This window comes from Eptatretus burgeri, chromosome 11 (genome assembly GCF_056783735.1).
Source record: "Eptatretus burgeri isolate ZD-2024b chromosome 11, Ebu_testis_v1, whole genome shotgun sequence".
Taxonomy (NCBI): Eukaryota; Metazoa; Chordata; class Myxini; order Myxiniformes; family Myxinidae; genus Eptatretus; species Eptatretus burgeri.
The window spans coordinates 66,417,958-66,562,136 of NC_140971.1; the positions used below are offsets into that span (position 1 = coordinate 66,417,958).

Sequence of the window (144,179 nt, forward strand, 5' to 3'; positions counted from 1 at the left end):
GAGGCCATTAATGTATATGAGGAACAAATCTGGAACCAAGACTGCCTTCGGGCACTCCAGCCTCCACTGGGTGAAGAGAGAGAAGAGTACAAGGTTCTATTGACAGCAACATGTCGACTGCACCAGTGGAGGTAAACATAAAGCCAGGTATGAAGGCAGCCTCGTATGCCACAAGCAACAAACTTGGTTAGCAGAGCAAGTTGTCAGACTGTGTCAAATATCCGAGATATGTCCAGGGAGATATTTCTAACCTCGTGTTTGAGATTCAGCACCTCCATCCTTTTCTGAGAAAGAAGTAGCATGTCCATTGTTCGGTGGCTGCACTGGAATCCAAACAGATGATCAGAGATCGGGTTATTTGAAAAGAGGAAGGACATGACATCTGCAGCACTGTGCTGCATTCCATAACTTTGCTTATTATTGGAAGCAAGTTTACTGGTAGTTAATTCAGAGTATCTGTTTTTGTGCCCTTCTTGTGGATGGGAATTGTGGGGGAAAAATTATATTAATGTATTCTAAATTGTAACAAATGGAGTTTTATAAATGTAAGTTTTATGTTGCAAGTTGAATTGGCTGTCATTTCTGGCCAAAAGACTTTTGCCCTAAATGTTAAGAAATGTGTTGTTCTGGAGCAGAGTGACCGAGCTGATAACAACAAACCTTTACCTCGAAATGTACGAAGTGGCTTCTCGTCTAAAGGACACGTCTGCAGTCTGGGTTGAATAGCCCCCACCACTCTCTCATGAAAGTATAAAATGCTTTGAAATGTAAAATTGTTTCAGTGCAAGAACCTGAGGAGGTATAGAATCTCAGTGGCTTGTACTCCTTGGAACTGACCAAGTACCAAGTTAGAATAAAACTCTCTGATGTAATGTAGAAGTGAATTGAATCGGGTTGGTCTTACTGTTAACTAAAGTAAGAATAAATGAAATAGAGCCAAATAATATTGCAATCAATGAGGATTCTTAAGTTCATTGTACAAGGGTGAGAAGTGTATGGTGGATAATTAGAAAATAAATTGTTTCACAAGGAAGGACTTGTGTGGACATCGGTTTTATCAGTGTCGGTGGATTTTATGCAGGATTGTATAACCAAAATCGGACAAACGTTAAACTCTGCCTGAAGTCAAATAGGATTCCACAATCGGCCGGTTAGAATCCTTTAGGAGGACAACGATCACAACAAGATGGGTTTTAAAAACCCACATCAGATGGCGCCTGGTGACTCGGATTCGAACCGACGTGGGTGCGGTGCTCATAACCGGAGGTGCTTAATTTGCCGGAGGCAGTGCGTGGAGGAACGACAAGTGCTAAAGTGAAGGCAAGAGAGAGCGCTCTCAGCAGGTAACGCATTTCAAACAAAGAAAAGTTCATTGTCAGATAATTTTATTGATAGAAAGAAGAGGATCCGGCGGAGAGAGTCCGTTTTAAAATAAACGATAAGTACTGTAGTGGTTTTAGAAAAGTGCTGGAGAAGAAGAGGAGTCAGATGACAAGAAGAGGCTCGTTAAGGAGCCAGATGCGTAACTAAATGGGCATGATGAAGCGACATGCCACATGTTTGCATTGATACAGACCGGCTGTGAGAGAGAGATGGCCGAGGACACGGCTGAGACGCCGAGATAGGGTTAAAATAGATAAATATTATAAGTTACCTGTTTGAAAGAGTTATAAGAGTTACTTTTTGTTCATTGAACTCACTGGAAGTTTGTTGGCAGTGAGGTTGTTATATTATATTGTTACGGCTGTGGAAATTCGCAAACCACCATTCAGAGCCCGTAGGTGAGATGACTCTAAGCACATGTGTAGTTAGCCCCAAACCCGTTGTTTAGAGGGAATTTATGTGATTCATTCGGGCTGCGACGCTTTGAGAGAGCCGTTTTTCTCTTCTATCTTTATTTTGAACCAACCACGTCTCAACCGCCATAACCATCAAACCACCACCGATAAACTCTCCACCACCCTCACCTCTCTCCTTCTATGGCCATTCCCGCACCACCGGTGAACACTGAGCGTCGGGCTGTCTTGGGCTCGTTCAAGATACGCACAGAGCCGCGAGTGCAAATAGCGGCCTTTCTGAGGGAGAATTCGGATCAAGAACGCTACACGCCCACTTCTGATCCGTCCAATTAGCAAGCACGGAGCGGCTTGGCCCCGCCTCCAGGCGCGTCTGTGTGAAATCCATATATGCAAATTCTAGGATCAGGGGAGGTTCACGCCCACTTTTCCTCCATCCAATTAGCGAGCGTGGCTCCACCCCCGAGGCCATTCTGATCCGGAAATTTGCATATTGTTTTCTCCTGCCAGCTTATAAAACGGCGAGCACAAGGCGAATCATGGCAGAGTCAGTTTTTGGTTGGAGAGCAGAGTGTGGCAGTGGCAGAGTGTGGCAGCAGCAGAGTGTGGCAGAGAGTGGAGTCGGGTGGCGAAGGCATCAAGTTGGGTTCTGCAGTCGGCTGAGGAGAGTTGTGGGAAGAGGCCAAGGAGCTTGGGTCCGAGGCGAGAAGGACGGCGGTCGGCGACGGGGTCGCGGTGGGAGATCGCTCGTCGCGGGACCCAAGCCAGCCAGCCATTCTCCCTCCCCCAGGGCATCAACAATTCCCCCTTTTCCCCCGCGCTGAGATAGTGCAAAAAGGGGGCCCCGTTCCCACCCCACTCCAAACGTCGTGCCAACGAAACCCGCCAAGGAACACGGAGTCGGGGCACAGCCACGCGGCCACATCTGCGGCTCGTCCGCCAACGCGTCACGAGGACGCGGGTCGGACCCACCCGGTCTCGCGGACCTGGCGCTCCTTCAGGTCACGCGCGCATATTGGCCTACAGGCCCGTCTGCCCCTTGTCTATGAGGGTGGCTTCTTTCCTTTGCTTTTGAGTAAATGTGTGTTGGCGCCGTCTGTAAAGTAGAACTGTATAAGTGTTGCCGTGTGTGCGTGTAGTCGGTAGTAACTCTGCGTCATTGTTTCTTTTGTTTTACTGATATAGGTGCATTTTGACTGTTTGGCTGTATATGTGTGCTTTCCGTGTGTCGCGTAATAAATGTGCATTGTGTGAACTGTTTTCCTGTTTCGCTTCGTCTTTTCTTGATTGACCCTCCATCCTGCTTCACGTAAAGGGTTCGTAGTGGGCTTAATATGCCCGATAATTAATCGGAACCGTCGAGGCCAACGATAACACCGCTCGGTTATCCCGATAGCATGGAACGGACCGCTTAAACGGTTCGTGTCCGGAGTCGGCCTGCGGCGAGGTACGATCGCCCTGTCGACCATCCGCGCAGGTACTTAGGTAGATCGAATTTGGCGAGCAACACTATCGTGCGCGGGTGGGCAATTGGCACGGTCGTGGTGGGGTTAAACCCCCACCCGTGACTAGCTCCCGGCGTTGTTCCGAGAGGGTCACGACAGAATTGCCCGTTCCGGTGGGCGAGGCGGCCACCATTGGAGTCGAGCGGCCGATCGCACTCCGGCGGGCGCGAATTCGCAACAATATTGTGTGGAGGTTTTACGGATTATCGTTATTATCGACATATCCACTATAATTCCAGCAGTGTGTGTGTGTGTGTGTGTGTGTGTGTGTGTGTGTGTGTGTGTGTGTGTGTGTGTGTGTGTGTGTGTGTGTGTGTGTGTGTGTGTGTGTGTGTGTGTGTGTGTGTGTGTGTGTGCTATATCTCGACAACCACTGGTCCGATCTAATTGAAACTTGCCAGCTATATTGCTGGGGACCTGAGTATGGGCCTTCTCAAGGTTTGATATTAATCGGACAAGTGCTTCCCAAGTTATGGCCACTTATTTACCAACCAATGACAGGACACGTTGCTGTGTAGGCATGGCCGTTGTGGAAGAGATCCTCAGGCGCGTTTTTTTTTTTTTTTGTATACCTTGTCGAGGCTCGTATGAGAGCGAACACACAACGCCCAGCAATGGGGCATGATGCAAGAGGACGGGAGTGGGAAGGACAAAACAGTGGGGAACAGATACATCAGTAGATCTGTGGAAGGGAAAGGCATGGGGATGGGATGGGGAACATGGGGAAGAGAAGATGGACATTACAGGGACTTTCAGGAAGGAAAGCAGGGGAATTGAAGGAAGTGGGCTTGGTTGGATTATCGGGGGTAGAAAAGATCGAGGATTTGGATGTGGGATGATAAGAGGTGGTGGTGAACAGCTGTTTTGAAAGCCTGGAGGGAAGAATGGGAATGAATAGAGTGAGGAAGATTATTCCAAAGGCGGGGAAAAGAGGAATGAAAGAGTGAAGGTGAGCAGTGATTCGTAATTTTGGTAGTTTTACCAGAAGGGGGTTGTTGGTGGACCTTGAGCGCCCTGTGGAAATGTGGTGGGGACAAATTGCAGAGAGAGCAGGGGGGGGCAAGGCTGGAGAGAAGTCGGTAGAAGACAGAAAGACCACCGACCAACCTGCGGTGATTGAGTGAGAGGCCCAAAGACTCAGCTTCATTGCGCGAGAGGCCGATGATCCTAAATGCCCTGGTTTCGACAGCGTGAAGCCGAGAAAGGTGGGAGGCAGGAGCACCAGCCCAGAGGGGAGAGCAGTACTCCTTCAGGCGACGGACAAAAGCTTTCTAAGTGGTCACGAGCTCAAGAGGGCCGAGGAAGGACTTTGCATGATGGAGGATTCCTAGTCGGCGACTGGCTTTGGAGGCGAGGTTTGAAATGTGACTTTCCCAGGAAAGGTCATGGCAGATAGTGAGACCCAGGAGCTTGAAAGAAAAGACTTCTTCCAGAGGATTGTTGAGAAAGTGGATGGGGGAGGGGGGTTCTAAACGGTCCCTTCGAAGATACATAGTGAGAGTGTGAGACTTGTCAGGATTGAAAGACATGTTCCATGTGTTGGACCAGTTTGTGATTTTATCCAGATCTGCAGTGAGCGAAGAAGCTGCTGCTTGCCGGTCTGAGGGATGACAGATGCTACGGCAGAGGGTGGAGTCATCAGCAAAGAGATATAGAGGATTTTACAGAGAGTCGGAGAGATCATTGATGAAAACTAGAAAAAGAACAGGGCCCAGAACGCTACCTTGAGGAACTCCAGCCTGGACAGGAAGAGGGGATGAAAGAACTCCATTTAGGGCCACACGTTGACTGCGACAGGAGAGGAAGTCAGCGAGCCATGAGTGGAGATGGCCTTGGATACCATGGGAAGAGAGTTTGGTGAGCAGGGCAGGGTGCCAGACTGTGTCAAAAGCACGTGATATGTCCAGGGATACGGCTCGGATTTCCTGTCTGGCATTGAGGACCTCCATCCATTGTTGGGAGAGCAGAAGCAGTATATCCTGGGTAGAGTGACCTGGTCTGAAACCAAATTGACGATCGGAAATCAAGCCATTGGAGAAGAGGAAGGATTTGATCTCTGAAGCGATGATGGATTCCATAACCTTGCTGACAACACCGAGTTTACGCATTCAGCTTTTTCACGTGCGGTATCAGCAGTGCTGCCATTTGAGGTAAGGGGGGGGATGGAGGGGGACATACACCAGAAACAGATTTGATTAAACGCCACCAGGATTTTGAGGAGGGAGAGAGGTTTGAAAGTTCAGACTTGAGATGAGAAAGATGTTATTTTCTGGCTCTCCTGAGGGTAGATACACACTTGTTCTGAGCTTTCTGGAAGGAAATGAGATTGCCCTCAGTTGGCTTTGCTTTCCATGAGGCAAACGAAAGTTGTTTCAGGACAACTGCCTCACCACAAGCTTCAGTGAACCATGGGCGGGAGGAAGGGTAGGAAAACTGAAGACGAGAGGAGATAAATCTGTGCATGAGGGAGAGCAAGTTTCTTTGAAAGAATTCCCAGGATGAGTTGATGCTTGAGAAAGTAGTGATAGGAGACCAGTCTATCAGTTTGATGGCTGCTCGGAGACCCTGCCAGTCGGCTTGAGTGAAATGCCAGACTCGACGGCGGTGAGGTGGTTCTCTGATAATAGCCAGAGAGATGTCCACTTTGACAAGGACGTGGTCAGAAGAACCGATTGGAGCGAAGGAAGAGCAGCAGATATTGTAAGGGAAATTTGTCAAAATCAGATCCAGAAGAGATGGAGTACATTAGTTGAGATCCGAGTAGGGAAGTTGACCGATTGAGTCAGTCCCAATGAGTCGCAGAAAGCTTTTGCTGAGGTGCCATGGCAGGTGAGAGAGGTACCCACACCTAGCCAACTGGCATGATGACAATTGAAGTCGCCACATAAGAGGAAGAGAGAGTTTGGATGAGAAGATAGAAGTTGGTCCATGTTTTCGGATAGTGAGGTGTCGAAGGAGTCATCACTGTTTGGTGGACGGTACAGTACACATATAAATATGAGGTGGGAGTGGAGGGAAGCCGTAGCCAGAGGTATTCCTGGGGGTGTGGGGGAGTGAGGGCAGTGCATGGAGAGTGAGGAATAGAGTCTTTAATGAAGAGAGCAACTCCTCCACCAGGCCGAGGCTCAGGTCTGTCATACCGGAGGAGGGAGTAACCGGGGAGAGATACTTGGGAGTCAGACACGTCTTGGGAGAGGAAAGTTTCTGTTTGGCAGATTATGTCTGGTTTGACAGTGGTAGCCTGTATGGAAAGATCTGAAAGGTTTGAGCGAAGGCCCTGGATATTTGAGGTCCACACTTTTCATGAAGAGGTAGGGGAGGAGGCTTTGGGTGCAGGGCGTGGGGGGAGGGGGAGGGTAGGACAAGGGACGAGGGGGGGGAGGTAAGGAGGGTTATTGAAAGAGTGTGGGGGATTGCAGAATAGCTCGGGGAGGGGGCCGAATGAGGAGGAGAAAAGGCTCTGTGGTGCTGGGGGAGAGGGGGGACAAGAGAGGGGGAAGAAGGCAGTTGAGGATTTGAGGAGGTGGAGTGAAGAGATGGAGGTGAGAGGGCAATGGAGGAAGGCAGCTTGGTGGATGAGAGGGGGGGCAACTTTGAGAAGGATGAGTGAGGGGGATGAAAGGTGAGGGGGAGTTTTTGAGAAAGGTGAGAGGGAGGCTTGGAGGGAGAAGAGTTGGATGGTTTTTTTGAGAGTGAGGGGTGAGGGGGGTGAGTTGGCACTGAAGTTGGAAAAAAAGAATGGTTGATGGAAAGCGAACATTCATAGCAAACTGGGTTTTTTTAAAGTTTTAGTTCAGAGATGCGATTTAACACAATTCTTGATGGATGCAATGAAGGCGAATTCAGAGAATGGAGAGAAGAAACACTGTAACAGTTGCATTTTTTTGGCAAGGTATGAAGGAAAGGTCGAATTGAGAGCAATCTGTTAAAATAGCAGAAGAGTAGTGCATTATGATACAGTAAAGAGTACCACACATGTTTGAGAGAGGAAGATGAAGCATTATAAGATCGTTTTTGTTGTTATTATTAATGTTTGAGAGAGTTTTCAACAGATTTGGTCATGGAAGTGTTGTAGAAAAAAAATCAAGGAAGAAGACGAGAGGAAGAAGAAGAAGCAGAATCGGGAGAAGGTTAGCGTGTTTTTGTTGTTGTTGGGTTTTTTTTTTTGAGATAAGAAATAGAGAGATTAGTTGGGAGAATGGAGGACGTTAGGAAAGTCGGGAGGATGGAAATTGAAGGTAATGGGGAGGATAGAAATTGAAGGTAATGGGGAGAAAAAACAAACAAAAATAAAACGATTGAACACCGAGGGGAACCGGTACGGCTCAAGCCAAGGCCAAGGCCTAGGCCTCAAACATCCGGTAAGAACGTCGACAAAAAACTCACAAAATAGCACGATTTTTGAAACAAAACCGAACTAGGAACACACAGTAACATGTAGGTGAGAAAATTAAACAGTTAAAACGGGACAAATAACGACCGGAAACTTAACTTTGAGAATGTCAGCAGAGAGCCCCTAAGGAGACCTCTTGTCACTCCAAACCCGGAACCGGAAGGGGTCAAAGTCCCCACGTTCCTAAACACGCGTTCCGCATTACGGGTCACAACGTACGGACTTCCGGATAGTGATGACTTACTGTATTCTAATAATTTCTCGATTTCTTCTGCGCATTTATAGATAAACACAATGCCCCAATCCAGTCGTCGTTTACAAGAGCGAAGGAACGGCCTGTGTGGTTGTTTGAAAGTTTTTTGGGTTTTTTGGGGTTTGCACGTACGGCCACGCGAGAGCGAAGGAACGGCCTGTGTGGTTGTTGTTTCTGGCACGTGGTTTGAAGGTTTTTTTATTTTTGCACGTATGGCCACGCACGTAAGGGCACGTACTAGTATCCATAATTGGAAAGAAAATAGCCAGCTTCATGCAGTTAGTAGAACAATGCAGCACTTCTTGTAGGCACAGATCCTTCCATGGTAGCTTTCTTCAATTCCACCAATTGTCAGGCAACTCAAACCTTTTGTACAATACCAATTTAACTCTTGGAACTCCTTTTCTGAAAATGTAAATAAAGCAACTCGGTGTTGAAGTCACAAGACCAAGCACCTTTATGTCGTTACTCATCAAACAAAACTTAACAGGACCCCTGTGCAGTGACCTCACCTGCCTTTTTTGCAAGAAGTCGAGTGCGAAGGAAACATTCTGCAGGCGATGAACCCGCAACTTTCCTCGCTCACGTTTCTAGGGAGACATGTAGGTAAAGCTCAAACCCATACATTCTTCATTCACTCAAAATGCAAAAACAAAAGCTGCAACGACTATGCTGTAGGGCTGTTCGAGTAAAGGAAAGTAAGTTGCATTGAAAGTATAAGGTTCAATCCATATCAAACGGCCAATAAATCGAGCAATACAATTACAAAATTATTGGCTGTAATATATTGAACAGATTTGGCATTGGATGAAGGACAAACCAGAGTTGAGAAAACATGCCAATCCTTCATTGGGCTATTTTACATCTTCCAGTCAATACTACCCACACAGGTGCAAATTTCAAATCGTCAAAATTTTCAGTTTTAAAGTTTACTGGACGACCCGTGAACCCGTTGGGTTCCCGTTGTGACAGCGGTTGATGAAAAAAATCATTTCAAGAAAAACAAAAAGATAGTTCCAGTGACCTATACTGCTGAGGTTGTTTGCATTGATCAAATTCTCCCGAAGAGAACTTGACTGAATCGGGAATTGATTTTTAAATAATTTTTTCGTTGCCCAATTTGAACGAAACTTGATACTGCACACCGCAGGAGAATGGTGAGTAAGGTGACCCTAAAATGTTTGCACTATCGTGTATCGTTTTGGCTGTATTTCGAGAACATACATACATACATACATACATACATACATACATACAAGATGAGAGTTTTAGTAATATATAAATATTAATGGGAATGTGAATTTATTATATATGCACAAACAGGTGAGAAAAGGTGGAGGTCAAATTAGGGGGGTAAAATTTATTTCATAAAAAAGATAATCAAGGATGATAGGAGGGTATGGGTGTTTTGGGGAGATTGGAGAGAAAAAGGATATTGTTTTGCCCTCTCACCCCTCTCCCCCCTGAAACCGTGTCCTCCTCCCCTCCCCTTACATAAATTTTCCCCATGCCAATGCATTCTGCAAGTGTCCCTCTGTTTTATCCCTCTGCCGTGGTATTAGTGTTTCCCTGCTTTCTTTCTGTTCTGTGTTTGAGCACTACCATGAGCCTCAAATTTGTACAAAAAAAACTATTCCAGAAGGAAATGGAGCACATGGGGAGGGTCAAATCCTACGATATGAAATAAAGCGATTCTCTGTACGTCTGATAATTACAGAATCAAAAACAGCTTGGCCAATGTAAAACAAATTTTGCGTATGTGTTGGGAGTGCCGAGAGTCAGGTCATGGGCATAAAAAATAAATTTCCCCCACCCCACAATGGTGGTGAGACAACTTGCAATTTCCCCCTGTACATGTGGTACAGTGCAAGTGGTTTAACTACTGGTCGCTGCCTGAGCACGGAGCTACCCACACCATATTTCAGGAGCGAGTATTACAAGATTTTCAACATTTTCACACATAATAAATATATGACTCCCACAATTTATTTATGCATGTAACACATAAGGGACTGATCAGCGAAGGCATTTTTCTGTAAAATTATGCAACCTTTGAGTCGCAGTATCAATGCCCTGAGTGTATTATCCACAGCAATCACGACAACGCAAGAGCCACTGTTTTACCAGCTTTTCACCAGAAAGGACCTCCAGAAGAGAGATGAGGCTGTGTCCATCACGCAGGTCTCTATACAGATCCTCAATCTGCTGTCCGGCCTGCATGACACACGATGACAAAAAAAACTTATAAGCTCATTGAAACAAACATGACAATAGCACACCACACCATCTATTGTGTTATACACCTCCCAATCCCACTATCTCTTCTGGCAGCCAGTGAGAGGCATGTCAACGCATGCCATGCTCGGGCACGCCACTCAACAAAATGAGATCATATGATTCATAGCTCCAATCTATAGAAAACCTCTTCCTTGAGGCCTTGACCCAACGAGTCTAAGCAGAAAGAGGTGACAATAAACAGGGGATTTATGAAGGTCCTTACAATCATGGCTTCCACTCTCATCAACTCACAAATGTTTCTACAACTCTGGATGAGTAATGAACAGGATCTGAAAATATTTTAAAATTAAAATGTTCATCAATCCCTTCACAACGATAATAATGATGAGGAATTTCACAATGTCCCAGCCATAATTTTCAAGGTATTATCTCACTTTTCACAATCCATTGACATTTAGCCTCATAAATGGTTGTTCCTTTTAGTATTTTTAAATCTGACTGATCCTCACTGGTTTAATACATTTATGGCATGCATCAAACCCACACACCCAAACAGCATCTGAGTAAACTCCAACGGCTACGAAATTCCTCGATTTGTAGAAAGGCAAGTTTTGACAGCAATTTGCCGTGGAATTCTTGGAAGTTGGGTCATTAAGTGATGCAGTAGTGTGACGGTTAAAGCTGCAGCTGGGTAACGTGTAGCTATATGTTACATGTTCTTATCAATCATCTCAAGCAGTGGAGGCCCAGTTTGGGGAGGGGGGATGAGGGAGTGACTTGTGTAAAAAGTATACAATGTCCACAGATAAACCTGCCCCACACTCCTTGTAATTTATTATGTCTGCTACTTGACAGACTATGCCCCCACAATCCCCCTCCCTTCGTAATTTCTGGTCGCCACTGGCACAGTCGAAGCTTAACATACATTGTATGGAACCTAGACCCACTCATTTCGGTGAGCATACCTTTTGGAGATGGCTGTTTACCCACTTGGTAAATGTTTTCTTCTGTATAAGTTCCCGTTCATCTGAAAAAAAATAAAAAACAAGGAAAAAAAAATTGAAATAAAATAGCAATAAAAATAAATTAATAAATAAAAGATTACTCATAACACAAGACAATACAACTACCTGGCAAACGCACAGATTCCTTCCACGTTGAGATGCAATCGTTCGGACATGTTTCTGCACAAGAATTGTCAACCGTTGTAACTCACTATCCTATAATCAATCGGATCAATATTTAAACAGGAAAAACAAACTTCTTGCAACAAAATACCTGGCCATTCCAGCTGCTTATGTTTACACTGATTGTGGCAGGTTCTAAAGAGCTCAATTTCAGCCAACGATGAAGAGATCCTATTTTGCTTCCTTGCTCAAGAGTTGTAATGCAAGGTCAGTGTTCATGACGATACGTGCTTAGTGCCATCTTCCCACTCAAGGCTTTTGTCACCTGCACCTGGGTCTGTGAATGCTTACCTTGCCCTATGGAGTCGACCTGCAATGAGTATGCAAAAAGACATGTTGCGCCAAATGGTCTTTCCTGTGTCTGAATTTCGTTTTGTAAATATGGTTAATTTATTACGTCTGGTGAGTCACAAGACAAGGGCACAGGACTTGCACTCAGCAGAAATCGTCTCAAGAAATACGTTGAACAAACATTCACAACAACAAACTGTTATTTAACATTTGATTGTCTGCATTTTTACATCAAATCACATGACGTGGTTGAACAAATCTTGGAGAATTCGGGCCAAACTTACAAAAGGCATTTAAGAGTTAGTTGCATGGAGGAATGCTAATTGTGCAATGATGACCCGTTCAAAGTTAGGCCAAATAAAATAAAAATTTAAAAATTTAAAAATACATTTTTTAAAACACCAGTTCATCATCCAGATTTTTTTTCAAAAGGGAGGAGGCCCTTTATATTTATTTATTTGTGTTTTAAAAATGGTGACCGACCTTTAGTAGCCAACAAATTATGTACCCAACATGCCAGTGTTTTTACATCCCCTCTCCCCAACCCCCCCAAAAAATTACATAAGTTATGTACCAGACATGTCAGTTTTGTACCCCCAAACAAATATGATGTGGGTCATACACCTGACCTGACACATCACATACACTCATGAAGCCTATTAAAATACTATCCACATTTCTGAACAAATATATAATAAATGTATGGTGAATTAGAAGAAAAAAAAGTAACAATGTTAAATAAATAAATAACTCTACACTTGATGCTTATTGAAATGATTGGCAATGCCATCTCTATATAGATCTACAGTAAACATTTAGTTTACAGATTTAGATTTGTGGGATGTAGACTTACCAGCCCTCACTGGTCCAAATCCACACTTGCGAAATCAGACAAAACATCACATAGCGAGGATCATTGCCCATCAAGAACCGTTTCCGTATACCATGGCTTCAAGACTCTAATTCCTGTTCAAATTTGTAAACAGATGAAAACCATCTTCAAAAATGAAGCTAAAATCATGAAAATTATTTGGCGTGTTCACACAATTTGTCTACATTCTACATTCGTCACGCACTTTGTTCGCTTTAAAACCAGTCGTATTTTGCATCATTTTAATCCGAAGGCTAAAATTCAGTGCACTGAATTTTACTGCAGTGGCTGCAATGGAACTTAAGTATACAGACATGTACACAGATCAGTATTGCTCGCATATCGTGCCTGGAAATGGAAAGTGGCGGTGAAAGGAAGGCAACAGGACAGATCTTGGCGCTGCGGCTCGGTAGAAACCATGAAAACTCAATATCGACATCGGGAAAATGATCGATTTAAAGAATGGTGAAAGTCGAAGATATTGGGTTTTTTTTACGTGGTGCAAACCACTTCAATATCTGGGATGTCCTTCCTTCCATCAGTTCATCAAATATAATGAAGAACCTTTGTAACCCACATTGTTTTGTTTGTTTCTATTTTGCTGTTGCTTAGTTTTCATGTTATTGTTTAATTTGTATCAGGACAATAAGGTCACCCTGCCTGTTGGAGAAGTAACAATCAGTCCCCCACGGGTCTATTTTTCTTAAGCGGTGCAGCCACTTCACTGCGCAGCTCGACACGGATGCAATCATTTCTTTTTCGGGATGTTTGACAAAACAACAAATAATAATAATAATAAAAATGAGGTGGGTTAAAAAAAACAGAAGCAGGCAGGGCCAATCAACTGTTTTATTTATTTATTTGACCTTCGTCACCAAACACCGAAGAGTGAATATCTAATGTGGATCAAAACCTAAGCACAAGCGTTGAAATAACAAAAACTTATGTCAGTGAGACCTTGAAGCAAGCATTACATGGCTTACAGTTCACATGGGATGTTTGCTTGAATTGGCTCAAGAGGAGGCAGACGAGGATAGGAATAGGGCAGTTCGCCGACATGCATTGAGAATGTTTGAGGATAGATGCAATCCTCTGGAGAAGTGTAACAATATCAAATTTGTCCCAAGTGACATACTCTTGAAGGAATCATTTTGTTGTTTGCTGAATGTAGTGTAAGAAGACATGGATCAACCTATGATGAGGAGCAATGTGCTGAATCCCACTAACCATCCATGTCGTGGCGAGTCTATGCAAGTACCTCATTTCAATTGGATGTTGGAAATATGTTCGGTGTTTCACAGGAAACATGTTGCAAAGTAATTCATCACATCATTGCAGCCATTTGTGCTAAGAAAACACACTTTATACATTTTCAGGATACTCCTGAAGAAATAAGAGCTGTAACAGAAGGATTACATGAGCTATGACAATTTCCTGGGGGTGATTTGGTTCGGTAACCTCTTAAATGGTGCGCCGAACAAAAATGTGTAAAAGGCATTGAATCATAACTTGGGTGCACATAAATAATCGGCTGTTTTGGTATGCACAACTATATAAATCGGCTGTTTAGGCGCGCACAACTATATAATCGGATGTTTAGGTGCGCACAACTATATAAAATCGGCTGTTTAGGCGCGCACAACTATATAATCGGCTGTTTAGGCGTGCACAACTATACAATCGGCTGTTTAGGCGCGCACAACGATATAATCGGCAGTTTCGGCATACACAACTATATAAATCAGCTGTTTATGCGCGCACAACTATATAATCGGCTGTTTAGGCGCGCACAACTATATAATTGGCTGTTGAGGCACGCACAACTATATAATCGGCTGTTTAGGCATACACAACTATATAAATCAGCTGTTTATGCGCGCACAACTATATAATCAGCTGTTTAGGCGTGCACAACTATATAATCGGCTGTTTAGGCGTGCACAACTATATAATCGGCTGTTTAGACGCGCACAACGATATAATTGGCAGTTTCGGCATACACAACTATATAAATCAGCTGTTTATGCGCGCACAACTATATAATCGGCTGTTTAGGCGCGCACAACTATATAATCGGCTGTTTAGGCACACACAACTATATAATCGGCTGTTTAGGCACGCACAACTATATAAATCGGCTGTTTAGGCACACACAACTATATAATCGGCTGTTTAGGTGCACACAACTATATAATCAGCTGTTTAGGCGCGCACAACTATACAAATCGGCTGTTTATCTCCCTTCATAAATTGCTATCTAGATGGGTGATTAGCTATGCGTGTACAATGACGTTTTTGTTCACAAACGCTCGCTAAACATCCTTTCGTAAATTTGGCCCTCAGAGTCAGAACCATGTAAAAGTTATAGGCTCAGCTTTAAGAATCATATGCTCAACTGTATTTTGAATTCCAAAGATAACCTTTGGTCACACACTTTGAAGTTGAAATATTGAAATACTGTTTTATTTTACAGCAAATCTCATGGACCTGGAAATCTCACACCATTGGTGAGTCATCGCGGTTATTGTCATTATCATAATCAATATTAATGTACTCTTGATCTTGACAGAGCTTCATTGATGCAGAAACGGTCTCTTTGCAAGGGTTATGCCAGGCGGTCATGGTCTGTCCCTGCCGGGCAGTCTGCCATTACATTTCTAACAGTAGGTTCGGAATTTGTAACTTGTTCAGGGTGCTGACGATCACCTGCATACTCTTTGTGAGACACCATGGGTTCTTTAATGGTTACCAACATTCCGCTTACTTAATGTCCATCTGAGGGACAGCACACTAATTGATGCCTCACCATGCATGTGAAACACCAGGGTGACTGAATCTCCACCCAGCTATAAACTGACACAGACGAAACAGCTCAGAAGGTGAGTACACAAACCTTGACGCATTGGCTCCCAAACTTTTTTATCTAAGACCCAAAATTTGAAATCACATCTGTCTCACAACCCAAGTGGTACTTGTTACCTACCATACCTACCATAAAATTAAGTGGTATAGTGGTACCTACCATAAAAATTGTTGGAGAAAACACTTTCAACATGAACCCCCCCCCCTCAAAAACCAGGATTTGAGAGAATTTGGCAAGCTGCTAACGATTGAATGTGGTACATCACTGAAGGATCAAGTGGCACGTCATCACCTGCGACCCGTCAGAATGCCCTCGCGACCCACGTTCGGGTCACGACCTTGGATTTGGGAACCCAAACTCTAGGCTATCCTGCTCGTCCAATTGCACCTGTAATCACATTCTCACGGAAGGTGTAAATAATTTTTTTTTTTTTTTTCATACAGTGATCCAAGGCTCACGGAAGAGCTTGTATACAAATTACATGCAGGCCAAATGCATCACGAGACATCAGTGCACTGTAATGTGAATTACAAGGATATTAGTACACAATAGACAAACATAGAATATTGGGATTCAGACCTGTGTACCCCACATCATGAACCAGGGGTTCAGGTGGAAACATGAACAGGTAGGCCATGAACCCCAATTATGTGTCAACAATAGCCAACAATCCATTGGGAGTGTGCAAATAAATAATTCAGCATTAGTTCAATAAATAAATAATGGCAGGGAATGAGTCAATGACCTTTGTATTTGTTAGTTATTCCTCCAATGCTGCTTTCCTGCAAGTTTCCCAATAATAATGAACACTTTAAGCAGTCAATTAGCTTTGCAATGACCTTTGAATGGGAAATGGCAGAGAGATTCAGAATAACCCTAACCCTAACCCCAACCCTAACCCTAACCCACTAACCCCAACCCTAACCCCAACCCTAACCCTAACACCGATTCTATTTCATTCACATGGAATTAAATAATTGAGCTGAAAGGATAGCACAGAGGTGGTAAACCTCACCCTTAAGTTGTCAGTTTTGAGTTCGATTCCTGAGCAGAATAATGTTACGCAGGCAACTGTTACCACAATGGATATTCCGCCCTTCAGAGGTGGACATAAGGCCGGCTGTCTCATCTGCTCGCATTCGCTTCTACACTTTTCGCACTGAGTAGGCAAGTTCACACTCAGACTCCTGCAGGAATTCGTGTAAGGTACAGTAGTGCACATGAATTACTTTCATGTACTGCATTTCTAAGTGCATATAAACCACGTAACAATAGTTGTGTGCTTTGTGGTACCTGCTAATGAAAGATGTCCTGGATGAAGAATTACAATGTCATACTTGGGGAGAAAGCAAGTGAAATTGGTGGCAGATATAAACTTTATTACCATGGTCAAGAAATGGTGTCGGAGTAGTACTCTGTGAAGAAATGAAGGACAAGGTGCTGGCAGTGGATCGAATTAGTGCCAGATTGGGTGTGAACCAGAGGATAAAGAATTCTGGGAACAGATGGATCATTCAATGCAAACACTACGAAATAGTGACCTATGACCTAAATGTACACGTGGGGAGAGAAAGAGTGGGATATGAGGATATATCATGGTGGACATGTCTTGGTGGCGTAAACTAAGAAGGAGATAAGATTTTGGAGTTCGCAGTGTTTTACCAACTGGTAATACTTAATACTTGGTATCAAAAACATAGGAACCACCTTATAACATACAACAGTGGTGGTAAAGAAACACAGTTGGACTACATCGTGGTTAGGAAAGAATATGTAAAGGAAGCAAATTGCAAATTTTCCCAAGTGAGGCACTGAGCACCCAAACACAGAGTGCTGATGGTAAAGAAAATAAAACATCAGAAGACGAGAGGTAGACAAAACATCATGTGGTGGAAGCTCAATGATCTGGAGGAAATGGAGAAATTTTGAGAGCAGATGGAGAGACAGCTAAGAGAAATCAAGGAAGTTACGACAGATACCGCAGAAGTCTGGTGGAACTTGGCGGCACATAGGGTTAGGAAAACCAGCGAAGAAGTGTGTAGAAGATCATCAGGGGCGAGGAAGGCTGGAGAAAAAAAAAATTGGTGGTGGATAGAAAACATGGGAAGTGGAGTTATAAAGAATAAGTTACGGTTCAAGAAGTGGAAACAATCAAGGGTTGAATAAGATAAAGAACAGCACAATAAAAGGCAAAAAGGAAAGTAAAGAATGTGATTGTTCGAAAAAGATCCTCATCCATGGAAGAAATAGTATTGATACCAAAGAGGGATAAAAAGACATCTTTAGAATAGCAGCTGCAAAGGATAGATGAACAAAAGATGTGGGAAACGTCCATACATTTAGGGACGCAGATGGTGTAACTGTCATGAAAGAGGATGAAATCAAAGTGAAGTGGGAGCAATACTTTAACTGGTTTATGAATGAAGAAAAACCCAAGAAAACAAAGACAGAAGAGGTACTTTTAAATCAATGAATGACAATGAGCATCAATGTGGAAGAGATCAGAATAGCATTGAAAGGAATGAGAAATGGCAAGGCAGTGGGACCTGATGAGATACCAGTGGAAGTATGGACCTGCCTCGGTAAATATGGGGTCCATGTCTTGAATAAACTGCAATATTCAATTTTGTTATGATAAGAGAGGAAATTCCAAGGACATGGAGCTAAAGTATTCTGGTACCAATGTTTAAAGTAAAGGGGGACTTTGTGGAGTCCCTGAGAAGTATGTACAATGGTTACAGCACATGCATGAGGAGTGCCAGACGAGAGAAAGAAGCAGTGTGGGAGAGAGTGAGAGCTTTGAAGTTAAAGTTTGATTGCACCAAGGATCGGCATTGAGCCCCTTCCATCTTTCTGATGGTCACGGATGTTCTGAGCAAAGGAGACAGGCAGTGCTGCCATCAATGGTGTTTGCAAATGATATTGAGCTGTGTGGTGGAGGTGATGATCATCTGATTATCTGGAGAAATGGAGAAAAGTGCTGGAAGATATGGGTATGAAGATCAGTAGACCAAGGACTCAACATAGGGATTGTCAGTTTGAGCCGAGGGAAGAGGATTGGGGGTGAAAGTGTAAAGATTATGGGCGAAGATCTGAAGAAAGTGAGTAGCTTCAAGTATCTGGGGTCAGTGGTGGCAGAAGATGGAAAGAAAGCAATGGAGTAGTTCTGGTTGCAATAATTGGAGGAAGTGCAGTGGAGTGTTGTGTGATGGAAAAGTACTGCTGCAACTGAAACGGAGAATGTACAAGACAGTTATGAGACCGGCATTGTTATACAGTGCGGAAACTTGGACAACATCAAAGAAAGAGGAACAGAAACTGGACGTAAATGAGATGCGGATACACATATGGATGTGTGGAGTGACAAGAAAGGACAAGATTAGGAACCAGAATATCAGGGGATAAGTGAGGATTGTGGAAGCAATAAAGAAAGTAGTCAAAAAGACAAAGATTAAATTGGTTTGGCCATCGGATGAGAGCGAGATAGTATGTGGTGAGGCAAGTGATGGAGATGGGACTGCCAGGAAGAAGAAGAGGGGGGCCGAAATACCAGATGGAAGGATGCGGTCATGAGAGATTTAGAAATTGTGGGATTGGAAGATGAATGGTGATTGACAGGAGGAGATGGAGAATGGTTGTTGTTTCAGATGCTGCCTGTGGTTGCTGGTTGCATGATTTTTTTTTTCTGGAAACAAGACTGTGCTGCTGATGAAGTGTCTGTTACCAGTAAGCTGGTTCTCAATTTGCTGACCTCAAAAGGATGACAAGCTGAGTTAACCCACCTGATGTTATTTCAACATGACAGGTGCTCAAACTCAAGACTCTTAAGATGTTACGCCAACCTCCTGGCTTAATGACCCCAAATAAAAAGTAAAAATAGGACTGCGCATCCTGAAGCTCACCTGGATCAGGAGCAACAGTCACTCAAATCCCTGCAAAACCCCTAAGACTGTGATATTTTTTAATGTCGTGAACAAACTTTGGTATATCAAGGGTGATGACGATTGTGGTCAAGCTTCATTGAAAACGTGTGTGCGTAGTTTCAGAGAAGAGCAAATGCCTATTTTGGTGGGGGGGGGCTCAAACCCCCGCAAACCCATAGACCCCTTTCATGAGCGCAAATTTTGATGTGGTCGATAAACTTTGGTACATCACGGGTGATGAAGGTTGTGGTCAAGTTTCATCGAAATAGTGTGTGTAGTTTCGGAGAAGAGAGCAAATATCCATTTTTTGGGGGGGAGGGGGGGTTTCAACACCCCCTCCCCAGAGATCCCCTTAATGAGCACAGATTTTGATGCGGTCAATACACCATCGTTCGGCATCAAATATGAAGATTGTTGCCAAGTTTCATCAAAACAGTGTGTTTGGTTCAAGCGACAACGACTGAAGTGTTTACGGACGGACTGACTGACTCGCTCACTCACCGACTGACACCGTTTGATCGCATAAGCTCACCTGACTAAAGTCCAGGTGAGCTAAAAATGGGGAAAGCCAAGAGAAAAAGAAGATGGAGGATTGTGTTTATACGGTATACTTATGGAATTAAATGTTGCACAATTCCTTCCTATGCTTGTTATAAGGGGGGAGGACACAGATGAATATGCTTGTGCAGTTGGTACTTAACCATTTAAGGTACATAAATAAACAATAAACATTGCCATATCTTTAGATATCGATATTAATATTCACCACATGACTGCAAATAACATTATAGTTAAAGAAGAATTAAGCAGTGTATTCGAACTACGTCTACCAATACATAGCTCATACAATGTCTACTTACACATTGCTCCTTTCGACATTGATGAAATCACTCTACTTTTTCTAAGAGGATATATGTCTGAGGGCTTTATTATGCAGTAAATTAGAGTTGATGTAAATGCAAATAAATATTTTTTGCTTCTTATAAACACAAATTTGTTTTTGTTGTGTGTACAATGGAATACAATGGCACACGATTGTATTCTGGCATCCATTCTGCTGCGTTAGCAACATCACCAGAACACCCCTCAGACCCAACCCCCAACCCCCAAGGTAAATCTTGGTAGGTTACGTGTATACTTGAAATTTTCAAGCATCACTGGGACAAGTTGTAACACCTGAACACCATGTCCAAGTTAAAAAAAATATATCTCCTGCATTGCTTGAGGGGTGCTTCACAATCACCACCCAAAGTAGAGCAGTAACCTCACCTGTCTATGGCAAACAATTCTTAGCTCTTGTTCATGACCACGGGTCGTGGGCCAACTGATACACCCTGAAGCATTTGGAACAATAAGCAAATGCACTATTGCTTTTGCAATTCATGGTTAATTTACATGACACGAGACATTTTGGATTCCTCTCCATCTGAAATTGAAGTGACCTCTCCCTTTACTGAGTAATACGAAACCCAGGACAAGTTGTGGAGGTTTCAGTGGCTGAAAATCAACCATGGACAGTTCGCTTCTCTGTCGCAGTGTGCTGTAGGTTAGAGGCAGGATTTTTGAATTCGGCTAAGGTACCTAATAATGGTGTGTTCTTTTATAAATATCCATTAGGATCTTTAACATCCACCTAGTATAGTGACCTGCAAAAGTATTCACCCCTGACCAATATTGCCACATTTGGATGAATTACGAATTGTGTAGAAACAACTTTTCCAAATGAACTTTTTTATTCATTACCAATGACATCAAACTAAATACTCTTACAGTTGAAGGAGGTTACATGTCAGGAATACCTGCAAAAAACATGTACAAATCAAAATTCACTGGTTGTAAAAGTATTCAGCAAATTACATCAAGACGAGGTGGAAGGACCTTTTGCAGCAATGATTGCTACGAGGTTTTTTGGGTAGGTCTCTACCAGATTTGCAGTGATAAGTGTTCATGTGAAAATTGCTCTCATTCTACCAAGTTGATGGGGATCGCCAATGGGCTGCGATCTCCAAGTCTCACCATAAATATTCAAATGGGTTCAAGTCAGGACTTTGACCGCACCACTCAAGAACATTTATTTTCTTCTTATTCAGCCACTCCAGAGTGGATTTAGCTTTGTGCTTCGGATCATTGTCCTCTTGAAATGTGAATCTCCGACCCAGTTTCAGATTTATGGCTGACTCGAGCAGGTTTTCATCAAGGATTCCCCTGTTCTTTACACCGTTCATTGTCCCTTCTGTCCTTACAAGCTTGCCAGTTACTGCTGATGAAAAGCAGCTCTACAACATGATGCTGTCACCACAATGCTTGACGGGAGGGATTGTGTTGACTGGGTGATGTGCAGCGTTGGACTTGCACCAAACATAACGCTAAGAATTCAGACGAAAAAGATCAATTTCTGTCTCGACTGACCACAAAAGCTTTCTCCACATGTTCTGTGGTATCATCAAGATGCTTTTTCGCAAACTCCATGAGAGCTTTTAGATGCGTCTTTCAGTAATGGCTTCTTTCTTACCACTTGCCCAGAGATGCCCACTTTGTGAAGAGAATGGGATATTGTTGATTGATGAACACTGACCCCCATCTCAGACATGGAGACTTGCAGATCTTTCAAAGTCGTTGTTGGATTTACAGTAACATCCCAAACCAGTTTCCTGCTTGCCCGGCTTCTGAGTTGGATGGGCGACCTGATCTGGGTAGAGTGTGTGTGGTACAATACGTCCTCCACTTCTTAACGATGGATTTAACCGTACTCAAAGAGATAAATTAAATCATCTTGTAACCCTCTCCTGAACGGGGCTTCTCCACCACTTTATGTCTGACTTCTTTGGAAAGCTCCTGGGTCTTCATGTTTGCCTTGTTAGTTGACCCAGTGAGTTTCCCCTTAAAACTTCTCAGATAAGTGGAGGAGATTAATTTTTAAGTTCAACCACTGATTACATGCAGGTGAAACCTATTACATTAATTTTATATCCTTTCAAACAAATAATTTGCTCCTGAAGTGATTTGGGGTGAATTAGGCAAAAGGTTTGAATACTTATGTAACTGAGAATCATCTGATTTTCACTGTTAATCCACATTTCATCTCCATTTTTTTAGCTTTATCACTGTCGAGTAGTTAGTGAAGACTCCATATATTAAGTTTGATTTGAAAAAATCATGAAATAAGCTCAGATGACATCAAAATGTGAAAACTTTGGAAGGAAGGGTGGGGGGGTGATGAATACTTTTGCAGGCCACTGTAAATGCTCATAGACTGAGCAGCCACCTGAACATCCCTTCCCAAGGATGGTGCATCCATCAAACCAACACCCTGCCTTCAATTTACCAGGATGAGAGAGTTTACAGTCAGATCAAGATTCAAACCCAGATTAGACAGCTCAAAGGCGAGTACACGACTTTTAAACTGGTATATCAACCATCGTCTTATCATAATATAACTTAATCTTTCAGCAGGACATTTTACACCTCTTCATCGTTCCTTTCCCATCATATCGTGTGAAGCATCTCTCGGAAACCCAAACATTTGTCGGAGACTTTTACTTTTGCTTTCCCTTCATGAAACTATTGCTTGGGATTGATCTTTCACACAGGCATGATGATATCTGTCGTTTACGATACATTCCCTCATATAATACCAAGTTGCTCCAATTTTATCTCAACGTCACCATGACCCGGGTGTGGACGAGCCACCTGTCGGCCCAAATTACTGAGTTATTATGACCCAAGATTGCCTACCTTGCCTGTCCGAAATTTTCTCGCGTATCTTGTCCACCTCAGCAGCCATCATGCCAGCTTGCAAGCCATCGGCGGCCATTGTGCCTGCCTCTTAGTCAGTCAATTGAATCCCACAGTGATCTTCGTCTATCTATCACGCAAAGTCGATTGACGAAAAGAAAACTGTGTGGCGTCACTGTAGTTGCCGGGCATGACTTGAGCCGATGGGCGTGGTTGCGCTGAGCATACATACAGGTATGCGGGGCGCTGTCGATGGTGAGGGCAGGTGGACGTGGCTGCGTCAGGTGGGCGGGTGGACGTGGCTGCATCAGGTGGGCGAGTGGACGTGGCTGCATCAGGTGGGTGTGGCTACGTTCAGCATGAAACAAGCTATCAACATCTATTCCAATTCAGCTTTAACCATTCTCCTTTCTTATACCCTTGAGATGATGAATCATATTACATGTAGTATATATTAACATGAATCCTGCAAATAGTATGTGATGCTAATCTCCATGAATAGAGTTGTTTTCACCAACATATGCACTCCAAATTATTGACATTTCTCTCTAGGGTGTAGAATATGCAGTTACTGTACAAAGGGGGCTATATATTTATTATGTACACATGGTAGGGTGAAACAGAGAAACTAAAAATTGGATCATTGCAGAGAGAAAGGACGTGGTGGGGTGCAGGAGTAGTGTAAGGTAAAGAGGAAATGTATAACCCCTCTCTCCACCTCCTCCCCACTTGTACGTGTATCTTCACTTTAACTCCTCCAATCTAGCTTTTCCTTCTCTTCCCACACTTCCCAAGCCTCTAATTTCCTGTACCCCCCTCCTGCTCCCACTTTCCCTCCTTCTCAATTTTAATTTTCTCAATCTCACTTCCTTATACCACGTCCAGTGCATCCATAATCATTTCCCCCTTATAATTGAAAAACCATTCATGCACGAATACAGTCTTTTTATTTGCTTCCAATCCTCGCCTGCATCCCCGTACACGACAATGTTACTACACTGTCTCCGATTTCATAAAAAAATCCAACGAAATGCTTGCCGTGAATGTAGGTTAATGTAAAGTACAACATGAATTAGATCAATAAACACAAGGAGGTTATACAGGGAGGGTACTTGTCCATGATCAAGCAGCAAGTGCAGGTGTACAGCATAGTTACCTGTGCCCTCCCTCCTTATAAAACGCACACAGGGAGAAATTATACAACATTTGATTCCATAGGTACACCTTACAAGCACAATCCCCTATATGACGTTGTAATTCTTCATCCAGGACATATTTCCTTTGCAGGTACCATCTGAAGTCGAAGACAGATGAGGAACCCAAAGTTTGTGTAATACCAGATGAGCTCATGTAACAAATATGGTTCCACTTTGGGTTAATAAGCAGGAATCATGAATTACATATACGCTACATTGTTCTCTTCATAAATCACATTATGAGCATTTAATAAGAAGAATAAAACCTATGATGACACACAAGGGAGGTGTCCACAATCCTCTGGCCTCCTGAGAGTAGAGAAAATAGTTCGGTGTTGCCCATATATTTCATATGTAGTCCTGAAATAATTTAAGTGGGGAGATTTTCCATTATGTAATCACATAAGTACATATTTGAATTGGACATAGTCGACTCCCATTAAACCAAATTTCCGGTTCGGCCTAACAGGGAGATGACCGCCTCGAGTCATTGATCATTGAAATTTTCGAACCCCTCGTTTGCTTCACCCTTGAAGGGGGAATTTTATGGTTCAGGAACACATGTCAACCACCATGCATGCAAACAATGCTACAACAAAGAGGTTTATCTAACAGAAGAATGTCATTGTCCATAATTTAGTGTTTATGGTGGTCAAATTCACCTTCTGAGGATCATCAGCTCTGAGTTGGTTCAACGTTGCGTCCCAAAACACGAGACTCATTGCCAGAGCAATACGAGTTGAACGATCAAATTGCGCATCCACAAGTGGATATTCCAGATAAGCTGGGTTGCAAGAGTATGATGTCATGAAAGAGAGTGACTTCAACACGATGACGTTCAAAATAACTCCTATCGGTACCAAATCTAGTCTTTCCCGTTACAGACTGGCTTATTCAATGCAAATAATGAGAAGGGATGTGTTTATGAATGAAGTCACAGTACACAAGCCAGTAAGGCTCATGAAAGATGAAAAAGTAAATAAAACAATAAACATACATTGTGGTTGAGATCACAACTCATGACTTCCTCTTTAACCAATCATGACCCCCTGGAGTCTTGAGGCCAGTATTGATTTGATGTTCAAAACAGCTTAAGCCTGCCGAACTTCACTGTCTAAGACCAAAAATCTAATTGTATAAATATTTTTTTTTCCAAGGGTTATCAGACTCAAAACTCTTCCCGGAAGAAAAGGGGAAGTCTTCCCTAAAGTAGCATTACGTTTTAAAGCTCCAGGCTGTGAGCACTACAAACGTAATCGAATTGGAAAGAGTACATGTTCAACGCTGCCAAACTCATAACGAAGATAAACAGTGGCATCACAGAATAGCAATTTAATTGTCCGGAATAGATCACAATTAGTCAAGGACGCCCTCTATTGGTCATCGATTTGACATTTTAAATGGTCCAGGCAGCACCTGTGCTTTGTGGTTGCAATAATTGCTGAAGCGTTATCCAGACTTAGTGGCATTGTGATTAAAATGGCCGCTCCGACTCCAGTCGGTCAGCAGTTTGATTCGAACACTGGCCGAGTCACACCAAAGAATTCAAAAATGGTCGGCAGTTGAGGCTGCTTCCTCACTTGATATTCAGCATTTAGAGGCTAGAACATGGACAAACACAGTGGTTGGCTTCTCTTGGGAGGTGGACGAAATTTCTTATTAATTGCTCCACTGATTGCAGAGAGAAAACCCAGCTAATACCTAATATCCCTGGAAAGGTCAGGATACTGTGATCGGCACAACATTGGAACAGCAGTAGTGATTGTCGCAATGCTTTTAACAATGTGGTTGACAAGAGAATGGTGTTTGACAAACGTTGTACCAACATTGGCCAATATACATTGCTTGTACCCATCTTGTAGACAATGAACGAACGTCGGAAATCATGTTGCAACTGTTCCAACCTTTGCCAAAGTTCAGCAAACATCAGAATGTGCAAACTGGGAAGTGACAACACAGAGGTCATGGCATCGGCAGTAACTACAACGCTCAAAGAAGTTGCACTACTTCACCCAACGTCTCGAGCTGTGTTTGGCTGGAGTCAAATCCAGTGATGTTTAGGTATATAATATGCACATGTGTGTGCTTAATTTGTGTAACAGCTCCAGCATGAGTGTTGGACTCTAACGAACTGGCAGGATAACCGATGGGTATGCAGACTCACCGCTGACCTATCTAGCCTGGGTTTGAATCTCGGCCCAGCTATAAACAGTCACCTGGTGTTTCTGTAGGTAGGACTAGGTCGGAATGAAGTGAAAGAAAGAGTTCACCATACAACTACTGATGAAGCAGAGAAGGGTCAGTGTAGAATGACTAGATTGTTTCAGGACGAAGACTCGATTGATTCCAAGGAGACTGGACATTTTAAAATTTGAAAAGAAGTGGTCTGATATAAATGTTTAAAATAATGAACTGTATCAACAATCTTCTTCTTCTTGTGTATGACAGCTAAGGTGCCAGGGTAGCTATCATTTTTTGGAAGCGCGACTGTGTCGCTGATGCAGTTCCCCTCCACCAGTACACATTGGTACTCATTTCGCCAACCTCGGAAAGATGACCGGCTGAGTCACTCCCCTGGTGTATTAATTCAGCGGCCAACAGGGCTTGAATTCAGAACCCTAGGATCCCAAGCCGCCACCCTAACCACGAAGCCAACACCAGGCTCGCCAGTATAATGTCAATTTCTCACCCTACAAACCTACTCATCCCTAAAAAAAAATAATAATAATAATAATTTTTAAAAACCACGCACCCCGGTCAGTAATATTGCTGTACTCTCTTCCCACACCTTCCATAAATCCAACCTCACCCCCCCTTCAACCCCAGTGAAATCAAGGAATGGTAAAGATTGGGTTCGTATCACAGACGATGAATAGAATGCAAGAGTGAACTAGAACGGGCACTCGGTAGAGCGCATACCTTCACCGCCGCAACTTTTTTCCGGGCACATTTGAAAAACGTCATTTTTAAACGTCCATGACGTCACAACCGTCAGTCCGATTAACGTCAAATTTGGTGTGTAACCTCCTTGAAGGCAGTCCAACAAAATGGAATGATAAACACTGAAAAATTAAAAAGTTGAAAAATGACGTCATCTTTTGACGTCATTTTGACACACTTCCGGGGACGTCACGTCCAATCGGGGACTGCCATTCTGAAAGCAAGTAGTTCACTGAACGTTTTAACGTTGGTTTCATGTCAATAGCTCTATTAGATCTGAAGCTATGCCGACAAGTATATTTTGACCTTGCGTGTGACCTTGACCTTGACTACAGAGTTAATTGGCAAAACCTGTACATCAATAAACAGATATTTTGGTACTGATCCTAATGCCTGGATTTGGGAGACTTTCCTTTGTAAATTATATAGATATTTGAATGTAAAATATCAGGACATTTTAGCCACAACTGAAAAACGTCATGTTCAAACGTCAATGACGTCATAACGGTCAGTCCGATCGAATTCAAATTTGGTGTGTGACATCTTTAAGGTAAGTCCTACAAAACGGTATGATCAAAACTGATGAGATTGAAAATTGAAAATTTACGTCATCTTGTGACGTCATTTAGATGCACTTCCGATGACGTTATGTCAAATCCGACACTACATATCCGAAAGGTATCTCGTCATGGAACAATATGGCGGTGGTTGCATGTCGATAGCTGTATTATGAAGGAAGTTATGCTCAAAAGAGTGTTTTTGACCTTTTCATGACCTTGACCTTGACCTTTGACCCGATCGCTCCCAAAATCTAATCAAATCGTCCTTGGATACTCACGAATCATCCCACCAAATTTTATGCAATTCGGTTTAATACTGTCTGAGTTATGCGAATAACAAACAAACACACATATTCACAAATCAATAAATACACAGCAACCAAAACATAACCTTTCGCAGAATGCGAAGTTAAAAATGATGAGGTGTGAAAGAAGCACAGGCATAATGGGCCAAATGGCCTCCTCCTGCGTCCAATTTCTTGTATTGTAAAGGGAAAGTAGAGGATCAGAAAGAAAAGGTAGCTGGAGAAGAAGACAAGGAGAAATGTGTGGATAGGGAAAAGGGTGATTGGTTGGAGGGAAACTGGGAAGGTAGCATTCAACAAAGGGCGGAGGTGAAAATCATCATTTTGGGTAATCTGGAGATGACTCCAACGATTTGGAATATTTTTCACAATATAATGACTCATTTATTTGGCAAAAATTATTCTTGTCTCTTTTACACAACCACAAACAGATTAGAATGAGGTGAACGAAGCAAATGCTTGTGAGAGTAAAACTCGGAGTTACAAATTTGGTTTAACACTTTTGCACACTGTAGAATGACATTTCTCATCTGCTCGAGAACAGGTTGTTCGCTCCATGACACACCGGCGTGACTCTCTCGGAATGTGAGCAATGGAAAGAGGCAGCAACGTCAGTAAAACAAAAAGGGCGGTTTGAGAAGAAGGATATACAAGAAACTTTGACGCAGGAGGAGGCCATTTGGGCCATCAGGTCTATGGTCTATCAACACCGTTATGATTAAATCTATCAGTTCATCTACTTAATATCACTGGGGAGCTGAGGGAACAAGGGCTGGGGTGGAGAACAATGGTACAGGCACAGAGACATCACCAGGGAGTTATACAACACACACACACACACACACACACACACACACACACACACACACACACACACACACACACACACACACACACACACACACACGTTTGGGGAGATGAGGGGGTGGAAAGGATAGTAGGATGAGAAATGAACGACCACCGACAGCACACTCAATTTTTGTTTACAAGACCCTCTTACAGATATCACAATCACCAATCCATACCTCAAACTGCCAGCTAGTGCTGCCAACATACGAGTACATGTACCCCACTCTATCCAAAACATCCTATCTCTCCTCTTCTTTACTCTAAGGGGGCTGTCACACCTTGACGTTTTCGCCAGCATATAGCAAGGTATCAAAATGTATGTAAAACGCTGGCGTATGCTGAACTATTGATGTTTATTTAAAGTTTTTGGTGTATAATAACGTGTTGGACGTATGCATAACGTATTAGTAACGTACACAGAACGTTTTAATCACATATAGATAACTTATACCAACGAATGCTGAGCGTGTTGGCGGCGTTCACAACCTATGGCCAACGATAGTCGAACTTATGCATAGCGTGCGGCAGCGTATCGCCGACGATCACGTGGCGTAGGCTATTCATAGGCTGCAGCTCGACGATTCAAATCATAACCGCACTAGACATCGGAGTGTGAAGCCGCTGTCACACCTTGACATTTTAGCCAACGTATGCCGACGTATGAAACATTTGCCGAATACGCTGGCATACGTCGAATACGTTATGGGTAAGTTTTGCATACGCGAGTACGTCGAGAAATTTTCAGCATGTTGAAAATTTCTCGACGTATGACACAAGTTCCACATACGCTGGCATAAGTTGGAGGCACGCTACGCGATCGTTGACACACGTCGACACACGTTACTTGCACGTTACTCATAAGTTGAAACACGTCGACGTAATGGTTAGCGTCAGTGTTCCAGACTCCCTGGTTTTTTTTTCTTCGGTATGACGGTGATGTTGACACTTTGATTTCTAGTGCAGTTATGATTTAAATCGTTGAGCGGCAGCCTATTAATTATATTATAACTGCAGTAGAAATTGAAGTGTCAACATCACCGTCATACCCAAGAAAAAAAAATTTTTTTTAAACCAGGGAGTCTGGAACACTGACGCTAACCATTACCTTGACGTGTTTCGACTTATGAGTAGCGTACAAGTAACGTGTGTCGACGTGTGTCAACGATCGCGTAATGTGCCTACAACACGTTACTCATAGGTTAGAAATAAGTTTCTGGTACGCTAAACATTACCTCGACGTGTTTCGACTTATGAGTAACTTACAAGTAACGTGTGTCGACGTGTGTCAACGATCACGTAATGTGCCTACAACTTATGGCCAAGCGTATGTGGAATGTGTGAGTCATACGCTGGCATACGCGAAAAATTTCAAGCATGGAAAATTTGTCTAACACCCCGGCGTACAAAGACGTATGCCAGCGTGCTCTTAACGAAAACAAACTAACCCATAACGTATTCGACGTGTGCCAGTGTTTTAGCCAAATTTTGCATACGTCAGGCATACGCTGGCGAAATCGTCAAGGTGTGACAGGACCTTAAGACTGTGGTCCCTGGTCCTTTCACTGGCATTTTGTTGAACAATGCTTCTGAATTGATTTATCTTTACTCATCATCGGAAATCTTGATCGGTTCCCTTCATAAATCGCCACATCTCTCATGTATGAAGGTCTGTGTCCTTCAGCTATTCCTCATAGCTGAGTCGACCGAGGTCTGGGATCAACCTAGTCACTGCGCTGAACTATATTTCTGGCAGCTATGTCCTTCATCAGATGCGACGACCAAAACTGTACAAAAAATTAGAGATGTGGCTTCATTAAATTCCGACAGAACATTAGCACCAATTATTTTGAAATACAATTTATCCCCATACGATACAACTAAAACCTTACGAGGTCTACCTATAGCGGCCTGGCACTGTGCTGTCTAGTCCCAATGCCCCCTCACTCTAGATATGCACAAATGAGCAGGGCATGTCGAGAGTTGCGTGACCAGGGCAGAATACAAACTGATGGTCAGAGATTATAGATTCCATACCATGACTGCTTGCAATTGGAAGCAAGTTCACTGGTCAATCATTCAAAAGATCTGTTTTGCATCCTGCTTATGGATTGGAGTGATGTTTACTGACTTCCATGCAGAGGGAAAGCAGCAAAAGAGGACAAACTGAAGGGGGCAGATAGAGAGGGAGGGAGGGGGGGAAGGACAGTAGAGGTTGATTTGAGAACAAGGGCAGTGCATCATGTAATTCTTATTTTTATTTTTCTTACCCCTCCCCAGCATCTTCCATTTCCATATATTAAAAAGCCTCTACCAATGTTTTGCTCAATCTATCAAAGTACTTAAACTTGCCTGAATTTGATCACCTCTTACCTCCAAGCTTTGTAATCTGTGTGTTGAAAGTCCACTCTTTAAACCACTATCCAAATCGTTGATGTAAATTATGAATAACAACAGTCTTGGTACTGGTCCCTGTGGAACCCCACTAATTTCAACCTCCCAGCCTGACATCCCTCCATTCACAGCCAATCTTTGTTTCCTATCACTAACGAAGTTTCCAATCGAGTTAGCCATTCTACCAGCCATCCTGCAAGACCTCACCTTAATCAACAGCCATCTATATGCTGCTTTATTAAATGCCTTCTGAGAGTCCTGTACACCGAGTGCATTCGTCATTATTCCCTCCAACAGAAGTTCTCATATTTTCTTTTAACTTGCATTCATCCATTGCATTTCCCTCATCCATTCAAACAAAGTGCTTCATGGAACTCCAATAAAATTGATAAGTATGACCTCCCTTTCATAAATCAGTGTCCACCGCCATTAGTTTATTTAAATGTTTCCCCATCCAACCCCTAATTAAATGTCTCCAACAACTTCCCCACAATAAAAGTCAACCCAACAGGTCTCTAATTCCCCAATTCTTCTCTGGATCCTTTCTTTAAAATAATGGTGTTACATTTGCTACTTTCCAAACATCTGGTACCTGTTGGATTCAAATGAACTGTTAGAGATACCCACAAACATCAAACATATTTGCTCTGCCCCTCCCTCAATACTGAATATTGCTCAGAGATTTATCTCCTTTTAGCTTTTTTGTTACTTCAACACTCATCCCGAGACCTCCTTTAAAACCCCTTCCTCGCCTCCGAGAGGGATTCCTTCATTTATTGGCAAATCCTCATGACTGTTCTTGTGTAAATCATATTTCACTTCAAAAATATAAAAAATTAAAAAGCAGCATCCATCCGCATACACGTGTGTGTTTCAGAAGGTGGAACGGTGCCCTCCTAGCTCTCAAAGTATCCACCTTTGTGCGTATGTAATATATAAATATATATATATATATATATATATATATATATATATATATATATATATATATATATATATATATATATATATACTGTCACGGGGGTGGTCGGCTCATATTAACCGCCCCCTCCCACCCCCCTTTCACCCCAACCCAAATTGTGGTGACAGGCGGTTAACACCGCCAGCCCCTGGACGGCTGAGCAGTTCCATATTAATAGGAGGCTGACACGTTAATCCTCGGAGAATTTAACGTGTTTGAAGGGCATGGGGCGCAATCGCAAAGAGGTGGAGGAGCATGGGGAATGAAAAGGATGCACAGGGGCTTTATACTCGAACCCCACAACAAATACACAGATAAAGCCTCTTAAAAAGAATGCAATTAATTAAAAATAATTAAATATTTACAAAGGACAATCATTCAAAAGGTAATGATAATAATGATAAAGTAAATAAATCCTAAAGTCGAGGCGCCTCTCACACCGACTCAAATACAAACAACAGGGAAACAAAATAAAAAGAAAACCTTTCCTTTCAACTATCCTTGCACTTAGCTTGTCCCAGAACTGGACTTTGTGGAACTTGGAATGGAGGCGCTTCTATTCGCACGTGCAGATGCGCACAAATGGTGCCGTCACGTCTCACGTAGCAGGACAAACGCAAGCCAGGTACTCCACGAGCGGCACTCAACACCAAGGCTTCATGCGTCGATCGTCCTCACCGACCCGCTTTGACATACACGAGAATCGGGGTCCATTTCTCACGACTCAACCAAGAGCCAAAGGCCAGCGTCTTACTTCGTGTGTGCACTCACCTTGAGCTCCCGCCTCTGCCTCTTTGGTCTTCTGGCAATGCCTCTCAAAATGCACCAGCCTGACCTTCCTCTCAATCACACCTATATCCTCCACCTCTGGGGAATGGCCTGCTCACACGAAACCTGAGAAAGCGGGGCTTCTGCCTGCTTGGCTAGCGGCTGACGTCAGGCCCATCAATCATCCCTCGGGGGTGTGACTTTGCGTGTTGCCACCCTTTGAAGGTGGGGCTTTCTGCCTGCTTGGCATGTTTGCTTTAGGGATGTGTTCCCCACCTTTATTGCTGATCTTGAAATATAAAAACAATGGGGAAGAAAATCACAGAGGGGTGATTACATACTGGGGAAGCTTATTCTTAAACCCAAGCTAATTAACACCACACCGCCCCCTCGTGTGGTGACACGTAACACTTAAGCTCACAGGTTCCCCACTTAGTTACATCGAGATGCCTCCTACACGTCCAAGGACCAAGCAACTCTACACAATGCTACATTCCCGATTAGTATTCCCGATTAAATTCTTCCATCTACCCCCACAAACGTAACAATATTCATATATACAGTATATTACATACAAAACAGAGTGTGTGTGTGTGTGTGTGTGTGTGTGTGTGTGTGTGTGTGTGTGTGTGTGTGTGTGTGTGTGTGTGTGTGTGTGTGTGTGTGTGTGTGTGTGTGTGTGTGTGTGTGTCCTCCGTAACTCCAAAACCATGAAACTTAGTAGCCTGAAACTTCGCATGCATACCAAGCGAACTCCAACGGAGGGCAAAAATAAAAACTGGGTGTTTGGGTTCATTAAAACATCCATTTTCAAGATGATTAATGACCTTATTTAATTATCCTTTTACAAGGTGCATCCTTGGTCACCTCGTTCAGGTCTTAATTCGCCATTTTTGGCCTACTCACCAATGCCTCGACTTGGAACAGGCCGCAATGAATTCTTAACGATAAAGTCCCTTCCCCCCCCCCCTTCCTCACTCATATTGAATACCTGTTCATCATGGCTACAAATCGCTGTATACATCGCTTCTGTAAGTACTATATTTTTCCAATTATGAGCTTGGAGCAATTTCATGCATTATATGATACGATTTTCCATGATCTACTCTCACGCAATAATTGAAGTCCTGTATATAATCGAAATATAATTGCTGTTTTGAGGATCAGATCACATGGAATACATAACTGTTGAAATCTGGAATAAAATCTGAAAACGTTAAGAAATCGGCAATGTTTATTTGGTTTTTGCGGGTATGTCGCATTACCAATCAGCTTGTTATGGCTTGCCAAGCCAGTCGTTCATAATCAGCCATTTTGTTGGAGTTCTTAAGGCACTTGGCGAGCGCCATACAGTAGAGAGCAGTATTACACACAGTTTGTGTCCTGATCCGTAGGTCAGTTTCCTCTAAGCACAGAGAGGAATGTAGACCACACACGGACGTGATATAAATGAGTAGCTTTGGATTTGTTAAGGTACTCTTTGCGGGTGTGTGTGCGTGTGCATGCCTGCATGCTTGGTTACGTGTGTGCGGTGCGTGTGATTTCCACGTGCAGACCGAGCTCGCACCCAAGCCCATGGTGCGTGGCCCTCAGCAGCATCCTCCTTTGTTCTTGCGGCTATTTCTAAAGCAATTGGTAAATTTATATGGATGATGCAGAATCCATCCTTTAGAAAGAGTATGCAGTTTCTCTTTGTGAGTTTCAAAGCTAAATATATTTGATAACACTCGATTTCCGAGCCGTTTGCTGTATTAACGTGTTTTCTAAATTACAGAGCCAAAGTTTTTTTTTCCACCCCTCACATGATGATTGACAGCTGTTTATGAAGATGAATGTCTATGCACATCTCCCTGAAACGGCAAAAATGCAAATGTGGTTTACTTAAGTTTTTTTGAACAAGGGTGAAAAGCTACTTCAGCTTTTTGGGTTGTATACAGTGAATGCTGTAGTTGTGGGGCAGATAACAGCAATTTTTGAGAGGAATCGTGCAAATGATGATACAAGCATCAAATTTTGCACATTTGTTCTCCAGGGGATTCGAATCAAATCTGCCTGATTGGCCATTTGAAAATCCAAATTTTGAAAAAAAAAAAAAAAAGTCAAGATCACGAATCAATGTTGGATGCTGGCTGAGATTGGTGAATGTTTTAGAAACATCACCAAAGACGTTCCAAATCTGCCATGCAGTTTTCTTCCCTTTACCGTGGAAGGCAGACACGACGTCACATCCAGTGAAAACATGGAAGTGTGGGATCCCTCTAGCTTTCTCAGGCCCTATTGCAGAAACTACCTCATGGACTGGAATCCATCGTGCCTTGGCTCCTTGGCCAAAGGCAATCCACATGTTCTCAAGACCTAGTTCCTGTAAGGATGGCAGTACAGATATTGCTATGACTAGTACGTCCGTGTCATTGGCCTTAATGATAATGGACTTGCTACCATCCATCCGTCGTTGCATCCCTGGCGTGTACAATTATTTGAGTGTCAGCTTCTTCATGACAACATGGAGACACAGCATCCAGTGACTTCCTTGTGTTGCTTATGGCATCTTCTCCTTTTGTGACGATGACTGTGCTTGTCGTCTGTGCTTCACACATCTTTTCTGCAAGGAAGTGAAACAGCTCAGTCTTTTTGCTGTCATCTCGAAGAAAGCTTCTCCAGTTACTTGGGGTCTTACTGGTTTCTGTCACTCTTCTTCTGATTCCTTGCCCCCTTTTCGACCTTGCCTCGGACTTCAGACTTGACTTCTTGTAAACATCAAACACTACGTCCACCCTCTCGTACCTGGCACCATAGGATTCCACCTTTGGGATGATGTCTTCTTTCGCATAGTCATCAAATATCTTTGAAGTGCGTGGAGGTAGGGCATTGATAAGTGCTGAGCCATCAATGATGACTGCATCTCCCCTTGTTTCTCTGTCTGGGGTGTTCACTTGCACTTCAAGAATTTCAGGCAGCTGTGACTTCAAATTATTTTGAAGTTATTTTTTTTTTCAAATTTTTCAAAATTTGGATTTTCAAATGGCCAATCAGGCAGATTTGATCAGAAATGCCAAATTTGATGCTTGTATCATAATTTGCACGATTTTTCTACTATCTACTACACTATAGTTGGTAATCACACTGACTCCAATCAGCTGATTACTGAAAAATTGCTGAAATCAGCCAAGCATGTGTGTGTGTGTGTGTGTGTGTGTGTGTGTGTGTGTGTGTGTGTGTGTGTGTGTGTGTGTGTGTGTGTGTGTGTGTGTGTGTGTGTGTGTGTGTGTGTGTGTGTGTGTGTGTGTGTGTGTGTGTGTGTGTGTGTGTGTGTGTGTGTGTGTGTGTGTGTGTGTGTGTGTGTGTGTGTGTGTGTTGTTCATAAAGCATAACATTTTCTTTCTGCTAATTCTTCAACCCCCACCTTTCTCTGTCTTTGTCCCATCCATGCTCTACTCCCTCCCAATACAGTGCAGCACCCTCCTCCCTTATCTATTTCTTTCTTTCTTTCTTCGCCCCCCCCCCCACTTTACTGTTCCCGTCAGCGAAGCGATGGTTGTATTTGCTAGTATGCAATATGTTTGTGAAGTGCAGTATGCGCTCTTTTGATTAAATCCATTAGCAAAGTGCCGTGAAGGCACAGCAAGTGTTGAATCAAAACAACAACATAATAAAAAACTTTCATTACCAATCATTCTTCATTTGCTATTTCTCAAAGGACCCACACTTGTCTTAACCTGTTATTTACCCTTTTATGCACTTAAAGAATGCCTTGCTATCATGTTTAATATTCTTGGCCCGATTCTTCTTATATTCTCTGACATGTCTTAACTAGCCTGTTACTCATATAACCAATCTAAATCCGTTTCCAGTCCTGTTTCATACCTAATAAATACATTCTGCTTTTAATATCACTCCTGACCTCCCTGTTCAACAACCCTGGTCTCTTTCTGCCTCGAGCTTTATACCTTACATGAATATACTGATCCTGTACACTACGCACGTGCCCGATGTTGATTGCCCTGTTGTTAATTTGTCCCAATGGAGAGCGCACAATTCTCTCTTCATACCCTCAACGTTTGGTTTTCTGAAATTTATTGCACTATCCCACATAATATTTCACAGAATCCTTCCACACCATATTATTAAATGGTCACTTGTCCCTAAATGCTCTCCCTCCTCCACAATATTTCGAAAACTTTAATGATATTGTTATTACTAATGATAAAAGGGGTCAAACTCGACACTCCCGAAATGGAATAACTTTCTATTTCCATGAAGGATGGTGTAAACATCCAGAATTTTACCTTTCAGTGTTATTCGCTTAACTCCAGCACTTACACACATCCATCATGAGCGTCAGTTAACAAACGTCACACTCCGATCCACACATTGCGCTCCAGCTGGCACGATAAGTTAGGACATGCCGGTTGTTTTTCTCCAACGACTTTTTAACGGACTTGCCATCATATCAGCACGTGATCATGTAATCCGAGTAATAGATGCACCCTTGTGCGGCATAATACAATTACGTCACAATTCCCATCGAACACGTTTACACGGCTCTTTAAAGACCCAAAATGCTTCCCCAAAAATACTCAAGAACAAGCTTTTGAGAAAAGTGTCCCACAGGATGACGCAGAGGTAGTGCACTAACTTTTGAGTCGTCTCATCTGGATTCAAATCCAAACCCAACTATAAACTGTCAGATTGCTGATTTACAGGGTGTTGCATCAAAACGTGTGCCGTCCCTCCGAAAGTCGTGAGGTTGGGTGTCCCCATCTGAGAGCATGAATTAACAAAAGTTAAAGATCATCCCACTGTGTTATATTTTGGCTGGAGGACTGGTCTACCGGTACCGGTCGTTGGTGGACGTTGACGAGTCCATGGTGTCCCACGAAGAGTAGATAAGTCATCGCCGGCACCCTGAACAAATTCCAAATTCGAGTCCAGAATTTATTTATTTTGAATCATGAATTTTAAAAAAACTTTCACCCTCCTATACTTCAATTGAAGGTGTGAATAATTCGGGTTGTTGTTGTTGTAGCAGTAGTAAAAAAATATTGTCTTTTGTGAGGAAAAGTGGGAATGTTTAAAATCAGTTCAAGTTATTTCAATATTAACTAGAACGTCACTCGGTAGAGAACATACCTCCTAGAGAACTAGAACTAGAACCTCCTAGAGAACCGGTAGGCACCTCCTAGAGAACTAGAACGTCACTCGGTAGGTAGCCAGGCTGAACAGTTTACGTTTTGAATCCTACCGAGAGGCTGGATCTGGGTCCGGATCTGAACCAAAATCGAATCGGCTTGTTCTTGTCACAACTCATCCACAACTTTTTGAACTATCATGATATATATATATATATATATATATATATATATATATATATATATATATATATATATATATATATATATATATATATATATATATATAGTTTTTGGCCCCATCTCTCAATGGTGAAGAATCACTGAAAAAAAGTTTTTAAACTCGTATCTGGATCTGGATATTCACCAAAATCGAATCGATTCGTTCTTGTCACACACCGATCCTGTCCACCGAGTTTCGTCCGAATTTGTGGACAACGAATTACTAGATATCCTACACACAGACAGACAGTGAGACAGGGGTGAAAACAACCTCCACCCACCTTCGGGGGGGATGAAGGTAATAAACTGGAAATGCAGTTCACACGAATCACGTGTCCCGATGAGCCCCAGATCTTTCTCATATTTCAACAGTAAAACTCTGTTTTTTTGTTAACGGATACTATTCATGAATACGATGCGAGTAACATCGTCCAGCTCGTTTTGAGTTGGTATTTTTGATGCGCATGTTTAGTCTGACACAGCACGTCACAACCATACAGTTTGCGATGAAATGCCTGTGACGTACAGCCAGTGCTGGATTAACCATTAGGCAGACAAGGCATGTGCCTTAGGGCCAGCCAAAAATTCGGGCCAAAAATTCTTTTCACATTAAATATTTGTCTTTTTTTGTATTAAATATTTTGTTCTTGAATCAGTTCACCTTTTGTCTGGGGTCCATTTCCATGAGCCCGAGATCTAATTTAAATTTTTCAGGCCATTCTCTAAAATTTCAAAATGTGCCTTAGGGCCAGCCGAGGGTTAATCCGGCACTGCGTACAGCGCGCTGTCTACACCTTTACCATGGAGTGCTTCCACATTGGATGTCCCACTCCGTGGAATTCCCCCAGCATCGTGTGACGTACGTTTTTCAGGCCATGCCCACACCACGCCCCCTATCATTAACGGTTAAACAGTCGACGATCGGGATTAAGCACCTTGGTGTCGTGGTAATCCGCGAGACGAGTCCCCAATCGGAAGCTTTCCACGACCAGGGTCTCCTGGTCTTGGTGGACCTAGCCCCGCGGTTTCATCCGTGAAATTTTCACTCCGTCTCGTTAGCCCAGGTGTGCGGGTCACGATTTGTAGGTGCCCCCCCCTCCCCGAAGACCAATATTCCCATTGGGAGTTTCAAGGCTTGGGACGCCGCTGCACCGTGCGTAAAAACGTGTGCCGAACGATTATTGCGCAGTTAAAATTTAATGGCACCGGTCTTTTGTGCGTCGAACCGGGGAAGCTGTAAACAGCGTTTAGAGACAGGTTTTCACAAGCAGGTGGACCTAATGTGACTCACGAGGATACAAGGTAATACACATGATAAAATAAATAAATAAATAAATAAATAAATAAATACACAACTTGACAGCATGGGATACTGAGCAGCCCAAACGTGGACCAGGTATACACCTGGATGGGGCTAAAAAAAGGTAAAAACTCAAAAGTTACAAATGTTTCCAAACTCTTGTACAGTGTACATCAAAACACGAGTCTCGTACTGCACACGCACCGCACGTTCTCTCTGTCTCTCCATCAGATCGAGGCTCATGGACGAGCAAGGTTAGGTTGCCAGTGGAGTGACGGAGCAACAATTGGGCACAAAGAGCAACTGGTGATAAACGAACAGAAAAAGGGAGTGGAATGGAAGAAACACTGAAACTAGCAGGTAAGATGATTTGTGTTAGGGAGGGTTAATGGGGGTAATAAAGATCATGGGTCAGGATGGTGGGGGGGGAAGGGTCAGTGCAGCATCTCCGTCATTGAAGCCCGACTAGACAGGGAAGAGGTGGGAAAGAACGATCCTCAGGAACGGTGGAACCATCACAATTCACGTCTCAGCGACGATTCCAAGGTGTTCACATGAAATGATGAATGAACTGGTAACACTCGAGAAGTCGAAAGGGGATCGATGAAGATGCTTCATGGTGGAACATTATCTGGGGGCACATATTAGTACATAGATGGGGGTAGTGGTCGCTTGGTCAGGTGCAGGGTGAAACACCACACAGGTAGGTGCCTCCCCTTGTTTTATTTAACAGAACTCTGTGAATGTCACCCCTCTCTGGAGCACGGCTTGTGGTTCTGATCGTGGGAAGGTGGCCGGACCCTGGATCTGGGTCACTACACTTACACCCTGTAAAACGTCTTACTTACCCGGTACACCGAATGCACCAGTCAATAAATGATGACCTCTTGAGCTGGACCTTCTCTCGCCATTGTTACTTTATATCAAACAGCTGCGGTGAGTGATGTTTAAAGTGTGGAGACAACTCCATCTGGCAACATCTACTCGTGGTGACCCATTCCCACTGAATGGTCACCGAGTTCAGAAAAAGAATAATGCAAGAGCACATATATGGAGCCAATGAACATCCCGAAGACCCGCGGCGCACGTACCAGCCAGTTTGGTCACGATCCGCTCCGTGTCCCAAGTCATGAGCGCAAAACTCTGCCCCGAGCTCTCATGACACTTCACGGCGGTCTCTCCGGTCCCGCTCGACCATGTCGCCTCTTCGTCTCCTTCTGCACCTCTCTCGGCTCCCCGAGGCATGGCTGGAGCTGCAGAGAGCAGTCACCAGGGGAGCGTCACGAACGGTCTTATGTAGGCCAGGGAGGCCACGCCCAAAAGAGGGCTGATCGGGGGACGCCCTGGCTTCTGACCATACGACCTTGGTGGCACTTTTGTTTGATGCTCGCACGCTACTGCACCTTGCGATGATTATATTGATGATGATGATGATGATGATGATGATGATGATGATGATGATGATGATGATGATGATGATGATGATGATCTTTCATTTTTGAGTGCTTTAAACTCTGAATTGGAACTGAACCACTGCGTGCAATTAACCCGACCAACACCACCACAAGGACGATCGAACAACAAAGCTCCAAAGCATGAACTCTGCTCTATGCACCGTTTTTCCTCGTCATTAAATTCCTTTTGGGAGCTTCTGCCAACCGGCTCCCGAACCGACTCCAAATTCCCAGCCATAGAGAGAAATAACGCAGAGGGTCGTGGCGAACCAAACGGGCGCATTCACTCATCACCTGTGGCTTCTTGTTCAATTGGCATTGGCGTGAAGAAATGCAACGCTTATTAAAAGCGCACAAGACACACAACACTACTTATTAAATCCGGACGAGGGTGCACGACCATCTGACTGGGGAGGGGGGGGACGGAGGGAAGGTCTATAGCCGGGCGGTCATGCGCTGGGGATGAACAAATCACTTTGGAAAGGGTCATGATCAGACGACCAGCGCTCAGGTGCTCCAGGTAGGTGTAATGCATTGTCCTTTGCAGGCAGAAACCGTCACCACAAGTACTCCCAATGATTCCACATCTGCTGTTCAGACCCCGCAATAAAGCTGTGAATGAACAGATTCAAAATGCCACGTCATCTCGTTTTGATGAGAAAGAGAAGAGGACAAGAAAACAAATCCAACAACCCCAAACCGGTTAACATTACCATGCAGATCGCATTGTGGTTTAAAGTAAATCTTAAATGAAACTGCTGCAAAAAGAGACACTATATGATCTCATGTTGTTACTCACGATAAAAGTCCCCTTTGGAATTTTTCAGTGATGATGTCATATTGTTTAATTGATCATATGTCCATGTTGCGGTTCATTAAAGAAACTCGTTTGAGTTGAGAATGAAATGCGTTTTATTTTCCTGCTCGACACCACCCACATGCCGAGCTCTCAAAAACAATACAAATCATTCCATGATTTGGGAACAATTCCATTTTCAACGATTAAAGCACTCGGTGGAGTGCATACCTTCACCTGGCTGAACAGTTTACGTTTTGTGTTCCACCGATAGGCTGGATCTGGATTCGGACCTGAACCAAAATCTAATCGGCTTGTTTATGGCACCAAACCAACTCATCCAACTTTTGTCACAACGAGTCCACACCATTTTGAAATATCATGCTGTATATCATTTTTGGCAACATCCATCACTTAAAAAACTAGAAGGATGCTCGGGAGAGCACATACTTCTGCCCTGGAATACCTCATCCACGAGAACATATCGGGCCCAATGCAATTTTGAGATATCGTGCAATATATTGTTACGAATTCACGCCCGCCGGCGTGCAAACAGCCGCTTTAGCCAACGGCGGCCGTCTCGCCCACCGAATGGACAATTCAGTCGCGACTTTCCGGAACAACACCGAAAACCAGTCACGGGTGTGCTCCAAGCACACACCACGGCCTAGTCAACACTCTACCCACGCGCGACAGGGTCAATCGTTGAATTATCGATATACCTAAGTATTCGCGTGGGCAGACCATCGAGAGACCGTACCTCAGCGAGGTCTGCTTGGACACGAACCGCTTAAGCGGTTCGTTCCGTTCTGGGATAACCGAGCGGTGTATTATCGCGAGACCTTGCTGGACCCAATTCTTTTATCGGCTATTAAAAAGACCGCTAAGTTCCGAGAGCAATACGGCGGTTCAATGGGGAAAGAGGACACAACGAACGGGTTAACATTTAAACACGCACATTTATTCACACACATATGCAGTCAGGTATGCAAAACACCAACATGCACGTAAACAGGAAAGGAATGGAATTGGCGGGAAGGGACATGACGCGAGCAAGACAAAGCACCACAACCGTCTATTATTTATTATTCACAAGCACTTAAACAGTTCGACTTGCGGACATGGTGCCACAACATTCACACAAGTAAACAAGGAAAGACCCCCTCAAAGACAAGGGGGTCAGACTGGGCCCGTAGGCCTTTATAACGTGGAGCTTAGCGGACCGAAGGAGTTCCATGAGACCGTTGCAGGTTACGTCCACCCTCGTGGTGCCTCGATGGGGCGACCCACGACGCTCCTTCCCCACGGCAGCTAGCGTAACCGCGGCTGCGCCCAGGCCTTGCCAAGCGGCCGGGTGATACGGGCCTCAGCCGACGACGCGTTGAGAGGAACGAACGGGTCTTGATGCTCTTTCAAAGTTGATGCTCTTTGTTAGAACCCGTCCGTTCCTCAGCGATACTTGGACTGTCCCGAAGCCCGATCACCTCAGACCGTTCGGCGCTGGCTCGCGAGCTCTCTCCGGCCCTCTCCACACGAACGCGCAGGTCTGCGCAGCACAGCAGGTTTGGCCACGCTCTCGGCTCGCGTGTCCTCCACTCTCCTGGACTTCGCCCCCGCCTGTGTTCTCCCGACTCCAGACTTCACCGACCGACTCTCGACTGAACTAGCGCTCTGCACGCTGTTTTATAGGGTTCGTGAGACGAGATCTGACCTCCGCTCTTCGACCTTCGACCCCCACAGGCCCCGCCCCTTTTTCTCCTGTGATCCGAATTCCGAGGCGAAGCTTCCACAGAGCGGACGTGCACGAGATCACCCAAACTTGCTCGGAGAGCGGACATGCGCGAGATCACCATCGCTGGCGCCAACAAAGAAACCCCCACGTCTGTTTGCAGCGACGCTGTTCGCTGGGAACTCGCCGTGGCTGGCGAAAAGATGGCGGCATTTGCGGAGTTGAAGGTGAGGCGATCTTATTCAGGTGGGGGAGATGCGGTTTAGGAGATGGTGGGGAGATGTCGTTGTTATGAAGGCGGTGTGGAGAGGGTGGTTGGTGGTTGACGTGGTGGTTGGTGGGTGGCATGGAGAAGGTGGTTGGCATTGTGGCGTGGTGGAGAAGGTGGTTGGCGTTGTGGTGTGGTGGAGAAGGTGGTTGGTGGGTGGCTTGGTGGAGGTGGGTGGTGGGTGGCGTGGTGGAGGTGGCTGGTGGGTGGCGTGGGGGAGGTGGATGGTGGGTGGCGTGGTGGAGAAGGTGGTTGGTGGGTGGCGTGGTAGAGAAGGTGGTTGGTGGGTGGCGTGGTAGAGAAGGTGGTTGGTGGGTGGCATGGTGGAGAAGGTGGTTGGTGGGTGGCGTGGTGGAGAAGGTGGTTGGTGGGTGGCGTGGTGGAGAAGGTGGTTGGTGGGTGGCGTGGTGGAGAAAGTGGTTGGTAGTTGGCGTTGTGGTTGGTCCAAAATAACGATAGTAAAGAAAAAACGGCTAACTCAAAGATCACAGCCCGGGGTACACGAATAATTCCCATTAAACAATGGTGGGGAAATCTAACTGAACACGGACTTATCGGCATAACTGAACTAAGGACCTATATGGTGTTCTGCGAATTTCCACAGCCGTAACAATATTGTTACGAATTTTGGTCCGCCCAGCGTGCGATTGGCCACGTAACTCAAATCGCGACCGCGTCGCCCACCAGAACGGACAATTCAGTCATGACCCTCCTTGGAACTACCGCCAGGAGCTAGTCACGGGTGGGTCTTTAGACCCCACCACAATCGTGCCAATCGGCCACCCGCGCAGGATAGGGTTGTTCGCCAAATTTGACCTACCTAAGTACCTGCGCGTGTAGTTAATCGGGCGATCGTACCTCGCCGTTGGCCGGCCAAGGACACGAACCGCTTAAGCGGTCCGTTCCGTGCTTCAGTGATAACCGAGCGGTGTTATCGCCGGCCCCGACGGACGGGATTATTTACCGGGTGCGTACACCCCTCTACCAATTCCTTCCGTGATGCAAGATGGAACTTTCAAACAAGGGAAAGGATGCAACGAGACGGTGAACAGTTCAACAAGCACATTTATTGCACAATCAAACAATCACATATTTTACAGCCATACAGTAATTCAGGCACGTATACAGTGAAAGCAAGCAAATGAAGAATTACAACCGAATAAAGTCTTTATTCGCACGCACACTTAGACAATTCTACTTATTAGACGGCGCCACCACATGCATTTACACAAAAGCAAAGGAAAAAGCCACCCTCAAAGGCAAGGGTGGCAGACAGGTTCGTGGACCAAATGTGCGTGGAACCTGGATGAGCGGCCAGGTCCACGAGACCGAAGGGTCTTACCGCGCCCTCGTGGCGCGATGGCGGGCAAGCCGCGATGTCAGCGTAGCTGCGCCTGGCTTCATGCCCCTGGCGTGGTCGGTGAGCTCTCTCTGGCGCTCCCCGTCTGCCTTTCCCGTCGGCTTCGAGCTCCGTCTCCCGACTTGACTGCCCCGTCGACACTACATTCGACTTGACTGCACCGTCTCCCGATTCTCCAGACTGCCGACACCGACACACTGCAGACTTGACTGCCCCGTCTCCCGCCTCTCCAGACTGCCACTCCACCGACTCCGGACTTGACTGCCGCGACCGACACACTTGACTGCCGCGAGCTGCACCGTGCTCGCGCTTATATAGGCCGAGGGAGGAGCGTATATGCAAATTTCTGGATCACAGCGGGTTCGGAGGCAGGGCTACACCACCTGATGCTCAGTCATTGGATGGAAGAAAAGTGGGCGTGAGTCATTCCTGATCCGCTTTTCGAGGCGAAAGGAACTCATTCACAACCCATGGCCCGACGTTTGGTAGAACGGCGAAGGTGGTGGGAGTTTGCTGCGGTGGTTTGGGAAGGGTGTTGGTGGTGGCGATTTGGTTGCTGGCGGGCGTCGTTTGAGGATGGCGGTGAAACGATGTTTGCGGGGTTTTTTTTTTTTTTTTTTTTTTTTTTTTTTGTATACCTTGGTCGAGGCTCGTATGAGAGCTAACACACAACTCACAGCAAGGAGGCATGAGACAAGAGGGGTGGGAGTGGAAGGGACAAAACATTGGGGAACAGACACAGGTGAACTGTGGAAGGGAGAGGGATGGGGATGGGACGGGGAACATGGCGAGGAGAAGATGGACATTACAGGGACTTTCAGGAAGGAAAGCAGGAGAATTGAAGGAAGTGGGCTTGGGTGGATTATCGGGGGTAGAAAAGATCGAGGATTTGGATGGGGGAAGATAAGAGGTGGTGGTGAACAGCTGTTTTGAAAGCCTGGAGGGAAGAATGGGAAAGAATAGAGTGAGGAAGTTTATTCCAAAGGCGGGAAAAAGAGGAATGAAAGAGTGAAGATGAGCAGTGATTCGTGATTTTGGTAGTTTTACCAGAAGGGGGTTGTTGGCGGACCTTGAGCGCCCTGTGGAAATGTGGTTGGGACAAATCGCAGAGAGAGCAGGGGGGGCAAGGCTGGAGAGGAGTCGGTAGAAGACAGAAAGACCACCGACCAACCTGCGGTGATTGAGTGAGAGGCCCAAAGACTCAGCTTCATTGCGGGAGATGCCAATGATCTTAAAAGCCCTGGTTTCGACAGCGTGAAGTCGAGAAAGGTGGGAGGCAGGAGCACCAGCCCAGAGGGGAGAGCAGTACTCCATCAGGCTACGGACAAAAGCTTTGTAAGTAGTCAGGAGCTCAAGAGGGCCGAGGAAGGACTTTGCACGACGGAGGATTCCCAGTCGGCGACTGGCTTTTGAGGCAAGGTTGGAAATGTGACTTTCCCAGGAAAGGTCATGGCAGATAGTGAGACCCAGAAGCTTGAAAGAAAAGACTTCTTCCAGAGGATTGTTGAGAAAGTGGATGGGGGGGTTTTGTAAACGGTCCTTTCGAAGAGACATAGTGAGAGTGTGAGATTTGTGTGGATTGAAAGACATGTTCCACGTGTTGGACCAGTTTGTGATTTTATCCAGATCTGCAGTGAGCGAAGAAGCTGCTGCTTGCCGGTCTGAGGGATGACAGATGGTACGGCAGAGGGTGGAGTCGTCGGCAAAGAGAAATAGAGGATTTTCCAGAGAGTCCGAGAGATCATTGATGAAAACCAGAAAAAGAACAGGGCCCAGAACGCTACCTTGAGGAACTCCAGCCTGCACAGGAAGAGGGGATGAAAGAACTCCGTTTAGGGCCACACGTTGACTGCGACAGGAGAGGAAGTCTGCGAGCCATGAGTGGAGATGGCCTTGGATACCATGGGAAGAGAGTTTGGTGAGCAGGGCAGGGTGCCAGACTGTGTCTGACTTTTCTTTTTTCTTTTTTTGAATAATTCTAGTAGTCGAATCCAGATCCAGATCTTCACCAAAATCTAATCAGTTCGTCCTCGTCACACACCCAACCTGTCCACAAAATTTCATCCGGATCTGTCCACAACTTGAGATATCCCGTACACAAACAAACAAATGAAATTGCTCGTTGAGCAAGGAATTTCCAGAATAACTTTGTCATATCTCCATGATCTCTGAAAAAACAAAAACCTGGAAATCAGTTTGGTTCTTATTAAGTCGATAGTGTTACTGTTTAATGAGTTACAGCACTTAGTTTGGTCATGATCATAACTCGGAAGTCAATCGGACTTGAAATGGCATTTTTATCACAATTTGAAAGTTTTGACCCGACCCCCCTGACATTCGACCACTGACCGCGAAGAAGGGTGTTGGTGTGACACCCCAATGAGACATATGGTTGGATGCAGTATTGGAAGATGCACATTTTGGATTTGGTTTGAAGTCGATACGATCATTTTAGCGGACGTCATTGCAAAAATAAGAATTTCGGTGACCTTGACCTTTGACCAAGATTCACCAAAAACGACAATTGTCTAAGTTGGACCATGGCCGACGTCTGTACCCAGTTCGGTCATGATCGCTGAAACGGTGTAGCTGCTACAGGGTAAATAAACACACAAACAGACACACAGACACACAGACAGAGACACAGACACACAGAATGACACACACAACCGACCAACATAATTGCCGAAATCCGAAGGATTGCGGAAAGTAACAAACAAACAGAAAGGGATGAAAACATAACCTCCTTCACTTTTGGTGGTGGAGGTAATTAAATAATTCTCATGTCCGAATTTTCACCAAAATCGACTCAATTCTTCATTGTCACACACCCAATCTGTCCACAACCTTTGGAGATATCCTGTTCACAAGCAGACAGACAAACAAAGGTGAAAACATAACCTCTATGGAACTTTAATGGTGAAGGTATAACCAGATCAAGATTCAAGTCTTAGTGCGTTGACCACAAGCAAATTACTTTCGCAAATGTTTGCGTTGCATGTTCGCTCAAAATGCTTGAGCAGAGAGGGATACACAAACCACCAGATGAAAGTACTAATTCATTCATTCATTTGCAGTGCTGTATAGCAGACAGTGCTTTTGTGGCACAACCATTCTTTGGGCTGGCAGGACAGTCCACAGGGTAGTGTTCAAGTACCAAGCAGCGAGCGAGCTCTTGCCAAACCACCAAGCCGGCTGTTCCTTATCAACTGTTTCGAATGGAGTTTATGCTTGAATGCTTAAGCCCCTTGTCTCACTTCAATGAACTTGTTAACTGAGTGCACAAGTGGTGTGCACACTCACCTCTGGGCTGTCTCACCTGTATTTGAGTCCTGGACCCAGCAATAACCTTCCATCCTCGTGTTCGCTGGCAGAGTGAGGTATAAATGAGTGTGCAATCCCTCAAATGGATGTACCATCTACCAGTATTAGCTGGTGGACATTACAGATCCCACAGTGTCCTTCGTGAAGAGAAAGTGAGCTATCCAGATACTGGCACCCTAAACCTGGTGTTGGCTTAATGGTTAAGGTGGCTGGCTTACGATCTTCAGGTCTTGAGTTCAAGCCCCTGTCCATCTGTTGAATACCAGGTGGCTTGACTCAGCTTGTCATCCTTCTGAGGTCGGCAAAATGAGTACATACCAGCTTAGTGGTAGTGGGGGAACTGCATCAGCAGCACAGCCATGCTTCCAGAAAATGAATCAACCAAGCAACCACCGGCTGCAAACGAATAAATAAATAAACAAGCAGTCATAGACTGGTACTTACGAAATCGTCAACTTGACCTCTGACCTTGTCTAATAAAAGCTCTCTCGAGAGAAGGTAGTGACGCAAACCAGAAGTTTCTACGATGATTCTGTACCAAACCATCAAAAATCGAATGTTTTGGATGTTTGACCTCACTGTGACCTTGACCTTTGACCGATTTTGACCAAAATCTAATCAGCACTAGCCATCACCCTCCTGAATCACGTGGTGTAATTTGACATTGGTAGCTTCTTCCGTTCTCGAGTTATTGTGCCAACAAACAAACAAACAAACAAACAAACAAACAAACGGAAGTGATCAATATACTTATGAAATCTTTAGATTTTGTAAGTAACAAACAGAGGACGGAAGTCATCAATATACTTACGAAATCTAATAAACTGGCACCCTGGAACAAATGACCAATTCCTGGTCTAACCTACAGGAGGCACTGCATTCGAAGCACAGCCCGACCTCCAGCAAATAATGCTACTCGCAGCTATGTGCTTCATACGAAAAGGGAAGACCCTTCCTTGGGGTGCACTCTCCATTGTTCAAGGAGAGGAACACAGCTCGTGGTGTAATGCAGACACAAGCGGTATATTTCAACCACAGAGCAGCCTTCACGAGAACTCGGAACAAAGGAATGGTGCTTTCTCCACCTTTAATAGAGACCTATAACCATTTAACCTTGTCACACCAACAAACACCTCTGTGGGTGTTGGTTAATTACCTCCACCACCAAAAGTGAAGGAGGTTATATTTTCATCCCATTCTGTCTATTTGTCAGTGTACAGGATATCTCACAAAGTTGTGGACAGATCCAGATGAAATTTTGTGGACAGGTTGGGTGTGTGACGAGGACGGACTGATTAGATTTTGGTGAGATCCAGATCCGACTACTCAAATTTTTAAAGACTTTCTTCACCATCGATAGGGCCAAAAACGATATACGAGCCTTTCCACAGTAATGGGTAACCATGTTACATACATAGTCCACATTAAGTGTCCAGTTTATCTTGCAAATGAGGGGAAATAAAAGACTGACCCCTCCACTACTGGACTCCAACAGTAAGAAGATAATCTAACCCAGCACAATTTATTGATGGGGTGTTCTTCGAGTATAGCGTAGGCTCTCGTAGTGATGATTATTAAACGAGGTGTGACCTGCTCAAAGCCTTCTGTAACAAACGTGACTTTGTACCGCAATCGGAAAGCCAGATATTTGTACAGCTTTTACGGCGATATGGACTTACCACTAATGTTATCCTTTGTTACACATTTGTCATTTAGGTCAAGTTATGTTATCACAAAAATAACAAGACCGTATTTTTAAAGGTTCTGCAGCTTGAGCATTTTGTTTCTTTCATAACGAATTGATCGATAGCATAACGATTGTTACTCTGTTTTCAACCCCCCCCCCCCACCCCCAACATTCACATTAAAGTATATTTTGGCAAATTCAGGGTGTGGGATATTGGTTCACGAAAAAATATTTTCACGAAAATAAAAAAGTGACCACTATATTCGTTATTGTTTGTCTGTCTGTCTGTCTGTCCCAAGCATAGCTCCGTGGGTTTTGATCCGATCCTGACAATTTTGGTGGGAGGTTTATATCATGATCAAGTTGTGTTTTCCTGAAAATGGGCGTGGTGCGCCCCTTATGGGCGGAGCCACGCCCAAAAAACATGTTTTTAGGGGGTAGCCGATTTCAATTTACATCTTCTCCTCGGGGGTTTGTCGAATCTGACAGGGGTTTTGGTATTTGGTTAGCCCAATGGCACCTGCATAGCCCCACGGAGCTCGATTTTTCATTTTCGCCACAAGGTCACGAACTTAGAAAATTGCGAATTGTGTTTTTTAGGGGGTAGCCGATTTCAATTTGCATCTTCTCCGAGGGGGTTTGTCGAATCTGGCAGGAGTTTCGGTATTTGGTAAGCCCAATGGCACCTGCATAGCCCCAGGGAGCTTGATTTTTCATTTTCGTCCCAAGGTCAAGGTCACAAGGTCACAAACTTAGAAAATTGCGATTTTGACATAAAAATCCATCTTCTCCAAGGGGTTTGTCGAATATGGCAGGAGTTTCGGTATTTGGTTTGCCCAATGGCACCTGCATAGCCCCACGGAACTAGATTTTTCATTTTCGTCCCAAGGTCAAGGTCACGAACTTAGAAAATTTCGAATTTTGACATAAAAATCATACGACCGCCCAAACTTTGAGAGCTAGGATGACAATATTTTATATGCATAATCTTGAGGTCATTCTCTACCTAAATACTTGAAACCATTTTGCTCTGTCTCGAACACCTTACCCGTGGCGCCCCCTTCAAGTTTGTTTTTACGCCGATTTCATCAAAGTATGGATAATCTGATGAGTGCGAAATGCCATATAGCCTATATGACGTTATATCGTTCCTGGAATGTTCCAGAGGAAGTTTTGCACCAAAGGTCATAATCCTTGACCTTTAAAGGGCACAAAGGTCAAATTTTCAAAGTTGTGGGAATCGAACCGGGATTTTGACCTTCTTCGACAAACTAACTCCAATAAGCTATAGCACGTATCCTGTTTCCTTATTTTAATGTCCACAACATTGTTTTGTGACCTTTAAAGGTTATGCAAAGGTCAAAATTTTAAAGTTGTTGAACGAAACCGGGTTTTCAACATTTTGCAGCTAATAACCTGTCACTCGTACCACATCATATTGATCATTTTTATAACTTGGTCAAACATTATCACATTGTCTCATCGTTGACTTCTGAAACAATCTACATCGTCAAATACCGCTCGTGAACCATCGTCGTCTTCAGACTTGTCATAAAGTAAAGTCTTTTTACACATATAATCTAAACCAGTCTCAATCAAAAACGTATGTGTTCATATAAAACTCTTGGTAAATCTATGTAGTTTTTAATATAACACTTAAGACAAAGATTTATTTTCATCAGTGAATAAAATTTTATCTGCACGCTTTAATTTTAGGACAATAGCATTTTTTCCGCTAAATAGTATGTATTGTTGTGGATTCTCGCCTGCCGGCGTGCGGACGGCCGCTTTTAGCCGAATCGCGGCCGTACGCCCACCGGACGAGCAATCCAGTCGCGGCTTTCTGGATCAACGCCGAAAACCAGCAACGGGTGTGTTTTTAAGCACACCACAACCTTGTCCGTACTCGACCCGCGCGACAGGGTCAATCGCCGAATTGTCGATATAACTAATCGTACGGGTAGATAACCGAGAGATTGTACCTCAACGGGACCGCTTGGAAACTAGCCGCTTCAGCAGCTCGCTTCCTTTTGGGATAACCGAGCAGGGTTTTATCGCGGTCCCGTTGGACCCGATCACTTTACCGGCTATTTAAAAACCAACTATATTCCAAGTGCAAGATGGCAGCTTAATTAAGGAAAAGACGCAACGAACGGGGTACATTTAAACAAGCACATTTATTTCAATAAATGAAAGCAATGCAATTGATGGGGAGGATGGGGGAAGGAAGAAAGGGGAGAAGATTCGAGTAAAAAAATGCCTGCAGCCGTTCTCTACAATTACTATTTACATGCACTTAAACAGGTTTTACTTAACGGACTGGCGCCACACACACACACACACACACACACACACACACACACACACACACACACACACACACACACACACACACACACACACACACACACACACCCCAAAAATAAATAAAAGGAAAACGTGACCGTGTGGTGGATCCCCGAGCTCGTGTCCTCAACAATCCGACTCCACACACGATCCAAAGTGACTCCGTCACGATCACCGACCCAGCCAGAGTGTCTGCGATCCAGAGAGCCTTCCTCACAAACGCTCCCAGCCAGCGCACGCGATGCCGAGAGACTGAACAAGACCAAGCTCCTCCAAGCACGCGCGATCCAGAGCGACAGAGCTCGCCCCCACAACTATGACCCAGCCACGAACGGCCACAACCACTCCGACGACTTTCCCACTCTTCTTCTCCTCAGCGCTCGCGTTCCGCCGCTTGATATTCAAGCCCCGCCCCTTTTCAACTCCCGCCCTTCCTTCCAGAAAAACATGGGAAACTTCCAGAAGGAAGCGTTTTCCCACCAAATTAGGGACGTGCGCCGCCGCGGTAGTTGTCTTTGTCCTTCGCAGGGTGATATCCCCTGCGAAGACGCCATTCGTTCGGGGGAGGGTGGAACGGGGGCCGCCTGCTTTCCCTCGATGACTCGTCCAGAGTTGTCCAATTTTCGTGTGCCATCATGTGTAAGTTTCCCTGAGTACGTTTTATCTTCAGATCCCTGAGTGCGACATTTAGTGTATTCATGTCCCAAAAATAAATAACCGACGGGCTGAGTAACAAACTAAACAAACCCACTCATGCAGACGACTTAAATAAATTGTCGGCGCGAAGACACACGTGCAGGGGGAGCAAAAGTCATGTACAATTTACCCTTAACTTAACCTCATCCTTATAAATTTTACACTAAACCATGGCCCAGGACTGATGGACTCTGTGGGAAAAAGGGCACACAGCAAAGTCAGCGGTATTTTGAGGGTGAGCGCCCCCGCAGATGAAGGTCGGATGTCTTCGGGGCCTGTTCAAAAGGCCCCGTTGTCTGTCACAAAAACCTTTTCAAGTCTTCAACTGCTGAAGGCAACTCACCCTAACCCGGCGGCTATGCACCATCCCACAGACCACTCTTCAAGCAGGGAGCCAGGCTGCTCACACGCAGTCTCTGGCCCATGAAACAAATGCAGGTGACAGGGAATGTGGCTGGCTGCACCAATGCAGTCCTCGGCCTCCCCCCTTGAATGAGCGCAGTGAACACAAACGGTGCACGGGTGCACAAATGCAGTCTCCTTGTGCGGCTGGCTGCAAGGCCGTCCCTGCAGACTAATGGATGGTACTGAGGCACATGGTGATGGATGGAATGGGGCAAATGCAAACAAAAGGAAGGGCCAGCAGGCATGGGGCAAGGCAAAGGCAGGCAGACAAGGCATGGCAAGGCCGGCACAGGCCGTTGTAGCAAAAACAGGCCGACAGGTGAAGCGGGCCGGCACAGGCCTTGTAGCAAAAACAGGTCGGCAGGTGAAGCTGGCCGGCACAGGCCTTGCAGTAAAATAGGCCGGCAGGTGAAGCTGGACGGCCTCTTGTCTTGTCCTGCAAGTGTGTGGAGGGAGTGCAGTGGTGCTGGCCACTCGGAAGGCGGGCTCAGACCCACCCGACTGTCTCCCTCCCAACCTATCGCCTTTGCCTGTCTGTCCATACCCACCCCCTTAGTTTGCAAAACAAATTTAGCCCCAACTTATTTTTTTGTTTTTATTTCCCCCTCTATAATTCTTCTCCCTAACCCCCTTTATTGTCTCTGTCCGGCTAACCTATCCTGTCACCTAGCCTACTCCCAACCCCTATGTTCCCTTCCTGGAGGGGAATAAGGGAGAGCGAGTGTCCTGTGTCGAGGCCCAACTAAGCCTCAGAATGGCCTCCTCAGATCTCAGCGATCTTCTTTCCCAAGGTGGGTCCAGCGGCCCACAACGAGAGCGAAGGGATGGATGGTGCGGAGGGGTACACTTCCCAACTACCCTAACATTTATTAACTTTAAACTACCCCGGGGCTTTCAAAAAGCGCCTCTCGCTTAAACTGCTGGTTCCACAAACCAAGATTCCCGTTGCCTGTGTTGGTGTCCTCACAATTTCGGGCCTCGCCCTCGAATTTTCCCTCGCATGGTCTCGTGGCTGGGACGCGTGGCTCCCTTGGCAGGAACCACCCTCTGCCGATTCTCCAACTATGGCACCCCCGGGCCCTGCAACTGTCTCCGAGCCTACCAGCTCCCAAAACACTGGGGAGTGCCCTCCATGGCTACTCCCCGGAAATGCTCACGTGGCAGGCTGGCACCCCAGGTCCCTTCCCTGGGTGCCCGTGCCCAATGCACTGCCCACGCGGCCAATGGCGCCCCGGGCCCCACATCATGCAGGCCTACCAGTGCCCACTACACTATCCCCGGCCCCCCATGGACCCTTGGCCAACCGCGGCCGATGAGCCCGGTGCCCGGAGTACACACGAAGCGATACTCACCGTTCGCAGCCACGCTCCCAGCCTGTCAACAGGGCTCATGCACCCCTCCAAACGGGTTTCGAGCCTACGTTCCCACCAACAGCAAAACGACCTCCATTTGTCAATTTGACTAACCCATGAGCTCACATTACACTGACCCCGGTGTCCCTTGGGTGGGAATCATTCCTCCCCCCAAGCATTCCACATTCGCTCCATACTCAGGCCCGCTGGCCCTCACTCACTCATCATGTATATTCTCCATTTCACACCATGTCATAGCTGATCACTGCCATTCTTCTGACTGCATCCCCTAACTACCTCGTGCTCCCTCGTCATCCCTTACAATATAGCACGCTCCGTTTAACACAACGTAGCTGAGCTACGTCCCCACGACACATCCAAAGTCTGTCACTGTCCTAAAATCCTCAAAAATCCATTTCCCATCCAAAATCGCAACTAAAATCCCTCCAACGAATCCATTCCATGGGCTCCATGAGGACTTATCCCTGCCCCATGAAGCTGGTCGAGCTAACCCTTCCCCATAACTAGTGGTATCCTGTGCCCGGGACAGGGGGGTCTTCTACCCCTTGCCCAGGGAATCCCGTTCACCCGAAGCGAGGCTTGCTTTTTTTTTTTTAAATGCGAGCATCAGCGCGGCAACTCGTAACCTGCGCCCTTTCCCATGACGTCATGGCAGCTGTTCGCGCACCTCGTCCCTCCTCGGACGGTACCATCTGGCAGGGATTTTCCTTCTGCCGGATTCCAACCATGCAGCCACGACGTCACCCTGCGCATTAAAAGCAAGCCTCGAGTTTCGAGGGGTTCCCCACACGAACACATGTGCTCTGCTCGTCGGAGCTTCACACACACGCTCGCCTGGAGAACCCATCCGGTCCAAATCCATTATCCAGCCGACCTTCTGTCGGTCTGCGGGGTCGGCTCGAATCCACCGCGGCGTTTACGGACCGGGTTTCACTCGCGTAGCCGCGCACGTGGCGGCCTCGTGCGTAGCACAGCACGGACCCCGCGCGCTGCCGTGCAAACCCGGCACGGTCCCCAAAACAACTACGGCCGCTACTCGGCCTTTGTCTACTGTGAGCACCCTCTTCGTCGCACTCTCGCGCACAAACTCCCACGTGCCTCGACATGACATTCACACCGGGACATGCGGTTGCATGTTCTTGCATGCCAACCGCCATCTCTCTCACATACAGCGACCTCACACACGGCCGTTCACTCACGCATGCCCCTTCACTCGCACACGTGGTTCCATTCACACACGGCCTTCCACTTGCACAGGGGGTTTCATTCACACAATGCGTGCTGGAAAGCACGCATTTCGGCACACTCGCAATCACCCACACCATATTACTCACACACACGGTCCCTTTCACACACACACAACCTTTCACCCACGCCATGTGCGCATTTCAACACACATTTCTCCACACTCGTATACACACATATCGGAAAAATCGCACTGGGGATTTGCGTTACAAGGGGTTCGGGGGCCTTCACACCCCCCAAGCTCGATGTGTACCCGTCAACATTACTCGCCCCCTCCACCTCGCAAAGCTCGACCAGACCCACCTGGTCGAGATCCGCCTCAAGGGAGCATAGCGTCTCCCTCCGTTCCTGGAGGAGGCTATCTGGATGCTTGCACCGGGTCACGACATTCCCCAAGCACCCCCTCATTGTCCCTCGCTAACTCCATGTGTGTGTGTTCGTTTTTCACCCCGTATTTATCGTGTAGTCTCTCCTCCACTTTTTCTATCTCCGGCATCTCCACACATTGTATTTCCTTGTTCATTATTTCCGTTTCTTCCTGGCTCCATTTTCCTTCCCATTTGAGTCTATCTTCCTCTGAGCCCCCTTAGCTGTTCGTTATCTTTCCGGAGCTTTTCCATCTCTGTGGACTCCAATTTTGCTCTCTCGCAGAAAAGTTGGTGAGCCTCTGACAGAGTCATCAGTAAATACCGCTTCTGCCGGTGCCTGCGTTTGCCGTCCGGGTCCTTGACAGAAAGAGTCCTTCTTTCCGGGACACATACGACTGATGTCACGTTGAAGAAACGCAATCACGTTTTCAACGGCATGCTCTGGAAAGTGTTGCTGTGAGTTTTTCTGTCACTGTGGATGCTCTGTCGAACACAATTCCTAACGACATCTTGCAATATACTTTGATTGTCTTCAGGCAACAAAGCTATGATGGATCCAATGACCTGAGTCTGCAGTGTGGGCGTCAACGGTAGGGCGCGCTTCGCACGTGAGATGTCCTTGCTGAGCGTCTTGGTATTGGAATAGGGACTGGGTCCTCCCTGTTTTTCGGCGAGAATGGCGTTGTTCTTATCGCGTTGGAGTCTCTCCCTCTCACGTTTTCTTGCGAATGGCTGCCTTCTCCTCTTCTGTTATGGTTGCCTTCTGCCTCAGTCTTGCTGCCTTCTTACAGTCTCAATCGTGTTTCTTTCCTGCATCGGAGGCCACGGGATCTTCTTTCAGACGTTTCCTGAATGCTTTGACTCACTCGGAAGATGTTTTGGGTGGCATGATGGCGTGGAGTACAGTGAATGATTCCTGTCGACCCGGAAGAGCTCGTTTTATGCACACACCTGAATGAGTGTCAGATGAGTGAAATCCACCTCAGTTATTTGCCGATTAACACAGATTGTCAGCTTTAATTAATTACTTGGATGACAGAGTTCTATGGTTTGTCAAACTAATCAGTGAGATGCACAGTTGATCCAGCCATTACTGACTCGATGGAGGCTATCTGGAAGAGTCCAACGTTGCAGAAACACTTGAACTAATTAATGTTTACGAAAATAAAAACAAACCATATATTTATTTTGCTCCCTCTGTTCTGCTTGCAATAACGTGATACAAACATATCCTGATGAAACACATGCTCAACTGGAGGGGGAGCACTCGGTAGAGTGCAAAACCTCCGCCGCCAATACTGCCAGGTCACTCAAGTGAACCTGATATCCTATTCATTCAATTTGACGTCAACAGTGCTCACAGAGTTATAGTTTGCAACTTTCCCTTTTACATACTCAATTCATTCGTCATAACGAGATTCCTTGAGACAGAAATTGATTTTACGTGGGTATATCCACCTGAAGTTCCAAAATCAGCCGCAATTATAATTTTGGCATGTTTTTTGTTAGAAATCACTTATAACATGAAGAAATGCAAAAAAATAATCGAAATTTGGTTGAAAAAAAAGTTGCAAAATTTTCTGTTTTTTTTTTCTCATTTTTTTTTTTGGGGGGGGGTTGGAAATCACCTAAAATATGTAGAAATGCAAAAACAAAAATTCAAATATTTTTTCAAAATGGCCACGAGAGCGGCCATATTGGACTTTGGACCAAGTCCAAAATCTAATGGCATGATCATTGGACCACACCTAATCCCCCCCCCAAGTTTCGTCGAAATCCGTCCAGGAGTTTTTCCGTAATACTGTTCACAAACAAACAAACAAACAAACAAGCAGTCATAGACTGGTATTTCCGAAATCGTCAACTTGACCTCTGACCTTGTCTAATAAAAGCTGTCTCTAGAGAAGGTAGCGACGCAAACCAGAAGTTTCTACGATGATTCTGTACCAAACCATCAAAAATCGAATGTTTGACCTCACTGTGACCTTGACCTTTGACCGATTTTGACCAAAATGTAATCAGCACTAGCTATCACCCTCCTGAATCACGTGGTGTAATTTGACATTGGTAGCTTCTTCCGTTCGAGTTATCGTGCCCACAAACAAACAAACAAACCCACACACAAACAAATGACGGAAGTCATCAATATACTTACGAAATCTTTAGATTTCGTAAGTAACAAGCAGTCATAGACTGGTACTTACAAAATCGTCAACTTGACCTCTCACCTTGTCTCATAAAAGCTGTCTCTGGAGAAGGTAGCGACACAAACCAGAAGTTTCTACGATGATTCTCTACCAAACCATCAAAAATCGTAACGTCGACCGAAGCAAAAATCTCCATTTCTCCATGCAATTATTTAATATTATTTTGTCAGTCACAAAACCGTAATATTCGGCCATCCACCAACAATCTTTACATAATCCGACGGCTTAGCGAGTCAGGCATGCGACGATAACCTTAATTGGGATAAAAAATGACTTTTAAACACCATCTTTATCGAAAACACCGTCAGCGCGCACACGGAAAACCTTTACGTGACTCGACGACGCCTCTGCTTGAGCGCGCTGCACCACGTGACGAGCCGTGACGCGGCAAGTGAAATATTTTTTATACAATCTTAAAAGTCTCGAAAACATCCGATTTTTACCAGAATTTCGACAACCCAGTGTTAAGCATCCTAAGCAATCGCAAAAACCGAAGACAAAATTAAAATCGAAGTAAAAACGAACTCGTAACGTCGACCGAAGCAAAAATACTCCATTTCTCCACATGAATTTACGGAATTATGTTTGAACTCACTGTGACCTTGATCTTTGACCAATTATGACCAAAATCTAATCAGCGCTAGCCATCACCCTCCTCACGTGGTGTAATTTGACATTGGTCGCTTCTTCGGTTCTCGAGTTATCGTGCCTACAAAACAAACAAATAAACAAACAAACAAAAACAGAAACGGAAGTGATCAATATACTTACGAAATCTTTAGATTTCGTAAGTAACAAACAGACAGGGGTGAAAACAGTAACCTCTGTCCATCTTCGATGGCAGAGGTTAATTACATATACAGTGCAAGTGTCTGTCCATAATGCAAATCGACACCATTGTTTATGCACAACTGCCTCTTTTTTTCAATTCAATAGGCGAGTTTTGAAGGTCCTTGATCAGAGGAAGAAAAAAAAAAGTGCCATTCATTTTGCATTCCTATGGAAACCAGAGTTGGTGTCAAACCCACCCAATGCTCGCCTGTTTATACATTTATCGTTTTTAAAAGAAGAGTCTAATAAATAATATTTTTTTCGAAAGCATTTCAGTGAAGTATAATTATAAAGCAATATATGTATTTGTATATTGTAATCAGTAACAAGAGCGCAAGTGAGCACAATATACGCCTGAGCAAGAAGGTATATACAGAATTGTGCAACTACATGGAAAACAGCATCCTGGTTGCCATGGCAACCACTTTAGATGACGAACGTATGTTGCGACACACTGCCTCCACAGTCTGTACCTATGTACCAAATATGAAACGTGAAAGTTGAAAACTTTGGGAGTTGGAGTGGGGACAGGAAAGGATGGAAAACAGCATCCCGGTTGCCATGGCAACCACTTTAGATAACGAAGGTATGTCGTGACACAACGGCTCCACAGTCTGTAGCGATGTACCAAATATGAAACGTGAAAGTTGAAAATTTTGGGAGTTAGAGTGCGGACAGGAACGGACAGACAGACAGACGGACGGACGGAATCACATAATACGCCCCGATATATATATATATATATATATATATATATATATATATATATATATATATATATATATATATATATATATATATATATATATATATATATATATATATATATATATATATATATATATATATATATATATATATATATATATATATATATATATCGGGCATATAAAAAAAAAGTGTGGAAGATAAAAACATTAGAAAGGAAACTCGAGGGGGAACACTCGGGAGAGTGCAAAACCTCCGCCGCCAATACTGCTGGGTCACTCAAGTGAACCTTATATCTTATTCATTAAATATGTCAACAGTGCTGACAGTGTTATAGTTCTTTTCTCCAACTTTTTTGGGGGGCGGGGGGGGGGTTGGAAATCACTTAAAACATGTAGAAATGCAAAAAAAAAAGAAATCGAAATTGTTGAAAAAAAAAGTTGCAAAAATTTTTTTTTTCTCTCGAACAAATTTTTTTTGGGGGGGGGTTAGTTGGAAATCACTTAAAACATGTAGAAATGCAAAAAAAAATTCTCGAACAATTTTTTTTGGGGGGGACCAAGTCCAAAATCGAATGGCATGATCCTTGGACCATACCGAACCCCCCCACCAAGTTTCGTATAAATCCGTTGAGGAGTTTTTCCATAATACTGTTCACAAACAAACAAACAGAAAGGGGTGAAAACAGTAACCTCCGATCTTCGATGGCGGAGTTTAAAAATAACTTTCATCAACAATTTAACATTTTCACGCTCACGCTGACGCTCACGCCGGGGGTATCGCTATGGCTCTGTTCTTCGACCAGGCGAGCTAAAAAAAATGATTGAAACTTTTGATACTAAAACGTTATGGACGGGCCAACTAACGTTTGTGACGTATTTTTTTTGGTAAAAAAGGATCTGAAATCATTTCATACGAGCCGAAAACCCATCACAGACGGATTCCGTTCCATGAGCCCAATATGACAACCAGTGGCGGCTCTTGTAAGAGCCGGATCCCAGTCGATGTACTCCATGGCCTTACCTAATGAGGCCTACAAAACGTCCTTGTACACGACATTTTTGGTGTACACTACTTGTGAAGAAGTCCCCCGATTTGTGCACGCGTCTACTTTGACGTACAAACACCGTGTCAAAACTTCTCAGGTCACAGTACCGAGAAAAACGTGACCCGACCGCAAGGAGGAGCACAAAATTGGTCCTTCAGTATTAATTTCCAGATAGAAGATACAATGTTTGTTACATTTTTTGTGTCAAATTCACATTCTGAGGTCATCAGCATGTGCAGAAGAGGGTTTTACATTGCAGACGCTATTTTCGAGGAGTGGAATTACACCTCTCAGCGGTGACGGTCTGTCGACAACAGACGTAATGACGTCAGCGAATGACCGATGTCATGATGTCCTTACACCTCTCAGCAGTGACGTCACACGTCATGTAATCGAATGTAAAACGAAAAGTGTTTATTCTGCAAGTTTGACTATTGCCACAATGTGTGATGCACTCTTACAGGTAAGAAGTTTTTCAGTCCAGGTCACAGTACCGAGAAAAAGGTGACGCGACCGCTTGGAGGAGCACAAAATTGGTCCTTCAGTATTAATATATAGACGAGGCGAAACCCCGTCACAGACGGATTCCGTTCCATGAGCCCAATATGACAACCAGTGGCAGCTCTTGTAAGAGCCGGATCCCAGTCGATGTACTCCATGGCCATACCTAATGAGGCCTACAAAACGTCCTTGTACACGACATTTTTGGTGTACACTACTCCTTGTGAAGAAGTCCCCCAATTTGTGCACGTGTCTACTTTGACGTACAAACACCGTGTCAAAACTTCTCAGGTCACAGTACCGAGAAAAACGTGACGCGACCGCTAGGAGCACAAAATTGGTCCTTCAGTATTAATATCCAGACGAGCCGAAACCCCGTCACAGATGGATTCCGTTCATTCAACCACCCTCACCAGCTCACCCACACTCGAGGGACATGGACTGGACAGAGCGTGCTTGCCCCCGCCTCCCACCCCCCGCCTTCAATTTGCTTACCCCCGCCCAAAAATGTAATTACCCCGGGCCCGCCCCCGCCTCTTCACTCCCCGCGCCCCCCGCCTCTCGATTCCCCGCCCCACTTTCCCCCGCCCTCCTGTCCACCCCCTCACACTCAACCCCGCCTAATTCACCCGAGCCCCCGCCCACTCATCCCCCGCCCCATTACCCCCCATCTCCCGCTTTCAATTTGCTTACCTTGCCCCCTGCCTCTTCACTCCCTGCCCCCATCTCAACGAAAAGTGTTTATTCTGCTTCAGAGTTGAAAGTTGACTATTGCCACTATGTGCGATGCACTCTTACAGGTACGACGTTTCTTTCAGTCCAGGTCACAGTTCCGAGAAAAACGTGACGCGACCGCTCGGAAGAGCACAAAATTGGTTCTTCAGTATCAATGTATAGATAGAAGATACGTTTCTTGTTGCATTTTTTGTCAAATTGACATTCTGAGAAAGTCAGCATGTGCAGAAGAGGGTTTTACATTGCAGACGCTATTTTCGAGGAGTGGAATTACACCTCTCAGCGGTAACGGTCTGTCGACGACAGACGTAATGGTGTCAGCTCATGACCGATGATGTCATGACGTCCTTACGCCTCTCAGCGGTGACGTCACACGTCGCCATGTAAACGAAAAGTGTTTATTCTCCTTCAGAGTTGAAAGTTGACTATTGCCACTATGACATGTGCGATGCACCCTGACAGGTACGAAGTTTCTTTCAGTCCAGGTCAAAGTACCGAGAAAAATGTGACACGACCGCAAGGAGGAGCACAAAATTGGTCCTTCAGTATTAATATATCGGTCAGGTATGGGAGCATGTGCCAGAACAGCACGTCACGGCGTCCACTTTCCGCCGGTACTCCAGGGGCCTCCGTCTGGCCTTCCCCCAGGCAGATGCCAGGCCCATCCCCATCTCCTTGAGATGCTGGTCAACCTGCTGCAACCACGAGGAACGTGGTCGGCCCATTGGCCTCCTCCACTCACGAGACTCCCTCACTGAGAGAATCTGGTGAGCAGGATCAGCGTCAGGAAAACGAGCCACATGCCCATACAGCCGCAACTGACGCTCACGGACCATGCAGGTAACAAATCTCATCCGAGTCTCTCAGCAACCGCTCGTTGGACACAAAAATCTGACCAGCGATAGCCAAGAATTCTCTGAAGAGACCTGGTACCAAAGGAATTAAGTCTCCGTCTCAGATCCTTGGTCAAGAGTCCATGTCTCGCATCCACAGAGCAAGACTGGAAGCAGCGAGGACCTGAAGACTCGGACTTTCGTCCTCCCGCACAGGTAACAGCAGCGCCACACCCCATGATCCAGTGAATCCATGACTCCCCAGGCCTGACCCAGACATCTATTGACCTCTGACTCACAGCCAGCAGAGACATGAATATCACTGCCAAGGTTAGTGAATCTCTCCACGACCTCAACATCCTCACCACAAACAGGCACAGACAGGACAGCGGCATCCAAGATCTCAGTGAAAGCCTGGATCTTAGTTTTGATCCAGGAAACCCATAATCCCAGCGCCTCCGACTCCTCATTCAGCTCCTCGAGGGCCCCCAAAAGGATATCTAAAGTCTCCGCAAAGATGACTGCATCATCTGCGAAATCAAGGTTCGAGATCTCGACATTCCCAAACGATGCACCGCAGCTTGATCTTTGACATCCTCCCTAAAATCCAGTCCATACAAGTGCTGAAAAGTGTGGGGGCCAGTACACACCCCTGACGAACTCCAGTAACAACTGGAAATAAGTCAGAGATGGTACCACCACACTTCACAGCACTCTCAGTACCAGAGTAGAGTTCAGACATCAGATCGATCAGTTTTGGTGGCACCCCACGAAGACCAAGAATCCTCCAGAGGGAATCCCGATTCACTGAATCGAACGCTTTACAGAGATCAACATAGGCTACAAGCAGCCCCTGCTGAAACTCTCGTCTGCGTTCGGTGAGGACACGAAGAGCAAGGATACGGTCAATCGTTGACCTCTTTGGTGTAAAGCCTGACTGCTCTGGACGCTGGTGCTCAAGAAGATGGTGGTGAACTCTATCAAGAATTATCTGAGCAAAGACCTTGCCCGGCACTGAGAGCAGCGTCACCCCTCGGTAGTTGCTGCAGTCTTGGCGATCACTCTTCCCTTTCCAGAGAGGGACAACAAGACTCCTCTTCCAATCAGTTGGGATGATGCCTGTGTTCCAGGCAGAGCACAAAACTGCATGCAATGACACGAGTGCAGCATTTCCACCAGCCTTGAGAAGTTCAGCATGGATGCCACAGATCCGTGGAGCTTTACCCCGTTTCAACCGGTTCACCGCAGCCCGTGTTTCCACAAGCGAAGGTGGACCACAATTGATTGGAGGGTCAGCAACAGGGATTGTAACACCATTGACGTCCAACTCGACAGCTGGTGGATCAGCCTGGTACAACCGCTCAAAGTAACCGGCCCAGCGGGCCTTCACTTCAGACTCCTCTGTTAAGAGCCTACCACTCTCTGCTCTAACTGCAGTTCTCCGAGGGATGGGCTTGGATGAACGCAATGTGCGAATTCCCCTGAAAGCGGGACGAGAATCACCTGTCCACAGGTGATCTCTACCCCCTCACAGATTCCTCGCACATAGGCCTCCTTGTCCACCCTTAGTGCACGTACAGTTTTACGCCTCAGCTCCCTGAACAGTTCAGCTCTGCGACTCCAGTCAATGGTATCCAGTGTCCCTTGAGACAAAATCCTTCTTTGCCCTGCGGTGAGTTCCAAGACGTCCACCGGCAACATCAAGGACGGTGGCCTTGAAGGTAATCCATAACTCTTCAGGACCCCCCAAAGCACCCAGACACCCTAAATGTCCACTCAGCCTGTTCGCAAACTCCTCAGCTTCTCTCTCATCCTTGAGCTTGCCAACATGCAGCCTCGGCTGGGATGGTACCATTCTCCAGGATTTAAGGTGCAGCTTTAGAGTTGCTACAACAAGCCGGTGGTCAGTATTGAGGAACTGAGCACTCCGCTAGACCCTGCAGTTCTGGATAATCTTCCAGTGAACATCAACGAGCATATGGTCAATCTCCTTTGCCACACCGCCAGCATTGGAACACCAAGTCCAGCGATGAGCTTAGGGTGGCTGGTTCATGGTTTCAGCACCCACAAGTCCATGACTTCTTGCAAAGTCAAGGAACTTAGTGCTATTCTGATTCATAGTTCCTGACCCATGGGGACCAACACACGTCTCATAACCATCCCTCTCAGTTCCAGTCAATCCATTGAAATCCCCCAAGACGAGAAGTGTATCTTGTCTGGGGCACTGATCAACCACAGACTCGAGCGTGGCGAAGAATCTGTCCTTCACGGTGAGGTCACTCGCCTCAGTCGGAGCATAGACAGAGACTAGGGAAATGACACCCAAGGAGTGACGAATTATTCGTCTCATAATACGCTCGTTGACCGGTGTTACCTCAATTATCATTGGGGTCAGCTTATTGGACACAGCTACAGCAACTCCTTGAGTATGGTAACAATCAGCACGACCAGACCAATAGTAGGTGCAACCACCCACCATTATCTCGCCGCAATCCGGTCTCCGAACCTCAGAGAGTGCTGCAATACCAATGTCCAAATGCTTGAGCTCACATGAGACAGGTGAGCATCCTCTCTTTGGGATAGGACATTCCAGGCACCCACCCGAAGGGACCGACTCAGGTTAACCCAAGGACACCACCGTCTAGTGGACGACACCTCACCACCACTCCGACACACTCTCCCGCAATCTGACCCGGGAATGTTATCCCATGGTTTCCCTCCGATCATTAAAGATTGGGGGTCCCGAAGGCTTTGCCGCAATCCCGTCATCCGGTGAGCTGCCCTGCGAAGGGAAGCTGCACAGGATGTACTCCCACGGAGTGGGTTTTCAGATTTTTTTGCGTTTGTGTGTTTTGCGGAATGAAGGGTTTTACAGTGGCCGGAGTGCAAATCCTGCCACCAACCTCCTGATAAAAAAGTAACCCAACTGCAGGAGATCGTCCGCAGACACAGTTGGGCACTAGATATGCATGGCCGTCAGCTCACAAGGAGCTCCTCCGCCCTTTGTGATGCACTCTTACAGGTACGAAGTTTCTTTCAGTCCAGGTCAGAGTACCGAGAAAAACGAGACATGACCGCGAGGAGGAGCACAAAATTGGTCCTTCAGTATTAATATATAGATGGTGGATATTGTCCCTTACTGTCCTCATTACAGTTACCAAGTTTCATCGAGTTCTCAAAAAAAAAAAAAAAAATCAAAGAGATAGAGCAAAAAAACATTTGTCCCTTCCGAAACACAAAATCAGGGTTCTGCTAATTAAATGCCTCATCAGGTCCGAAATCTGATTAAAAACTATAAAATATGTAGCCCGAGTTATCCAACTTTGTTATCCCAGTTTGACTTTCAGTCTCTCAGCAACTTCATATTTTTAAACTCATGTCACAAATCCCGTGAAATGCACCTGAACCAAGTTTTGGCTGAATCAATCCATAACTTTGAGACATCGTGCTATATATCGTTTTAGCTCGAACATCCAATGGTGAATAATCACTGGAGGGATTCAGATCTGTATCTTGTATCTTCACCAAATTCAAATCAGTTCTTCCTTGTTAGTTACATACCCAACTTCAAAGCCTCAAGGCAGTGTTCTGAGCCCTATTCTTTTTCTGGTTTTCATCAATGCTTTCTCTGACTCTGGAAAATCCTCTTTATCTCTTTGCTGATGACTCCAGCCTCAGCCATATCATCTGTCATCCCTCAGACCAGCAAGCAGCAGCTTCTTCGCTCACTGTAGATCTGGATAAAAATCACACGCTGGTCCAACAAGTCTTTGTCAATCCTGACAAATCTCACTCACAAAGTCTCTCCAGTCTCACCCCCACCCCCCTTCGCTCTCTGCTATATTCCCCCCCCCCACCAATATTTCCGCAGGGCGCTCAAGGTCCGCCAGCATCCCCTCCTGGTAAAACTACCAAAATCACAAACCACTGCTCACCTTCACTCTTTCATTCCTCTTTTTTTTCCCCCATCTTTGGAACAAACTCTTACTCTTTCTTCCCTCCAGGTCTTCAAAACAGCTGTTCAGCACCACCTCTTATCTTCCCCCATCCAAAACCACAATCTTTTCTACCCAAGTTAATCCACCCCAAACCTCCCTCCTTCAAATTCCCTGCCTTCCTTCCCAAAAGTTCCCTGTAATGCAAGGTCCTGAAAGTCCCTGTAGTGTCCATCTTGTATACCCTGTTCCCCCCCCCAATCCCTCTCCCTTCCCACAGATCTCGTTATGTGTGTTCCTCACCGTTTTATCCTTCCTCTCCTGCCCCTCGTTGCGTGTTAGCTCTCATACGAGCCTCGACAATGCATACAAAAAAAAAAAATCAAAACACCTGCCCACCAAGTTTCATCTGAATCTGTCCACAACTTCAGATATCCTGCTATATATCATTTTTGGTACCATCTCTCAATGGTGAAAATCACTTGAAAAATTCTCAGATCCAAAATCTAATCTTTTCACCCGTGTCACACACCCAAGCTCCACACCATGTTTCATCTGAATCTGTTCACAACTTTGAGATATTTTGCTCACAGACAAAGACAGACAGTGATGAAAACTTCCATCCACCTTCTGGGACAGAGGGAATTAGGAAGTTCCTCGATCAGACTGAAAGCAAACCAACTGCTTAACCACACTTTTTGCTTTGCATACGTGGGGTAACATTGTTTACCAATTTTCTTTAAAACGACACTAAAAGGGGAAACAAGTCTGCAATAGCAATCTCTACTTCAGGCTGAAGAAGAATGGTCTCGTCAGGGAAACCATCAATCGAGGTGAGGGAGTCGTGAAAAACAGCAAACCAAGATAACATTTTATTGGCAAAAAGTGTTTAATCAACAATTGTCATGGACAGCAACAAATTCAGTTTTTTTTTTTGTTTTTCATAAAAGGCTGTCAAGTTTGATGGGAAAAGAACATCAGGGGGGGATAAAAAAATAAAAATAAATAAAAAAAAAAGAGTGGAGATAAGGGCTTTTAACATTGCCAAAAACATTTAAGCAGGAATCCTGACATTTTATTCAAACAAGCTCCACTTTTATATATTTATAAATAAATAAATAAATAAAGCAGCAGCAACAACAAATAATTGAAACTTCAGACCAATGACGAGGATAAGGTTAAGGGAAACAGCTCCTAATAATCACGCAAGGAGAGTTTCCATGAATTTTGATAAATGATGAACAGTGCACAAACGAGTAAAATCAACAAAGCATTTTAAACCTTCACAAACTCTTCTGAAAGCTACACTTCCATGGTACATGCCTACCCTTTTAAAGTTCTGCAGAGACAAAAAAAACACACAAGATTGTCATGCATAGCAGATACTTGTGAAATCCATGAAACAAATTTGACGTAAAAACAATTGGTGGTTGAATTCATTAACCTGATCTGCAAATCTTAAAATTTCAGGTCAATGGGATGAAAATTGAGGATTTAAGAAATCCCAAAGTTGTTGACCTCAAAAAAATAACTGGTGGTTGAATTCAGTGACTTTATATGCGAATCCTGTTCAAATTTCTAATGAATCGGATTAAAATTGAGGATTTTAAAAATTCCACCAGGGTTGCTGACCGATTGACCAAAAACAAAAAAATAATAATAATAATCATAATAATAATAATAGGCTTCTTGAAGAAAGCTACCATGTGGTGACATTTCATGAAGATCAGTTTAAAATTGTCACCTAGAGGCGATTGACATAAAGAGACAGATAAACAGAAACACACGAGACAAACCAATACACTTGAAAAATGTTCTTTTCTCAAGTTGTTGTTGTTGTTCGTCTTTCGGCTGCTCCCGTTAGGGGTCGCCACAGCGGATCATCCGTTATGATCTGCATACTGATTTGGCAGAGGTTTTACGCCGGATGCCCTTCCTGACGCAACCCTGGTCGCCTCTTACGACACAGGGATATTGATTGCGTTTCGCCATGATTCCAGGCTGCCCTACACCCTCTCATAGCGCGGCCCAGTGCAGAGCACCCGTCCTCAAGCTATCCTCCAACCCAAGCCTCCGAGTAGCCGGATTACAGGCGCACGCCACTACGCCCGTTATGTTCTTTTCTCAAGTATTGATTTAAAAGACAAACCAACAGAAATGCAAAAAAATAATAAGGAAACCAGAAGGAGCACATCCCAGGCTAATTAGTTTACGTTTTGTCTCCCACCGACAGGCCGGATCTGGACTTGGACCTAAACTAAAATTTAATCGGCTTGTTCTCGTCACCGAACAGACTCATCCAGCAAGTTTTGTCTGAACCTGTAAATAATAATATCTTGAAAGATAGTGCGACATATCGTTTTACCCTCATCACTCAATTTCTCAGATCCCATTCTTCACCAAAATCGAATCAATTCTTCCTCGTTACATACCCAACCTGCCCGAGTTTTGTCCAAATCTGTCCACAACATTTTTAGAAATCCTGCGACAAGTTTCCCCCCCACCCCTTCTCAATGGTGGAAATTAAATAAATAAATAAAAATAATTAATTAATTTACTTTTTAAAATAAATAAAAAAATTCTCATCTAGATTCGGATCTTCACCAAAATCTAACCAATTCGGTCACAAACCCAAGCTCTCGACCAAATTTAATATGAATCCATCCAACCTCGAGATATTTTGTTCACAGAGACAGAGACAGACGGAGGTGAAAGCCTCATCCACCTTCAGTGGCAGAGGTAATGAAACAACAGTATGGGTACAAAATGGTCTTGAAACTCCTCTCGAATCGACAAAAAATATATATGCAGTGAGCATCTAACCAGTGATTTTACAAAGCCATTGTCAATAGGGGATCAAAAAGTATCCAGATTTGAAGCAAAAACATACACCTGAAAACAAGGTGTCAATTTTCTTTGAAAAATAAACAAACAAATGGGACAAATTAAATTTTTGAAAAGAAACCCACCTTCAGCAGCTTGAACTTGCACAATGTTCAACTCCTGTGGGAAGAGGACAGGGAAAAATGACGGGAAGAATTAAAAGCATATCCAATGTCTTCCGTCTTATTCCGCAATTCGGTGATGAAAGAAAAGTACCTCGAGAGGGAACGCCAAATGTACAGCAGTTTCGCAATTTTGCTCCTGGAGAACGTCCAGTACAGAATCCAAATTCTGACGAAGAGCATTTCCATCGAATGGTTCTTCCACAACTGCCATCATCCTCGTATCATCCAAAGAGGAATCCCCCACTCCACATCCCTCAGCATTTTCAAAGTCTTTCTCAAGAAAAAATCCTGGAGAATCCCTCCCAAGCACAACCTCTTGATCTGGATTGCAAGGCGAATAACGTTCCTGACATAATTCAGTTGCGTGGAATTGGCCTTCACAACCATCATCCAGATCTAAACTCTGGTATTGAACGAGCGATGGATTTGGCAAATTCCTATCAGAAACATCACTTTCCCACATGTCCGTACAAACATCTTGTGGTTTCTCTCGAGGTTGCACTTGAGCGTAATCAGGGACGTACAAATCGAGATGTTTAACACCTTCGTGCACCTTTTCAAATTGGGCAATTCTCTCTCCAGAGTTTACATCAGCAAGCTCACTTTTGATCGTTTCAAGATCAGCTGCTTGTTTGGTATTAGGCATGCAAACGTTACTGCAGCTCTCCTCCAATACATGTTCTGCAAATGGCTCAAACATTGCTTCTGGCAAATCAGTTACCCAATTTTCCTCTTGGCAAGTGTTCATTTCAGACAAAGATTCTTGAGAAAGATCATCTTCCGCATCCATTTCTTGCTTGGATCCAATCTGAGAACCATCCAATGGTTCATTCCCCATTAGACATTCCTCAACTGGTACAATTTCTGCAGTATCCTCCTCAACCACCGGATTGAAAGAAGACTGACAAAGTCCTTCATAAAGTTCAGCACTGTTCTCATTGCCAAAAAGTCCAGCAATTGGCAATTCATCCAGCTGCTTCCCCTCAATATATCTTGTTGATGAATCTGTACGACCTACATCCAGAAAGGATTTCTGGGGTACCTCAGTAACTGCAAGTTCATCCAATGAAAAAGGCTGAGCATCACTACAATCCTGAACATTCACATCAAGCAAGGACATTTTTGCTTCAAGGCTTGTACTTGACTCATTTTGGTTTGATTCAAGACAAGTCTCCTGCTCAACAAACAGGAAATTAAAGTTACTCTCAACACATTTTTCTTGGGATTGCTCCAACATTGGGTCAACAAAATCAATTTCAAGATTTGCCTTCTGGGAGGTGCCAAGTTCAGAAAGCAATGCTTCAGGAAGATCACTTTCCTCACCCAGCACTTTCGCAACTTCAATGTCCTTTTCATTAACACGATCTAATGGGTCATTCCTTATTGAACCTTCTTCAAAAGAACATTCTGTAGATCCACTATCAACCTCAGCTGGACTGCCTCCATTACAACAGTGAGAAGCACTCAACTCATCATAACCTTCTGCCTTGGCATCACTTCCACAATTTTCATAAACAGTGAATGATTGGCCATCACAACTATCCAGATCTGAACTCTGGGATTGGTCCTGCAAATTCCTTTCTAAAACATCACTTTCCCACTTGTCCATTTGACGAGCATCCTGCTCTTCCTCTTGAGGTCCATCTTTGGCTGTTAAATTACCTTGCATTTTTTCAAATTGGCCAATTCTCTCCACAGAGTTCACATCAGTAAGCTCACTTTCAATTGCTCCAAGATCAGCCACTTGTTTGGTATTTGACATGTCAAAGTTATTGTAGCTCTCCTCTAATACATGTTCTGCAAATGGTTCTACCAAATCTGTTTCTCGATTCACCTCTTGGCAAGTGCTCATTTCAGACAAAGATTCCATACAAAGCTCATCTTCCTCATCCAGATCTTTCATGCCTTTAAATCCATCATAATCAAGCTCATTCCTCATTATACATTCTTCAACTTGAAACACTTTAAGTGGCACAATTTCTGGAATATCCTGATCAAGCACAGCTGCTTCATCTGTATCGCAAGAAGACTGACACAATCCTTGATAATGTCCAGAGATGTTCTCATTGGCAAAAAGTTCAGCAATTGGCAATTTACTTTCTTCTTGAAATTCATCCGGTTGTTCACCCTGTGATCCAATGAGTATCGGGACCAGCTGTTTCCCCTCAACATCCATTGCTGATGAATCTATCAGACATAAATCATGAAAGTTTTCCTGAGGTACCTCAGTGACTGGAAGTTCATCCAATGACAAATATTGAGCACCTTTATCACTAAAATCCTCGACATTCACGTCAAATGTGGACATTTTCTTCTCAAAGCTTGCACCGGACTCACTTTTGTTAGATTCGAGACGAGCGACTTGCTCAACCAACAGGGACAGGAAGTTAACATTGCTGCAACACTCTTCAACACAATTTGTTGGGGATCGTTCTGATGTTGGTCCTCCAAGACTAATTTCAAGATTTACCTTCTGGAAGGTGCCAAGTTCAGAAAGCAATGCTTCAGGAAGATCACTTTCCTCACCCAGCACTTTCGCAACTTCAATGTCCTTTTCATTCATGCTATCTAATGGGTCATTCCTTTTTGAACCTTCTTCAAAAGAACATTCTGTAGATCCACTCTCAACCTCAGCTGGACTGTCTCCATTAAAACAGTGAGAAGCACTCAACTCATCATAACCTTCTGCCTTGGCATCACTTCCACAATTTTCATAAACAGTGAATAATTGGCCACCACAACTATCCAGATCTGAACTCTGGGATTGGTCCTGCAAATTCCTTTCGAAAACATCACTTTCCCACTTGTCCATTTGAATAGCATCCTGCTCTTCCTCTTGAGGTCCATCTTTGGCTGTTAAATCACCTTGCACTTTTTCAAATTGGCCAATTCTCTCGACAGAGTTCACATCAGTAAGCTCACTTTCAATTGCTCCAAGATCAGCCACTTGTTTGGTATTTGACATGTCAAAGTTATTGTAGCTCTCCTCCAATACATGTTCTGCAAATGGTTCTGCCAAATCTGTTTCTCGATTCACCTCTTGGCAAGTGCTCATTTCAGACAAAGATTCCTTACAAAGCTCATCTTCCTCATCCAGATCTTTCATGCCTTTAAATCCATCATAATCAAGCTCATTCCTCATTATACATTCTTCAACTTGAAACACTTTAAGTGGCACAATTTCTGGAATATCCTGATCAAGCACGGCTGCTTCATCTGTATCGCAAGAAGACTGACACAATCCTTGATAATATCCAGAGATGTTCTCATTGGCAAAAAGTTCAGCAATTGGCAATTTACTTTCTTCTTGAAATTCATCCGGTTTTTCACCCTGTGATCCAATGAGTATCGGGACCAGCTGTTTCCCCTCAACATCCATTGCTGATGAATCTATCAGACATAAATCATGAAAGTTTTCCTGAGGTACCTCAGTAACTGGAAGTTCATCCAATGACAAATATTGAGCATCTTTATCACTAAAATCCTCGACATTCACGTCAAATGTGGACATTTTCTTCTCAAAGCTTGCACCGGACTCACTTTTGTTAGATTCGAGACAAGCGACTTGCTCAACCAACAGGGACAGGAAGTTAACATTGCTGCAACACTCTTCAACACATTTTGTTGGGGATCGTTCTGATGTTGGTCCTCCAAGACTAATTTCAAGATTTACCTTCTGGAAGGTGCCAAGTTCAGAAAGCAATGCTTCAGGAAGATCACTTTCCTCACCCAGCACTTTCGCAACTTCAATGTCCTTTTCATTCACGCTATCTAATGGGTCATTCCTTTTTGAACCTTCTTCAAAAGAACATTCTGTAGATCCACTCTCAACCTCAGCTGGACTGTCTCCATTAAAACAGTGAGAAGCACTCAACTCATCATAACCTTCTGCCTTGGCATCACTTCCACAATTTTCATAAACAGTGAATAATTGGCCACCACAACTATCCAGATCTGAACTCTGGGATTGGTCCTGCAAATTCCTTTCTAAAACATCACTTTCCCACTTGTCCATTTGAATAGCATCCTGCTCTTCCTCTTGAGGTCCATCTTTGGCTGTTAAATCACCTTGCACTTTTTCAAATTGGCCAATTCTCTCCACAGAGTTCACATCAGTAAGCTCACTTTCAATTGCTCCAAGATCAGCCACTTGTTTGGTATTTGGCATGTCATAGTTATTGTAGCTCTCCAATACATGTTCTGCAAATGGTTCTGCCAAATCTGTTTCTCGATTCACCTCTTGGCAAGTGCTCATTTCAGACAAAGATTCCATACAAAGCTCATCTTCCTCATCCAGATCATTCATGCCTTTAAATCCATCATAATAAAGCTCATTCCTCATTATACATTCTTCAACTTGAAACACTTTAAGTGGCACAATTTCTGGAATATCCTGATCAAGCACAGCTGCTTCATCTGTATCGCAAGAAGACTGACACAATCCTTGATAATGTCCAGAGATGTTCTCATTGGCAAAAAGTTCAGCAATTGGCAATTTACTTTCTTCTTGAAATTCATCCGGTTTTTCACCCTGTGATCCAATGAGTATCGGGACCAGCTGTTTCCCCTCAACATCCATTCCTGATGAATCTATCAGACATAAATCGTGAAAGTTTTCCTGAGGTACCTCAGTAACTGGAAGTTCATCCAATGACAAATATCGTTCTGATGTTGGTCCTCCAAGATTCATTTCAAGATTTGCCTTCTGGCAAATACAAAGTTCAGGAAGATCACTTTCATCACCCAACATGGTCACAACTTCAATGTCCTTTTTCTTCACTCCATCCAGCGAGTCATTCCCTATTGCACATTTGTGAAAAATGATTTCTGTAGATCCGCTCTCAATGACAGCTGCAGCATTTGCATTACAACAGTGAGAAGCAATCAACTCATCATAGCCTTCTGTCTTGGCACCACTTTCATCCAGATCTGAACTCTGGGATTGAATTACAGATCGCTTCAATGAATTCCCATCAGAAACATCATTTTCCCACTTGTCCATTTCACAAGTATCCTGCTCTTCCTCTTGCAGTCCATCCATGGCTGTTTCACCTCCTTGCAATTTTTCATATTGGGCAATTCTCTCTCCAGAGTTTACATCAGAAAGCTCACTTTTGATCATTTCAAAATCAGCCACTTGTTTGGTATTTGACAAGTTAACATTACTGTAGCTCTCCTCCAATACATGTTCTGCAAATGGCTCAAACATTGCTTCTATCAAATCTGTTTCTGGATTTGCCTCTTGGCAAGTGTTCATTTCAGGAAGAGATTCTTTCAAAAGATAATCTTCCTCATTCACCATAATACATTCAACTTGAAACTCCTTCTCAAGTGGTACAATGTCTGGAGTATCCTTCTCAACCACCATATTGAAAGAAGAATGACAAAGTCCTTCATAAAGTTCAGCACTGCGCTCATTGCCAAAATGTCCAGCAATAAGTAATTCACTTTCTTCATGCAATTCATCCAGTTGTTCACCCTGTGATTGAATGAGCAATGGGGCTAGCCGTTTCCCCTCAATATCCATTGCTGATGAATCTACAGGATGCACATCTTGTACCTTTTCCTGGGGTACCTCAGTAGCAGTCATTTCATTTAATGACAAATGTCGAGCTTCATCTTCACAATAGTCCTCTACATTCCAGTCAAATCTGATTATTTTCTCTCCATACCTTGCACTGGAATCACTTTTATTCAACCTGAGATGATTCACATGCTCATCCAATGGGGTGTTATTCTGGCAAGTGCTAAGTTCAGGAAGCAATGCACCTTCAAGATCATTTTCTCCCCCCATCTTCACAACTTCAGTGTCTTTGTCTTTGGAATTTGATAACTCTTCAAAAAACATTTCTGGAGAACGCCCCTCAACCACAACTGCCCCATCTGGATTACAAACACCAGTTGCACATGGCTCTTCGCTTTCTGCCAAGGCATCACTTCCAAAAGGTGATGTACTACATTCAGGACTCCGGCAAAGAAATGCGCTCTGACAACAAATGGTGGAGAATGTGATTCCTTTAGTATCACCACCTGCTAAGGCTGCAAGTTCATCATTCTTAAGTGGTACCAATGTGGCTTCATCTTCATCCGCAAGCATCGTTATTGTGATTTCTCCTTCCTGAGAGTTCTCCACCTCCATGCTCAGTATTGAAGGGGCTTCAGAAGTGGTCCCAAATTCAGTTGCTGCATGTTCAAGCAAATGCTCATTTGATGAATCAAGATTGCAACTGCTTAGCTCTTGGACAAGTGTGGGGGAAAGCTCTGCAATAGTTTCATTATTCTTTGCATCCTGAGAAATTCTCAGTTCAGGAAGTGGCGATGTCACATGAAACATAATTTTCTCATCCATCTCCTTCACACCATCGTCATTTTTCAAGTCTGCCGAATAATCATTTGGAAAAATGGTCTGCCAAGGCATTGTATCTTCTTCAATCCCCTTTTCATGGAGGGAAAAATCACGATTTTCAACATCTTTCCAAATCTCAGCCACACTTTTAAATGGAAAAATTGAGTGAGTGTCATCCTCCAACATTGTGCAAGTTGCTTGAACTCCAGTTGATTCTACATCAATAGATTGCTCATTTAGTTTATCAATATTCTCCTCTTCCGCATGTTCTTCTGCAAATAGCTCTTTGACTGGTACTGCAAAATGACTCTTCTGGCTTGCTTCCTTTGAAGCATTTGTTCCAGGAAGTGACGTCTCATGAAGCTCATCATAATCATCATCCCTTTCATTTTTCACATCTGAAACACAAATCAAATGGACCATGCCATCACAAACATCTTGAACCCTTTCACAAACAGGGACTTCCTTGAAATTACTCTCAGACAGAGTTGCACCATGATTAATGAAAACGGGAGATTGAAACTGTTCAACAGTTGCCTGGATCTTGGTTTCTAGTTCACAACTGCCTTGCAGATTTCCACTTTCACCACTTTGGTCACGATCTCCACTCGGCCAATGAACGAGCAGCAGGTCCAACTGATTTTCTGAAGAAATGCCACTTCCAGTTTTCTCCAAGAGATCAACATCCTGCTGTTCCTTGGTCCCTTCAGAATTGTCAAAAAGCAGTACACTAGAATGGCCTTGCAACTGGAAGTCAGCCATTTGTACAGTTTCACCAAATGAAGCATCAACTACCTCACGTATAATTAAACAGTCAGTCAAATCATCCTGTTGGGAATTACAGTTGCTGGAGATTTGCTGGTCACATATCTCTGCATCAAACATGTTTGAGAACTCAACTTGCAGCTTTTCTTTTGTTGCCACATCCTGCCTCCCCGATATTGGAAAATCAAACGGCAAACCTTCTCCATGAATTTGCTTCTTTTCTACAAATTCAATGATATCTACAATGGAATTGGCCATGTCAATGAATGATTTGTCAAGGGAGCTTGTCAATTGCTCAGGTAAATCACTTTGAACAGAGCCATTTTTGTTTTCAGTACTGCTTGACGTTTCAGCACCTTCAAAATCCAATCCAGAATCATCCTTCACTTCTGAGGCAGAAACTTCATCCAATATTTTTACACCCATTTCAGAGTTTGTGAATCCATTATAATCCTCCATAGATTCTGCGTCGAGATTTTGGCCAACATCCTCCACAATCTTGGTCAAATCTCCTGCAGTCTCCACTTGTCCAATAATCTCAATCACTCGATGATCGATGGCTTCTTCGCCATTTTTCAATTGCACCTGCCAAAAACCATCAGCCCCATTGCAAACAAACGTTGCACAAAGCACTGAAGATTCTATGAAGGGCCAAAGGTAATCGCAAACCTTGGCAGCTACAGCTGGAGAATGTTCAGGTAAACCCTTCACATAGCATTGGACAGACAATGCTGGCACTGCCAGCAGCGAAGAAGGCAACTCATACAACTTTATGTCTGCGTGAGAAAGGGTCTCAAAGTTGCCAAAATCAACATATCGCACTGTAATACTTCCAGGTTCCAAAGATGCAACTTCTGCACGGTACAGCAAATCATCTGCACTATATCGAGCAACACAAGGCTGTCCCAGCCTTGGTGAGTTTGTGAGCAACTCAAGCTCCTCACCAACATTTATTAGTTCAGACTGCACTCCTTCTATTACTTCTTGCCAAGATTGCAACTGGAGTGCAAAAGAGCAATTTGGATTGACTACGGTGAGGAAGACTGGTGATGACTGTCCCACACAAAGTTCATTTTCTGGCCATGGTGATGGTGCTGATTTTGGAATCAATAGTTCCTTTTGGGGAGCAATCAAACCCAAACAAAGCTGCTGGAGAGAAGAAACAGTTTGAGATCGAGGCAAAGTAGTCAGGTATATGATACAAACACAAGTTCCTCAAAAGGTTCTCATTGCTGAAGGAACAGTACATGTATAAACAATTACATCAATAGCTACATTGGACAAAAAAGGCCAAACAATTTGAGGCATAACAAAAAATTAAAAACCTAACTACCAAGCAAACTTGGCTGTCACCTGGAATGGCAAAAATAAATAAATAATAATAATAAAAAAGCTGAATGAAATTACAGTTAAACTATTTTTCCTTCAATATGAACTGTTAACGGCCAGCTCCACAAGCCAAACAAAAGTAGAATGATACATTTTAATTTTGGGAGGGCAGGGGTTGGGGGGGCAAGGGTAGCAGGGGTTTGGAGGGGCGAGAGGGGAGAGGAGGGCAGGGGTTGGGGGGGGCAAGGGTAGCAGGGGTTTGGAGGGGCGAGAGGGGCGAGGGGGGCAGGGGTTGGGGGGCAAGGGTAGCAGGGGTTTGGAGGGGCGAGAGGGGCGAGGGGGCAGGGGTTGGAGGGGGCGAGGAGGGCAGGGGTTGGGGGGCAAGGGTAGCAGGGGTTTGGAGGGGCGAGAGGGGCGAGGGGGGCAGGGGTTGGGGGGCGAGGGGAGCAGGGGTTGGAGGGGGCGAGGGGAGCAGGGGTTGGAGGGGCGAGGGGAGCAGGGGTTGGAGGGGCGAGGGGAGCAGGGGTTGGAGGGGGAGAGGGGAGCAGGGGTTGGAGGGGAGAGGGGAGCAGGGGTTGGAGGGGGCGAGGGGAGCAGGGGTTGGAGGGGCGAGGGGAGCAGGGGTTGGAGGGGGCGAGGGGAGCAGGGGTTGGAGGGGCGAGGGGAGCAGGGGTTGGAGGGGCGAGGGGAGCAGGGGTTGGAGGGGGCGAGGGGAGCAGGGGTTGGAGGGGGCGAGGGGAGCAGGGGTTGGAGGGGGCGAGGGGAGCAGGGGTTGGAGGGGGCGAGGGGGGCAGGGGTTGGAGGGGGCGAGGGGAGCAGGGGTTGGAGGGGGCGAGGGGGCAGGGGTTGGAGGGGCGAGGGGAGCAGGGGTTGGAGGGGCGAGGGGGGCAGGGGTTGGAGGGGGCGAGGGGGCAGGGGTTGGAGGGGCGAGGGGGGCAGGGGTTGGAGGGGCGAGGGGGGCAGGGGTTGGAGGGGCGAGGGGAAGCAGGGGTTGGAGGGGCGAGGGGAAGCAGGGGTTGGAGGGCGAGGGAAGCAGGGGTTGGAGGGGGCGAGGGGAAGCAGGGGTTGGAGGGGCGAGGGGAAGCAGGGGTTGGAGGGCGAGGGAAGCAGGGGTTGGAGGGGCGAGGGGAAGCAGGGGTTGGAGGGGGCGAGGGGAAGCAGGGGTTGGAGGGGGCGAGGGGAAGCAGGGGTTGGAGGGGCGAGGGAAGCAGGGGTTGGAGGGCGAGGGAAGCAGGGGTTGGAGGGCGAGGGGAAGCAGGGGTTGGAGGGGGCGAGGGGAAGCAGGGGTTGGAGGGCGAGGGAAGCAGGGGTTGGAGGGGCGAGGGGAAGCAGGGGTTGGAGGGGCGAGGGGAAGCAGGGGTTGGAGGGCGAGGGAAGCAGGGGTTGGAGGGGCGAGGGAAGCAGGGGTTGGAGGGGCGAGGGGAAGCAGGGGTTGGAGGGGGCGAGGGAAGCAGGGGTTGGAGGGGCGAGGGGAAGCAGGGGTTGGAGGGGGCGAGGGGAAGCAGGGGTTGGAGGGGGCGAGGGGAAGCAGGGGTTGGAGGGGCGAGGGGAAGCAGGGGTTGGAGGGGGCGAGGGAAGCAGGGGTTGGAGGGCGAGGGGAAGCAGGGGTTGGAGGGGCGAGGGAAGCAGGGGTTGGAGGGGCGAGGGGAAGCAGGGGTTGGAGGGCGAGGGGAAGCAGGGGTTGGAGGGGCGAGGGGAAGCAGGGGTTGGAGGGCGAGGGAAGCAGGGGTTGGAGGGGCGAGGGGAAGCAGGGGTTGGAGGGGCGAGGGGAAGCAGGGGTTGGAGGGCGAGGGAAGCAGGGGTTGGAGGGGCGCGAGGGGAAGCAGGGGTTGGAGGGGGCGAGGGAAGCAGGGGTTGGAGGGGGCGAGGGAAGCAGGGGTTGGAGGGGGCGAGGGAAGCAGGGGTTGGAGGGGCGAGGGGAAGCAGGGGTTGGAGGGGCGAGGGGAAGCAGGGGTTGGAGGGGGCGAGGGGAAGCAGGGGTTGGAGGGGCGAGGGGAAGCAGGGGTTGGAGGGGGCGAGGGGAAGCAGGGGTTGGAGGGGCGAGGGGAAGCAGGGGTTGGAGGGGCGAGGGGAAGCAGGGGTTGGAGGGGCGAGGGGAAGCAGGGGTTGGAGGGCGAGGGGAAGCAGGGGTTGGAGGGGCGAGGGAAGCAGGGGTTGGAGGGGGCGAGGGGAAGCAGGGGTTGGAGGGCGAGGGAAGCAGGGGTTGGAGGGGCGAGGGAAGCAGGGGTTGGAGGGGGCGAGGGGAAGCAGGGGTTGAGGGGGGCGAGGGGAAGCAGGGGTTGGAGGGGCGAGGGGAAGCAGGGGTTGGAGGGGGCGAGGGAAGCAGGGGTTGGAGGGGCGAGGGGAAGCAGGGGTTGGAGGGGGCGAGGGAAGCAGGGGTTGGAGGGGCGAGGGAGCAGGGGTTGGAGGGGCGAGGGAAGCAGGGGTTGGAGGGGCGAGGGGAAGCAGGGGTTGGAGGGGGCGAGGGAAGCAGGGGTTGGAGGGGGCGAGGGGAAGCAGGGGTTGGAGGGGGCGAGGGGAAGCAGGGGTTGGAGGGGGCGAGGGGAAGCAGGGGTTGGAGGGGGCGAGGGGAAGCAGGGGTTGGAGGGGGCGAGGGGAAGCAGGGGTTGGAGGGGGCGAGGGGAAGCAGGGGTTGGAGGGGGCGAGGGGAAGCAGGGGTTGGAGGGGCGAGGGGAAGCAGGGGTTGGAGGGCGAGGGGAAGCAGGGGTTGGAGGGGCGAGGGAAGCAGGGGTTGGAGGGGCGAGGGGAAGCAGGGGTTGGAGGGGGCGAGGGGAAGCAGGGGTTGGAGGGGGCGAGGGAAGCAGGGGTTGGAGGGGGCGAGGGGAAGCAGGGGTTGGAGGGGGCGAGGGGAAGCAGGGGTTGGAGGGGGCGAGGGGAAGCAGGGGTTGGAGGGGCGAGGGGAAGCAGGGGTTGGAGGGGCGAGGGAAGCAGGGGTTGGAGGGGGCGAGGGGAAGCAGGGGTTGGAGGGGCGAGGGGAAGCAGGGGTTGGAGGGGCGAGGGAAGCAGGGGTTGGAGGGGCGAGGGGAAGCAGGGGTTGGAGGGGCGAGGGGAAGCAGGGGTTGGAGGGGGCGAGGGGAAGCAGGGGTTGGAGGGGCGAGGGGAAGCAGGGGTTGGAGGGGCGAGGGGAAGCAGGGGTTGGAGGGGCGAGGGGAAGCAGGGGTTGGAGGGGGCGAGGGGAAGCAGGGGTTGGAGGGGGCGAGGGAAGCAGGGGTTGGAGGGGCGAGGGGAAGCAGGGGTTGGAGGGGGCGAGGGGAAGCAGGGGTTGGAGGGCGAGGGGAAGCAGGGGTTGGAGGGGCGAGGGGAAGCAGGGGTTGGAGGGGCGAGGGGAAGCAGGGGTTGGAGGGGGCGAGGGGAAGCAGGGGTTGGAGGGGGCGAGGGGAAGCAGGGGTTGGAGGGGGCGAGGGGAAGCAGGGGTTGGAGGGCGAGGGGAAGCAGGGGTTGGAGGGGCGAGGGGAAGCAGGGGTTGGAGGGGCGAGGGAAGCAGGGGTTGGAGGGGCGAGGGAAGCAGGGGTTGGAGGGGCGAGGGGAAGCAGGGGTTGGAGGGGGCGAGGGGAAGCAGGGGTTGGAGGGGGCGAGGGGAAGCAGGGGTTGGAGGGCGAGGGGAAGCAGGGGTTGGAGGGGCGAGGGGAAGCAGGGGTTGGAGGGGGCGAGGGAAGCAGGGGTTGGAGGGCGAGGGGAAGCAGGGGTTGGAGGGGCGAGGGGAAGCAGGGGTTGGAGGGGGCGAGGGGAAGCAGGGGTTGGAGGGCGAGGGGAAGCAGGGGTTGGAGGGGCGAGGGGAAGCAGGGGTTGGAGGGGGCGAGGGGAAGCAGGGGTTGGAGGGGGCGAGGGAAGCAGGGGTTGGAGGGGCGAGGGGAAGCAGGGGTTGGAGGGGGCGAGGGAAGCAGGGGTTGGAGGGGCGAGGGGAAGCAGGGGTTGGAGGGGGCGAGGGAAGCAGGGGTTGGAGGGGCGAGGGAAGCAGGGGTTGGAGGGGGCGAGGGGAAGCAGGGGTTGGAGGGGCGAGGGAAGCAGGGGTTGGAGGGGGCGAGGGGAAGCAGGGGTTGGAGGGGCGAGGGGAAGCAGGGGTTGGAGGGGCGAGGGGAAGCAGGGGTTGGAGGGGGCGAGGGAAGCAGGGGTTGGAGGGCGAGGGAAGCAGGGGTTGGAGGGGGCGAGGGAAGCAGGGGTTGGAGGGGCGAGGGGAAGCAGGGGTTGGAGGGGCGAGGGGAAGCAGGGGTTGGAGGGGCGAGGGGAAGCAGGGGTTGGAGGGGCGAGGGAAGCAGGGGTTGGAGGGGGCGAGGGGAAGCAGGGGTTGGAGGGGCGAGGGGAAGCAGGGGTTGGAGGGCGAGGGGAAGCAGGGGTTGGAGGGCGAGGGGAAGCAGGGGTTGGAGGGGCGAGGGAAGCAGGGGTTGGAGGGGGCGAGGGGAAGCAGGGGTTGGAGGGCGAGGGGAAGCAGGGGTTGGAGGGGCGAGGGGAAGCAGGGGTTGGAGGGGGCGAGGGAAGCAGGGGTTGGAGGGGGCGAGGGGAAGCAGGGGTTGGAGGGGCGAGGGGAAGCAGGGGTTGGAGGGGGCGAGGGGAAGCAGGGGTTGGAGGGGGCGAGGGAAGCAGGGGTTGGAGGGGGCGAGGGGAAGCAGGGGTTGGAGGGGCGAGGGGAAGCAGGGGTTGGAGGGGGCGAGGGGAAGCAGGGGTTGGAGGGGCGAGGGAAGCAGGGGTTGGAGGGGGCGAGGGGAAGCAGGGGTTGGAGGGGCGAGGGGAAGCAGGGGTTGGAGGGGGCGAGGGGAAGCAGGGGTTGGAGGGCGAGGGAAGCAGGGGTTGGAGGGGGCGAGGGAAGCAGGGGTTGGAGGGGGCGAGGGAAGCAGGGGTTGGAGGGGGCGAGGGAAGCAGGGGTTGGAGGGGGCGAGGGAAAGCAGGGGTTGGAGGGGGCGAGGGAAGCAGGGGTTGGAGGGGGCGAGGGAAGCAGGGGTTGGAGGGGGCGAGGGAAGCAGGGGTTGGAGGGGGCGAGGGAAGCAGGGGTTGGAGGGGCGAGGGAAGCAGGGGTTGGAGGGGCGAGGGGAAGCAGGGGTTGGAGGGGCGAGGGGAAGCAGGGGTTGGAGGGGGCGAGGGGAAGCAGGGGTTGGAGGGGGCGAGGGGAAGCAGGGGTTGGAGGGGCGAGGGAAGCAGGGGTTGGAGGGGGCGAGGGGAAGCAGGGGTTGGAGGGGCGAGGGAAGCAGGGGTTGGAGGGGGCGAGGGAAGCAGGGGTTGGAGGGGCGAGGGGAAGCAGGGGTTGGAGGGGGCGAGGGGAAGCAGGGGTTGGAGGGGGCGAGGGAAGCAGGGGTTGGAGGGGGCGAGGGGAAGCAGGGGTTGGAGGGGCGAGGGGAAGCAGGGGTTGGAGGGGCGAGGGAAGCAGGGGTTGGAGGGGCGAGGGGAAGCAGGGGTTGGAGGGGGCGAGGGGAAGCAGGGGTTGGAGGGGCGAGGGGAAGCAGGGGTTGGAGGGGGCGAGGGGAAGCAGGGGTTGGAGGGGCGAGGGGAAGCAGGGGTTGGAGGGGGCGAGGGGAAGCAGGGGTTGGAGGGGGCGAGGGGAAGCAGGGGTTGGAGGGGCGAGGGAAGCAGGGGTTGGAGGGGGCGAGGGGAAGCAGGGGTTGGAGGGGGCGAGGGGAAGCAGGGGTTGGAGGGGGCGAGGGGAAGCAGGGGTTGGAGGGGGCGAGGGGAAGCAGGGGTTGGAGGGGCGAGGGGAAGCAGGGGTTGGAGGGGGCGAGGGGAAGCAGGGGTTGGAGGGGCGAGGGGAAGCAGGGGTTGGAGGGGGCGAGGGAAGCAGGGGTTGGAGGGGCGAGGCGAGGGAAGCAGGGGTTGGAGGGGGCGAGGGGAAGCAGGGGTTGGAGGGGGCGAGGGGAAGCAGGGTTGGAGGGGGCGAGGGAAGCAGGGTTGGAGGGGCGAGGGGAAGCAGGGGTTGGAGGGGGCGAGGGGAAGCAGGGGTTGGAGGGGGCGAGGGGAAGCAGGGGTTGGAGGGGGCGAGGGAAGCAGGGGTTGGAGGGGGCGAGGGGAAGCAGGGGTTGGAGGGGCGAGGGGAAGCAGGGGTTGGAGGGGCGAGGGGAAGCAGGGGTTGGAGGGGGCGAGGGGAAGCAGGGGTTGGAGGGGGCGAGGGAAGCAGGGGTTGGAGGGGGCGAGGGGAAGCAGGGGTTGGAGGGGGCGAGGGGAAGCAGGGGTTGGAGGGGCGAGGGGAAGCAGGGGTTGGAGGGGGCGAGGGGAAGCAGGGGTTGGAGGGGCGAGGGGAAGCAGGGGTTGGAGGGGGCGAGGGGAAGCAGGGGTTGGAGGGGCGAGGGAAGCAGGGGTTGGAGGGGGCGAGGGGAAGCAGGGGTTGGAGGGGGCGAGGGGAAGCAGGGGTTGGAGGGGGCGAGGGGAAGCAGGGGTTGGAGGGGCGAGGGGAAGCAGGGGTTGGAGGGGCGAGGGGAAGCAGGGGTTGGAGGGGGCGAGGGAAGCAGGGGTTGGAGGGGCGAGGGGAAGCAGGGGTTGGAGGGGCGAGGGAAGCAGGGGTTGGAGGGGCGAGGGGAAGCAGGGGTTGGAGGGGCGAGGGGAAGCAGGGGTTGGAGGGGGCGAGGGGAAGCAGGGGTTGGAGGGGCGAGGGGAAGCAGGGGTTGGAGGGGGCGAGGGGAAGCAGGGGTTGGAGGGGGCGAGGGAAGCAGGGGTTGGAGGGGCGAGGGGAAGCAGGGGTTGGAGGGGGCGAGGGGAAGCAGGGGTTGGAGGGGGCGAGGGGAAGCAGGGGTTGGAGGGGCGAGGGGAAGCAGGGTTGGAGGGGCGAGGGGAAGCAGGGGTTGGAGGGGGCGAGGGAAGCAGGGGTTGGAGGGGGCGAGGGAAGCAGGGGTTGGAGGGGGCGAGGGAAGCAGGGGTTGGAGGGGGCGAGGGGAAGCAGGGGTTGGAGGGGGCGAGGGAAGCAGGGGTTGGAGGGGGCGAGGGGAAGCAGGGGTTGGAGGGGGCGAGGGAAGCAGGGGTTGGAGGGGGCGAGGGGAAGCAGGGGTTGGAGGGGCGAGGGAAGCAGGGGTTGGAGGGGCGAGGGGAAGCAGGGGTTGGAGGGGCGAGGGGAAGCAGGGGTTGGAGGGGGCGAGGGGAAGCAGGGGTTGGAGGGGCGAGGGGAAGCAGGGGTTGGAGGGGGCGAGGGGAAGCAGGGGTTGGAGGGGCGAGGGGAAGCAGGGGTTGGAGGGGGCGAGGGGAAGCAGGGGTTGGAGGGGGCGAGGGGAAGCAGGGGTTGGAGGGGGCGAGGGGAAGCAGGGGTTGGAGGGGGCGAGGGGAAGCAGGGGTTGGAGGGGGCGAGGGGAAGCAGGGGTTGGAGGGGCGAGGGAAGCAGGGGTTGGAGGGGGCGAGGGGAAGCAGGGGTTGGAGGGGGCGAGGGGAAGCAGGGGTTGGAGGGGGCGAGGGGAAGCAGGGGTTGGAGGGGCGAGGGGAAGCAGGGGTTGGAGGGGCGAGGGGGAGCAGGGGTTGGAGGGGCGAGGGGGAGCAGGGGTTGGAGGGGGCGAGGGGAAGCAGGGGTTGGAGGGGCGAGGGGGCAGGGGTTGGAGGGGGCGAGGGGGCAGGGGTTGGAGGGGGCGAGGGGAGGCAGGGGTTGGAGGGGGCGAGGGAAGGCAGGGGTTGGAGGGGCGAGGGGGGAGCAGGGGTTGGAGGGGCGAGGGGGCAGTGGTTGGAGGGGCGAGGGGGGCAGGGGTTGGAGGGGGCGAGGGGGCAGGGGTTGGAGGGGCGAGGGGAGGCAGGGGTTGGAGGGGCGAGGGGAAGCAGGGGTTGGAGGGGCGAGGGGAAGCAGGGGTTGGAGGGGCGAGGGGAAGCAGGGGTTGGAGGGGGCGAGGGAAGCAGGGGTTGGAGGGGGCGAGGGGAAGCAGGGGTTGGAGGGGGCGAGGAGGAGCAGGGGTTGGAGGGGGCGAGGGGGAGCAGGGGTTGGAGGGGCGAGGGGGAGCAGGGGTTGGAGGGGCGAGGGGGAGCAGGGGTTGGAGGGGGCGAGGGGGAGCAGGGGTTGGAGGGGCGAGGGGGAGCAGGGGTTGGAGGGGGCGAGGGGAGCAGGGGTTGGAGGGGCGAGGGGGAGCAGGGGTTGGAGGGGCGAGGGGAGCAGGGGTTGGAGGGGGCGAGGGGGAGCAGGGGTTGGAGGGGGCGAGGGGGCAGGGGTTGGAGGGGCGAGGGGGGCAGGGGTTGGAGGGGGCGAGGGGAGGCAGGGGTTGGAGGGGGCGAGGGGAAGCAGGGGTTGGAGGGGGCGAGGGGAAGCAGGGGTTGGAGGGGGCGAGGGGGGCAGGGGTTGGAGGGGCGAGGGGGAGGCAGGGGTTGGAGGGGGCGAGGGAAGCAGGGGTTGGAGGGGGCGAGGGGAGCAGGGGTTGAGGGGGCGAGGGGGAGCAGGGGTTGGAGGGGCGAGGGGAGCAGGGGTTGGAGGGGCGAGGGGGAGCAGGGGTTGGAGGGGCGAGGGGGAGCAGGGGTTGGAGGGGGCGAGGGGGAGCAGGGGTTGGAGGGGGCGAGGGGGAGCAGGGGTTGGAGGGGCGAGGGGGAGCAGGGGTTGGAGGGGGCGAGGGGGAGCAGGGGTTGGAGGGGGCGAGGGGGAGCAGGGGTTGGAGGGGGCGAGGGGAGCAGGGGTTGGAGGGGGCGAGGGGGAGCAGGGGTTGGAGGGGCGAGGGGGAGCAGGGGTTGGAGGGGGCGAGGGGGAGCAGGGGTTGGAGGGGGCGAGGGGGAGCAGGGGTTGGAGGGGCGAGGGGGGCAGGGGTTGGAGGGGGCGAGGGGAGGCAGGGGTTGGAGGGGGCGAGGGAAGCAGGGGTTGGAGGGGCGAGGGGGAGCAGGGGTTGGAGGGGGCGAGGGGGAGCAGGGGTTGGAGGGGGCGAGGGGGAGCAGGGGTTGGAGGGGGCGAGGGGGAGCAGGGGTTGGAGGGGCGAGGGGAGCAGGGGTTGGAGGGGCGAGGGGGAGCAGGGGTTGGAGGGGGCGAGGGGGCAGGGGTTGGAGGGGGCGAGGGGGGCAGGGGTTGGAGGGGGCGAGGGGGGCAGGGGTTGGAGGGGCGAGGGGAGGCAGGGGTTGGAGGGGCGAGGGGAAGCAGGGGTTGGAGGGGGCGAGGGGAAGCAGGGGTTGGAGGGGCGAGGGGGCAGGGGTTGGAGGGGGCGAGGGGGGCAGGGGTTGGAGGGCGAGGGGAGGCAGGGGTTGGAGGGGCGAGGGGAAGCAGGGGTTGGAGGGGCGAGGGGAAGCAGGGGTTGGAGGGGGCGAGGGAAGCAGGGGTTGGAGGGGGCGAGGGGAAGCAGGGGTTGGAGGGGGCGAGGGGAAGCAGGGGTTGGAGGGGCGAGGGAAGCAGGGGTTGGAGGGGGCGAGGGGAAGCAGGGGTTGGAGGGGCGAGGGAAGCAGGGGTTGGAGGGGGCGAGGGAAGCAGGGGTTGGAGGGGCGAGGGAAGCAGGGGTTGGAGGGGCGAGGGGAAGCAGGGGTTGGAGGGGCGAGGGAAGCAGGGGTTGGAGGGGCGAGGGGAAGCAGGGGTTGGAGGGGCGAGGGGAAGCAGGGGTTGGAGGGGGCGAGGGGAAGCAGGGGTTGGAGGGGGCGAGGGGAAGCAGGGGTTGGAGGGGGCGAGGGGAAGCAGGGGTTGGAGGGCGAGGGGAAGCAGGGGTTGGAGGGGGCGAGGGGAAGCAGGGGTTGGAGGGGCGAGGGGAAGCAGGGGTTGGAGGGGGCGAGGGAAGCAGGGGTTGGAGGGCGAGGGGAAGCAGGGGTTGGAGGGGGCGAGGGGAAGCAGGGGTTGGAGGGGCGAGGGGAAGCAGGGGTTGGAGGGGGCGAGGGGAAGCAGGGGTTGGAGGGGCGAGGGAAGCAGGGGTTGGAGGGGGCGAGGGGAAGCAGGGGTTGGAGGGGCGAGGGGAAGCAGGGGTTGGAGGGGCGAGGGAAGCAGGGGTTGGAGGGGCGAGGGGAAGCAGGGGTTGGAGGGGGCGAGGGGAAGCAGGGGTTGGAGGGGGCGAGGGGAAGCAGGGGTTGGAGGGGCGAGGGGAAGCAGGGGTTGGAGGGGGCGAGGGAAGCAGGGGTTGGAGGGGCGAGGGGAAGCAGGGGTTGGAGGGGGCGAGGGAAGCAGGGGTTGGAGGGGGCGAGGGAAGCAGGGGTTGGAGGGGGCGAGGGGAAGCAGGGGTTGGAGGGGCGAGGGGAAGCAGGGGTTGGAGGGGGCGAGGGAAGCAGGGGTTGGAGGGGCGAGGGGAAGCAGGGGTTGGAGGGGGCGAGGGGAAGCAGGGGTTGGAGGGGGCGAGGGGAAGCAGGGGTTGGAGGGGGCGAGGGGAAGCAGGGGTTGGAGGGGCGAGGGGAAGCAGGGGTTGGAGGGGCGAGGGAAGCAGGGGTTGGAGGGGGCGAGGGGAAGCAGGGGTTGGAGGGGCGAGGGAAGCAGGGGTTGGAGGGGGCGAGGGAAGCAGGGGTTGGAGGGGCGAGGGGAAGCAGGGGTTGGAGGGCGAGGGGAAGCAGGGGTTGGAGGGGGCGAGGGGAAGCAGGGGTTGGAGGGGGCGAGGGGAAGCAGGGGTTGGAGGGGGCGAGGGGAAGCAGGGGTTGGAGGGGGCGAGGGGAAGCAGGGGTTGGAGGGGGCGAGGGGAAGCAGGGGTTGGAGGGCGAGGGGAAGCAGGGGTTGGAGGGGGCGAGGGGAAGCAGGGGTTGGAGGGGGCGAGGGGAAGCAGGGGTTGGAGGGGCGAGGGGAAGCAGGGGTTGGAGGGGGCGAGGGGAAGCAGGGGTTGGAGGGGCGAGGGGAAGCAGGGGTTGGAGGGGGCGAGGGAAGCAGGGGTTGGAGGGGCGAGGGGAAGCAGGGGTTGGAGGGCGAGGGGAAGCAGGGGTTGGAGGGGCGAGGGAAGCAGGGGTTGGAGGGGCGAGGGAAGCAGGGGTTGGAGGGGCGAGGGGAAGCAGGGGTTGGAGGGGCGAGGGAAGCAGGGGTTGGAGGGCGAGGGGAAGCAGGGGTTGGAGGGGGCGAGGGGAAGCAGGGGTTGGAGGGGGCGAGGGGGAGCAGGGGTTGGAGGGGGCGAGGGGGAGCAGGGGTTGGAGGGGGCGAGGGGGGGCAGGGGTTGGAGGGGGCGAGGGGGGCAGGGGTTGGAGGGGGCGAGGGGGCAGAGGGGGCAGGGGTTGGAGGGGCGAGGGAGGCAGGGGTTGGAGGGGGCGAGGGAAGGCAGGGGTTGGAGGGGGCGAGGGGGGAGCAGGGGTTGGAGGGGGCGAGGGGGGCAGTGGTTGGAGGGGCGAGGGGGGGCAGGGGTTGGAGGGGCGAGGGGGGCAGGGGTTGGAGGGGGCGAGGGGAGGCAGGGGTTGGAGGGGCGAGGGGAAGCAGGGGTTGGAGGGCGAGGGGAAGCAGGGGTTGGAGGGGCGAGGGGAAGCAGGGGTTGGAGGGGGCGAGGAGGAGCAGGGGTTGGAGGGGCGAGGGGGAGCAGGGGTTGGAGGGGGCGAGGGGAGCAGGGGTTGGAGGGGCGAGGGGGAGCAGGGGTTGGAGGGCGAGGGGGAGCAGGGGTTGGAGGGGCGAGGGGAGCAGGGGTTGGAGGGGCGAGGGGGAGCAGGGGTTGGAGGGCGAGGGGGAGCAGGGGTTGGAGGGGCGAGGGGAAGCAGGGGTTGGAGGGGCGAGGGGAAGCAGGGGTTGGAGGGGGCGAGGGGGAGCAGGGGTTGGAGGGGGCGAGGGGAAGCAGGGGTTGGAGGGGGCGAGGGGGCAGGGGTTGGAGGGGGCGAGGGGGCAGGGGTTGGAGGGGCGAGGGGAAGCAGGGGTTGGAGGGGGCGAGGGGAAGCAGGGGTTGGAGGGGGCGAGGGAAGCAGGGGTTGGAGGGGCGAGGGGAAGCAGGGGTTGGAGGGCGAGGGGAAGCAGGGGTTGGAGGGGGCGAGGGGAAGCAGGGGTTGGAGGGGCGAGGGGAGGCAGGGGTTGGAGGGCGAGGGAAGCAGGGGTTGGAGGGGGCGAGGGGAAGCAGGGGTTGGAGGGGGCGAGGGGGAGCAGGGGTTGGAGGGGCGAGGGGGAGCAGGGGTTGGAGGGGCGAGGGGGAGCAGGGGTTGGAGGGGGCGAGGGGGAGCAGGGGTTGGAGGGGGCGAGGGGGAGCAGGGGTTGGAGGGGGCGAGGGGGAGCAGGGGTTGGAGGGGCGAGGGGGAGCAGGGGTTGGAGGGGCGAGGGGAGCAGGGGTTGGAGGGGGCGAGGGGGAGCAGGGGTTGGAGGGCGAGGGGGAGCAGGGGTTGGAGGGGGCGAGGGGAGCAGGGGTTGGAGGGGGCGAGGGGGAGCAGGGGTTGGAGGGGGCGAGGGGGAGCAGGGGTTGGAGGGGGCGAGGGGGAGCAGGGGTTGGAGGGGGCGAGGGGGAGCAGGGGTTGGAGGGCGAGGGGAGCAGGGGTTGGAGGGGGCGAGGGGAGCAGGGGTTGGAGGGGCGAGGGGGAGCAGGGGTTGGAGGGGGCGAGGGAGCAGGGGTTGGAGGGGCGAGGGGGAGCAGGGGTTGGAGGGGCGAGGGGGAGCAGGGGTTGGAGGGGGCGAGGGGAGCAGGGGTTGGAGGGCGAGGGGGAGCAGGGGTTGGAGGGGGCGAGGGGGAGCAGGGGTTGGAGGGGCGAGGGGGGCAGGGGTTGGAGGGGGCGAGGGGGCAGGGGTTGGAGGGGGCGAGGGGAGGCAGGGGTTGGAGGCGAGGGAAGCAGGGGTTGGAGGGCGAGGGAAGCAGGGGTTGGAGGGGCGAGGGGGCAGGGGTTGGAGGGGGCGAGGGGGGCAGGGGTTGGAGGGGGCGAGGGCGCAGGGGTTGGAGGGGCGAGGGAAGCAGGGGTTGGAGGGGCGAGGGGAAGCAGGGGTTGGAGGGGGCGAGGGAAGCAGGGGTTGGAGGGGGCGAGGGGAAGCAGGGGTTGGAGGGGCGAGGGGAAGCAGGGGTTGGAGGGGGCGAGGGGAAGCAGGGGTTGGAGGGGCGAGGGGAAGCAGGGGTTGGAGGGGCGAGGGGAAGCAGGGGTTGGAGGGGCGAGGGGAAGCAGGGGTTGGAGGGGGCGAGGGGAAGCAGGGGTTGGAGGGGCGAGGGGAAGCAGGGGTTGGAGGGGGCGAGGGGAAGCAGGGGTTGGAGGGGGCGAGGGGAAGCAGGGGTTGGAGGGGCGAGGGGAAGCAGGGGTTGGAGGGGCGAGGGAAGCAGGGGTTGGAGGGGCGAGGGAAGCAGGGGTTGGAGGGGGCGAGGGGAAGCAGGGGTTGGAGGGGCGAGGGGAAGCAGGGGTTGGAGGGGCGAGGGGAAGCAGGGGTTGGAGGGGCGAGGGGAAGCAGGGGTTGGAGGGCGAGGGGAAGCAGGGGTTGGAGGGGGCGAGGGAAGCAGGGGTTGGAGGGGGCGAGGGGAAGCAGGGGTTGGAGGGCGAGGGGAAGCAGGGGTTGGAGGGCGAGGGAAGCAGGGGTTGGAGGGGCGAGGGAAGCAGGGGTTGGAGGGGGCGAGGGGAAGCAGGGGTTGGAGGGGCGAGGGGAAGCAGGGGTTGGAGGGGGCGAGGGAAGCAGGGGTTGGAGGGCGAGGGGAAGCAGGGGTTGGAGGGGCGAGGGGAAGCAGGGGTTGGAGGGCGAGGGGAAGCAGGGGTTGGAGGGGGCGAGGGGGAGCAGGGGTTGGAGGAGGCGAGGGGGGCAGGGGTTGGAGGGGGCGAGGGGGCAGGGGTTGGAGGGGGCGAGAGGGGCGAGGGGAAGCAGGGGTTGGAGGGGCGAGGGGAGGCAGGGGTTGGAGGGGCGAGGGGAAGCAGGGGTTGGAGGGGCGAGGGGGAGCAGGGGTTGGAGGGCGAGGGGGAGCAGGGGTTGGAGGGGCGAGGGAGGCAGGGGTTGGAGGGCGAGGGGAAGCAGGGGTTGGAGGGGGCGAGGGAAGCAGGGGTTGGAGGGGGCGAGGGGGAGCAGGGGTTGGAGGGCGAGGGGAGCAGGGGTTGGAGGGGCGAGGGGAGCAGGGGTTGGAGGGGGCGAGGGGAGGCAGGGGTTGGAGGGGCGAGGGGAAGCAGGGGTTGGAGGGGCGAGGGAAGCAGGGGTTGGAGGGCGAGGGGGCAGGGGTTGGAGGGGCGAGGGGGGCAGGGGTTGGAGGGGCGAGGGGGCAGGGGTTGGAGGGGCGAGGGGAGGCAGGGGTTGGAGGGGCGAGGGGAGGCAGGGGTTGGAGGGGGCGAGGGGAAGCAGGGGTTGGAGGGGCGAGGGGAAGCAGGGGTTGGAGGGGGCGAGGGGAAGCAGGGGTTGGAGGGGGCGAGGGAAGCAGGGGTTGGAGGGGCGAGGGAAGCAGGGGTTGGAGGGCGAGGGGAAGCAGGGGTTGGAGGGGGCGAGGGAAGCAGGGGTTGGAGGGGCGAGGGAAGCAGGGGTTGGAGGGCGAGGGGAAGCAGGGGTTGGAGGGCGAGGGGAGGCAGGGGTTGGAGGGGCGAGGGGAGGCAGGGGTTGGAGGGGCGAGGGGAGGCAGGGGTTGGAGGGGCGAGGGGAAGCAGGGGTTGGAGGGCGAGGGAAGCAGGGGTTGGAGGGGCGAGGGGAGCAGGGGTTGGAGGGGGCGAGGGGAAGCAGGGGTTGGAGGGGCGAGGGGAAGCAGGGGTTGGAGGGGGCGAGGGGAAGCAGGGGTTGGAGGGGGCGAGGGGAAGCAGGGGTTGGAGGGGGCGAGGGGAAGCAGGGGTTGGAGGGGGCGAGGGGAGCAGGGGTTGGAGGGGGCGAGGGGAGCAGGGGGCGAGGGGAGCAGGGGTTGGGAGCAAAACTGAAGGTTTGCATCGGCTGTCAAGTACCCTTGCACCAGTGGAGCCAAAAACTCCAGCAAACTCCCACAAGAACGTGGAAATAATTAGGGCCACTATCGGAGTAGTTGTTGGTGATGGACAAATAAACAAGATCCAAACCTGGGTGCCCCTCACAATGAGCTTTATGCTAAAATGGGAATTGCAATTAAAAAAATTTTTTGCAAAAAGGGGACATCTCCAAAAGAGAAATATGCTGGTCATGTCCAATGATGCACAGGTGTCAGAAACAAAACTTTGCAATGCAGTCAGGACAAAAAAAAAAAATAAAAAAAAAATTGTTTAGCAAGAACAGCATTGGGATGTAGCCTGGTGTTGGCTCAGTGGTTAGGGTGGTGGCTTGGGATCCTCGGGTCCTGAGTTGAAGCTCCGTCGGCCACTGAATTAATACACCAGGGGGTTGACTCAGCCTGTCATCCTTCCGAGGTCGGTGAAATGAGTACCAGTTCCAATGTGTGTACTGGGGAGGAGCACTGCATCAGCGACACAGTCACGCTTCAAGAAATGATAGCTGCCCCAGCAGCTGAGCTGCCATACGACCATAGCACTCGGGTTCAACAATCATATATTTTCAAACAAATAAAGGAACAATTGTGTTATCAAAATGAACATCAATTTACCTTTTTTCCTTTAGACTGGCTTGCATCATCCAATAATTCCTGGTTTTCAACAGTTTCCTCATGGTGACCTTGTTGCAAGCCACCTTGAATGGTCGCCTCAACTACATCCAAATGCTGCTGCTGACAATCTCCATCCAACAACTCTGCTTCTTCCAACACTTCAAGATGCTTCACATCACTTTCCACACCTTGGGAACTGCTCAACTTATTAATAATCAATTTTCCATCCTCATCATACAGTCGTACTGTCAAGGTGTCTGTGATGACATCTCGCTCCACAACCTCCATATTAAATGATTTCTCAATAGCCAGGTTTTGGAAAACTGCAAAACCGATTTCATGCGTCGAAGACCAGCCCTCCAGCTGGCAGTGAAATGCAAATGGTGGCACATTTGCCAGTCCAATGGGTATTTGCTTTATGTCCTCCATGTTAACATCATCCGAATTGCCAAAATCGACAAAATGAACCGAGGTGCTCCCTTCTCTCGTTTCCATGACACAGGCACGATACAAAGCACCATCTTCACCATATCTTGCCAGGCAGAATGTGGTTGGTGGAAGTGGGCCAGAAATAGCAAGCCCAGTGACATCCTGCTCTTCAATTGCCTGCATTAAGTCCCATAATGGCCCATCAGCATTCACTTTCAACTGACACCAGAAATCAAGTGGTGATGAAGCAACGGAAATATACACATCACATCTGGTTCCCGGCTCCATCGGAGATTCAAATACGGTCGGAAGTTTACCAACAATGCTTTCATCTTCATCTTCTTCCTGCACAAGTGAAGCTGCATCATTAACCAAAGCTGCACAAGATTGCATAGGCTTTTCAACATAATCTTGCAGTTTCACAAGATTATCTGCAAAATCCTCCCCTCCTTCAAACAGGTTCACCTCCCATAGTGAATCACATTTATGCAAAAACTTGCACTGCAAGTTATCGCTTTTGGTCAAATCAGCCACACAATCCAACACCTGACTGGACCAGGTTTTTTGCGCATCCAAACAAGATCCAACAATGCAGCAGGGAATACTCATCCGAGGCTGTGTGAGAAATGGCGCGGATATACTACGAACCATCGCAGCAGGAACCTTCTCAAAATTTCCATAATCAACAAACTCCACGGTGACAGTTCCATCGGTTTCCGGATCACTTTGTACAACGGCTCTGTACCAACAGTGATCGGAGCTGAACAGCGCTACCACAACCACGCCTGGGACGAGCAAAGATTCCTCAACAGATTCAACAGCCAAAGATGATGCATACTCAGCATTCAACTCTTCAGCAAGTGCAACTATGCAATCTACATCTGAAGCAAGCTGGACAAAAATGGACTGAGGGTTGTTAGCATACGAAACAAACACACTGCAGGTGCATCCTATTGTTATTTTGGTCATAGGAGGAAAGCTGGCAAGTGTTGGTAACGACACAGACAACAGTTGTGCAGGTGGGTTTCCCACAGCAACCTTCGAAAGACTTTGGCTTTCATTCCTTGCTGCCGACTGTGGGAAACAACCAAAAGCTTCTCTTCCTTTAGCATTTTGGGGATTGACAGGGCTCAAAACCATCTTTGTTTTCGTTGCTTCTTGTGCAGCCTCAAGTTTCTGTGCCTGACCTTCCTCTCGAGATCCACTTGCATTCGTCTGTCTCCTGTGCTGAGATTTGTACACTGTTGAAGCAATTTTTATACAATCCTCTGGTTCATTTCCTTTCTGTCCAAATTGTGTTTTTCCTTGCATCAAGCCAACATTCAAGTGGCTGCTCGCATGTGGATCGAGACGCCGACAGTTTATGCTCGTATTACCAGCTACCATTCCATGATTTACAGCAGAGTTTTCCTCATCAACCCGAGGTGCCACCTTTTTAGCAATCGAAACATTCTTGCGTGTCAGAAGTAACTCACGAATCACAGCATTGATGCGTTTGGAGTCCCTGAAGAGGTCCAGGCCAAGCCTACCATCAGAGTCCCGAAAGGAAACCACTGCACGCAGAGGGCAATCCACCAACTCCAAAAAGTGACCTTTGGTCAAATCCAGTTCGCTCTGCGAAAATTGATACTTCATTAGAATGTGAAAAACTAAAATCTACAATGAGATACCTGAGGAAAGGATTTAATATTAAAAGATAAATGCCACCTTATGAACAAAAATCAAAACAGCAAAAGTAGTAAATTTGAACATTTGCACCAATGCATCATTACACACATCTCTTTAAACTTGGTCCACGATTGAATATAGCAGTATGGTGTTATATGGAGCAAGTCACAGTTAACACCAAAAAAGAAAAATAATAATTCCTGTGACCCGTATCTTGCCAAAAGGTGACCAAGTGTGACTTCTTTAAGGTCACACTGAGGTGAACAGAGCTGCTATCCACCAGGAGCAACTCCTTGAGGAATATCTGCCTACGAGAGATTCCGATGAGAATCGTTCTACAGAGTAACCATGAAAAATATGCTTTTGCCTCATAACGTCACCAAATGACGTCATAATGTCTCAAGCTTGACATATCTAGAAAGCACTCGTCGAGGTGTTCAATTTGAGGTACTACACGATATGGTTCCTAAAACTTGAAAATTTGACCTTGGGGTCAAATATGTTTGACCTGAGGCGCTAACCATGAAGGTCAAGGCCAATCGCCACCAAAAATTAATCAGCTGAGCGCCAGACCATGAACTATATTCCCATGAAGTTTGAAGACGATCCGATCAAAATTACTCAAAAAATAAGGGTTTCGTCGACTCCCCTGATTTGCGACAAAGTGACCTTGACCTTTGACCTTCAAAATTTTATGCGCTGAAAGTGACCTCTATAGGCCTCTCATATGCGAAGTTACAAAAATTTCCAATGACAACTGTGCTCTGCAGAGTGATTTATACGTGATTACAGACAAAAATAAAAAATAAAAAAAAAATAAAAAAATGAAGGTCAAGGCCAATTGCCACCAAAAATTAATCAGCTGAGCGCCAGACCATGTACTATGTTACCATGAAGTTTGAAGACTATCCGATCAAAATTACTCAAAAAAATAAGGGTTTCGTCGACTCCCCTGATTTGCGCCAAAGTGACCTTGACCTTCAAAATTTTGTGCACTGAAAGGGACCTCTATAGGCCTCTGATATGCGAAGTTACAAAAATTTCCGATGTTAACTGTGCTCTGCAGAATTTTTTATACGTGATTACAGACAAACAAACAAAAAAAAAATACAAGCTGACCTAACATATCTTGCAAAACTTCGTTTTGGCAAGATAATGAACCAATGTCACCCCCAGGGTGACCAGTATCTTGCCAAAATTTGAACACGAGTGACTTATTTAAGGTCACACTGAGGTGAACAGAACTGCTATCCACTAGGAGCGACTCCTTGAGGAATATCTGCCAACGAGAGATTCCGATGATAATCCTTTTACAGTGACCATGAACAATACGTGTTTGCTTCATAACGTTACCCAATGACGTCATAATGGCTAAAGCTCGACATATCTAGAAAACTCAGAGGACTTCAATTTGAGGTACTACAGGATATGGTTCCTAAAACTTGAAAATTTGACTTTGGGGTCAAATATGTTCAACCTCAGGCGCAAACCCTGAAGGTCGATCACAAACAAACACTAATAAACTGAGCGCTAAGCCATTGACTACATTCCCACAAAGTTTGGAGATGATTCGATGAAAATTACTCAAAAAGAAGGGTTTCATCGAACTCCATAATTGACTTCAAAGTGATCTTGACGTTTATATTTTCGTACAGTTAATGGTATCTCTCCAGGACCGTTGAACATGAAATATCAAGAGATTTTGATGAGAACTGAGGAAATAAAATTTTCATGAAAAATCCGTTTTTTCATCATGACGTCATCAAGTCAAACTTTTCATAGATCCGGAAAGCACTTATCAAGCGCTTTCATATGAGGTATTACTCGATATGGTATCTAAGATTTCAAAATTTGACCTTTGGGTCAAAAACTTTCGACCTCCAGCGCTAACCATGAAGGTCAAGGCCAATCGCCACCAAAAATTAATCAGCTGAGTGCCAGACCATGAACTATATTCCCATGAAGTTTGAAGACGATCCGATCAAAATTACTCAAAAAATAAGGGTTTCGTCGACTCCCCTGATTTGCGACAAAGTGACCTTGACCTTAAATTTTATGCGCTGAAAGGGACCTCTATAGGACTCTGATATGCAAAGTTACAAAAATTTTCAATGATAACTGTGCTCTGCAGAGTGATCGATACGTGATTACAGACAAACAAAAAAAAATAAAATAAAATAAAATAAAACAAACATACAAGCTGACCAACATATCTTGCAAAAACTTCGTTTTGGCAAGATAATAAGGAAGATTCTTATAAAGTCTTGCTTTGCGTTTTGCACTAAACAGTGAGGTGCCACCATATTTGTCTGAATGTTGAATCAAATTTACTCTGCTCTCAAGGCATAAATATATACATTTTTTATTTCCAGGCTTACTGGGGTCTTCCTTCACCTTCTCCTTTGGCCTGCTAGACAACGCCTCGACTTACAACAGGCCACACCAATAAAGTTGGTGTTTTCACTTTCCTCACTTGTATTATCGAATGCCTGATCATCTATCGATAATTCCAGCAGTGTGTGTGCGTGTGCGTGTGCGTGTGCGTGTGCGTGTGCGTGTGCGTGTGTGTCCGCTTTTTCTCAACAACCTCTGGACCGATGTAATTGAAACTTGCCAGGTATATTGCTGGGGACCTGAGGATGTGCCTTTTCAAGGTTTGATATTAATCGGACAAGTGCTTCCCAAGTTATGGCCATTTATTTACCAAACCAATGACAAGACATGTTGTTGCGTGGGCATGGCCGATGGGGAAGGGAAGCACAGCCATGTTCCCCATTACGGGTTACAACGTACAGGCTTCCGGAGAGTGATGACTTCGTGTATTCTAATAATTTCTCGATTTCTTATGCGCATTTAAAAGCACAATGGCCAAAGTTATGATCGTTTTCATATTAGACGGTGTATAAGTTTCGGGAACATCAGTGCTGGTATGCTCCGAACCAGGAAGTAAATTTTTTCTCTCTTTTCTCTTCTCTTTTTGTTTTTCCTTGCCACGACATTGCGAAAAGGTAAAATACGTTGGCGCGAATTGAATAATTGGGTATTAAAAATAAATTGCGAATAATATCGAACTTCCGAGTCACGCACGTACGGGCACGTGAGAGCGAAGAAACGGCCTGTGTGGTTTATTTTTTTTTTTTTTTTTTTAACGGGCACGTACTAGTACCTACGAATCGCTGGATGCATTGCAATGCTTATAAACGCCTGGAGACGCCAATGTTCCTGGCTTTATTTAATTTCCTCTCCTCAACCTCAAAAATCTCATCCCAGCCAAATATCAAAATTTAAATTCACACTTCAGCAGTTCCAACTGATAGAATAAAATAAAAAAAAAAAGTGTTCATTTGTCAAATCCGGACATTGCTTGGGCGTTTGCAGATGCATGGATTTATATGACCGATCAGCAAATTGCTAATCGCTTGCCAAGCCAGCTGTTCCTTATCAACAGTTTCGTTGGAATCCCCAAGACACTTGGCGAGTGCCCGACAATATTGCCACAGTCACTGAATACATCGATCAAATTGCACAAAGTTCAGGGACCATTCATCTGTGCTTTGCCATGCAGTACCTCAGGTGGTGACTCACTAGCTGAAAATGTGCAAATGCTCCTTCACACCACATTTCCCTTTTTTGTACAATCTTGTTTCATCATATGACCCAACACTTCATCAATACGTGGAAAAAAAAATTTAATGTTTCATTTTTAAAAGTTTCTAAAACTGTTTGGTTGGAGTGCTGCTTGAGTGTTGGGCTTAACATCTCTGAGATTAGGAAGGCAAAATAAATTACATGATTACAATGAGTAAAAAATGTTTTCAGTTGTGACATAACAATGAACCACCACATCACGGCAGGATAGCCAAAAGGTATGCAAACTCGCTCTAAGCTGTCTCGCCTGGGTAAGAATCCCAACCCAGCTGTAAACCATCACCCGCCTCCCCCACCCCTCCCTCTGAAGGACTAACGATCTACTTTTCAATTTTCCAGGTGGATAGCACAGGTTTTATATAGAACCTGGTGGTGAAAGAAAATGTTGCTGTTTGGGCACATTTTATCGCCATTCCCTTCCCCACACGACACCATCACTCCCCTTACTGTCAAGTTGCATTCCCAAATGATTCTCATCCTGCTCACAGGGCAATTTGCACATTGCATTCCTCCAAGCACGTCCTTCCCTCGGTGTACTGCAGTAAGAGTGGAGGGTGGAGGGTTCTTGTCAGAGGAGTCCGAAGTGATGGCCCGCTGGACCGGTTATTTTGAGCGGCTGTACCAGGCTGGTCCACCAGCTGTCGAGTTGGATGTCAGGGGTTTTACTGTTAAAACTGTGATCCACCTTACTTTGTGGAAACATAGGCAACAGTGAACAGTTGAAATGGGGTAAAGCTCCTGGGATCTGTGGCATACATGCTGAAATGTTGTGCTCTGTCTGGAACACAGGCATCATCCCATCTGTCTGGAAGAGGGGCCTTGTTGCCCCCTCTCTGGAAAGGGAAAGGTGATTGCCAGGACTGCAACAACTATCGAGGGGTGACACTGCTCTCTTAAGTCGATTGTGATATCGTCTCGGTGATGACGCTGCCGAGCAAGGTCTTTGCCATCATTGACTTGAGCACCAACACCCAAAAGAGTCAGGCTTTACACGAAAGAGGTCAACGATTGACTGTATCCTTTCTCTTCGGATCCTCACCGAACACAGATGAGCGTTTCAGCAGGGGCTGCTTGCAGCCTACGTTGATCTCTGTTAAGCGTTCGATTCGGTGAATCAGGATGCCTGCTGGAGGATTCTTGGTCTTCGTGGGGTGCCACCAAAACTGATCAATCTGATGTCTGAACTACACTCTGGAACTGAGAGTGCTGCGAGATGTGGTGGTGCAATCTCAGACTTATTTCCAGTTGTTAATGGAGTTCGTCAGGGGTGTGGACTGGACCCCACACTTTTCAGCGCCTGTACGAACTGGATTCTGTGGAGGATGTCGGAGAGATCAAGCTGTGGTGCGTCGTTTGGGAATGTCATGAGATCTGTGACCTTGATTTCGCAGATGATGCAGACATCTTTTGCAGAGACTTTAGATATCCTTTTGGGGGCCCTCGGGGTGCTGAATGAGTCGGAGCCGCTGGGATTACGTGTTTCCTGGGTCAAAACCAAGATCCAGGCTTTCAATGACATCTTGGATGCTGGCATCTTGTCGTACCTGTTCGTGGCGAGGATGTTGAAGTTAAGGAGAGATTCACTGACCTTGGTAGTGATATTCATGTCTCCGCTGGCTGTGAGCCAGAGGTCAACAGACATCTGGGTCAGGCCTCGGGAGTCATGGATTCACAGCATCGTGGGATGTGGCGCTGCCGGTACCTGTGCAGGATGACGAAAGTCCAAGTATTCAGGTCCTTGGTGCTTCAGTCTTGCTCTATGGATGTGAGACTTCGACTCTAACCAGGGATCTGTGATCTGAGACGGAGACTTAATTCCTTTGATACCAGGTCTCTTCGGAGAATCCTTGGCTGTCGCTGGTCGGACTGTGTCCAACGAGCGGTTGCAAAGAGACTCAAATGAGATCTGTTGCCTGCAAAGTCCGTGAGCATCAGCTGCAGCTGTATGGACATGTGGCTCATTTTCCTGATGCTGATCCTGCTCACCAGATTCTCTCAGGGAGGGATCCTCGTGAGTGGAGACGGCCGATGGGCTGACCACATGCCTCGTGGTTGCAGCAGGTTGATCAGCATCTCAAGGAGATGGGGATGAGGATAGGGGCCAGGCGTTTGCCTGGGGGATGGCCAGACGGAAGCCGCTGGAGTAACAGCGGAAAGTGGATGCAGCAAAACGCTGCTCACTGGTGCATGTTCCCATACCTCACCTGACCTGCCCTGCATCCCCCCCCCCAAACAAACACACTGCCTTCCCTTGCCTTAATGCTTAGCTCCTCCCAAAGCCTATCCACCGCAGATGTCACTGAGCGGTGTTTAGTATGACCCATTTGAAAGTGAAGTTTTTAACGCACCCAATTTAGTTTCATCCAATACTGATGCCAGCATAAGGGCAACACCCCCCACTTTCCCGATAAAACATGTCCAGAACACTTCCTTCCTCGACCCACCGCTCCACCATCCTCCTCGCTCCCTCCCTCCCAGGGTGTACAGCGACAGGTGGTGAGGCCGAGCTCTTCCCCACTTACTAGCTTTTTTTCTTCACCCCCAACTCCACCCCCACCCAGAGTAAATCCAACATGGCTGCCAAACCATGTGACCTGCAGTCACAATTGGAGAAGTTCTTGTTCCACATGGATAGGTGGTCCATATCTGTAAAGTTTCACCTCGATCTGTTTCAGAGAAGGATATTTTTGAAGGTTTTTATATTAAAAACGAAAAGGCTGTTGAAGTCATCATTTCCCTCCCTCCAAATACAATTTAGCCCGAGCTGACGCTCAAATTTTCATACTGATCAGATAAAGCGATCGACGTGTGCAATGACATCACATCAAATCAAATCCACCTCTGACATCAACATAAATAAACCACACTTGTTTCCCATGGGGAGTACTTCAATTGTGTAAGGTTTCAATTCCCCCCCCACCCCCCAATGGAGCAGTTTCAGAGATAGAGATCCAAAGTTTTCCCTTTCTTTCAAAACAGCTGCCACACCACATGACCCAAGACTTCAAAATCATAACAGTAAAAAAATAAATAAATAAATAAATAAATAAATAAAATAACATTATACACAAGTAGTCGCACCTATGGTGAAAAGTTCATGGCAATTGGTTAAACTGTTGCAGAGAAGAGAAAATTAGCATGGATGAAGGAAGGTACGTATGGACAACCCAAAAACATGCCAGGTGTCTGCATGTGTTCTCAATCACTCAAACTATGCATGTATAATAAAGTAACTCCAAGGGAATGCAAAAAATGAAAACTCAGTATTTGGGTTAATTTCAACACTGAAGAGAATCAAGTGTGCTCATCAAACCCCCCCCCCCCCAAAAAAGCAGCCTTACCAAGATGGCGGTGTACCATCTTGGTCAGCCCGCTGTCAGCAAACGGGTCATAAGCCACCATTTTGTTTCGGCCTGCTCAAAAATGCTTGGACAAGGAACAGGCTGCAATGGTCTGCACGATAAAGTGCTCAAAATATATTTTCCCACTTTCCTCACTCATATCATCGAATGCCCGATCTTCATAAAACACTTTTGTAGGTTCTATAGTTTTCAAATTAGGAGCTCAGAACGATTTTATGCATCATATGATGGGATTTTCCATGATGACCTCTCACGGACCAATTAAAGTATAGAATTGAAATCTGTTCAGATTTGAGGATTGGAGCTCGTGGACCAATTATGTTGTTACGGCTGTGGAAATTCGCAAACCACCATTCAGGTCCCGTAGGTGAGATAACTTAAGTACGTGTGTAGTTAGCCCCAAACCCGTTGTGTAGAGGGAATTTATGTGATTCATTCGGGCTGTGACGCTTTTGAGTTTGGCGTTTTTCTGTTCTATCTTTATTTTGAATCAACTGCCATAACCATCAAACCACCACCAAAAACCCTCCACCACCCTCACCTCTCTCCTTCTACGGCCATTCCCGCATCACCTGTGAACACTGAGCGTCGGGCTGTCTTGGGCTCATTCAAGCGATATGCACAGAGTCGCGAGTGCAAATAGCGGCCTTTCAGAGGGAAAATTCGGATCAGGAATGCTACACGCCCACTTCTGATCCGTCCAATCAGCAAGCGCGGAGCGGCTTGGCCCCACCTCCAGGCACGACCGTGTGAAATCGAAATATGCAAATTCTAGGATCAGGGGAGGTTCACGCCCCTTTTCCTCCGTCCAATGGGCAAGCGTGGCTCCGCCGCCGAGCTCATCCTAATCCGGAAATTTGCATATGGGTTCTCCTGCCGGCCTATAAAGCGCCGAGCGCAAAGAGAATCGGGGAGAGTTTCGTGGCAGAAAAAGTAGTGGAAGAGCAGAGAGTTTTGGAGAGTCAGTTCTGGCAGAAGCGGAGAGTTTTGGCAGTCAAGTCGGGTTGGAGAGCGGAGTGGAGTCGGGAGGCGAAGGCGTCGAGGGAGTTTCTGCAGTCGGCCGAGGAGAATTGTGGGAGGAGGCCAAAGAGCTCGGGTCCGAGGCAGGGAAGACGGCGGTCGGCGACGAGGTCGCGGTGGGATCGCTCGTCGCGGGACCCAAGCCAGCTAGCCATTCTCCTCCCCCAGGGCATCAACAATTTCCCTCTTTCCCCCGCGCTTAGATCGTGCAAAAAGGGGGCCCCGTTCCCACCCCAAGCGGTGCCAACGAAACCCGCGAAGGAGCACGAAGTCGGGGCACCGCCGGGCAGCCACATTTGCGGTTCGTCACGAGGACGCGGGTAGGACCCACCCGGTCTCGCGGACCTGACCGCTCCTTCAGGTCCCGCGCACACAATGGCCTACGGGCCCGTCTGCCCCCTTGCCCATGAGGGTGGCTTCTTTCCTTTGCTTTTGAGTAAATGTGTCGGCACCGTCTGTGAAGTAAAAATGTATAAGTGTTGCCGTGTGTTCGCGTATTCGGTTGTAGCTCTGCATTGTTGTTTTTGTTTTAAATTGATATATGTGCATTCTGACTGTTTTACTGTATATGTGTGCTTTTCGTGGGCTGGGTAATAAATGTGCATTATGTTGAATTGTTCCCCGTTTCGCTGCGTCCTTTCCTTCGTTTGAATCTCCATCTTGCTTCACGTAAAGGGTTCGTAGTGGGCTTAATACGCCCGATAATTAATCGGAACCGTCGAGGCCGACGATAACACCGCTCGGTTATCCCGATAGCACGGAACGGACCACTTAAGCGGTTCGTGTCCGGAGTCGACCTGCGGTGAGGTACGATCGCCCGGTTTACCATCCGCGTGGGTACTTAGGTAGGTCGAGTTTGGCGAACAACCCTATCCTACGCGGGTGGCCGTTTGGCACGATCGTGGTGAGGTCAAAAGGCCCACCCGTGACTGGCTCCGGGCGATAGTTCCCAGAGGGTCACGATAGAATTGCCTGTCCGGTGGGCGAGGCGGCCGCCATTCGAGTCGAGCGGCCGATCGCACGCCGGCGCGCGCGAATTCGCAACAAAGTGTTGAAATCTGAAACCTTTAAGAAATTAGCGATTCTTATAAGATTTACTTTAAAAGCTACGCTCCCTCAGACTCCAAATTCAGACAAGAAAATGTGAAATTGCCAAAGCATGACAGCTTAACTTGTTCTACCGTTCGGACAATTATAATCGAGTGAAAAGAAGATTAAACAATGCACCCAAAGTTAAACTTCACAAAGTACAAAGAAAATAAGTCTGTCTGTATTCCAATCAATCGGTGAAGCGATGGGTGGTATTTGCCAACAAATGAAATAAATCCGAGAAAAGGGTAAGGTAGCCAACACAGGTGTAGGTGCTACACTTAGTTGGACAACTCGTTAAAAAAAAAAGAGGAATCAGCAGAAATTAACAACTCCAAACTACAATCAAAAAAAAAATTTGACCAATATAAAAACAAAATCAAAATCGATCAAAACAAAACATGCACACCTCAATGACATCTTCAAGGTCGTTCAGACAGCATTGAACTGCCTGTATGGGCCAGTTGACAAACTTTAAAGCATCTGTGGAGATTGGAAGCACGTCCAATTTGCAAACCTCTTCCTCAGTTCCATAATCCACCAACAAAACACGGACGAGACCGTTGGCAGAGAAAGACAAAGCCATAGCCCTGTGCCACCGATCACCGCATCGTGCAAAGCAAGGGCCTTCCTCAATCGAGACGCTGCCTTGCCTAAGATAAACAAAAACGGGTTAAAAACGTCTCGTCCATTACACAAAAGTCACGACGGCAAATTATGAAAGATAAACTTTGAACTGCGTACCAATCACAAAAACTGTTGCAGTAGTCATTCAAAGCTTTCCCGAAGGCCTCCAGTTGATCATTGTTGCTCTTGAGATGACAAAAGAAGCACGACAGACTTTTCACACAAACTACAGCCACTGTAGCCTCAGATCCAACCTTGAGACCATGTGATGAATAGCAGAAAGAGCGGAAAGTTTCTCCAGGTGCCAATAGAGCTGGCACTTCCAAATAACGAGCAAATCTTCTCGAAACCAGCGTCCCAGAAACATCCTGGAAGGGCGTGCTGATGTCAACCACGTAAGTGTTTTCACCACTGGCCAAGCCAAGCAGCATGAAGACATTGCACTTCATCGGCGTGCCACTTTTCAGCAAATCCTCCACCAACTCTTGAAACACGTCAGCAGCATCAGTGGACCAGCAATTCGACACCGACGTCAGTTTGTACAAGCAACACCGAAACGCATACGCCGGGTCACTCAAGAAGCAATCGGGTAACGGCAACAGGTCTTGCACCATCACCAAGTCATCATTGCCGTAATCGACGAAGACGACACACACTTGGGTACCGTTTTGAACTGGACCCAACGCAAAGCCACGGTGCCATCGCCGATCGACGTTACAACGTGCGGCACACGGTCCAGGGAAAGCGATCGGTTTGTACGTGGCATTATCACAGCTCAGTTGAAGCATATGCATCAGACGTTTGAGGCTCGAGACGTGCTTCATCAATTGGCACGAGAACTCCCCAGGTGTGGAAATGCTCGATACCTGCACGTCCAAAGACTGCCCAGGACGAAAGGTCAGTTGTTCGTAAGGACTCACAAGCTTCAAAGACAACTTTGTTTCCCGAGAAGAAATAGAAAAATCCTCACAACCACCACCACCACCACAATCCTCACCACTACCACCACAATCATCACCACCCTCACCATCACCACCCGCCTCGATCTGAAAGAGTGTTGTATTTGCACAACGAGTCGAATGTGCACATCTGGAGAGCTCGCCATTTATTGACCGACTGTTATGTTGATCCAGGAGCACCACGGAATAGCACTTGTCCCGTTCACTGTAGCAACTCAGCAGAGCTACGAGCGACCGGCCATTCACCAAAGAACGCAACATGGCCGTTTGCTCGTCATTCCAAGATGGAGGACCAGTTCCCTGGTAGAGGAGGCGACACAGAAACGCCTGCACGGGAAGCCGCGCAAAACGAACCGGTAAACACCTGAGTTGTGACCGAGAAACCATCTCGACAAGACCCACGTCAACGAAGGACACCTCCACAACGTGACCCAGATTGTGCAAGACCACAGCCCGGTACCACACGTCGTCCGAAACCCTCAACACGGCGCACGTCGTGCCCGCAACATAAACTCCTTCATTGGACAGGTCCTTCATCTGAACGTCGTAATGGATCTTCATTTCCCGAGTGAGCTTGCGAAGCTCGGGTGCCAAGCACTGCAGTTGGCAATGCAGGCATTCCGGACTTTTTACCACAGTCACTATCACGGGTTGGGGTACGCCCGTTTCGAGGCGAGGTACCAACAACGAGCACATGGCTCTGCCACGGTTCAAGTACGACCGACAACCGAAGCGCCCGATCGCCCACAATTAAAGGAAGCGACGGCACGACGTATCGCTCGAGATGGAAACTGTCGCTCCACCTCGAACGGCCTCACCGCGACAAAGAACGCTCAATGGCGGCGGACGTGGGATCTTCTTCTTCTTCTTCTTCTTCTTCTTCTTCACGAATCTTTATCTCGGAATCGCCGCGGTCAATTTTTCAATATGAACAACTGCGTGGTAAAGTTGCTATTGCAGCGGGTAGTAAAGACTCACGTGGAGGTTTTAAGGAATTTTTTTCGAGTTTACAGTCTATTTCATTGGAAAAAAAAAATGAGCTAATTCGATCGGCGTCTCCGAGTCATACACCGCCCAGTCTGCGATTGTGAGGTTTTTTTTTCCCAAACAAGTGCAGCGATTGCTCGTTTGTACATTTCTTTTGTTTTTGTTTTGGTGAATAAATTTATTTTGGTCAAGTCGAAATTTATATACAACAATTCTCCTTAAATGTGGACGTGGTTTTGTTAACATTTATACACATTGTTATTTTGTTCGAGAAAGATATGGTTATCAGGAGATGTATACAGTATAAATATATGTATATATATATGTATATATATATATATATATATATATATATATATATATATATATACATAAATATATTGATTTATTTATTTATATATTTGAACTAAATACATTTATTTATTTCGCATAATTGTCATTACACTTGGGGAAACATATCTTCCTGTGCAGTACGGTACTTGAATTAGGAATGTGTGTAATTAATTTAGGTATACCTTTATTAGGCAGCGCCACTAAACTGAAAATACAGAAGGAGAACGCCCATAAACCCGTGAAAAGTGAAGCCGCCGTGAGCTCGAGGTCACGTGACCCTGCGCCATCTTGATAAGCACCACGTGGTTGACGCGTTGCGGAATGAAAAAGCCAAATCAAAGGAGGCGAAAATAACCGCTTGCTTTATATATGGGACGGTTTCTCTATATACAAGTTTAACATAACTATTTTGTGTATAAATGTCATATTGTAAGCCAATGAACTGCCATTTTGTGTATAAATGCCATTTTGTAAACCAATGAACTGCCATTTTGTGGGTAAATGCCATATTGTAAGCCAATGAACTGCCATTTTGTGGGGAAATGCCATTTTGTGGGTAAATGCCATATTGTAAGCCAATGAACTGCCATTTTGTGGGGAAATGCCATTTTGTGGGGAAATGCCATTTTGTGGGGAAATGCCATTTTGTAAACCAATGAACTGCCATTTTGTGTGGAAATGCCATTTTGTGGGGAAATGCCATTTTGTAAACCAATGAAATGCCATTTTGTGGGGAAATGCCATTTTGTAAACCAATGAACTGCCATTTTGTGTGGAAATGCCATTTTGTGGGGAAATGCCATTTTGTAAACCAATGAAATGCCATTTTGTGGGGAAATGCCATTTTGTAAACCAATGAACTGCCATTTTGTGGAGAAATGCCATTTTGTGGAGAAATGCCATTTTGTGGAGAAATGCCATTTTGTGGAGAAATGCCATTTTGTGTATAAATGCCATTTTGTGGGGAAATGCCATTTTGTGTATAAATGTCATTTTGTAAACCAATGAACTGCCATTTTGTGTATAAGTGCCATTTTGTAAACCAATGAACTGCCATTTTGTGGGGAAATGCCATTTTGTGGAGAAATCCCATTTTGTGGAGAAATGCCATTTTGTTGGAAAATGCCATTTTGTGGAGAAATGCCATTTTGTAAACCAATGAACTGCCATTTTGTGGAGAAATGCCATTTTGTGGGAAAATGCCATTTTGTGGAGAAATGCCATTTTGTAAACCAATGAAATGCCATTTTGTGGAGAAATGCCATTTTGTAAACCAATGAACTGCCATTTTGTGGAGAAATGCCATTTTGTAAACCAATGAAATGCCATTTTGTGGAGAAATGCCATTTTGTAAACCAATGAACTGCCATTTTGTGGAGAAATGCCATTTTGTAAGCCAATGAACTGCTCCAATTGGTTACGGGAAGGTTGTGGAAAGATGTTTTACTGGTTGTTTGATATGTTGATAAACAGGAATAGTGTAATGCTACAGTGAAATATCACTGCTGTATCACAGCTTCTACTATGGCGTTCAGCCCTGTTCGTACGTCGATTTGCTTGGAGATTGTTGTGTATAAGCAAAGACAGCCCACACGAAAGACCCTTAGCTCATTATTATATTAATACGCTATGCCATATATTGTGGACGTATCTCCTCCGAAACTGCCAGACCGATTGTCGCCACTTTTGGTATGCGGGTGGTCTGTGGTGTAGTGAACAGCATGGGCTATGTGAGATTGCGCCACACGGAGAGGTTTGGGAATTTTGGCGATTTTTAAATTTTTACATTCGTTTGCATGGCGACGTGTGACGTCACCGCTGAGAGGTGTAAAGACGTCATGACATCATCGGTCATTAGCTGACACCATTACGTCTGTCGTCGACAGACCGTTACCGCTGAGAGGTGTAATTCCACTCCTCGAAAATAGCGTCTGCAATGTAAAACCCTCTTCTGCACATGCTGACTTCCTCAGAATGTGAATTTGACACAAAATATGCAACAAGAAACATTGTATATAAAGAAACTTCGCGCGGAGCGTCGGTTTGGCGAGTCTGCCTTTAATCACGTCTCATGCTCCACACACAGCCTGCTGATGTCACTCTCTGTTCCGCCTCATCATGCATTCATAAATATTCATGTAACTCCCAATACCACATATTCCTTTTTTTGTGAAAATAACAACTGCGAATGAAACCACCCCCACCCCCCCCCCTCCAAAAAAAAGAAGAGTAAGCATGTCACATGACAAAGTCCTTGATCCATTCAGGGGCTCGACAATATGTCATCCCATGACGAACATCTGGGGTAAAAACTTGTGGAGGCATTTGTTGGACAGAGTTATGTGCCCGATAGTCCACAGACCCTGTCGTACTTTCAGCAGAAAGTCAATTTGAGGTCTCAATTGCAGGTGCTAGATGAATTGCATTCCACACTTTCCCATCAGAGAGTCTGAAGGTAGCAGGACCTCTGTTCACTGATCTTGAGGGGTTGGGTAGACTTGTTTTGTCCTATCTGGTGAAATCCAGGTTTCCGAACTCTCACGAAAGAACCACATTGAAAGGTGGGAGATTTCGCTCCTTGACGCTTGTCTGTGTATCGTTTAGACTTCTCTTGTCTCTGTTGAACACAGTGTCTCACATCCTCGAGTCTTGCAGCAGGTACACTGATTTGACGGTCCCCAATGTGCAACTTGGTGTGCAATGTACATCCATGTAGAAGTTCAGCAAGGGTCCGATGAGTTGTTGCATGTCTTGTAGCTCTATACGTTTGCAAGAAGTCGGGTACGAATGATTTCCAGGGCTTCCCTTCGAGATTTATAGTATGTAAACAGTACTTAAACACTCTGTTGAATCGTTGCACCTCCCCGTTGGCTTGTGGGTAATATATAGAACTACGGCAGTGTTTGATGTTTCTTTCCTGCAGGAATGTTTCAAACTCATTCGAAACAAACTGAGATCCATTGTCAGAGATAAGTTCCCGCAGATTTCCATCACAACGAATACTGTAGTCAGGAACGTGATAACTGTAGCAGATGTTACTTGGGACGTAAAGGCTACTTCTGACCATTTGCTGAAGTAATCAATTAAGATAATGGCATAGCGACAGTCCATTTGGCCGTTATCAAGTGGTCCCACTATATCGATGACAAGCTTTTCCCAAGCAGCATTAGGAAGTGGAACTGGTTGCAAAGGTAGTCAGAGTAGGGTCAAACAAAGCAAGTGCAGGGTTGTTTGCAATCATTTTTCCCCCTTTCCAGTTGAGTGCGCGCAGCCTCGGTCCAGGAGAAGTCATCATCCTTGCGCAGTAAGGCACAAAGTGGCTCCATATCTGTTTCGTAATTTGGAATGAATTTGGAGTACCAAGAAGTTAAACCCAGAAAAGAACGCAGTGCAGATCTATCCTTTGGGGGTGATGCTTGTGTCACTGCCACCACATGTTTGGTGTTTGGGCTCATGCCCTTTTCTGAGATCACATGACCCAGAAAAGAAAGTTCAGCCTTCCTGAAATGACATTTGTCATAATGCAGTTTTAAGCCTGCTTGATCAATACGATTCAAAACAGCTTGAAGATGTTCCTTGTGTTTCTCAGGAGATGAAGCCCACACAATTATGTCATCGAGGTAACACTGGATGCCCTCCTGACCAGCTAAGATCTGTGACATCATTTGCTGGAATGTACTGGGAGCAGAAGTAAGACCATAAGGAGCATGGCAAAAACAGAAAAGTCCCTCGTGTGTTATGAAAGCTGCAAGGTCTCTGCTTTCCTCATGCAAGGGCACTTGATGGTATACACTCTGAATAGAAGATCAAGAGTAGAAAACATTCTCACTCCCTGATGTTCTGCAAATACCTCCTCAATATGTGGGAGTGGATGATTGTCTATTACGATCGCCTTATTAGGTTCAAGAAGATCCACGTACAGTCGTACACGTCCCTTTTTCTTATGCATAACGACAATAGGTGAAACCCATTTGGAAGAGTCCATTCTCTCAATGATACCCGCTTCTTCAAGCGTTTTCACTTCTCTTGATGCGAGACAGCATCACGGACAGCAAAAGGTAAACGGCGGAGCTTCTGCTGGATTGGCACCACATCGGGCCTCATCTTCACTCTGTGTACAAATCCTTTTGCATAGCCTAGAGTTCCAGTGATGTTTACATTAGATGTCTGCCAAGCCAATGTTTGATGCACAGAGGTACCTAGCACTGATGCAGGAATAACACATCCATTAACGATATTCAGTTTGAGAACGGTGAAGAGGTCCATGTTGAGTGTCGGTGTTCCAGAAGGCACAATAAAAAAATCAGCAGGCACAGAAACATGGTTGTGTGGCACCTGAACTTGAAGACAATCAACTATAGAGATCGGTTATTTTTTAGGTGTAATTTTGGTTCTGTAAGAAGTGCATTCTTGAATTGCTCCAGGTTGGTAGACTCTGGAAGTATGGAAACGATTGAACCTGTGTCCACCAGAAATTTAGTTGAGCATGCCTGTCCATCAGGTGTGCAAAGACGAACATCACAAAATAGGTTCCCTATAATTTGTTCAGAGGCTTGTGTGTTAATGCTTAAAACAGTCACATCCGGCACAGTCACTTCCCGAACTTGGTATTCGTGGTCTTTACTGCGACATACTTCAGCAAAATGTCCACTTTTGCCACACTGCCTGCAAATTACATCTTTTGCAGGACATCTGGGGTCATTGGCGGAGTGCATTGCAGATCCACAACGACAACAAGTACTCTCTTGGGGTACCTGTCGAGCTGTGAAAATTTTGAGTTTGCAGGTTCATTTGATGTGTCCCTGTGGATGGGGTCGCGTCTGTATTGCCCCGTGCTGGTATTGCATTTACATCCCGAAACGACGTCGACGTGCCGCGTGTCATCGCTTTTACTTCGATCTGGCCCGCCATTACGAGGGTTTTCTGCGGTGTAAGCTCCGGTTCCAAAAGCAACTGTTCACGTATATGAGCTGAAAGGGTTTGTTTTTACCACAAGCTGATCTCGTATAATTTCATCAGAGAGGTCACTAAACCAGCAATGAACTGCAATCTCATGTAAAGCAGCAACTAACTGAGCAGTCGATTCACCTGGCCTCTATGCTCGTTCACGAAACTTATATCGTTCGAAAACAAACCTCACCTTTGGCATGAAAAAGGCTGTTAATGCACCGACAGCAGCAGAGTAAGTGTCCCCATCAACTGGGAGGGTATAGAATAAACGCTGCCCTTCAGTTCCTCGGAAATTGCTTTGTAACAGTTTTTTTTGATGGAAGAAGGATGAAAAAGTGGATTTGTGTTAACGGACAAAATTAATCCCACCTTCTCGTGCCTGCAGCAGACGTACATTTTCTCAGCGACTCACTGTACCAACAATTTGGGCATCTATATATTACTACAACTCTCATCTTGTGTGTGTATGTATGTATGTATGTATGTATGTATGTATGTATGTTCCCGAAATACAGCCAAAATGGTACATGACAGCACCAAAAAATTAGGGCCACCTTACTTACCATTCGCCTGCGGTGTGCAGTATCAAGTTTCGTTCAAATCTGGCAACGAAAAAATTATTTAAAAATCAATTCCCGATTCAGTCAAGTACTCTTCGGGAGAATTTGATCAATGCAAACAACCTCAGCGGTATAGTTCGATGGAGCTATCTTTGTTTTTTTTCTTGAAATGATTTTTTTCATCAATCGCTGTCACAACGGGTTCACGGGTCGTCTAGTAAATAATAAATTTTGGAAGGTAAAAAAAAAATTCGACAGGCAAATTCATGTTTTCAATTTTGACCAAAAACAAATAGTTGTGAAATAAACGGGGCAGACTTGATGTTCAGAAGTTTCATTAAAATGGCCCGAGTTCTTGACGCTCCCAAATGAGCAATATTTTTGTAATGTCGTGATGTACAAACGATCAGACTGACCACGATGCATTCAACTTCACCAAGGTTTTATTGAGAACACTCAGCTCCATTCTGGTCCCGTGTCGTGCATGCGCACACGACACTCACATCAAACTCAAGGGAAGGCAATACATCACAATATCTCCCTCTTGAATTACAAATCCGACCGGTCTGGATGTTTTGATACATGGGAGGACCTACGCAAAGGAGTTGTTACAGGCATACATTTAGGTGACATGGACAAACGCACCGGACTGGCAGCGGGTTCAGGTACAGAAACTTTGGGTAGAAACGCATTGCTGACAACTTCAGATGCAGGCTCGGAAACAACAGTTGCATTCTCAGACAATGGAACAATAACTGGATGAACCACAGGTTTCGCATCATCCTCCAACTCAATATAACGCAGCTTGATCTGATCCACATGTTTCCTAACTGTATGCCAATCTTTCAGCTTGACACAAAAAACACGAGGTCCTTCCTTTGCTAATAACAACACCTGGCAGCCATTTTGCTCCAAGGCCATGGTTCAGTACATAAACTGGATCGCTTACAGCAAAGTCGCCCAATGCAGCCGTGCGATCATGATAGTATTATTGTGGAAATGGGCCCTTTGTGGGTTATTAAATAGAGGATCAGCCCAGATCCCCCCTTAAATGCATGTTTAGCCAGGTTGTTCGCTAATTAGACGTTACATGTGTGTCGGGAGGTGTAGCAAGCTGTCCAGTGTTCATACGGTGGTAGTGTACCGAGAGGCGCCTTCTTCTTCCTTCCCTCCCTCCTAACTAGCCACCACCCGGCACCGTGAGAGTCAGTCAACAAGACGTGCCGGCAACCCATTGGCGGAGAGCTGCTGCAATCTCAAATGATGGACCAATCACGTGTCCCCGGAGGCGGTCCGAAAAGCCCACCCCGAAAAGCAAGAGGAACTGCCTTTGTAAGTCTGTGATCTGCTTCATGAGGAGTGGTTTGGTTGGCTGTTCCTCCTCAGTTATGGATCCAGTCTGAGGTCATCCACAGGTTCATCCTGAGTCCAGTCACGGAGCCTCTGACTGTCCTGACTCCCTGCACGGCTCGACACGTCTTTCATCCCAGCGATCCACCTGCGGAGCCCAACACCCAGATTTGGCCTAGTCTTCTGTACAGGCCAGACCTGGATTCGCATACTGGACCTTGTGACAAACCAGCTGGAACACACCATAGATCTTTCTCTCCTGTGCCGTCGACCTTCCGGGAGCTGGACGCGCCGAGACTGGTGCGTGAGCGGTGCGACAAAAGGAGGCCGTCGCCACCATCTTGCCACGTGGCGTGCCTGGACGGTGCCGACAAAAGGAGGCCGTCGCCACCATCTTGCCACGCTGCATGCTCGAGCTTGGGCGCTCGAATCCGTTGACATCGGCTTCTCATGAGCCGCATTCGTGCCTTCAACACTTTTCCCCTCGTCTATGAGGCATCACCAAGTACTCTGTGTCTTGTCTGCATGTTGTCCAGGCCTAAGGTTTATTTTGCTAGGGTTCCCTTCAAACCAGTTTCCGTAGCTCCCTAGTTAAGAGCGGGTCATAGATGAATGATAACGTTCGTGAATGCTTTGCTTGTGTCGTGTTTCCCCGATGTGTCCCCAATAAATCTGGCTGATTCATATGAAAGTTGCCGCCTTGAATTTATTCATGCCGTGCTGAGGAACAATCGCTTAATCTGTATATAAAACCAAATGGGCTACAGACTGGCAGACTTCGCTCGGTCTCTGACAAACCCAGTCTGCAGCCGGGGTCTATATCCACAACTGGTAAGGCCCAGGTGTACTTTGGTATCGTGATTTGAGGCGCGTAACCCGAGACCTGTGCCGAACTAGCCGGCGTTATAACCCCTGAGACGGCGGTGCTGTTAAGTGCCACCGAATCTTCAACAGTATTTCTGACTCTGACGCTTGTTATCAACAGTTTCACTGATGTCAGGATGAACAAGAGAAAGTGTGGTTTTGAGTTCTCACTTCATAAGCAATTAGGCTGGAGGCACTCCAGTTACGGTATGTGGGCTGGATCTAACCGAGCAAGATGCGTGACAAACACGTTTGAATCGAACCTTGAGTAACACGCCTTAACCCTTGCTTGATAATCTGTACAGCATGCTCTGCCTGACCATTAGAAGTGGGTTTAAACGGAGCACAACGGACATGTTTGATGCCATTCAACCTCATGAATTCCTGAAATTCCTGACATGTAAAACACGAACCATTATCGCTGACCAACACATCAAGGTAGACCATGAGTTGCGAACATGACATGTAAATTCTTAATGGTGGTGAAAGAAGTGCTGGTAGACATGATAGAGCACTCAATCCACTTGGAAAATGCATCAATGACAACAAGGAACATTTTCCCGAAGAACGGACCTGCAAAGTCAACATGAATCTTGGACCAAGGTTTGGAAGTCCACGGCCAAAGACTCAGCGGTGGTTCCGCTGGTGACTTGCTGAGCTGCGTACACGTATCACAACAATGAACACAAGATTCAAGTTCAGAATAAATACCAGGCCACCAAACGTGAGACCTTGCGATCGCTTTCATCGTAACAATACCAGGGTGGGTACTATGTAGTTCAGAAACCAAGTTCTCTCTTCCCTGCTTTGGCATGATGACACGTCGGCCCCGAAGTTAGCATTCTGACTGGACAGATAACTCATCTCTACGACGTAAATACAGTTTGTACTCCTCTGAGTCTGGTATACGGGACCAATCGCCAGTCATAACACAACGCTTAACCACAGACAGCACAGGATCTCTGTTGGACCACAATCTCACTTGAGCAGCAGTGATGGAGAATTATCACTCTCAAACACATTCATAGCTAATACAAGGTCAGCAGGTTGAAGGGTATTGTTACAATCAGTGCTAGGTACCGGCAGTCGACTCGATGCATCAGCACAATTCCCAGTGTCAGGCCTGCAACGAATAGTGTAATTGTATCCAGACAGTGTCAAGGCCCACCGCTGAACACGTGATGACGCATTGGTGTTGATTCCCTTGTTCTCTGAAAACAAGAAGGTGAGCGGTTTGTGATCAGTTTCGAGCTTAAATTTACGACTAAACAAATGCTGATGCATCTTGGTTACCCCAAACACACAGCCTAATGCTTCTTTATCAACCATATCACAGGCTCTTTCAGCCTTCGTCAAGCTTCTGGAAGCATACGCAACAGGTTGTAACTTTCCCGACTCATTGGCTTGTTGTAGCACACACCCCATAGGTACTGGCATCATACGACAATACAACATGCTTAAATGGATCATAATGAACAAGCAACTTGTGAGAACACAATAGACCTTTAGACACCTTGAAGGCATCTTCCTGGACCTTGCCCCAAACCCAAGTTTTCCCTTTCCGAAGTAAGTGATGTAGGGGTTCTAGCACTGTGCTCACCCGCGGCAACAAACTGCCACAGTGGTTGAGCAAACCCAAAAAAGAATGCAATTGGGACAAGTTTTCTGGTTTGGGTGCGTTCTTGATTGCTTCATCTTTGGAATCATGCGGCATGATCCCAGCGGTAGTGACTCTTCTGCCTAGGAATACAACCTCAGGTGCCATAAACACACATTTCTCACATTTCAGTCTGAGTCATATTTATCCAAACGATGCAGGACTTCCTCCAGGTTACTCAGGTGTTCTGCAGTGTTGCAGCCCGTGATCAGGATGTCATTCTGGAACACGACAGTCTTTGGCACAGATTTCAATAAACTCTCCATGTTTCTCTGAAAGATGGCAGCTGCTGAACGTATTCCAAAAGGACAGCGATTGTAGATGAACAGCTCCTTGTGAGTGTTGATGCACGTGAGTTTCCCTGACTCCTCATCCAGCTCTTGTGTCTTGTAGGCAGACGTCAGATCCAACTTGGTGAATGACTTTGTCAAAAACAGGTCCTCCGCTTTGGGTAGTGGATACTGATCCTGCATGGAGTGGCGATTTATGGTCATCTTGTAGTCCCCGCAGATCCTCACTGCTCCATCACCTTTCGGGACAGGAACAATTGGACTAACCCATTCATTGAACTCAACAGGAGAGATGACCCCCTCACTCTGGAGTCTCTCAAGTTCATACTCGATCTTTTCCCTCATCAAGTAGGGAACAGACCTAGCTTTCCAGTGGATGGGCTTTGCTTCCGAGTCCAGATGAATCTTAACTTTCATCACCATGAAGGATCCAATTCCTGGCTCAAACAGAGATGGAAACTTATCCAGTAGTTGTGCACAACTGGAAGCCTCCACCGAAGACAGCTTTTGGATCTCATGCCAGTTCAGCTTTATGCTCTCAAGCCAGTTCCGACTGAGTAATGTCGGGCCATTGCCTGGTAAAACCCACATCGGCAGTTCATAAGTCACGCCATCATAAGCCACACTGACATCTGTGCTGCCAATCACCGGAACAATTTATTTGGTGTAGGTACGAAGTTTGGCCTTCACTGGACTCAATTTGGGCTTCACAGCCTCACAGTCCCATAATTTGTCAAATGTCTCCTGGCTCATAATTGACTGACTCGCCCATGCGTCCACTTCCATTGACACTTGCTTGTCATTCAGCTGAAGATCAACAGTTATCGGTGCGGTGCTGCCATGGATTGTATACATCTCACACTCCTCACCATGCAGTGAACGACTCATCAGTTCGAGCAACATGCTCGCCATCATCCACATGATGGATGGTGCCAATATGATTACCACTGCTGGATTGGTAACACCTCTTTTGAAGATGTCCGACCTTGCCACATCCGTTACATGTGTACCGCTTGAAACGGCACTAGTGAGCCAGATGATTTGCACCACAACACCAACACAAGTTCCTGGGGCCTCTTGCTACCGATGAAGCAGGTTTCCAACACACAACTGGCTTCGGTGTCGCCTTACATGAAGATTGAGCAATCTCATTTACAGTATCTGCACTTGAAGAGTTCTGGCTTTTCGCTGACATCTCCTTTAGGTTTTCAGCAGTTGTCATGCACACCCGTGCAATCTTCACTGCTTTTCCTAGGTCAAGGTCGTCTTCTTGAGCAAGGAGTTTTTGTAAGATGACATCATGATTTAGCCCGATCACAAAAATGTCTCGGAGCATCTCATCAAGCGCAGGACCAAACTGACGCGGTTCTGCTAAACGGCGCAGATCAGCGACAAAACGGGAAATGTCCTGATTTTCCTGACAGTGAGTGTAAAAAACTTGGACCTCCATATGATCAGACCAGCTTTCGGGTTGAAATGTCACTTGACGAGCTCACATAGTTCTTCATGTGACTTGTCGGGAGGTCGCCATGGTGACATCAGGTTTTTGATGAGTCTGTACACCTTCTGCCCACACACAGTCAACAACACAGCACGACGACGGGCGGCATCCCCAACAGCCGCCATGTTGTTGGCCACGAAATACTGGTCCAGCCTCTCGACAAAGTCCGCCCAACCTTCCCCATCGGAGTATTCATGGAGAATGCCAACAGTCTCCATCGAGACACGGATAGGTTTTTTTTACCTCGTCGCCACTTGTAGTGTCGTGAAGTACAAATAATCAGACCGACCACGATGCATTCAACTTCACGAAGATTTTATTGAGAACACTCAGCTCTATTGCTGGTCCCGTGGGTCGCGCACGCGCACCTCACGTCAAACCCAAGGGAAGGGCAATAGATCACACCGTCCGTACGTCTGATCAGTTCATGATCGAGGCACAACTTGCTTCAATCGAATGCTATATTTTGAATGTACGAATCACGACACAAATAGGAAGACAACGTTCTCGTTTTACCTCCTCCTCCTCCTCTGTATGCAGCACAAGGCTGCATGTAGCATCATTTTCTGAGGGCAAGACTGTGCCGCTGATGCAGTGCCCCTATTACCAGTACATTGGTACTCATTTTGTGGACCTCAGAAAGATGACAGGCTGAGTCAACCCCACCTGGTGTAAATTCAACGTGACAGGGGCACAAACTCAGGCCCCTAAGATCCGAAACCAGCCACCCTAACCACTAAGGCCTAAGCCAACACCAGGCTTCCTCGTTTAACAGTACTTTGGCTTTCAATTTGTCCCAACTGCACACGTGCAGAGGGGAGTGAGATAATATTCTTACTCTGTCTCCCTGCCTGACAGTCAAACAAAATTGAAAATAATATCAAACAGAAAACTTACTGTTTTTAGGGATGTTATAAAGGACACAAACAACAGGCACGGAGAACTAATGTAACATGTCAGATAGGGTGATAATAATAGACATTGAGTAAAATTGCAGTAAAACAAAACCCAGAATTATTAATTTACTTGTATGCCTTTAAACCTCTTCAAACCTTTATTTAAATTTAACAAGAAAAAGAGTAATCAGAGATTGCAGACCCTCACCAGGACTTGTTTTGTGTGGTGTTTGTGCAATGGTGTATTATGTAATTAAGAACAGACATAAGTAGAACTGCCACCTTATAACTGCTGGCAGTGATGACCGGGTACCAACACATCCCACTTTGAATCAACCCCGCTTTGATGGGACCACCTGACCCATGACGTTTATTGATATTCAATTTAATTTAGAATGGGATTAAAATTAATTCACTTCAATTCAAATAAATGACCAAATAGGTACAGTCCTGCATTAGAGTCATCAGAAGGAACCCAAACAAGCAAAAAGCAAACATGAAGTCATCAGGAGGAACCTGGATGGGATTCACATTTCAGCTGCGACTCCTCGACCCTCAAACCCATCCAGGCACAGTCAAGTGAGCCTTATTCAAAAAGCAATAAAAATTCAAAAAAATAAAAAAGAAACCACATCAAAAAAATTAAGTAATTCTGACTGCCAGACCATGTGTCCGATCAGGTTGAAATTTAAAACATATATTCCCCATCACTACTAGATCATAATTGTGGTTTCACATCGATTGATTAAGTGATTCAAGAGAAACTAGAAGGGCATTCGGTAGAGCACATACCTGTGCCACGTTATGCCTGATCCACCAGAACATATCTGGCCCATTACATTTTTGAAATATCATGCTATATGTCAGCGCTGATCATCTGCTGTCTCCTCTGCACCAACCCATGAACTTGGTGGTTCCCAACGAACTCCGCACATCAAACCAACACACCACTGACATACCCATACCCTGAGTATCTCCTTCCACACCACCCGCCTCCCCCTCTCCAAGTCACATTGGGACCAATGCAGGCCCGCTCTGTATCAGGTGAGCTGGAGTCTTACCAAACTCCACTCTTCTCTCTATTTTCTCAAACTCACAGCTATCTTTCCTGGTTGATTGATGATGCATCATGTCCTCTGTGTAGCGATAGATAAATAATATCGTTTTAAGTAGGCTCCATAAGTGTTACGGTAATTACTATCCTCGGGTATCTTTTGAATGTGCTTTTGTTGCTTTGATTGTAAATACCAGTAATTGCACTTCATTTGACGGCGAATTGATGTGCTGTTTATTTGTGAACGAATGTGTCCTTCACGTGTAATTATAAATGAGTGTGTTGATTAAATAAATGTGCTTGTTAAGATTTGAGATATTTCAGACCAGTTCATCTGTCTTTTCTCCATTTGTCCAGCATAGTCTGCATGTTAGTGTTAACCGGGAGGTTCTGCCCTACATGATTTGCTCACTTTAGCCAGCGCACACTCACTGTATCGCTGGGCAGTAATCCGGGTGTGCATTGAGGGCACGAAACCCCCCTTGGTGTGGCCGTCCACGGGTAAGGTACCACACAAAGTAATGAAACCCTGCCAGGATTGGCAGTACCAATTGGCGTTCGTGGTTGCTTTGCAACCTGCCGGCATGCGGAGTTATCTTTGCCCAGCAGCCTTGGGACTGGGCATTCGGGAGGAACCCAAGTGCTTCCCCTCGTGGCAAGCCTCAAACCCCGGATCCGTAACAATATTATTAAAGGCAAGGAAAAATGATGCCGCTACAGTACTCACCCTCCAAATGCGTTAATCTAACGGAAGGTACAAACAAAATACATAATGTTGTAGAATCAGATATGTTGACTGTCCATGTAAAAAAAAAGTCACAGCAACGAGAAATGGTCAACAAGCAACATGTACTCTCATAAATATTGTGTTCGGAAGTGCACATGATGCCCAGAACAAGTCGTATACGGGGGTAAGGGTGTTGTTGTAGATGTCGACCCATTGATCAGTGGGAGGGTTGACTCTAATGATGCGTCAAGAAAAGCTGGCTTCAAGCGATCTATGGAGACTGTCTCACAACCACTGTTAATATTGATTATGAAAGTCTTCTCGGAGCATTGTAGAACTTTGTGAGGTTCGTCGTAAGGTTGCTGCAAGGGTTTCCAGACAGCGTCATGCCATACAAATACGCGAGTGCACATACAAAATTCCTGGGAATAAAAACCAGGTGTGACAAAGGCAGACATGTCGGTGGCAGCCGAAGACCCTGCATGGCCTTACAAAGTTGGTTGGCATAGTTGGTGGCATCAGGCAAGGTGTCATCGGACACTGAGAAGAATTCTCCTGGGAGATGAAGCGGTGCACCGTACACTAGCTATGCAGTAGAGCATCAAAGATAGTTTTTAGAGCAGCTCGCATACGAAGCAGGACGATAGGTACGATGTCCGTCCAGTGTGTGGAGTTGTCAAGCGCTTTCAGAGAAGACTTGAGTTGGTTGTGGAAATGCTCCACCAGATTCGTTGCTGTCTGGTAAGCAATGTTGCTGGATGATATCTATACAAAGATTAATGAAATAACTTATCCTCGGGTCACCAACATGTCCATTTCAAAACCATAACAATATAGTCAAACTCCTGGTGGGCAATACATAATTTATCGGGTGATAGTCGATGAGCACTTGTGAAAACGGGGTCCCATGGTCTCGATGTGATGCGTGATTTGGCATTTGATGGGCTGGATTGTTGCCGGTGGGCGTGTTATGTACAGCAAGTCATAAAGTACTTTCTGAAAAGGGCACATGGCCATTGATGGAAGACACGTGATATTCAGTGATGAAATGGTGGATGCTTTACCGAGAACACTCAGCTAGGTTTAGACATCCAATCGACGGCGATGTTTGACATCTACGAGGAGATTGAAATGACACAAAAAATCCACACCCAGGATAGAGTATCTGGTGTCGGCAATAGTAAACACCCATGGAAATGAGTGACAAAAACCCAAATCAAGCTGGAGGAGATGTTGTCCAAAAGTAGCAATAACACTGTCATTAGCAGCATGTAGTGAATATTTCTCTCAATGTTTCCATTTCGTGGCAGATGGTGACTCACTTCTGCTCCTGTATCCACAACAAAATGAAGTCCGCCAGTATGATCCATGAGGAAGAGAAGGCAACTGCCATATGGCCCAGGTGAACTCGTCACCAATAGTTGTGGGCCTCGATGAATATTGATTATGGGCGATTTTAACTTGCCAGGCATACATTGGGTCCAGGAACAGGGAAAGGACAGAGTAGATGAGGATTTCCTCGTTTTATTCCAGGATTGCTTTTAAACCCAGTTTGTAGATAAGCCCATTCGGAGGAGTACAGTGTTCGACCTCCTTTTAAGTAACGATCCCAGTATGGTGGAGGAGGTGTTGGTAGTGGAGCATTTAGGAGCAAGTGACCATAACATTGTGTGTGCAAAGATTCTGTTAAGGGTTAGAGTTCAGGATAGTAGAGTAAGACTATTAGATTTCAGGAAGGCATACTTTGAGGGTATGAGGAGAGAGTTGGGTGATGTACATTGGGAGAAGCTAATGAGAGGACAATCAGCATCAGAGAAATGGGAAATCTTCAAGGAGTGAATGTGTAGAGTGCAGAGTTAGTCCATTCCAAAGAGGTGTAACACCAGAAGCAGAAAAAGACCAGGGTGGTTGAGCAGTGAGATAAGGAACGCTATTAAGGAGAAGCAGAAGGCATTTTTTAGGTGTAAAATAACAGAACTGGAGTTAGATTTATTTCAGTATCGGAGTAAACAGAGGCAAGTGAAAAAATAACTCAGCAAGCCAAAAGAGAGTATGAGAAGGACATGGCTAAGAATATTAAACATAATGGCAAGGCTTTCTTTAAACATATCAGGGGAAAAGAACAGGTTAGGACCAGTATGGGCCCATTGAGGAATAGCACCGGGAGAGTGGTTAGTGATGAAGGTGAGATGGCAGGCTTATTAAACAGGTATTTTGCTTCAACTTTTACACAAGAACAGTCAGGAAAATTGCCAGTGGCGACGAGTATCTATCAAGGAGGTGAGAAAGGGCTTTACAGAAGATCCAGGTTGGAATGGAGGAAGTAAAGGAACAGCTAGGTAATCTAAGAGTAGATAAGGCTCTGGGTCCAGATAATATTGTGACGTTCACGGGGACTTGAACAGTCCCGCCAACGTAGAATGAGCCGAAACGATGGAGGCGGTTTATTTATTTATAACCCAAACATGGCGGTTCTAATCGCTCTACCGCAAACGGGACGAGGAAGGTGGCACGAGTCACTTTTCACTGAGTTGATGATGTTTATTTGTTTTTATTATTAACTAGAAATAACAAGACTCGGCAAGAAGAGGGATCCGGGGCGATTCGAAGGGATGGTGTGGGATTGGGCGTGGGAAAAACACAGACAATTCCAATGAATATACAGATCTCAAACCCTCTAAGGCGCCAAGTACACACACACACACACACACACACACACACACACACACACACACACACTCACACACACACACACACACACACACACACACACACACACACACACACACACACACACACACACACACACACACACACACACACACACACACACACACACACACACAAAACGTAGCTATTTCTGGTGGTCAGGCTGGACCGTGGTGTGGACGCAACTGTCCCTGGATTGGCGTCGGACGAGCTGGCCTTGCTCTCGTCAGGGGGGCAGGAGAAACCGTGGTGCTGTCGACCTCCTGGTCTTGGCCCAAGTCCGCTCACAGCCACCAGGGAACCAGTTCTGGCGCCAAATTGCGAGCAGGAGAGGGAGGCAGGTCCGCCCGCCGTTCGACCCCGTACTCCGAGTCAGCAGAACCCCAGAGCCAACCAAGGTGAGGCACGAGGCTCAGCAAGGCTCCAAGACACGATGAAAAACAGGATCGAATCAGCACAACAACAAGCACGCTCTCCGCGCAACAGCCTCCACACCCAAAAAAACACGATCTTTTTGTCCCGATCTTCTTCCTCTTCCTTTTCCTTTTCCTTTTCCTTTTCCTTTTCCTTTTCCTTTTCCTTTTCCTTTTCCTTTTCCTTTTCCTTTTCCTTTTCCTTTTCAACCCCGAACAGAACCTTTTTATCCTCCCGTCCTCGTCACTTCCAATCGAGCCGTTTTATTGGCCCACCACCGTCGCCTTCCGCCAATCGTGATCACGGGGCGGAGCCATCCGCAGCACTGTCCTGTGACGTCACGGCCAGCCTCCAGGGACTACTAAAAGGAGTTTACGCAGACACACTTACCCTATCCCGTGTCCCTATCTAATTACGTGACAATTATCATTTCCACCTTGAAGAAATGAACATTTACTAGACAACTTATCACCACTGAATTACATCTTATTACATCGAGATCCTGGTAAACTCGAACAGCATGGCATACCTAATTAAACATCCTAATTACCCTTTGAATGCATACCCCCCCCCCCTCAAACGTAACAATATGCACCTGGACGAATTGAGAGAAGTGGCTGAGCAGGTAAGCGACATGTTAACGGATTATTTTCAACAGTTCACTGGAGTCAGGACAGGTACCGGAGGATTGGAGAGTAGCAAATGTGACGTCATTATTTAAGAAAGGATCCAGGGAAGAATTTGGGAAACTATAGACCTGCTTGATTTTTTTCTGTCGAGGCTCGTATGAGAGCTAACACACAGAACGTACATCAAGGGGAGCAGGAGACAAGAGGAGTGGGAGAGGGAAGGAAAAAACGAGTGGGGAACAGAGACATGAGGAGATCTGTGGAAGGGAGAGGGATGGGGTGAGGTACACAGGGTAAACAAGATGGACACTGCAGGGACTTTCAGGTCCTGTATATTTCAGGGTAATTTTAAATAAGAATTAGATCTGTATCTGGAAGTTATGGAGGTAGAGGGCTATAGGGATGTTGGCAGGATTTTTAGGTAGGTTGAGCATTGATGGGTGATTGTGTGCATTGTATGGAGTGCTGTTGGTGGGGGTCTCAAGGGGTGTTGTGTGGTTGTGTGTTTTATTACCCAAACCCATGCCCCCTCCACTGGGAAAAAACAAACAAACAAAAACGACCAAAAAACACTTTATTTAAAAATACATATATTTTGCAATTCTTCTTTTGATCTTGTGTTGATAAATTGGTGTGATTGCGGTGTTGATGTGGTTCAGGTATGATGGGCCGAATGTCCTCCACCTGCGTCTGATTTCCTTGCGTGTTCATGGCAGAAAGGGCCTCCACCACCACAAATCCGGCACCGCCCAACACGAACCCCAACAACAGTCACAGCAACGCGGAGCTCTTTTCGGCCTGCAACATGTGGCAAGTAAAAAGTAGTCCCGCGAATGGTGTAACGAAACTTCTTTTCGAGCCACCTCACAAAGTCAAAGCTTCACGGCCAACAAACCGTTTATGTGCCACCGAGTCCGTTCGATATAATATTATCGTTATCATTAAAATCTCGTCATGTTGATCTTAATATGTTTGAATGATAAATTTGGTATTTCGTTCTTGTTACTCCTCGTACGATCAATTGTCTTTGAGAAAGAGGGCGGTGTATAGGCAGAGTACTGTTTGCATGTTACTCTTAATTTTTTTTTTTTATTTATTTTTATTTTTTTATATTTTTTTCCCTCTTTGGAAAATTCCTTCTGGGAAAAATGCACAGCAATAATTTATAACAGAGATTTCCGTTGCGTTAATTGTACTATCAGTCGTCGCCATGAATATAATCTAGAAGAAGGCCATTTTTAATGGAAGCCTTACGATGTTTTGATGACTCCTTGTTCGAGACAAAAAAGGAAAACGCGACGGATGACAGATTCCATTCGTACAACGCTAAGTTTTGCGAACCGGAGGTGAGGGTCAATGTGACGAGGCACTCATCCTCATCCGCCGCTCATTTTCTTTCACTTCATCCACCGATGTGCTGATTTCCCCGATGCTGTCGGTTTTTCGAGCCGTCGTGATGGCTGTACTACATATCCCATTAATAAACTCGAACACGGCACTCGGTCGAGCGCGTACCTACGTACCTACGAGTCGGACCTGAACCAAAATATAATCAGTTCGTCCTTGTCACACACCCAACCTGTCCACCAAGTTTCGTCCGAATCCGTCGAAAACGTTTTGACATTTCCTGTTCACAAACAGACGGACAAGCCGGTAGGCGGCCATGGGTCGCCGAGCATCCGATGACCTTTGACCCCTGATCTGAGTTGATCTAGTACTAAGTACTTGCGAAATTGCAATCGAATCGGTTAACCCGTGTATGAGCAAGGGGGCTTTGAATGGTCATTTTTCCCGAACAATGCACTCATTGACCCTTGACCCCTGACTTAGCCGAGATAGGCCAATATGTCCTGAAGCAAAGTTGTAGTACCCATTGAGTACTATGTACCTATGAACTTTCATTCGTATCGGTTAATCCGTGTAGGAGCAAGGGTGCCTTGAATGGTAATTTTGCCCGAAAAATGCACTTATTGACCTTTGACCCCTGACCTACTCGAGATCGGTCATTATGCAAATGAGCAAAGTTGTAGTACTCATTGCGGTCTATAAGCATGTAAAGATTCATTCGATTCGGTTCAACCGTCTTGGAGCTCGTGTACTTTGAATTTTCAGCGGGAATGCTCAATGGCCCTCGGACACCCAAGTTGAGAGGGTTACCATTTGGAAACTATAAGATATAGAACAAAATGGATGTCAAATAGCGGATAGAGAATCACCTTAAGATTATGCATACCAAATCTCATTGAGTTCCATCTACTGATAACAACTCAGTATCAATTTGAATGAAAAGTACCGAAAATGCGGTTTGATATCGGAAATCCCCAAAGTTCGAGGGGGTGCTGTGGGTGAACAAAGATATAAATCGAAAATCCGGCTCGATAGTTTGTGCACAATGCATTCCAGATGATTAGTGTGAATTTTCATGACCATCTGACCATAACCCTAGGAGGAGTAGCATTTGGCGCGAACGCACCTCCAGCTCTCGCATATTATCGATTTTTGCCCTTTGACCCCTGACCTAAGCAATATCGATCAATATGTTCTGAGGCAAAGTTTTAGTACTCATTGCGTGCTATGAACCTGCAAAGTTTAATTCGGATCGATGCACTCACCTGGTCGCTCGGGGGCCTTCAATTTTCACCAATTTTCGGGCATACCCCATTTTAGGGGGCGCTGCGGGTAAACTATTCCATGTATCACAAAAAACGGAATATATTTGGGAGGGCATCACCTGTAGATGATGCATGCCAAATTTCATAAGCCTAGTGGGATAATGGCTTTCGGAATTGATTTCACGTGAACGGTACCGATTTTGAAGGTTTTTCTGCTGTTGCTAGGGAACCAAAGCGTCCCAAGCAACCATCACAATTTCCAAAGCACTAGGTCATAAGATGTACCTACCACCCGAGTTTGGTCAAAATCAGCCCACGTTTACTACCAATTATGCTGATGACAAACGAACAAACATCCAAATAAACAGACAGAATTACTGACAATAAGGGTCACCTATTTCGGCGACCCAACAGATGGGGATGAAAACATAACCTCCGTCCACCTTCGGTAGTAGGGGTAACTTTGGACGCTTTCATGGGAGGTGAACGCGGTATATAATATGGTGAAGGTGAAGTCCCTCTGTATTGTTTCCTCTTCTATGGCAGTGGTTTTTTGAAGATGGTGAGCAGGACGAGGTGGAAAGGGTGAAACGCCTGAAATATCGTGGAGATCTGTGCTACAGGCAGGAGAAATACGAGGTGAGCATGCTCGTCAGATATTCAAATGAAACGGGAGAATTCTTCTTGTTTGAAAATCCTGATGAGTAAGAAAGTAAGTCCGATCTCATAAGAATTTTTTTGTCTTTCTACACAAGATCGAGGCTCGTGGAAGAGTGAGGTGACAGGGTAAAAGGCAACGGATTGAGAGTGGGGCAACAAGGGAATGGAAGAACAGGAAAAGATTAGAGAGACACAGACAGAGAGTGAGAGACAGACAGAGAGATAGACAGTAGAGAGACAGACAGACAGACAGGCAGAGATAGAGACACACGGACACACATGTTTGGGTTCGGTAGTTATGATGAGGTTAGGTTCGCTGCAACCCCAAGGCAAGAACTCTTGAGATACAGAATATTTTACAATAACCAAGTGTGATTCGGCGAACTGACCAATCCTGTGAACATAATTGACTCAATTTAGCAAGGAACCACAAGAAGATAAATTATGAAATTGTGAAAAAAATTGAAAGTTGTGACAAACATAAATTTGAAATAAATGACACTTCAAATTTGTGAAGTGCACAGACAATTTTTTGTCCAGTACGAGAAACACTGTAAACTATACAAGTCTGAAGACGACGATTGTTCACGAGCGGTATTTGACGATGTAGATTGTTTCAGAAGTCAAGAATGAGACAATGTGATAATGTTTGACCAAGTTATAAGAATGATCAACATGATGTGGTACGAGTGACCGGTTATTAGCTGCAAAATGTCGAAAACCTGGTTACGTTCAACAACTTAAAAAATTTGACCATTGCATAACCTTTAAAGGTCACAAAACAATGCTGTGGACATTAAAATAAGGAAACAGGATGCGTGCTATAGCTTATTGGAGTTAGTTCGTCGAAGGTCGAAAACCTGGTTTGATTCCCACAACTTTGAAAATTTGACCTTTGTAAACTTTAAAGGTCAAAAGGTCAAGGATTATGACCTTTGGTGCAAAACTTCCTCTGGAACATTCTAGGAACAATATAACGTCATATAGGTTATATGGCATTTCACACTCCTCGGATTATCCATACTTTGATGAAATCAGCGTAAAAACAAACTTGAAGGGGGCGCCACGGGCAAGGTGTTCGAGATAGAGCAAAATGGTTTCAAGACTTTAGGTGGGGAATGACCTCAAGATTATGCATAAACAAGGACAAATGTGTCCAAGAGCCACGTCCTAAAGGATTTGTCTTCAACAGAAGAACAAGAAGAGGAAGAAGGAAAAAAAAAACAACAACAACAACTTCCGATATTTCGTCACGTGCCGTGCCGTCACGTCACGTCCGTCATGGACGATCTTCGTTCATGACGAGAAAATAGTGTATTTACGAAATTACAATATATTAAATGGAATAATCTTTAAATAGTAACGTGAACTTTTCGAAACTTAAAAGCAAATGTCCGAATATATTTAAAAGTTCATGATAGACGCTCTGAAAAGGCACCCTCAATGCGAGGATGTGTACAGGTGTTTAGTATTTAAGGAGATCCGGATCCTGTATATAAAAGAGCCGAATCCAAAAGGTTTTGTCTTCAGAAGAAGAAGAAGAAGAAGAAGAAGAAGAAGAAGAAGAAGAAGAAGAAGAAGAAGAAGAAGAAGAAGAAGAAGAAGAAGAAGAACACAACAACAACAACAACGCCAAGCTCTCCTAGAGCAGCATTCGCTACGCGAGACGCTGCTAAAAATATTGTCATCCTAGCTCTCTCAAAGTTTGGGCGGTCGGATGATTTTTATGTCAAAATTCGAAATTTTCTAAGTTCGTGACCTTGACCTTGGGACGAAAATGAACAATCGAGCTCCGTGGGGCTATGCAGGTGCCATTAGGCTAACCAAATACTGAAACCCCTGTCAGATTCGACAAAACCCCTAGGAGAAGATGCAAATTGAAATTGGCTACCCCCTAAAAACATGTTTTTTGGGCGTGGCTCCACCCATAATGGGCACACCACGCCCATTCTCAGGAAAACATAACTGGATCATGATATAAACCTCCCACCAAAATTTTATCAGGATCGGATCAAAACCCACGGAGCTATGCTCGGGACAGACACACAGACAGACATACAGACAGACAGACAGACACACAACAATAACGAATATAGTGGTCACTTATTTTTTTCGTGAAAATATTTTTTCGTGAACCAATATTATGATGAATTAAACACAATTTTAAATCCAACAAATGAAAGTGATCCCACACAGTATCAAACATTATACATCAGTAACTTGAACAGGGAATTTCAATAAGGCATCATTGATTACATCTTTAAACTCCATGAGCCATCAAAGAACCCCACTCCATGATGATCCACTGAAGAGACCATATCCATTGTGTTAAGGACACCCACCACAGAGGAAAGACTTCTGTACAGGGATCAAAGGCTTGATTGACCATTGGATGAAATGCTTTGAAGATAATGGAGATTATGTAGATTTGGTGCATGGGTCTCCGCACGTCCTGAAGCTCACGGGATCAGGAGCAACAGTCACTCAAACCCCCCGCAGACCCCCGCAGACCCTGATTTTTAAAAAAATCTCATCTGTCAGGGTCTGAGGGAGTCTACGGAGGGAGTTTATTGGGGTGGGGGTTGCCCCCCCCCCCCAAAATAGATATTTGCTCTGTTCTCCGAAACCACACACAACACACAATTCCGATGAAACTTGACCATAACCATCATCACCCATGATATAGCAAAGTTTGTTCACTCTATTTAAAAAAGAATATCGGGATCTAAGGGAATTTACAGGGGGAGTGGCCCCAAAATAGGTATTTGCTATGACATTGGTTTGTTGGTTCATTTTGCTGATTCCGTCCCCATGTTGTTGACTTCCACCTCAGTGTCATTATTCTCCCAGGTGAGTTCCCAGGGGTATTGCCCCAATTTATATTTCTCCGCTGACGAAGTCACCAGTAGCATATGTTTTCAGGTTCTCCATCCGTATGTACGTACGTCCATTCTAATTTTTTTCTGTTTTCTCTGCAACCGCTTATCTGATTGACACAAAATTTTCACCATCAGTGCGACAACTCATGTAAAATGCTTTAATGATAATTTTGTTATCGACCACGTGGTGTGGCAGCCATGTTGGAAAAAAGGAAAAACTTTGGAACTCTATCTCTGAAAGCAATCCATGGAAAAAGTTGAAACTTGGCACTTGTCAACTACTTCCCATGACAAACAAATGTGATTTTTTTGATGTCATTGGCGGCTTCGTTATTACGTCATAATTCCATACTTAAAATACTTTATCCGATCAGTATGAAAATTTTTGAGGGTCATCTGCTAAATTGTATGGGGGGGGGGGGGCGAGATATCATCGGTCATGTGGTTCGGCAGCCATATATTTTTTAAACATAAAAACCTTCAAAAATATTTTCTGAAGTGGTTGAACAGATCGAGGCGAAACTTTACAGGTCTGATCGCCTATCTATGAGGACCAAGAAGGTCTCCACCTATGATATCATAGGTCACATGGTTTAGCAGCTATGATTTTTTTTTGAAGATTAAACCTTTGAAAAACCTTCTTCAGAACGGCTTGACACATCGAAGGGAAACTTCACCCACATGTTCCCCAAGCCTTGGGGATACCAGTGTGTTTATGAATAATTAGTAGGTCACATGGTCTGGCAGTCATATTGGATTGAATGAAAATCTTTCAAAAATTAATTCACTTTAACCGCTTCATCAATCGAGGTGGAACTTCACATTTAAGATCTAGTAGTCATGGGGAATATATGTTTTATATTTCAACCTGATGGGACACATGGTCTGGCAGGCAGAATTATTTAATATTTGGAATCTGGGTTCAGGGATTTAAATCAAACTTGGTTAAAGTATGTATCATGATGTAATAATGTGGGCAGAGGCATATCTGGTGATGTCGTGATGTCGAAGAGCACTATTCTAGTTTCTAATGCTTTGAACAGACTTTAGTACATCACAGGTGATGAAGAGTGTGGTCATGTTTCATTGAAATTCCGTGTGTCGTTTTGGAGAAGAGGGCAAATAACTATTTTCGGGGGGCTTAACCCTCTCACCCCCCCACCCCATTAGACCCTGATTTTTTTATGCTGTGAATAAACTGGTGCATCATGGGTGATGAAGGTTGTGGTCACGTTTCATCGAAATTGTGTGCGTAGTTTCGGAGAAGAGAGCAAATACCTATTTTGGGGATCAACCTCCCCCCTGTAGACCTTTATGAGTGCAGATTTTGATGCGGTCAATACACCTTCGTTCGGCATCAGTTATGAAGCTTTTGGCTTGTTTCATCAAAATTGTGTTTTCATCAAAACATCAAAAAAAAAAAATTCATCATCAAATTGTTTTCATCAAAACATCAAAAAAAAAAATTTCATCAAAAAATTCATCAAAAATTTCATCATCATCAAAATTTCATCAGACTCAAAATCAAAAAAAGTTTCATCAAAATTGTATGTTGGGTTGAAGCGATAATGACTGAAGTGTTTACGGGCTCACTGACTAACTCTTTTGGATGGGATGGCCCTTGTAACCTTCTGGATGGCCCTTTAACTCCTCTGACCAAAAGCAGCATAACCATTTGAAACCATGTTATTATCTTGTACCTTTAAGGCTGTTTTGATTCTTCACCACACTCGCAATACAAAGTTTACCGTTAGCAATCTGCTGCTCTCCTCCAAGGCTGTGGGTGGGCTTTCCAGACGAGAACCCACCTGCCCCAAACTGGAGTCCCGATACACAAGGAGTCACGATAACGTGCAAATTGAAGCCATTTTGTTTCCATTGAGTGCGGTGCTCCGAACCTGTGTCCATTATGCGTGAAGTGTAATGTATCAGTTTTCTTATAAAGCTGTCTTTCATCTGTGCCCAAAAGGGAGATTATATTGCTTCATGCATTTTTTCTTTCTTCCATTGCGTCAGAATGAGTATTGCGTCAGACAGGATTGATTTAACCTTAAAACATATGGCAGAAACCGTGGAAAAATGAAGTGGAATGCACGAGTAAGGGTTCACACTGATGAGTGCCTAATTCAAGATGTACAGAGCGAGTGAGTAGAAGAAACGCAAATCAAGTGATAGAATGTTGGAATTTGAAAGAATTGGAAGAAAGAAAGTGAAAGAGAGAAATGAAGGGAGAGTGGAGAATTAAAAAGATAACAATTGTGAGTGAAAACAAGGAGTTGATGCTCCATGTCCCCTTTTGGGCAGGATGAGGAATAGATAGATCTGTGTAATATGAAATCTTGTGTACAAACAAGTTTCTGAGATGGTTGCCATGGCAACATAATTCAGCCAATCACCGCCATGATCTAATCAGGTTGAGATAATTTCATGAGGAATAGATGTCTGCAATATGAACGCTAAATGTTCAATGGTTTCTGAAATATCGTATACACAAAAGTACATGGACAGAAGATCGGTCAGACGGAGATCATTTTAATGTTCCCCGACTCCAACCGCCAAGTCTCTCGGCGTCCCCTGGTAGAGGCTTATATGGAGGTTCTACAAACAATTTCCTTAACCACAATCTCTCACTACTTATTACCTTGCACCATCCTCTGTTTGGAACACATGCAAACAAGACAATTCTTCAGCTGACGTTTCCCAACTTATACATCGATATGGCTATCTACTCGCACATGGACTATGCTACTCTATACATTCGGATCTGTTCTATGGTAATATCTAATCCCCCCCTACAAGTGTAACAATATTAACTAGTATTTCAACTAGTATTGAACACGTCGTTTCGCTGACAGTAGTTGAGCAACATAACATGTAACAGTGCAGTAATCCAGTTTATTGAGTCAATATTTGAAATTATTTTTATTCCATAAACATTTTGTTCACTGCGAACAACCCAGCATTGATTTTAGTAATACGCACACTTATTCACCAAAAAACAAGATTATGAATTTGTTTTATGATCCCAGGCATCAGACATTATGTCGTCCCCCCCCCTCCCCCAAGTTGAAAAATGCAATTCTCATTGAGTCATGAATAATACATCTCCGTAAAGGCCTAGCCCAGCCTAGACATAACACCGTGATGATGTCCCAGACATACCACCATCTTACTGAATCCGTCATCCTGATGCCTCGTGTCTGGCATTAAGCCCATCGCCTATGGACATCAGATAGAGTCAGATATATGGGTTATCGTGTTCAACTGCCATCAGCGCAGCAATTTTTGGCCATTGCATGGTCAAATTGTAGCACTGATAGACAGGTTGCAGTTAGCAGCATACTTGCTCATATATCTCATCTTGAAGATTTTGCAAAAAGCTGTCATGACATCATGTAACCACTCTTGGATCATAGTGTAGGGCACAAACAAAATGAAAAGAAAATTTCATTAATACCTGAAACTGTTGATAAATACCCAGAATGCTGGTCCATCATTGACCATGAAGCATTTATAAGATGCTTCTCCCATCATGGTCAATGAAACGAGTCTGATTTTGCAAGTTGGTTGCTACATTTTCCTTGTGCAGGAGGCCCTTAAATGGTACACTGAATGCATCCGTGTAGTGCCTGCTGCAAATGGAGTGGTCTGGCGAGACATGATTGAGGGTAGGGCCCGTTGCTGGGCCCAACTGGGCTGTTACGAGAAAGCTCTGAAAGATGTTGCATCATTGGTATGTTGAAGTTCCATTGAATTCCCAAAAGTCTTCGTAATTTTGTGTATTTCTTTTTCTTGAAACGTTCGGACTTTTCTTCCACTACTTAATAAATAATAACCTTCACCTGAAAATCGAATGATAATACAGAGATAAAATCATTAGTCTAACCTTTAAACTGCAAGCTTCCAATTGCCCTACAATCACTCTTATTGTGACTCGAATACTGCTCCTGCTGTACTTGTTCCAGCGTGCAGATGCCACTAGCGAGATGCACATCACTTCCGCACTGGGTCTTTCAGTCGATATTTACCGGCAGTCCGGTAATCTGCGAGCTGAGTTGTTCGACCTGGTTCAGCTCATCACATTGAACTCGACCAGTCCTTGGCTGTGGGTACACCTGACACACGTGTACCAGAATCTGCCCCAAGAATCTCCTTGCCGACACAAGCAAAATGAAAACCTTGCTGAAGGAAACTCAACGCCTCGCATAGACTTGCACGTGGGGCTGATGCATGATTGTAATGAAAGAGTCTCGGCAGACCTCGATCACCAAGAGCCATCGCCACATCTTGAAGGTGAAAATCAGAAACTGGTCAAAGTTGGGAACAAACTTTCTGGGCATCCCTGCTTCAAGAACAGCTCTGAAGATTCTGACATTTGGCTGGAACATAGAAACGATGAAGTTGGACCTGCGGAACAAAGGAGGCTGTTTGCTTATGCGTGTGTGGTTCGAGTAAAGTGAGTACCTCGAGTTTATTTTCTCTGCAGAACACCAATATGGTAGAATTTATTTTGAATATGGTGACTATTTATGATGCAAAATTTGTATTGTACAGTATAAATACAACACTTCGGTCATCGTTGTGCGTTTCTACTTCGTAACTTGAGGAGAATATTTTGACGATCTCCAACAAAGGTTTTTAATGGGATGTGAAGTGCATAAAATGTTCCAACTTCCAATCATGCATCAAGATTTGGTCTTGAAACATCTCATAATATTGAACAGCTCAAATAAAACTGTTGCTCTGTTAATTTTGTTTAAATGCTGTTCAAAAATTCCACAACCCATTTCTGGTAAATTTTAATTTTGCAGTTCTTGAGTATGCTGCTTACACAAATGGCTGCTCCATGAGGTCATCTGATTTATTTTGGAATCATTGTTGCTAACCGTCCATTGTGTCGGCAATGTATTTCAGCCTGGAATTGGCCTTTAGTGAGCATCCAATGAATTGCATATTGTGCATCTTTCCAGATTGCTCCTGCATCATATCGAACAATCACAAGCCTCTTTTGTGCTCGACAAGAACTTGGAACTGCAGAAGGAAGTTGAAACGATGCTGATGCAATCCACCATGTGTGTGTGCATACAAACAGCCATTGGAAAAGTAAGATATTCTTATGTTTGTGTGTAAACCCTTTCTAACTCTCTTTTTTGATGTGTTTCCTTCCCTTTTCTCTGTCTTCCTTTCCTGTTCGCTTTTCGTTTAACCTTGCACAAGCAAACAGTGTCCTTCTATGAGCCTTGCTCTTGGGTCACACCAACTTGGGGATTCTCTATCCCCTGCCTTCCATCTCTCTTGCCAGTTCAGTGTGGTTGATTGATGTGTATGTGGTATTATAGTTGGGTTAGTTTTTGTCTAGTTTGTTTCTGAATGAGATCTAATATTTATTTCTGCGATATATTTATAACATGTGTCCTGATTAATATTGTTGCGGGCCGGGGGTCGGGTGAGAAGACCACAACGGGGGGGAGGGGGGAAGCTATCTCGGGTTCCCACCAGACTCCCTGGAATTGCATGCCGTCGCACAAGGATAATTCCGTGACGCGGCGGGTCGCTAACCGATTATGAACGCCAATAACTCAACCACGTGACCCAGGGTCCTCTGTCTAGTTTATCCGGTTACCTAGCAAAATAACCACGTGATCTAATTACCGGGGGACACGCCCTCGGTACACCTTGTCCGAACCTGATCACCTTACCGGATCAGATGCAGCCGAGTGACACTGCCAAGGACATACTGGCTAAAAGGAACGGATCGTTGGGAATAAAGTCTCGGCTAGGTTAGAATACGGACCATGCTGGATCAATGAAAGAAAAGATAAAAACGAGCTGGGAACATTTCTACTAATAATTTATTAACAGGCAGACGAGGAAAGATATGTGGCACAGTCAATGTAGTTTATTGTTGTATGTAAGCAGAGATAGGAAGAAAAGTGTGGTGCAACAATAATACAAGCAACTTCCAAAAGCAGACACAGAGCAGTTATCCCGATATAATTATTGTACACTCTTAACTTAAACGAGGACAGGTGCCATAACACACACACACACACACACACACACACACACACACACACACACACACACACACACACACACACACACACACACACACACACACACACACACACACACACACATCCCGATGAAGAGGAGTTAATGAGAAGAAAGAGGAGAGAAGAGGAGATGAGGCTAACGGTCTCTCAACACCTTGCACGATTGATCGACCGCGTCACCTTTACGTTTTAGGGGGATGCTCTGCTGGGCGATACCTCCCTGACAGCTGGCGCGTCGTCTCCCGCTTTGTGGCACTTCGAGCAGTTAAGCGTCGATCCAGAGAATGAGGCGCGACCGACAGGCATGAAGGAAGGACTTTGGCGGAGTCAGAAGCCAGTGGGTGGAGGAAGGCGGAGTCCGGAGCAGTGGGTGGATTGGCAGAAAGGATCAGGTGGGTGGGTAGATGGGTGGAGTCAGTGGCAAGGCGGTGAAGAAAGCAGGGCCAGCAGGCGAGTCAGTGACGAAGGCGGAACCAGCAGACAAGGGACACTGAGCAGGAAAGACGATGACAGACAGCCCCGTGACCCGTCCTTTTATAGATCCTGTGGTGTAGGCGGGGGTGACGACCCGAAGCGATGTGTCGTCACCCGAATTGGATGCTCTGGTTGGGCCCTGGCTAGCACACGGCCCAGCCATGATGGCCGGAAGCGGCTCCACTTTACTTCCGGCTAGATGGCTCCAAGCTGCGGAACTGTCTCGCTCCGAGAACCGTAACACGAATCGCCCTGCACCGAACTCCCGGGCCATCCATGGCGACCTGCGGTCAATGCACTGCCTGTCTGTAAGCCATTCGGCCTGAGCTGTACAGCGCGCCTCTGCCTGGTTGCAGCCTCGCTGGGCGGAGAGGAGAAAGGACGTTCGCTGTGCGCGGGAGACACCCGGGACCGTGGTGGTCAGCAAAGACTGACGGTAAGATGCTATGGTAACACATGTGCAGACCCGAACAAGATGCGTGCTACTCGTGCCCTGATCTGTGTGCGATAATAAATTACCCCGGGCTGCGCGTGGGTCTGCCGCCATTGAGCATGCGGTCATTTATCAAAAGCGGTGGTGTGTACAGTGCCAGCCTGATCTGTGTCATGAAATGAGAGAAAAGATTGGATATAATTATAAGATGTAGGCTTGGGTTGAAGAAGAAGATAGATATAACTATTACTCAGAAATTGGTTGAAAAGTGCGCCGCGTGCGTACTGTACGTTGCTAGCATTTGGTGTGTTGTTCCTTCTATTTCCTTGGCACGGCATTCCTGTAGCGTGCCGTGGTGTTGGTTTTCCTTCTTATCTCTTCTGTCCAATGGGTGGAAATTATGGCTATGCTGCGCATGTTCTGTGCAGCATGGGCGCTTGGTGTTTGTTCCTTTTGGTCTTCTGTGAGGATGAATTCTCACAGCGAAGTATTTTACAGATGGGTGTCCGAGCGGAGTGCCTGCCTGCCTCGCGAGGACCCATTGCTTGGATCTACCTCAGGAATAGAGAAAAAAAATAATAGGAATGAGTTTAGAGATTTCATCAGACCAACTATGAGATTCACACAATGCACTTGTCCTGTTAGTCCCATTAGACAAGAAGGAAGGGACTATCTGAACATACATTAATGAAATAACTGTCTGGGGACCACTGTATGTTGGATGACATTGCCTTGGACGGATGCAGTTCCCAGAACCGCAACAATATATTATTTATTTCTTAAGCACAGAGTTCCTCGTGTTGCTGCAATTTCGCCGTGTTGGCAATTGGGTTTGTTTCATATTCCTTAAGGGCTAAATTAAAAGTAATCCTGTTTTATACCAGTGAGTTATTGCAGCCTGCCAGAGCAGACTGACATTAACTGCTCACCGTTGGATCGTGAGAGACGAACGGTAACCGCATGGGTGTGGTTGCATCCAATCAGGTGGTTGCCATCCACGTGACAATATGCAGTGCACTCTGAAGAAATTCCCTTGCAGACAAGGCATCCCTGAGTAATCATTCGGTTTATCCACATACTTTGTAATGCCTCTCAGGTGTACGCCTTTTTTACCCTGCGCAGACGAAGCGAAAAATGGGGTTAAGCAATTGGTTCACTTCTGTCTGTCTGTCCATCCATCTGTTTACAAATGTCAGTTTATGATCGAGGAACCATTTAATTTCAATTAAACGTTATATTTTGAATACGAAATGGAAAACAAACCTGTAGTTTAACAGTACTTTGGCTATGAATTTGTCCCAATCGCACATGCGCAGATTTATGATCGAGGAACCATTTAATTTCAATTAAACGTTATATTTTGAACACGAATCGGAATATGAATTGGAAAACAAACCTGGAGTTTAACAGTACTTTGGCTATGAATTTGTCCCAATCGCACATGCACAGAGATGAGCGAGATAATATTTTTTGTCTATCTGCCTGTGTGTCAGTCAGATAAAATTGAAAATTATTCCAAACAGGAAACCTATTAGTCGTGTTTTTAAAGACATTAAAAAGGACACAAACAACAGGCACGAATAACTCATCTAACGTGTTAAATATGTGCTGCTTCAAACACTGCATCTACTGTACAGCAGTAAACTTCTGGATTTTTTTTTCTGAAACCTTTAAAGCAGTGTTTCTTAAGGTGGGGCACATGCCCCACCGGTGGGGCGTGGCAATATTTTGGTGGGGCATGAGGATTCAGAATTAATGAATCAATATATGATTGCCTTGAGCTTTGCACTTTCAAATTTTCAAAAGTTTGAAGCTGCGACTGATGCCTCATAGCATCATAACTAAAAACTGCTTCACCACGCCCTTGTTAGCCAATCCGCCGGTAAGGCGTGCCCTTGATCAATTCAACGCTGTTACGTCACTATGACTCGCTTTTCGTCAAGGGGAATTCCTTATATGTAGTATATACTGTAGTGTCTCCAATCATGGTGGGGCGTACGATTTTTTTGAAAATCAAAGTGGGGCATGGGATAAAAAAGGTTGAGAAACACTGCTTTAAAGTCTCCAATAAACACTGTAGAACACAAATCACTTTTTGACACTTCCAAAACCTTTCCATTTAGCAGTACTTGGACATCTATATTAATAAATGTCAGTGTGTGCATGCGTGCGTGTGTGCATGATGTGACTCCTCCATAACTCCAAAACCATGAAACCTAGCAGCCTGAAACTTTGCATGCTTCCTAAGAAAACTCCAAGGAAGTGCAAGAATGAAAATTGGGTGTTTGGGTTAATTGAAACACTCTTTTTGAAGATAATTAACGGGCTTATTTAATTATATCCTTCATCAAGCGATCCTCAGCCACCTCACTCTCTGGGGTCTTGAGGCGTTTCCTGGGTAACCTCACTGGGGTCTGAAGCTGCCATGTTTTTTGGCCTGTTCAACCATGCCATGACTTAGAACAGGCTGCAACGATATCGTAACGATGAAGTTTTTTTTTTCACTTCCCTCACCCATATTATCGAATGCCTGTTCATCATCGCTTAGAATTGTTGTGCACATCGCTTTTGTAAGTACTATATTTTTCCATTTATGAGCTTGGAGCGATTTCATGCATTATATGATATGATTTTCCATGATCTACTCTCGTGGACTAATTAAAGTATATCACCGAAATATTATTTCGGTTTTGAGGATTGGATATCGTCCAGACCAAATAAGTGTTGAAATCTGTTGTGAAATCTGATAATTTAAAGAAATAACGAGTCTTATAACGAAGGCGATATACCGATTTACTTTAAGCAAGCAAGGCTGTGTTCCCTCTTTATCCGTACATACACAAGAAAATGTGTAATTTCCAAAGCCTTAAACTTATCTTTTTGTACTGTTTAGATAATTATATTGAGTGAACAAAAAACATGTAGGAACGTGCCAAAATTAACCAGCTTCATTGAGCGATATGATTTAATGCATTCGCTGTATGACCTCGCGCCCTGTCCCCCAGGACTGCCTATCCATAGTGTCTGCCAGATCTGTATCTATATTTTTGGAGGATTTGTGAGGTGCTCCACAGGGAATCAAAGCAAATGTGGCAACAAAAAAAAAACGGACGTTTAAAAAAAAAACGTAATAACATTTGCATGGACCCCAAACCGATGTACCACGTGCAACGTGCAGAGACGATCAGGCAAAATGACGGATTTTCTGAAATGTTTATTTCACGGGCGATTGAACTTTGTGGTCTCCAGGGTTGTTCTGCATTAAGCAGCAACTCTTTTATGGATAAAGTCATTTTATTTCATGAATTCATTTTATTTCATGAACTGCTGAGTGTGCGGTGAAGCCCAGCTTTAAAGTGAAAGGGATCCTTAATTGTATGCAGCGACAGCCTCGCCAACCGTTCCTTCTCAACCATAGAATGTGAGTGCTTGCATGAAGGCTTAAGCTACTTGCCAAGCACCCATTGTCAAAAGTGTACCGCGCGACATCATTGAGCAAATTGTTCACCCACTGCGGACGCTTTTGCCATGCTCTGTCACCGCGAGCGAGTGGTTCATGCTCCATCACCCCGGGCAAGTGTTTCGTGCTCCGTCACCCCGGGCGAGTGGTTCGTGCTCCCTCACCCCAAGCGAGTGGTCCGTGCTCCGTTACCCCGGGCGAGTGGTTCGTGCTCCGTCACCCCGAGCGAGTGGTCCGTGCTCAGTCACCCCGAGCGAGTGGTTCGTGCTCCGTCACCGCGAGCGAGTGGTTCATGCTCCGTCACCCCGGGCGAGTGTTTCGTGCTCCGTCACCCCGAGCGAGTGGTTCATGCTCCGTCACCCCGAGCGAGTGGTTCGTGCTCCGTTACCCTGGGCGAGTGGTTCGTGCTCCGTTACCCCGAGCGAGTGGTCCGTGCTCAGTCATCCCAAGTGAGTGGTTCGTGCTCCGTCACCCCAAGCGAGTGGTTCGTGCTCCGTCACCCAGAGCGAGTGGTTCGTGCTCCGTCACCCAGAGCGAGTGGTTCGTGCTCCGTCTCCCAGAGCAAGTGATTCGTGCGTCACCCCGAGCAAGTGGTTCATGCGCCGTCACGCAGAGCGAGTGGTTCGTGCTCCGTTACCCTGGGCGAGTGGTTCGTGCTCCGTCACCCCGAACGAGTGGTCCGTGCTCAGTCATCCCGAGCGAGTGGTTCGTGCTCCGTCACCCCGAGCGAGTGGTTCCTGCTCCGTCACCCAGAGCGAGTGGTTCGTGCTCCGTCACCCAGAGCGAGTGGTTCCTGCTCCGTCACCCAGAGCAAGTGATTCGTGCGTCACCCTGAGCAAGTGGTTCAAGCGCCGTCACCCAGAGCGAGTGGTTTGTGCTCCGTCACCCCGAGCAGTTGTTGTGAAATAACACGCTATTTCCGAGCCGTTTGCCATATTAACATGTTTTCCGAATTACCAAGCCAAAATTTTTTCCTCCCGTTACACGCAGCTGTTTATGAAGAATAATGTTTGTGAACATATCCCTGAAACGTCTATGTAGTATAAATGTAGCGTTGTTATTCGGTGAAAGCTACCCAAGGTTCCTGGGTTGGATACAGTACATACTGTAGTCGGTAATCACACTGAATCCAACCTGCTGTTTCTTGAAAAATTGCCGATATCGGCCGTGTGTGTGTGTGTGTGTGTGTGTGTGTGTGTGTGTGTGTGTGTGTGTGTGTGTGTGTGTGTGTGTGTGTGTGTGTGTGTGTGTGTGTGTGTGTGTGTGTGTGTTGTTCATAAAGCATAACATCGTCTAACTCCCTTACCCCCTACCCCTGTCGTCCCATCCTTGCTCCACCTCCTCCCAATACAGTGCAGCACCCTCCTCCCACACCCCCTCTCTTACTTTCCTCTCTCTTTGTGTCTGTCTGTGGATATATCCAGACGGTGGTTATGTCTGGATGGTGTTTGTCTCCAGACGTGTCCGGGCAAGGTTTGCCTCTGGCCAACTTGGCTCTGGATGCGTCTGGGCGGTATTTATGTCTGGACGGGAGTTTGTCTCTGGACTTGTCTGGATGGAAGTTTGTCTCCGGATTTGTCCGGACAGGAGATCGTTTCCGGACCATGTTTATAGTATGACCAGTAGAAAATGGATTTCAAACAATATTTTGTTTCCATCTTCACTGTTATTCTCTGCAGAATCAT

General features: G+C 47.4%; 4 protein-coding genes across 9 annotated transcripts in view; 1 reads left to right on the forward strand and 3 right to left on the reverse strand.

The window, feature by feature from the left end:
• LOC147017267 (plectin-like) overlaps positions 1 to 23,275 on the reverse strand; it is an 86,277-nt gene extending 63,002 nt beyond the window's left edge. Inside the window, exons 1-5 of one of the 2 annotated variants that reach the window (XM_085846731.1) lie at positions 23,056 to 23,275; positions 11,316 to 11,369; positions 11,151 to 11,212; positions 10,072 to 10,161; positions 8,460 to 8,537 (exon numbers count right to left, since the gene is read on the reverse strand). In XM_085846731.1, coding sequence (XP_085702857.1) covers positions 8,460 to 8,537; positions 10,072 to 10,161; positions 11,151 to 11,212; positions 11,316 to 11,369; positions 23,056 to 23,134 — 363 coding nt within the window. In that variant the 5' untranslated portion in view covers positions 23,135 to 23,275. The remainder of the gene's footprint in view (positions 1 to 8,459; positions 8,538 to 10,071; positions 10,162 to 11,150; positions 11,213 to 11,315; positions 11,370 to 23,055) is intronic. The other variant, XM_085846732.1, reaches the window with a different exon arrangement.
• A 45,120-nt stretch (positions 23,276 to 68,395) lies between these two features.
• LOC147017268 (uncharacterized) lies at positions 68,396 to 107,846 on the reverse strand. Of its 2 annotated transcripts, none has more exons than XM_085846739.1 (6): positions 106,158 to 107,846; positions 105,823 to 106,066; positions 94,198 to 96,240; positions 70,625 to 78,790; positions 70,495 to 70,528; positions 68,396 to 68,864 (listed from the first exon to the last, which is right to left on the reverse strand). In XM_085846739.1, exons 1-6 carry the CDS (start codon positions 107,693 to 107,695, stop codon positions 68,857 to 68,859), a joined length of 12,033 nt encoding a protein of 4,010 aa, XP_085702865.1. In that variant the 5' UTR covers positions 107,696 to 107,846; the 3' UTR covers positions 68,396 to 68,856. The 2 variants fall into 2 exon arrangements, with proteins under 2 accessions (XP_085702865.1, XP_085702864.1); XM_085846738.1 differs by having other exon boundaries at positions 70,625 to 78,793.
• Positions 107,847 to 126,560: 18,714 nt separating this feature from the next.
• The window catches only part of LDAH (lipid droplet associated hydrolase), a 32,545-nt gene continuing 14,926 nt past the window's right edge, over positions 126,561 to 144,179 (reverse strand). Inside the window, exons 8-9 of one of the 3 annotated variants that reach the window (XR_015049422.1) lie at positions 139,964 to 140,148; positions 138,150 to 139,585 (exon numbers count right to left, since the gene is read on the reverse strand). Coding sequence is in view for 2 of the 3 variants with exons in the window: in XM_085846742.1 (XP_085702868.1) it covers positions 126,576 to 126,718 (143 nt within the window). In the remaining variant the exon portion in view is untranslated. Of the gene's footprint in view, positions 126,719 to 138,149; positions 140,149 to 144,179 lie in introns of those variants that run through there. The other 2 variants (XM_085846742.1, XM_085846745.1) reach the window with 2 other exon arrangements.
• The window catches only part of C11H8orf76 (chromosome 11 C8orf76 homolog), a 19,740-nt gene continuing 2,598 nt past the window's right edge, over positions 127,038 to 144,179 (forward strand). Inside the window, exons 1-6 of one of the 2 annotated variants that reach the window (XM_085846747.1) lie at positions 127,038 to 127,266; positions 129,079 to 129,171; positions 135,661 to 135,804; positions 136,037 to 136,527; positions 137,042 to 137,174; positions 138,958 to 143,766. In XM_085846747.1, the coding sequence (XP_085702873.1) occupies positions 127,162 to 127,266; positions 129,079 to 129,171; positions 135,661 to 135,804; positions 136,037 to 136,527; positions 137,042 to 137,174; positions 138,958 to 139,035 (1,044 nt within the window). In that variant the 5' untranslated portion in view covers positions 127,038 to 127,161 and the 3' untranslated portion in view covers positions 139,036 to 143,766. Of the gene's footprint in view, positions 127,267 to 129,078; positions 129,172 to 135,660; positions 135,805 to 136,036; positions 136,528 to 137,041; positions 137,175 to 138,957; positions 143,767 to 144,179 lie in introns of those variants that run through there. The other variant, XM_085846746.1, reaches the window with a different exon arrangement.

What these genes read in the sequence shown, in the direction of transcription:
- LOC147017268 (XM_085846738.1), bottom strand. Translation starts at nt 107,695, where the DNA reads ATGTGCTCGTTGTTGGTACCTCGCCTCGAAACGGGCGTACCCCAACCC. An exon ending in TGCAACAGTTTTTGTGATTG is followed by an intron (nt 106,067 to 106,157) that starts GTACGCAGTTCA and finishes TGTTTATCTTAG; the next exon opens with GCAAGGCAGCGTCTCGATTG. An exon ending in ACCTTGAAGATGTCATTGAG is followed by an intron (nt 96,241 to 105,822) that starts GTGTGCATGTTT and finishes CAATTTTCGCAG; the next exon opens with AGCGAACTGGATTTGACCAA.